Source organism: Mytilus edulis, chromosome 14 (assembly GCF_963676685.1).
Source record: "Mytilus edulis chromosome 14, xbMytEdul2.2, whole genome shotgun sequence".
Lineage (NCBI taxonomy): Eukaryota > Metazoa > Mollusca > Bivalvia > Mytilida > Mytilidae > Mytilus > Mytilus edulis.
The window spans coordinates 33,151,370-33,295,548 of NC_092357.1; the positions used below are offsets into that span (position 1 = coordinate 33,151,370).

The following is a 144,179-nucleotide window of genomic DNA, read 5'->3' on the forward strand; positions in this document are numbered from 1 at the left end:
CGGAGTTTAACCTTTAAGATCGGAGTTTAACCTTTAAGATTGGAGTTTAACCTTTAAGATTGGAGATTAACCTTTAAGATCGGAGTGTCCACGAGGGTTTGAACCGAAGTTACAACTTACAACTTAACGGTGGTGATAACATGCCAAGAAATCCTCGCTAAAAATTCCGATCGACCTCCTACGGCACCCATTAGTAGTTAAAGATTTTATTTTATTCAACAAATTAATTTATGACCTTCATGTACGTGTCGCTTAGAACACAGCCATAAACCAAATGATCAATATTAATCATCCAATGGCATGTAATTTGCTCTATGGGGTGTTCGCAGAATTTCAACGGAGGCAATTTCTTGGCATGGCTAGTAATCATGCATTCATGGCTGTAGTTAGACTGCACGGTGAACTATAGAAAGATATATAAAGATGTGGTATGAGTGCCAATGTCACAATTTGTAAAAGTTCATCATTATAGGTCTGCAACGTCATTAAAGAAATCTAATGAACATTGATATCAAAGTGTTTTGATGAAAACACATTTGAAAAGTTATTTACTTAAAGTTAGCAGAACACATCTGTATACTTGTCACCATCCCCCTCTTAACTTAATTTGGGAAAAATTGATTTACCAATAGGGATATATGTAAAAATCGATTTTAGATATACAAAACTAGCAGAATTTTAACCCCCCACCCCCAAACTATTTGATTTAAGTTTTTTATCCTACATCGATCTTTTGATGTCGTCCCTAACCTTCAAGATTGGAGTTCAACCTTTAAGATTGGAGTTTAACCTTCAAGATTGGAGTTTAACCTTTAAGATCGGAGTTTAACCTTTAAGCTTTAAGATCGGAGTTTAACCTTTAAGCTTTAAGATCGGAGTTTAACCTTTAGGATCGGAGTTTAACCTTTAAGATTGGAGTTTCACCTTTAAGATTGGAGTTTAACCTTCAAGATTGGAGTTTAACCTTTAAGATTGGAGTTTAACCTTTAAGCTTTAAGATCGGAGTTTAACCTTTAAGATCGGAGATTAACCTTTAAGATTGGAGTTTAACCTTTAAGATTGGAGTTTAACCTTTAAGATCGGAGTTTAACCTTTAAGGTTTAAGATCGGAGTTTAACCTTCAAGATTGAAGTTTAACCTTTAAGATTGGAGTTTAACCTTCAAGATTGGAGTTTAACCTTTAAGATTGGAGTTTAACCTTTAAGATCGGAGTTTAACCTTTAAGCTTTAAGATCGGAGTTTAACCTTTAAGATCGGAGTTTAACCTTTAAGATTGGAGTTTAACCTTTAAGATTGGAGATTAACCTTTAAGATTGGAGTTTAACCTTTAAGATCGGAGTTTCCACGAGGGTTTGAACCAAAGTTACAACTTACAACTTAACGGTGGTGATAACATGCCAAGAAATCCTCGCTAAAAATTCCGATCGACCTCCTACGGCACCCATTAGTAGTTAAAGATTTTATTTTATTCAACAAATTAATTTATGACCTTCATGTACGTGTCGCTTAGAACACAGCCATAAACCAAATGATCAATATTAATCATCCAATGGCATGTAATTTGCTCTATGGGGTGTTCGCAGAATTTCAACGGAGGCAATTTCTTGGCATGGCTAGTGATCATGCATTCATGGCTGTAGTTAGACTGCACGGTGAACTATAGAAAGATATATAAAGATGTGGTATGAGTGCCAATGTCACAATTTGTAAAAGTTCATCATTATAGGTCTGCAACGTCATTAAAGAAATCTAATGAACATTGATATCAAAGTGTTTTGATGAAAACACATTTGAAAAGTTATTTACTTAAAGTTAGCAGAACACATCTGTATACTTGTCACTGTAGTGTGTTGATACCCGTACTTTAGCCTATATTCAATAATTGTTACATGTACTTTTACGTCTAGAAAGGTAAATTGTGTTTCGTCTTTTTGAAATTTTAAATAAATTATACGCAATTTTTCGTTAAATTTTTAAGTTAATAAATACATGTACGTAGGCGTTATACATTTGTAGTTTAGAGATACTTATGGTCATTTATGATTTATTGCAGATACTATGGTGAACATTCAATGTTAGCATCATGTTCGTTTGATATTTTTGTTTGTTTTACTTGTAGATTTTCTACAAGTATTTTTTTATTTTGGGGGGGGGGGGGGGGGAGGGGGTGTTATTTTGGTTTCTCAGATGAAAACATGTAAATGAAGACTATGAATACTTTTATGATGTTATAACTGATATGTTTATTGAACATACACAAGAAATGAATACATTGTAAAAACATCGCCTCCGTGTTTTTAGTTACTTGTACTTTGTAGAGTGTGGTCTTCATGTTTTGTGACTAATAACGTGCATAAATGAACCGACATATTATATATAAAACTCGCAATATAATTATTGTATCCAAATTGTTTTGAAATCCCATTTCTCTAGTTTTTTCGTTTTGACCTGGAAGTAAGCGATTTTATTGTTATACCAAAAGAACTAGGATCACACATTTATCTCCGAGTTTTTATTGATAATGCATATATATATATCCCCCATACTTATAATTGTTTTATTTTTTCTACAGGTTCAATATGATGGTAATGGCGACTGGGTACCAACACCCACTGGATATCCTAAACTGGAACAAAAAGGTTCAAAAACACTTTTTGTCTTCCGTTTTGACAAATTTTCAAAGAGTGTATTGTACGACCCACAAGTTGATTTAGGAAAGTCACCTGATACCCCTGAAACGCCCACAATGGAAAAGGAAACCAACGCAGAAGGCGTTTGGGTCAAAGTTTTAGGAAAGTCGGGTAAAATTCAAGTCGGAAATAGGCAGAACCCATCACAAGACCCGAACAGAATTACTATTGAATTTTCTGAACTTAAAGAAAAGAAAACAGATGGTAGCGACATAAAAGACAATAAGCACAGATTTAACAACTTTGCTAAGACAGACTTTCAGTTCTCACCACCAATGGACGCAGAATTCATGAATCTGACAGTGAAAAAATTCACATTCAACGCAACATTGAATGAAGAAGGTGCTATGCTAGAAACGGAAGTGCTCATATTTCGCGAAGACGGCGAAATAACTCTTGGGAACGAAACTACGATGGTGAAAAAAGGAAATATGAAATTTAGCACAACAATAAAAGACTGGAAGTTTTGTGGACAGGGCGGTACAACGTGCTCTTCAAGCGAGGTCGGCGAATTCTTAGACTTTGGAATGACTATTAAAGGCAAAGGTACTCCGAAGAAAAAACCAAGCAGTGATAAAGGAAATGCTGAAGAATATGACCTCGGTGAAGACAGTTCAGTTGTCATGTCCAGGAAGGTAAGTACCGATTAGTTAAACACTGCATTTTAAAAACCGTTGAAGTTCGCTTATAATTACATTTTTTCTGGTTCTAAGATACTCAAGATTTAACGAATTTTCTCATATTTCGCTTGAAACGTCTTTTAATACTTAGTATGAAACAAATTCAATCGTACCTTTCTCAGTAGCAATAGTGCCAAAGAGAACATCATATTTACATCTATGATATTCTTAAGGTATATTCGTGGTATACTTCCATCTTAGATTGTACAATCGCAGTTCACAATCGGTCTAGTTCTTTGTCCAAATCTGCAAATCTGGAGACAGTTTTGCAATTAATTGCATAGACTGTTTATTTATATAAAGAAAAGGTACTGGATATTTGCATTATCCATAATGATTAAACACATACTATTTTTTGTGTTTTAGAAGGAATATTCCAACTTATACATTTTATGGGAGATAACTCTTTTAGTAAAAGTCATATAAAACCTCAAATTAAAAAATAATGATGCATATGTGATTTATAACTAAATGAACAGTTTTCATTATAAAACTTATGTACATATACTTTTTTTCTGAAAAAAAATCTTTAATTTTTTCCTCATTTAGAAGAAGTTTACTTTTTTTTATTGCTTGCTTCCAGGATGCAATTCGGCGACATATTTTCCGTATGCTAGTTACCTTAGCGTGACCCTTCTGGTAAAAATCTGCTGATCACAATACGCATGGATCTGTCATTGAAATAAACTATTATCTGATTGTACATGTTAAACACGTGTTCAATACACATGATTCTTTGTTGATTGTTTACTATAAGATGACAATCGGCAAACTAGGGCTTCAAAACACGACAAATAATTAGCTGCCATATTTTCACAACATAACAGACAGAGAGGAAAAAAAATTGACGATTATACGATATGTTTGCGTAAAAAATGTTATATCGTGGACAGAAGACTGAGTTAATGATATATACATGCATTGGTTCAAGAATTGAATACACATTTTTGTTCACCAGTCACTCGTTTCATATGACTTTAAAAAAAATGTTTTGGACTGATAAGGATTCTTTTAACTTGTAGCAAGAAAACAAGTTCGGTGACTCCATTTTTTCTTTTTATTTTCTTACAACATTTAAATCTATCTTCTCATATTCTATTTAAAAAATCTATCTCATAATTTCTTTTTATGCAAAAAAAATGTTTTTTCATGAACAATCTATTCAATTTTTGTCAATTTTGGTGTGCCATACTGTTTGTTATATTATTATATTAAAAAAAAACATAGTAAAATCTTTATTTATGATCTATCTTAGGCCTCTTTTTAAGAATTATACACAATGATTGATTTAATTTTCATCTGTACTTTTTCTGCATGTATAATGTACACTAAAATCACAGAATTGTAAATCTATTATGTACTAATATGCAATGGTAATATTGTTCGTAACAAAATTAAATCATTAAATTAGGACTGCTAGTTGAAGAGCAGATAGAGCATCGGTATTTAAACAAACACAATGGCGGGACTATACTGGATGACAGAAATGTGAATAAAATCAAGATTTAGCGAAACAACAAAGAAACGGGCAATGGAGATGGGTATCTTGACCATAAACCTACAAATTCCATGCGTGTATTATATATAATATCTAAAGTGTTTTACAAGTATTTTTCCAATTATGTTTTATTATTCTTTTTATAGGTCAAATACAACACTGATGATTGGACAACAATGGCATCTGGATATCCAATGGTTGTGACGCAGGACAGTAAACAAATATTTTACATTCGTCTAAACAAGTTTACCGGGACAGCTTACTATGACCCAACAGTTATATACAACACCGATGGAATTAATGGAAGCCCCCGTAATTCTGTGTCATTATTCGCGTGTTTTCTTTCAGTTTTTATTTGTGTATTTTTGTTTTAAATATCATGTGACTAAGCTGTTTATAATGGGTATTATGGAAATTGAATGACAACGACCTTTGACAGATTTCATAAGCCCAAGTTTGACCGTTTTACAGAATTGACATCGCTACAGGATCTGTATAGTGGCCTTTGTCGTTTTTGTAGAAAATGCGAACGTAAGATTCGTTATTGTTCTTGACATACGTTTGATTGTTCTGCGTATGTATGTGTAAGTTTTAGATAAAACTATAATACGATGGCCTGTGGGCCTTGTCATTGCGCGAAAATTTTACTGACTACAGAATCGTCATATATTTTGTATTTCTTGTATTTTTAGAATGATGCTATTATTAATTCATTAAAAAAAAACTTTCATATATGGAAGGGAAAAAGTCAAGGCAAATCTTATTAAACCATGCCAGACAACTTACGCGATACATAAAGGCGCCACTAAACTTCCTGCTTTCGGAATCCGTTTGGATCACCAGTCATCCTGAAATATATTTCTCTGTCCTCACCTAATCGTAGAATCGTTCCAATATTTTACATTTTTTACAAATAGTCACTCTACAGGGGCGGATCCAGCCATTTTAAAAACGGAAAGGGGGGGGGGGGGGTGGTGCTCCAACTATATGCTCCCATTCAAATGCATTGGTCGTCCAAAAAAGGGGGGATTCAAACCCCCGGAACCCCTCCCCCTTGGATCCACCAAATGCTCCAAGTAATAGAGACTAGCTTAATATGGTACGTTGGTTAATGTCTATTCAATGTCAATGCATGTAGTTTCATTTTAGCTTTTGATGGTGATAGCAAAGATTGATACAAAAAGAGCATATAACATAATTTTGCCGAACAATCATATTCAATTTGGTGCTAAATTTTTGAAGAAGATTTTGAAATGTATTTTAGTCTTATAATGTCAATATGTATTGTGCAGTTTTGGTCTGAACTTGGAAATAAAAACTACGAAATAAATTTGGAAGACAGAACTGTTTCGCGTTCATTTTTAAGAGTCAAAATGAACCTTTAGATATATTTTAAATATACTTAACTTATGATACATTGAAATTCAAAATTGCTTATCAAAACACGTCGAAATGGAGATACATTTTCTCGCCATCATTATCCCAAAAGTACAAAAAGACCATTTTGTCATTTCAATTTCACAATAGCGTTGCACTTTCTAAAGGATTTATATATGTTTATTAACCAATGTGGGAAGATAATAAAGCGTAGTAGGCTATATGAGTGTGTGTATGTGAACGAGAGAGAGTTAATTTTCTGAATGTATGAATATTGAACAGTTAAGTTCGAGATTATTGATAGTTTTGTTGAATTACTAGTATATAATTGTATTACGTACATGGGTTACTTTGTAAATTTGTACAATCTGTTGCCGTATGACTTTGTAATCAGGAAGATGAGTCAGCTTATTTACCTAAACAAATCGAAATTGACTGTAAACTATAACAGACGATTCGTATTTGAAATTTGATAAAACTAAATTGATTCAGGTATGATTTCTAAATCGTTTAATACACATCTCATTTTCATTTAGGAAAGCAATTAGTTGATAATTAGATATAAATAACTGTTTCCGGAGTCATCCGTTAACCTGCAAATTCATTTGTTAAATTATATTTTAAGCAGCATGAAAGATGAACAGCGTATACAGAATAAAGAAGGAAAGAGGAAGGCCCAATTTCTGCTGTATTTGTTCTACTATTTTGTATTCACTCGTTTGTCGTTAAGGCATCTTTGTAATTTGTATTCATCTTTTTTATCAATTGTATCAAAGCATAATAATGACTTACTAAAAATTGAAAGATTTGAATTTTAAATTCAAGACATAGATTAACTTCATATGTTTAGTATTTTTCAAAACTGTTTTTAATAAAGATGTCCATCTGAAAGATTTATTTTGAAAAAAATATAAATTACGCAAGGATAATTTTTTGAAAATAGCAGGTTTTGAGATTTCTTTATGCATTCACAGTTTGGTCATGACTTTGTCTTTAGAAAAAGGAGAACAGTACGTTATAAATTTCGTGCGTTTAAAGCACTTTTTTCTGGATTTGCCTGCATCAGGAACGACTGAAGCCGAATATTTGAAGGCCAACTTGCAAGGGTGTACATAAGAGCCGAATCAGTTAAAGATTTTTTTTACTAAAAAGAATTAAAACTTCAAATTAGTTAGTAATAGTACGCTCATTAGACTTATTACAGGAAACTTTCGGACTTTTTTAAAAAGACTCGGGGGAAATGATCCTCGTTCTATGTCAATCTATGTTGCACAGCTTGCAAGATGGAAACTTTACATGGGTGTATTTATTTTACAGACATAACGAGATTCTTAACAAAATGTGTATTTATTCAGAATATTCAGGTACTATTAATAACCACTACATGTACAGAAATCTCGATGATTTTACCTATTTTTCAATAGTGATGATCATCTGCTTTCAAATTCATGAGTGTCAAATGTTGTGTACTTTATTCACAATCGTTATTATTTGCTTTGATAATTCCAAACTGTTGCATACTTTTTTATATTATGTTTTTACATGTACAAAATGTACTTAGTATATGAGTATTGGGACGAATAAAGTTATTGTTTATAGAATATAAGTTTTTACTTGAAATACTCTCTAGAAAACTATATATTGATGATGAAACTATTCATCCAGTCCCTGTATGAGTAATTTGCATACGAAGGATTCTGAGGACAAAGGGCAATGGAGTTCATCCCGCATTTGCATTAAATGATATTTCAAGTGCGAAACGTGACCTATTTAAATGTGATGCTAAAATCGTTGAAAGTTTAGAGAATGCAACATTCTCTACATTTTTTCATGCTTAAAAAAAAATCTTTCAATTCCAGTGTGATGTTATATATATATGTTATATTTGTTATTCTCGTGGGATTTTGTCTATATGTGTTACATTTTAGTGTTATGTCGTTGTTCTCCTCTTATATTTAATGCGTTTCCCTCGGTTTTAGTTTGTTATCCCGATTTTGTTTTTTGTCCATGGATTTATGAGTTTTGAACAGCGGTATACTACTGTTGCCTTTATTGGTAACTTTGTGGTCTGTTTCTGTATATAATTAACATTCCCTCTATTTTCAAACCAAATGGACAGACGGACGTACAAACGGAAGGACGGGCACCCAGTATTTCAATGGCAACGCGTGACGCAGGATATATCATATTTAATGTAAATTGAAAGATTCTATTGTTAGGTGTTTATTTACATCAGAATGTTGTTTAAAAATGGATACCATGACTGTAACATTGATTATAAAATTATGTAAATTAGATACACCCTCTCATGTTAATGGCCTTGTGGACACTGCTATATTTAATTGAATTGTTCCGCAACCTCGCAACCTGCAAACTGCAGCCCACAACCTGCAACTTGCAACCAGCTAGTCCTATAACATATGACCATGGGGGCATTATTTACTATATATCTGTTCTGATATTTTTTGTTTTATACTAGCATTAACAAAAATTAAAAAATTAAAATATCAGTATAAAAACGTTAAAAATTGAATAAGAATGCGAAGTCATATGTTGTAGGACTAACAACCCGCAACCCGCATACTGCAACCTGCATTTTAGACAATTTCATATCCTTCCCTCAAAATCCAACCGAAAAAGTTTGCACTACTTGCTCTTTTTATGCATTGTACAATATAATCTCGTCGGCATGACATATTTGGGCTGGATTTATTATTTGCTGATGCATAATGTATTTGTCGCTCGGTGACAAACTTGCTGTGGATAAACTATAGTCTGGCTCAGGGGGTCCTGTCTGCCTTAAAAACGTTATATTTTTTTTACCGCTATGATTTAAATCATTTGACCAAGAAATTACATTCGATAACTGTCCATCCATTCCATTTAACATTATTTATCAACTAAGCGCTCCATTGATCATCATGTACCGCCCACATTCCGATCCTTACGGAGGTTTGACATTGTTATGCCGTCCATTTTCCGTCTCCTGGAAACAACAGGGAGTCGTTATTGTGATTTTTACTTCGACAGTTTCCGCTATTTCCGTACCATTCCGTCAACCAATCAGCGAAACCGTTAACTTCCATCTTCTTCGCGCGCGGTTTATGTAGCAGACACGCCCATCAAAAAATCAGAAACAGTAACTGAGATTGAATATGCATGTTCACATAAAGTTGTCATTCTCTCTCTTGTTTTCTCCTTGATTTTTGTGCAGAAAAAAAAACTCGTGAAATTAATGTTAGTAATCAGATATTAACTAACTCTTATGTAACTTTTAGCATTTATATCTAATTGCATGTGGGGTATATTTTAATGGTTTTCTTATCACTTTTGCAAATGACCTTAATGATGCTTGCCTCTTTATTTTTATTTTTAAATTATATATATATTGTAGAATTCGTTCTGTTTATACACACTTTTAAAACTCTTACAGTCCCAAATAATTATCAAAACCCTATTTTTTCGAAGTAAAGTGCATATTTTCCGCATACTCTGAATACACATTCAAGACCTTATATGCCTTTAGTGATGTCTTTGACTTTGTAAACATTAAGTTTACATAGTTGACATTATAAACACATTGTTATTCTATTTTCAAACTGTACCGTTAAAGTATATGACGTCATTAAAAAAATAGTGTTATTTGTGACGTTTATGTCTAAGACGTCGAAATGAAGTAACCTGCAGGTACTTGAAAATACCCTAATAAATGGAGTTCACATCGTATCAAAATCATTACATGTATACGCAACTGAGCAATATGCCGTGAATGTATAAATTGGCGCATAATAATTCATTTATTCATAATTTTATGATTATTTTTATATTGTATTATAAAATGTTTTCACGTTTCACGTATGCCATCCATCCCGACATTTGGGCAATATTTTTTTCAATAAAGTCCAATTATTTTTACTTTGCTAATACTTGAGATTTGTCAGTCGACAGCATGGAGAACATTTCAGGCTGCATGTTGGGAATATCAACCCGGAGGAAACGGTCTACTAAAAACCTTACTAAAAACCTTACCCAGAATGAATTAGAATACATTAGGCATACATCTTTATAATTCGTCTTAAAAACACGACATGAGATTATTTATGTGATAGGTGTTACATTAAAAACTATTCAACTATCTAAATAAAATCAAACTTGAGAGTGACCTACTCCTTGAATTCTCATTTAGATTTCCATGCAATGCTTATAGTTAGTTGTGCCTTAAATAGTTGCTGCTTCATGACATAGTTGCTGCTTCGTGAAATATTTGCTACTAGCTGAAATATTTGCTTTGAGATGAAATATTTGCTATTAGATGAAAGAGTTGTTGCAGCTTAAATTAGATGAAGAGTTGTTGCCGCTTGAAATGGTTGCTGCTACGTAAAATAGTTACTGCTTCATGACATATTTACTGCTGCATAATATGTTTGTTGATGGATGAGATATTTGATGCCGTATGTGACATATTTGAAGCTGGATGAAATATTGGTTGCCTTATAAAATATTTGCTGCTGCTGTTTGTTGTTAATCAGACCCTATTGATTGATATGTTTATTTGCACATTAAAACTTTAGGCAAGAGGGCCGAAAGAAACCAGAGGGACATCCAAATCATAGATAGAAAATAAACTGACAACGCCATGTCTAAAAAAGAAAAGTTGTTTTAACAGAATGGGCTCGGAATTGTATGCAAATGGATTTCTTAATGCTAGTTATACAGCCAATAACTTTTTAGATGCCAACTAAGAACAGAATAGCCCTTCAAAATTCGAATTCAATTATCATAACAGTTGTATAGACTATTTTATATTTTATCGGTCAGTTTTGATTTTTATGCATATAAAAGTAAATGACACATACTTATAAGATCCTTTCTGGTTAGGATGAAAATAGTGAATAGAATACATTTTGTGTTAGTTTTTATGTCCGGAAAGGAAAACAGAAGATTTTATCATCTATGCCGATTTAGATAACCTTGTATACATTTTAAATAACGGAAGGCCATTTCCTTTCAACATATGTTACCTATTGTCAGTAGGCGTACGTTAAGTTGAAACATAAATACGACCTTGAAAAATCTATCAATTACTAAGTGTTTTGTTTCAATATAAAGTATTTTATGACAAAAGGTATCTATCAGTTTATACCTAATCACGACCTTGACAAATATATCGCTAATGTTAAAAAGTTGCCTTTGATCTTTCTGTGTGATAATTTGTCTATTTCAAGCTATTTAGATGTGTATGAAAGCCTAACCTGCCAAAGGCTTTGCAATTCTATTTTTTATAATAACTGATAATAAACTCATCATAGATACCAGGATTAAATTGTACATTTACACCAGACGCACGTTTTGTCTAGAACAGACTCATCAGTGATGCTCGAATCCCAAACAGTTAAAAAAAAAAGCCAATTAGAGTACGAAGTTGAAGAGCATTGATGACCAATCTTAAAAGATTTACCAAATACAGCTTTGGTACTCTATTCCAGAGGTAGAAAATCCTTAGTATTTCAAAAATTCCGAAGTTTTGTAAACAATAAATTTAGAAACATGACCATATATAATGATAATTCATGTCAGCACACAAGTGATGACTACGGGGTTGGTGATACTCTCGGGGAATTAAAACTCCACCAGCAGTGGCATCGACCCAGTGGTTGTTAATAAACTCATCATAGATATCAGGATCAAATTTTATATTTACACCAGGTGCACGTTTCCTTTACAAAAGACTAATCAGTAACGCTCGAAGTATCCTCTTTTGCAGTGGAGTAGTGAGGTTGTAGTGTATCAATTCTTATCACACTGTCATTAAAAAAAAGCAAAAAGAACATAGCTTTTATTTCTGTTATTTATACGAAAGACTCGTGGAGAATAGAATCATTAAAAAAAAACACACATCTTGCTTCATCTTCAATACAGATTTGAACTGACTGCAATGTTGTTTGAACAGTACTGATTTTATCGCATTGAAGATGACTTAAAATTGATTGCAAGACCGAAAATGACTCAATAATTTCTCGTTCAGTCTTTAAAGGGAGACAGCTGTTCAGATCAAAATTCACGTTCCAGATTAAAACGAGTCTACTTCGTTGTCGAGGTGTACGTGTTTTTTTTTTATATAACCTAATGACCAACAATTGAAGATGTCATGATAATAAATAATACGTTAATGATTATCAAAACCATTGCAGAAGCAAAAAGAAAATAACAAAACTAGGCTACGCTTTATTTAGCTGTCTTTATTCATTTATGAATTGGTTAGTGGCAAATATTTTATCAATTTTTCAGAAGAACAGAAGTACAATAAGCTAGTAAGGGTTGTAGGTTTTAATACCTAATCGAAAACGTTTGTATGTGAACGGGCCATTAAATAATTTCTAATGAAAGAAGAAAAGAAATTTTACTATGTAAAAGGCTACAATGATTCCCAAAATGACGAAAGGGCTGATCAAAGGGGCTTAATTCAGATCTTTGGATTCCACATTCCATTCGTTTACAACTACTTAGTTGATTTCTCTACTAGTATATAAAGCCCTTATTTTTTTATTTAAGTTCCCCCCTGAGAATTTGAGATAGTAGTAGTCAGCTGATGTATATGGTAATGAAACCTAGCTATCACACCAGTCTGAGGGTCACTGACTACTTTAAATCCAAGAGCATATGCATTCCAACGTCTCTAGAACTTGAATTGCTAGAGATCTTCATCTTTCTTTTTCGAACTAACGAGTGCTTCCATTTCCTAAAAACAACACTTTAATATAACGATACTATAAACCCTAGCCATCGAAATAGATGCTAAAAAATAACTAACTGCTTGAAAATTATCATAATTTCAAACTTGTCGTCGTTCTTCTAGTCATTATTGATAGCTGTATAGTATTTCGTATATTATCGCGGGAAGTATTTCATCATCAATTCTTAAAAAAACCAGTCATATACAACAGAAACACAATTCAACCCAGATTTACTCAACTAAAATAATATCATGCAATATATTGAAAAGATCTTTAAGAATCATGATAAAATCATTCCAAACATACTAAATATAATCAGAAAATTCCATTTATTTTATTGTAGAAATATAATAGCATTATTTACTTTTACACATTGCTTTATTTCATCGTGACTAGAAGTGTATACGAAACTTCTATGACCGATATTTTATTGTAAATACTACAAAGACACGCCTATTTAAACAGCTCTTAATGATTTCACAACCCCAATAAAAGACGGAAGTATCATTGTAAAGAGCTCTAGATATCAGACTTATTTGTATTAATGCATTGTATGTTTAAAAATATACAATTCATTGTTTGTTCGGAATACTCCATGTCATTGCTATTAACAGAAAGGAACTCAACCAAGTTGATCATGAGACGAACACTATTGTGGTTATATTTCAAAAGAGACTTATCCTGAATCGTGATGTGTGCACTGTATTACTTTATGTTATCCGGGGGAAAACGATTTTTGTAGACTTTTTACATATTTTTAAAACGTATACATGCATATAAGGCTCGTATATCAAAGTAACCCTTCAGTCAGAAATAGGTGTCAGAAATACCACGTGTAGGAAACATTTTGATCGTTGTGAAATCGGAATATAATTCCTTATAAATCTTCGTTTAAAAAAAAGAAGTTTTTAATGACCTTTAATCCATCTGAATAGCCAAAGAAAATATTTTATAAAAACATATAATCATAATTTAAAATAAAAATGAATGTCAGTATATTTTCAATATAGTTCTGTAACAATACTTTCTCTTTCTTTTATATATCAGATGTTTAGAAAGATATATGTTTTAGTTTCCCTGCTTGGATTCATGTTGACGATTGCTAATGTTATGAAACGATAAAGAATACATGTAGCTGTACCAAAGACACTTTCATTTTCAAATATATATATAAGGTAACATAACACGAAAACACCGAACTCCATGCCAAATTCAAAACTCAATCAAATGGCAAAATCAAAAGCTCAAACACAACAAACAAAGTTATAATAATAACAACTGTCATATCCATCACTTGGTACAGGCATTTTCTTATGTTAAAAATGGTATATTTGACTGGTATAATAGCTAGCTAAACCTCGCACAGAATTCCAATATATTGACAACCATGTGTGAGCAAAACATGAAATACAATATTCGGTAAAAATGTCAAAAACAGCCCAGTAGTCATCACTTCGGTGTTGACATGAATATCAATTATGTAGTCATTTTTATAAATTTCCTGTTAACAAACTTTGAATTTTTCGAAAAACTTCGAAAACTAAGGATTTTCTTATCCCAGGCATAGATTACCTTAGCCGTATTTGGCACAACTTTTTGGAATTTTGGATCCTCAATGCTCTTCAACTTTGTATTTGTTTGATTTATAACTGTTTTGATATGAGCGTCACTGATGAGTCTTATGTAGACGAAACGCGCGTCTGGCGTACTAAATTGTAATCCTGGTACCTTTGATAACTATTATATTGTATTGAAATCTTAAATAAAGGCAACAGTAGTATACCGCTTTCCAAAACTCATAAATCCATGGACAAAAAACAAAATCGGGGTAACAAACAAAAACTAAGGGAAACGCATTAAATATCAGTGGAGAACAACGACACAACATTAAAATGCAACACACACAGACACGGACTAAGCATCAGACAAAAACACTATAAAATATAACTCTGTCAACAAAGACAAACCAACATATCATATAGACGTAAACACTCTATAGAAAAGAACATAACCAAACACGAAAGACAAGAATACACAAAATTACCAAAGAACATTATCACAATGTCAGAATGAATGATTAACGCGCCAAGCCAAAAGTATATTTACCAAATATGGGCTAACCAGTGAATGTTAAAATATATGGAGACAAATTAAAAGAAAACATGTAATCAAGATGATGAATATTGTCAGTACGTAGAATATATACGCCAAAACTAGCATGTATTATTTGTGAAGTCGTTTATACGGAATCGTTTTGTTTTAGTATAAAGGACTATTAAATTTTATAAAAAGAATTATCATTGATATGGTCATAACTATAAATTATTTTTGAATTTCTACCCTAGGAACAGATTATCATAGCTGTCTGAGGCAAAAACTTTCAGATATTTCGGTCCCCATTGCTTTTAGTTTATCAGCACAACGGTAACCATGTTTGATGTGCTAAACAGTAGCAAATGTGTTGTCCTGTAATAAGATATATTTATTTTAGTATATAAATAACTCATAGCTGAGAGGGTGATAGAGCCGATTGGTACCCCGAGAAAACATTGTCAACTGCTGTGAAGCCAAGGTTGACAATGCTTTTTCGAGGGGTACCAATCTGCTCTATCACCCTCTCAGCTATGTGTTATCTAATTTATTATACTGAATGTCCTATAATTATTGTCTTTTACAGATACATTTTAAAAGTATTTTCTATGACGTAATATGAAAATGTTAAATATACAATCTTGTACCGTAATCGGTTATTTCGTTTTTACTATTTTATACAATCATTAAAACCACTGTATACTAATTCCCCATAAAATCACTAGTATTTCTTTAATTTAAAACGTCTACATTAAGTCTTTCCAAATGGGAGAATAAACCAGTCATAATATGCTATATTTCACCGCCCTATTGATCCTTGAACGGACATTCATCTTACAAACAATTAGAAATGTATATCTGTACAAATGCAGAATGAACCAGTCTGATTTAGTTTGTAAATAGATATAGGATATACTAGATTAAGGTCATTGAACGTATGTTTTCTCACATCAAAAGACAAATTATAGAATAAGCCAAAGAAATAAAAATCATTTATTATCATAGAAGGTTAAATAATACATATTATTTAAACAAAAGATCAATTTAGACTGAGACAACTCTTTTTTACTGACTCACGTCTTTTGATTTTATAATGCCAAGAAGAGAGAGAAAAGAAAAGATAGGTGTCTATGCAATAGAGAAAACAAATGCTTCTATATACATGAAAAGAACACAAGTGTTTCAGTACCAGCTAGGCTTCCATATAGAACATATTATACAGTAAACTCATCATAGTTACCAGGATTGATTTTTTTTCATTTGCGCCAGACGCGCGTTTCGTCTACCAAAGACTTAATATCGCAGTGACGCTCGATTTTGTGTTTAAAAAGGCCAAAAGTACGAAGTTGAAAAGCATTGATGACGAAAATGTCCTCACAGTTTTCTAAAAAAAAACAAGCAAAAGTAATCTGTTTCTGATGTACAAACAATAAACTTAATCAAGTACATGTAGTAAGAGTCATAATATTACTATCTGAATATGGTATAGTGCCTTACAAGATTTTGTGAGGTAGACGAAATTGACCTTAATACGATCGTATTGACTTTTTTCCACCAAAAATAGGTAGATCGGACATATTTTGACTTTATTTAATGACTTCCTTAGTTTGGGATTAATTGTAATTAGCATGTTCTTATGAGACTCAAAAATGTTGTTTTTTTGTAAGATAATTAATTTTACCTGGCGTAGCCGTGTGTAAAGCGTATTTCGGCATTTCTCTCCGAAAAATGACTTGTTGATTGGAATAAAACGTCTTATTTGCAAACTTTTTCTGTTTTTCTCCACAATTGACTATTAAAAAATAATCTATCTACTGTGTATTTGAAAAATTGTGAAAATAGGAGAATTGGCGATTCTTACCTTTCATAACTATACTTTCATTGATAAAACATAACATAGACTCATCCAGTGTCCAGTTTGATGGTCATTTTAGTTACTGTCACATTCATACACGTTCTGATTTAATCAATAGTCATGTATGAAAAGCAGAAACAGTTTGAAGGTAAACAAATAATAACTTAACCCAATCAAATTGCGTAATATTCAATAACAATGACCGGTCCACATTATAAAAATAATAGGGGTAAACCGGGTAGGGAGAAAATGTAAGACATTCAAAATTCATTTTTTGCAATAACGAATACAAATTTGTCAACCAAAAGTTTTGCTATAATTTCATAAACATGTCGTTCTGTATTGGTACAGTTTTTGGATCTTTCATTTAGGTATTTAAGGCCATACAAAGTTTGGGCTTCAAAACTCCACATAATTATTGACTTTATATAGAAAATTTTTCCTTTTAAAGCATAAAATGTTTCCAAAACAATACGTTACTACAAAGTAAAATCATTTCTCAAAACACTGCAAAAACTTTCATTTCGATTAGTACAGAAAGTATTGTCACAAACTGCGTTGAAATAAACAGTGGTGTAGCAAACATCGAATTCCCTCACAAAATCTTGTTAGGCACTATAGTATGTGTTAAAATTAGTATATAATATAGATGCATCTGTTTAGCTGTGTGAACTTTTTTCCGCTGTTTTGATGACCCATATGTGGCATTAGGCTGTTTTCTGTTCTTTGGTAGGATTGATGTCTCTTTGATAAATTTCCCGTTTTCATTGTAAATTTCGACAATCATTTTTATTTTTTAAATTTCATGCTTTCTATAAATCTTCTAATTTGGCTATTTGTGAAGATTCTCTCCAAAACCTCAGATAGACATGTTCACTGCAGGTTTTATGTATGACTGAGTTACTTTAACTCTGCTTGTTATGCTATCTGACTCGAACATACATTTATACGTGTTTTAAATTTTTGAAAGTTTACAACAGTCGTATCCGTCAGGCAAACTAGGGAAATACCAGCGCACATACCACAATTTGTAATACACATGTGCTTCTTATTAAATACAGCCCAACTATCGTTTGTCTCAATTCTGTTGAATTAAATATTTTCCCGATAATAGCCATGACATAGAGTTTTTATACAAAAATAAGTCTGATATCTAGGGCTCTATAGAATTATATTTCCGTCTTTTTACAAGGGTTGTAAAATAATAAAGACCTGTTAAAATGGGCGTGCTTTCATGATATTTACAATAAAATATCGGTCATAATAGAAGTTTCGTTTCTACCTTTCGTCACGATAACATAAAGATGTGTAAATTTAAATACAATATTTATACAATGAAAATAAATGGAAATTTCTGATTATATTTAGATTTGATTTAAAGATATTTTAAATATATTGCATGATCTTATTTCAGTAATGAACATCATCATTGCTACTGCATTTTCGATAAAATACTCACCCCAGTAATGTACGTATACAACGAGTGATAAACTTACAATAGTGACAACAATTGCAGTGGAGTATTCCCAACTATGCATGTATGCAGTTCAAGCGAACGTTTGGTTTTAAAAAATAATTTCGTGGCGAAACCCTAGATACATGCCAAAGATCGTGAAGTATTATAAGTGGCCCTGTTGTGTTGATAGTTATATAACCATATACATCTGTAGACTACTATTATTTTCAAGTATATCGTCAGAGAACACTTGTATAAGAAATATGTTTATTTTACTATCGGTAAAGCTGGTCCTTGGCACTTTCTCAACAAAACTGGATAAACATTTGAAGCAGCATTTATACTTTTGGAACACCTTAGATATTAATTCAATCCATGGTTTTGGTTCGATTCTGGTTTCTCAGTCTTTATCTGTCTAAGTTGTGTTTTGTGTACTGTTGTTTGTCTTTTCGTCGTTTTTCGGGTTTTTTTTGACATGCCATAGTTAGTTTGTTGATTTTTAATATCCCTTTTGTATATTCCGTCTATCTGGTAAGGATGTTGAGTTTATTTAGATGGTTGTTTTCATTTATTTTGATTTTGAGAGGTTCGTAAATGATGTCGTCATCACGGAAGAGTGTGGAGAATTGAAAGTGTGATTTTTTTAGAGCCATGGAAACATGAAAAACAAAATTAATTTAACCAAGAAGACAGACAAAAAGACAATGTGCCGTTTACACATTGAACAAAAGTACGATGCTGTCAAATTGATCAAAACTAACGTGGATGTAGAAATAATGTCACCTGGACTTCTTCTAGTGATGTGGAGGCATCTATTTAGTTGTACTGGATGTAGAAATAAATAGTCACGTGCATTCTTGTTACGATGCTTCGTGTCAGGATAAAGTGTAAAACCTCTTTGAGGGGTCTGTAGGAGGCCTGTTGCAATCCATTATTTTCCCCTAGCCTCTTTTTCTATAGTTGCAGTCAAAATCTAACATAACGCTCAATTCCTATTCAAAACTAGTACATATTGTATAATATTAGTGTGTTTTGTTCTCGTTCTTATTATGTTAGAAGTTATACATTTTGCACTGGATGTTAAGCAAACAAAAGTTAGCATATGCTACATACATATACAACTACAACATAAACTAGTACCGATTATGGACATACAAGCGGTATAATGAGAATTTACATTACAATTATGATTAGTGATTGATACATATGCACACAATATAAATACACAAATATTAGAATAAAAAATGTCCCATGCAAGCATACAGTATGCAAAACAAAAACTCTTAAAAAGCAATTATATGAAATCTCATCATTTTAACTACATTGATCACCTAATCGTCTTCCCTGTTTTGTTAATAAATATTAAGCAAATGAGAGACAACTCTAATGACTTAATGCCACTTTATAATTTGATATTATCGAATTAATGGGCCTTGGTATAGCCACATAACATTCATAATAACAAACATTACATTTTGATTTCAGAACATAGTAATACATTGTAAACACATCTCTATTTTTCATATAAATCACATCAGTTATATTCAACATGATAAGCAGAACTATGAAACGATTTACAAAAGACAACTTTGAAATTTTAGTTTTGTATACTAGTATTTAAAAGTTTCTTAAGATTGATTTTAATCTGTAAAACATTTCTGATAAATATCAGTTACTGTATGCTAATCAGAACTATATATCTTGAAGTTTATCTGAAGATTCCTCGCGTGTTATTTCGTCTAGTGTTTCTAGAAATGGAGCTGATTTTGATCTAAGTGATCGTTTTGGTGCAACAACGTGTTGTTGGCTAAATCGTCGAAGGTCTATTCGACTCCGTGATTTTTTAAATGGATGTATAAAAAAGGACCAGTCCTTTTTCGCCAACTGTGACGGTCCCCAAGTATTTCGTGGTCTGCAGCCCTGAAAATAATAAAAACAATTATATCGACAATGACAAACAAGACTATAAATAGTTTTCAACTACTAGCAAATACCAATTAAATTACTGAAGTGTAAAAAGCCTTGGCGTTGAAATACAACACAAAACACAACGATCCAATTGTATAATACATAGTCACTAGTAAGTTCACCTTCATGAAGGTCTGAAAGAGGGTCCTTTATCTATATATGTTTTTCTATGTTAAAGTATGAATTTGTCATTACTTATAATTATAAAATAATGGATATTATCATAAAAAAGTAGTCGGAAATTGTAGATGCTTTTGTTCCAAAAGGTATGTTATCTTATGCGATAAAAGATACAAGGGCATATACACGTGTTAACTTTAAAGTTTAGTTTGATACATCTTTAATATATGAAGTGTTCTGAACCTACCCGTGAAATGTCCTTTGTAATAAAATAATACATCCACCAACCGGGTATGAAGAACACTGAAAACAAAACAGTCAACCAACCTAAGGCGTTGGCCCAGTAAGGATAAACATAGGAGCCTAACTTTATTGGCTCATATTGTAGTGCTTTAAGTATCATGACAAGCTGAAATGGTAAAGAAAATCAGTATGTACATGTAGCAGAAGCATTTATTCTTTTATATTCTATCTTTACGTTTGTTGGTTGCTGTCTATTACTATTTTCAATCTCTATAATTTGTGAATATTATAATGGAACTCGTGCGGAATACGTCATCAAACATTACGTGTAAAGATACAATCATCACCAACACTGTTCATTTCAATAGATTGAAGAGTTACTCCATCCTTCTTTACCTGATCTTCGTTATCATTACAGTTTTGAAACAGTTTTTGTTATAAGCAAAACCGACTATAAACATATTGAATAGAATTGTATGAACGAGTAATGAGGAGTACAACGACTCTGATATCATTTCTGACCATCACTACTGTACAATATCTATCTGTATATCAAACTACAGAAAGTTCAACTTATGAATTCTAATTATTTAGGTTACATGCTTTATTTTCAGGTCAAAGAAAGATAATTCAAATTCCAGTAGAATTTAATCAAAATACTTATAAATTTCATATTGCAACGAATACGAAATAGTGACCTATCCGGTTTTTTTTTGTCTTGTATTGATTGACTGAGTGTTATATATATATAACGCTACTATAGCACAAATGACTATATTTAATGTTCGAATTATCAAAATACCCTCAATCCTATAGATTCTCAAAAAGGTGAACTGAAACAATAACATAAACGGTATCAATTTGTCTGCACAAAATGCGCATTTCAACAATCAATGTCTCTTAATAGAAACTCTTAGCCAAAATATTTGAAAATCCAAAGCTTATTAAAAACAACTATATATATCACGTACTTTGCCACATATAGTTGCACCAGTCGTTGAATTAAACTTATTATTATACGACAACCTACCACTAGAATTATAGGTGCTACCACGCACCACATGACTCCAAAGAAATAAAACGTCACAGTTGTTAATATAGTCCTACCAAGCATCATCTCTATATCAATCTTGAAATGTAGAAAACCTGTAATATTGGACAACGATAAAGCAAACAGTGCATCTTATTCATACAATAACGGATTCAGCAGGCGTATAGTAGGCTCCCTCTTTCGAATGTAAAATTCTAAATGTTTTAGAATAACTTGTTTTTTTCTTGAATTAAGCCCCATTTCATAATCCTGGATCCGCCCTTGTCGTATATTGTCAATGAAAATCACTTTGGGTTCATACTTTTGGACAGAAATGCATAATTAGAAGTTGTGCAATGTATATTCCAAAATTACATCTACACGTTATATATAAGTGAGCTAGTTAACTTAAACTATCAAAATAGTTTGCTGATATTTTATCCCTAAAGAAGCTAATGCATGTCAAATAGTCTGCAAATTATGCAATGTTAGTCATTAGAAATCTCAACAGATTGACTTACTGAAATTTCAACGATAAAACATCAAACATGTCGATTATAGATAATATCTTAAAACTTTAAGGCATTATCAGTTTAAGATACCTTACCCCTAAGTAAGCGCCTAGGATATTTTTCTGTGTTAGGATTTGAAAAACTAAAACCATACACATAGATAACGACTATAAGTTCTATTACTCCAACAATGAGCAATGGGAAGCCTCCAACATAAGTATCCAAAAGATTAAGCATATACAGTCCACCCTGTAAATTAAATAAAACAGCTTTCACATTTTGTTAAATTTAAATGCATTATTAATAAATCTAAAAAAATGAAGTAAACATTGTCAACCACAATAATAATTATGTTTCTATCTTTTATAAAGTGTGCTTAAGGTACTGTGAAAGATATAACATACATGCATACATGTATTCAGGACATAAACACGAATTAAATGTCAGGTGAATATACCTTAAAAAGAAACAGAGCAATGGGTAGGTTAAAAGCAGCAAGCGACAATTCTAAAATCTTCAGTGTTTACCGACTGAAAATCAAACCCTCAACTCCAAAACCCCTGTTCAGCACATTACCAAGAAAAAACATTGCAAAAGACCCCTTAGAAGTTAAACAAGTATTATATATGTTATCCAACGAAATAAATTATTACCTTTGTAACCATTGGGAGTCCAAGAACAAAGAAAAAGAAACAAACAAATAGACGGAAGAAATATAATCGTCTTTTATCTTTCTTCATGAAGTCCTCAAATTGATCGTATATCCCTGTTATAACTGTTTCTGTCATGGAAAACTGAAAATATAAAACAAGATACAATAAGAACTTCATCAAAATCGTTTTCGATAAATACTAAATTTAAAAAAATTATCTGATCAAAATTAGTAACTTTATGCAAAAACACTCGACAGACACAATAATTTGACAATTTGTAATACATTCAATTATTTGACAATAACAACATTAGGTGTAGAAACTTTCAAGTTTGACAAAAATGAAATTTCTAACAATAAAATATCATTATACGTACAATTGAACTGAATCCCAGAATCATCATCATTAGGAAGAAGAGAACAGCCCAAACAGGGGACACGGGCATCTGTGCTAGTGCCTCAGGATACACTATGAAGGCAAGTCCTGGACCTGATAGAAAAACTTCTTTTGCAAATAGAATCATTAATGTTTGTTGTGTCATGTTGTAATGAAATGAAATAAAATGAAAAGTACTGTTATGAAATGAAATGTAATAGATGTTAATGTAATGTTAATGTAATGTTAATGTAATGTTAATGTAATGTTAATGTAATGTTAATGTAATGTTAATGTAATGTTAATGTAATGTCAATGTAATGTCAATGTAATGTTAATGTAATGTTAATGTAATGTTAATGTAATTCAAATGTCAATATACGTATCATAATGTAATGTTATGTTATTGTGATATAGTATGTTATGTAAAAATATGAAAACAAGCATACACACGTACTTATCCTTTATATACTGCTTATTCAAAATAAGACCAATTTCCAAGTATGATGTTATGTAAAATCTTTTTGCCAGTAATGTTATGAAATATAACCTTTATGTAATGTAGTTTATTGTAATGTAATGTAGTAATAACTTTGATATCTATAAAGTATTTAATTACAATACCCCCAGCAGCTACTTTTTCCACAGTAGTATTTTTCTTATGCGCCATGAATCCAAGTATAGAAAATGTGACAAATCCGGCATAAAAACTGGTCAGGCAGTTAATGAGAGGAATCATCAAAGCATCCCTGAAATAAAAAAAAATATATTTTAAACAATTTGTTCTTCTACTTGTTAAATGCTGCACTTTTAATGTAACTATCAAAAGTATTTGTGTTTTCTTGACATTCACTTATTAAAAAATATTTGTGTTTTTCTTTGACATTCACAGGTATTTAAGGGAATACCTACGGTGTAACAACATAGGAGAAACATATGGTGTAACAACATAGGGGAATACATATGGCTCCCTACATGTATGAATGCATAATTATGGTTTACCTACATAGTTGAGCACATATGGTATACCATTAAAGGGAACACATATGGCTTACCAAAATAGTGAAACACTTATGGCGAAAGAAAGTTGTAGATCAACATAGTAAAGCACATATACTTACCTTAGGCAATTATTCTTGAATTCGTTGTAACTAGACATGGCTATCAGACCCCCAACACAAGTACCAAGTGAGTAGAATATTTGTACTGCTGCATCACTCCATACCTTCAATCAGAGTGGGGTAACGCAAGAACAATAATTATATTTTTCTTTATCTTTTATAGAATTGCGTCTTAATATTTTTGTTGTCAAACTTTAAGTATAAAAGTTGAGGTTCCATATGTACCACCTATTTCATTGGGATGCAATATGTTTGTACAAGACCATGACACATTAAGGAATAGTACCGCTAATCCAAATAAAGCTGTCAAATATTCGGGTTGAATGAATCCTTTTTGAAAAGTGTGAAATATATATGGGAGAAGACCATAAATTCGGCAACACAGTTTGTTGATAAACGAACTAGCTTTAAGTTAATAGTTGACAATAATAAATTTACAACATAAACAATTAGCTCAAACAACATCACTATTATTAAATGTAAAATGCGCTCTATTTTCCAACATGGGTGACATCGTATAACTTTGAGTTCAAATAAATACTAATGGACATGTAAATGCAGCTTTTTTAAGGAATCAATTATCAGATTGGCAATTGCAGTTTACTAACCTCAGCCTTTTTAAGTTTCTCAAAATCTGGAGTCAGATAAAACTTAATCCCTTCCATGTGTCCCTCCAGAGTACAGCCACGAATAAGTAATGCTGTCAGAAGGAAGTAAGGGAAAATTGCTGTAAAATACACAACCTGGAAAATATAGTGATGATTGACGAGGCCCCTCATGGGGGGGTCCTAGTAATCACATAATCACCATTGTTTTGCCAATATAATCACATAATCATTAAATATTTGCTTATCTTTAGTAATCAAATAATCATAAACTAAAAATACAGTCCTAGGTAATCAAATAATCATGAAATATTTGGCTTAATAATCAAATAATCATTAAAAAAAACGGCCAAGTAATCACATAATCAAAAACCCCATGAGAGCCCTCATTGACATTCTTTAGCTATCATAATTTTTTCATGCCAATCTACAACAGAAACCAATTATAATTTTAAAATGAAATTTATTATAATTCAAAATATGATTTATTATTATACATGTAGGTGAAAACTTGATTGTTCTAATGGAGAGAAAAAAATATGTGCGAAGAGATTTCACTCATTTCAGTAAGAAAGTCAGAACATGACGCGTTATTGAAAGAAGGGATAAAATCTATTTTACAGAAAATATATACTAGGTGGTAGTACCAGATTTTGAAAAGAATATTTTAGAGTATTCTAAAAACGAATTTAAAATGAGTATAGAACCAAATATTTTTCAAGTTTTAAGTGCAAATATAGGTTTTTTTAGTACACCTTGGGAGAAAACAAGTTATGTGTTTGTTAGCCTAGCTTTTATACGAGGAAATAACACTCTGTAAACATTAGAACTATTAGGCAGCAGGGATAATAAATAGTATAAAGTAACAATTCGAATGTTCCATACCTTTCCAAGTGATTTGATTCCTTTAGATAAAACTAGGAATGTTAGAAGCCAGACAAACAGGTTACATAAAGAAAGATCCCATTTAGGTTTCTGCATGTCATCTATACCATTTGTAAGTTGTAGAACTTTATTACTGGAAAATACACACTTAAGTCAGAATCCATATCGATAGATTTAGTTATATTCTAAAGCTTATGGTAATTTGAAACTTATTTTCATCTTTTTAAATTCGGATTGATAAATTACTTGACTTGTACATCTGTATTTTGTTAAAGATCATATATATTGACCCCTAAATGACATTAAAACGTTTGTGTCGTTAGGTTGTTGTCTCATCGACGTATTCAAATAAACTTTAAAAAAAAAAAAAACACCACACAGTTGCTTATATAATTCAATCGAATGAAAACAAAAAAACCTAATACTCCAAATTGACTTCATTATTGTCCTACGCATCAATCAATCACTCAATCAATCAAGCAAGCAAGCAGGCAATTAATTAATCAATCAATCAATCAATCTTACCTGAAATACTCGTCACTTGCTGCCACTGTTGCATTTTCTTCATATGTAAAATTAACTATAATAAATCAAGAAGCTAGTCATGTTCAAAGAATACAAAATGAATACTTTAACCTGAAGAAAATGTCACAAATTGTTATATTTGACATTGTAAAGCTATGGAGGTTTCAGAAAACAACTGGATCACATGCTTATAAACAATGATAAAAATCATATATACGAAAAAATATATTGTATATGATTAAAGGCCGTACTGTCAGTACATTTACGTACATGTACATCAATTCAAATGTTATTTTAATGACATATTGTAATGGAGTTTTTTTGCATAACATAAATATTAAAGTATTAATCCTGCAATGATAAAGTTTTGTGCGGGAGTCGCTTCTAGATCTCTTTTATTGGACCGTCACGCATGTCTGTTCATTTAGAGAAATAAAAATCATGTTATTTTTCAATAATTACATTAGATGTATGTTTCATTATGATACTTTATTCTGATTGGCTAACTGCACATCACGTGTTATTCCGTAAACAATTGCATTGCTCAATAAAACTTTTCATTCATGATAACACGTGGACCCACAATAAAGTGCACAGGTGAATTAAATAAAACAATAATAAAATTCGTGTTTTCATGATCATTGCTAAAAAAAAACAAAATGTACTTCGGTCAACGCTTTTACACCCAGTGAAGTTACAAAAAGAAGCATTCAATTCTTAAGTAAATTGTATTCAATATTTGGTATGATACATGTATCTTGTTTGTTTTGCTCGTTTTTTTTTTATGTCTGCTCAACCATAAAATCATGAATACTATTGACAAATATTACAAATTCCAGCTACTTACAACATTCCAATCTTGTGCCATTCCAAGGATCTTGAAGTGAGTCGTTCTGAGTGCCGTCTCGACAGTTACATGTACTCCATGCTTCATCGCAATACTTCCATGGAACTTCCGGTTGCATCGACGCGAAGAAGTAATAAGTGCAGTATGCAATGATAACAGCGTAGTATATGGACACAAGGCTCGAGATCGCCAGCATGGTAATACCTAGGCCTATAATTGAAATTTATGGCAATGGTACATAAACTGATTGGTTGATTTTGGTTGCTTAATGTCCAGTGGCAAATATTTCATGCATGTTCATGACTAGTTCTGTAAACTTAGAAACTTATTTTAAAACCAGATCATGTGTTTGACTCTAGAAATAAAAAAATATAGAGATTCTCTATATTAATCCTCTAAATGAAGAAAATGAACAAAATATACAAAGAGTGGAAGCCATACAGTAACAACAATATTAAAAACAATAACGTCGTTATTACAGCGGAGTATGATGGTTCTTCATAGCTTGTTGCTATTTCAATATAGATCGATTCATTTGTGTTCCTTGTGAATCTAAACAAATCTAAAAAAAATTTAAATTTTTTTTTAAAACTTGAAAAGATAATAAATCATCTAACACGTATGCGTCATCTTTAACATTAATTAAGAAATACATGTAATATATCATACACCCATACTGTCTCTACTAACATCAGTGGCGGATCCAGGGGGGAGGGTTCCGGGGGTTGGAACCCCCCTTTTTTTTGGACGATCAATGCATTTGAATGGGGACATATAGTTGGACCCCCCCCCCCTTTTGTCCTGGGTTGGGACCCCCCCCCCCCTTTTCAAATGGCTGGATCCGCCCCTGAACATTTACTTTCGGATTAAACTAAAAATGGTACAGTAATATAGGGCTATTGCATGAATATTGGGGAATATTGTCCCGAGTAGAATTTTATATTGCACTCGCAAGCTCGTTCTTCGAGGGACAATATTCCCCAATATTCATGCAATAACCCTTTTATTGTATAGCAATATAATATTTGAAAGTAAAAATTTGTTTAAACTAAGATTTTGTCGTTGCTGACGTCATGAATTTTTGAAGAGTTATTGCACTAGTGCAATATGTACAGATTATAACATGCCCTTTTCCATATTGGCCCTGGTATCATCCCGAGACTCCCATATCGGCCTCGAGGCTTTAGCCGAGGGCCTATATGGGTCGAGAGATGATACCAGGGCCAATATGGAAAAGACATGTTATAATCTATTTATCACATATTTAAGTTTTGCAGAGAGGAGAAAAAAGTTCAATTACAACACCGTCATTGTTCGCCGTTGTCGTTAAGGACGCAATGACGTCACGTCATTTGGAATCAGGGCACAATATCAATAAACTCTTTTTTGCCCCGGGCAATTTTGAGGTTATTGCCTATGCAAAACCTAAGGTATTCATAACAAATATGTGATAATAGAATTTATTGCACGCTAACTTTTGGTTACTTTCTGTGGGAAATATTATATTGCTATCCAATAAAATAAACTACAATGCAATGTATAAACGTATTATCTAAAACATGTAACCTAACCTTTGAACCACGGATTTATCCGCCATACTTTGATAGGTCCGAGACTACAGAATTGTCCCAAGCACAACTCCAGGTAAAACAAAGGTATACCAATTATAACTAGGCAAATAAAATATGGAATAAGGAAAGCTCCTGAAATAAAAACAAGAAAAGATTGAAGATATAATGTTGCAATAATAGATATCAATGTGAATTGCATTGTTATATGTTCATATTTGTGTGTTTGCCTTCTAATGGCTCAGAGTATGTACAGTAGCAGATACCAACAGTCCGTCAAACATAACCATTGTTATGAGTCAAGTCAATCGTAGTACATTGTACACGATAAATTTGGTACAGAATATTCTAGATTATACAAAATGAGACAAAATCATCAAAGTACATAAGTTCAGAAGAGAAATTTTGCAAAATTAATAGAAAATTTTACAACTTTAATTAAAAGCTTAAGCTAGATTTTATCTGCTACATTTTGAACTTCGTAAACAAATATTTGTGTCTGAAGGAAGACCTACATGTACATGTAACGTGATTCTGAAGTATGACAACAAAGACATATTTTTCAGAATAATAAAAGAAAAGTATTGGACTTCTCTTCTTAAAAGATGCAAATTTAAAACATTTTAGCAAATTTGTTGAAAAATGACACTGTTTTACGTTGCACACTTTACCTCCTCCATTTTTAAAGCAGAGATAAGGGAATCTCCATACATTGCCGAGACCGACAGCAAACCCGACACAGGTCAATATGAATTCTAACTGACTTCCCCAGTTCGCTCTCTTGTCGGTATCGTCTGCTTCTTCTACCAGATTTTCTTTTTCTTTTAGTTCACCATTTTCGTTTTCGACTGAAAGTGTCACCTATAAACAAATACAGTTAAATATATATTCATGTACAAAATGTACACGCATACACAGATTGGTAGAAGATACCAAGGGATTAACGAACAGTGATTACATTAAATCGATAATATTGATTAATTTTTAGGTAGCGTTATCTTTTTATGTAGCGTTATCCTCATTCAAAATAATTATCGCGTGGCGTCACACGGCGCTCGCTCCCCTTTGATAATTATATACTAGTACAGAAAAAAAGGTTTTAGCTTTCGCTCTTGTAGAAATAAATTTCAGCGGTTTTTGATCAAAAATGGTCCTCTTTCTCGTAGTTCTTCATTCTTTTAGCGAGCCCTTTAACATCATACCCTCTATCCGTACCGAAATCTTATCAGACTAACCATTACCTTAACCTACCATCACTATACTCTAAACTATTCGGAGCTTTTATCATATTCTTATCCCAAACCTTTACATAAGTTATGTTTTAATGAAGTACCAGTCTGTGTACTGTATTTGTAATGATCAACAGAAACCATTTTGCATTAGAGTTATCCATAGCTGAGTTATATAACATTTGTCTGGTAAATAGAAAACAATAACAAACAAAAAGTAAGAAATCTCTGCCATCACCAATTACGCATGCGTAGTACAGAACGTATGGTTGAAAAAAAACGATTAGTTATTCTATAAATATTTCCTCATTGTGATACTGTTCATCAACATGAAATTTTCACAGATCAGATTTCTTCAAGTCTGTCATTCGACCATACAACAGGCTATGCATATATATATATTGGAAAAATGGACTTTTTATCATTCTAAATAGTCAGCGTGTTTGAGAATCTCATTTACTTTAATTTGAGACCCTCATTTTACTTAAATTTGAGATCTCATTTACTTTAATTTGAGATCCACATTTACTCAAATTTGAGATCCTCATTTACTCTAATTTGAGAACCTCATTTACTTTAAATATTAATTTTCTCCATTTGCATATGGTATTGTGTTCTTATTGTTCATCCTGCACAATCATTTACAGTTTACATTATATGACTAATGGGATTAAAAAAAGTGTAGTCATGGATTCTGGCAATATACATATGTAGATGTTTTTTTACTAATATGAAAAATTGTGACTTCTCTGAACAATGTGTAAGATTTTAACCTCCTATTAATCAATTACAAAGATGGCATTTTTTACATGAAAAATAACATGATTCATCAAAAATATACGACATAATTGTCACTTAAAGAGGAAAAAATAATACTACAAATGTGAAAAAATAAATAAATGCAGTGTTGGTGCAATTGCCTTTTTCTTGCGAAAATACATTCCACAGGATTTAAGGAATAAAAAAAAAATGAAAAGAAATTGTAAAAATGTCATGCTTTCCTTTACCTTCATCAGGAACGCCCAAAGCCGAGTATTAGGAAACAGTTTAAGAAATATATGACAGAAAAGGACATAAAACGAATACATAAATTTATCTAAGCTTAACTTTGCTGAAGGAGTTCAAACCGTAGTTTATTCTTCATTTTTTTATTTTTTTTTAAATTGACAATATTAGAAAGATTTGTAACAAATCATGGCAGTCAGAGGTACTAACTACAGATGTGATGATATCATCGGGGACTGATAATCCACCATGCATTAGCGATAACGACATAGTGCTGTAAAAAACGTAATCAGGAATACTTAAAGCAGAATATTTGAAAACCAAAGAGGAATCATTTATTAGAGTTGACACAGTTGAAGAGCAATATGACCGACAAACACCTACAATTATAATAACCAAAGTCAACATAGGTCAACTTTGCCGGATGGAGATGAATGTATTAAAAAATAATGCAGTTATTTGGTCCAATCGATGAATAAATTTAATGAAAAAAATGTACGCTGATGAATGAGTCCCTGTAATCTGACATAAGAGGGTCTGAATTGGGGAACGGGGTCTTTATATCTGTATTCATTAATTTTTTAGGCCATGTTTCAGGTTTTATTTTATTTTTAAACATTATTGTATAAGCTTTATGTTTAACATTTAGGCACCCTGTTGTTTTCTCTATATTTTTTGTTTCACCTATATTCTCTAGTCTGAAAACTCCCCTCAAGGCACTCGCATAAGCCAATGCTTCATTTCTCATCCTGACCGAAAAACAGAGTTTACATCTAACCAAGTAAAAAACTTATATCATAACAACAGTGATGTAATTAATGTCGATCGTATAACATACCTGGACGAAGATGAAACAAATTATGCTATGTAACTGAAGCATAGATAATCTATTAATTATTGTCGTACAAAATGGAAAGTGACGTACCATGCTTGAAATTATCAATGCAATACCAACTTTATTTACAGATATCATGAAACATTCAACTAAAAGTTCTTTAGAAGGCCTGTGTCGCTCACATGCATCTTCAACAATTGGCAATTGTTGATGAAAAGCGTGATGAAAAGCCAATAGCTGACGATACATGTACTTTTCAAAATAACAGACAAATAAAACCAAACAAAAAAAACCCCAAAAAAAACACAAATAAACTATATAATAGTTATACGGCATTTAAAGGCAAAAACGCCTACGTGTATAAAATGTCGTTTGATAGTTTTGGTGTCAATAGACAGCAGATAGATTCTAAATATTTATACCTTTGTCAGATTTTCTCACATTTTTTAAAACTAGATACCTCAATAAAGATTGTGGTCAAGTTTGGTTTAATTTGGAGGAGTAGTTTCAGGCATCAGAATAATTTGTAAAACTTATCGATTTCATTAGACGAAGGACAACGACGGACGAGATGATGGACACCAAGTAAAGAAAGAAGTCCATTATGCCAGATGAGCTAAATTAGGAAATTACTTTACAAAACTTTTCATTTTAAGCACCTATATTGTTTTGATTGTAAAAAAGAGTTTTTCTTCATACTTAACTTTTATTTTATATATTTCTAGATAAATTCTTTGTCGTCAGGAGTTGATGGCAGCTCATCAATTATTGAGAGAACACTTTGTCATGTAGAACTACTTGTTGTTCATGATCAGGCGCAATTATATTGAGATGTCCTGAATTTCCTGCTCATACATGTATTTATATGTTTACCCTTAATGCATGCAGAACTGTTATGATATTTTGTTTTACTATTTGCGGGCCTAATATACTTTATAAGACTATATCCAATCAACTTTATGACATATCTCATATAACTTTATAAGATGTCTCTTTATAAGATATCGCAATATACCTATAAGTTTCTTTTTAACTAAATAAGATATGAATGCTGTTTAAAATATATCTTAAATGAACATAAATTAAGTATTATATCTGATTAAACGGCATATATATAAACTGTCTTATAAGAGGTTTAAAATTTCATACTCTTAAAAAACTATTCATCAAAATAGTCTGAATTCATTTTTTTTTGTTGGTACCAGCTTTCATGCTTTTTCAAACTGTTAATCTTGGAATGCTGGAAACATCAGTATTTTACGAACAATATCGAAAAATCTACAAAATTTCAAATTTGCAAGGCATTTTGTACAGTTACATGAAAGATGAAACCAGTTTTAAATTTGTATTCTCAAACAAAACCTCCTTCATGAAAAATTTAACGAATTTCATAAGCATAATTATGTTCGATGCGGAATTTAGCGGGACGGAGAAAAAAACACGTTTACGGACAATTATAGTATTTGTTCAAGGAATTTTTGCAGGATAAAAAAAAAGTATAGATGTAACTGAACAATACATGATCAATAAGGTGATGATGCATTTAAACAAATTAAAAATCCTTACCCTCTTCTCGGACTTTTCCGCCATTCAATATCAGATCTATTGATTAGATACTAAAAGCCTTATCTCCAAAAATATTAAATGCACCCGTCGAAACAAAAACTTGGTAAATATTGTTAAGTGGAATATACATATTAATAAGAATAACCTTGTCAACAATATCACGTGACACAACTAAATAAAAACATCTCCCTCAATAACATTGTCAGGGTTACATCACCTGTAGCACTTTATTGCAATAAAGTAGAAAAAAACAAGTACAGTGTAAGTTAAGATGAAGAATATGAATGTAGATGTAATTAAGACGACACAGTAAGGTGTTCTGTTAATTAATAATGACAGCATAATTACATTTATATGTATGCTAATAATTTGATTTGATTTGGTTATTTTATGTTCTAACGCCACTTTTAAGCAACGCATTTAGTTTTTTTTTTTTTTATGGCGGCCAGTTTTTATTGGTGGAGGAAGCTGGAGTGTCAAGATCTTCAATATTAAAATTGACCATCCTTGTCAATTAAGAATGGAGTCGAATGCGCCCACACAAGCGGGGTTCGAACTCATAACCTCAGTATTGACTGGCTAGTGATTTGTATGCAAAGGAATTAGATAGAGTAATTGTTTTGATTTCATTTGCTTCCAAGTGTAATGTAACAACATAACAAGATGAACGATAAATGTGTACAATTATAATTAGAGTAAGGAAGTCAGGAGTGAGGGAAGAAGATATGATGTTGATGTACATAATAGTTACGAGGATCAAAGCTACCAGATTATAATTCAAGACGCGCGTTACGTCCACATATTAATACTGGCGTCACACTTCAGCGTATAGCTTCAACGTACGCCGGGCCTGGTAAAAATCATGTACGGTGCCAATACGCTAGTAATGTTGGATGCATTCAACCTGTCAATCATATCTGTATCGTGTGCACAACAAGCTGTAAGAGTGTATTGGGCGTACGAGAGGCGAACCTCTTGACGAAGAATAAAAAAATATTGCTCTTTATTGGACGCGATCGCATCTCTGTTCATCATGTGCTTGATCAAAGAATTGGATCTGAGAATGCGCCTTACGCACAGAAACTTCTTCTGGGATGGACAGTTCTTGGAGAAACTTGTCTCGGAAAACTGCACTATCCAGACGAAACTCGTGTTTAAAAGACATACTTACTTTCTTCCGATAGAATATCGATATTTCCACCGTGTACAAATGAACTTAAAATTGATGAAGTGGGTATACTTTAAGTTAATGAAACTGCATACAACATTGGCAACGATGTGTTTATTCGCCGTCCTCATGATGATTAACCTGGACTGTCTCGTGATGACAGATAATTTATTGAATCTATGGATACAAACTTTTGGAAGGACTCAAGTTGTAATTGGTCCGCCCCATTACCGTTTCGACAAGATCGTCAAGTTCTACCAAATAACAGGAATCTAGCATGGAAAAGAGCCTAAGGTCTAGATGCAAATCTTCGCAAAGATCTGCAATAGCGTGAACAATTCTTCACTTTTATCAACACAATTCTAGAAAAGGGTCATGCTGAGAAGGCCCTAAATATTAACGATGATCAGGAACAATGGTATTTGCCTATATTCGGGGTTTATCACCTCAAGAACCTGGGAAACTTCGTGCTGTGTTTGATTCCTCTGCACAATTTGTTGGCGTTTCTCACAACAATGTATTGCTTAGTGGATCAGATTTAACGAATATTTTAATCGGTGTTTTGCTCCGCTTCCGTAGGGAGCAAGTGGCCATTATGGGCGATATAGAACAAGTGTTTTACAGTTTTAAAGTTAATGTAAAACATAGAGACTATCTACGATTTTCCTGGTACACCGATAATAATTTTGACAAGCCTCTAACAGTGTATCGTATGTGTGTGCACGTATTCGGCAATAATCCTAGCCTTGCTATTGCATCATACGGACTTAGAAAAACTGCCATTCGAAGGAGAAAACGAGTTTGGCTCAGTTATACTTGATTTCGTCACTAGAGACTTCTACGTTGACGATGGGTTAACTTCAAAACCTTCATGCGCCGAAGCAATTGATCTCATGAAGAGAACTAAGTCATTTTTAAAGTCTATTGGTAACATTCGACTACACAGGATATCTTCAAATGTTGAGGACGTCATGCATTCGTTTGATAATGAAGATCTTGCAAAAAGTAGTAAGGAATTTGACCTTAGTTCCGATATTCTTCCAATACAACATAGCCTCGGTATGAACTGGGACCTGGAAACCGATACTTTCCCGTACTACATCGATAGAGATGTCAAACCGTATACTCGTCGAGGATTATTGTCCACAATAAACAGTATATTTGATACTCTTGGATACTTAGCGGCAGTAACTATTAAAGGAAAATTACTGATCAGGTCAGTTATGACAGGACAGATCATGTGGGATTAACCATTATCGGAAGAGGTTTACAACGAGTGGGAATCTTGGAGAACATCACTTTTTGATTTGGAAAAAGTAAAATTCAAAAGGATGTTTGTACCTACTTCATTCAGTTCAGCGAAAACAAGGAAGATTCACATTTATTCCGACGCATCAGAGAAGGCAATAGCCGCAGTTGGTTACATACAACTAGATGACAATAAACATTTTGGTTTTGTTATGGGGAAGGCAAAGGTTGCACCCAATCACGGTCACACAATTCCACGCTTAGAACTATGTGGAGCATTGCTAGCAACAGAATTAGGACAAACAATATCCGACCAGTTAGATATACCTTTGTCTGACATTCAGTATTATACCGACAGTAAAGTTGTACTAGGGTACATTTTCAATTTATCAAGAAGATTTTACATTTATGTTTCAAACCGTGATGCTAAAATTCATACAGTGTCAAACTCCGAGCAATGGTCTTATATGCATACAGATGACAATCCAGCCGATCTGACCAATCGATCAATAATTCCTTCGAAATTTGAAAACAGTATATGTCTATCTGGCCTAGTGATAAAAAATGATGCCAATCAAACTATTGAAAGCTTTTTCTCATCAATCCTGACACCGATAACGCAATACGTCCTGACATTACAACTAGAAAAACAACGAGTCTCGAGAAACTCTTCTTAGGATTACAACGATTCGAAAGATTTGGAAACTGGAAGTCACTTATTAGATCAATTGCGCTGATAAAGAACTTTCTTGTTAATATAATCTCAAAAGAAATTAGGTGTCGATTGAGGGAGGCAGATATTTTCGTTGTTGGAGTTGTGCAATTAAACTCATCATAGATACCAGGACTAAAATTTGTATATACGCCAGACGGGCGTTTCGTCTACATCGTTGCCAAATACAGCTAAGGTAATCTATGCCTGAGGTAGAAAAGCCTTAGTATTTCAAAAAATTAAAAAATTGTAAACAGTAAATTTATAAATATAACCATATCAATGACAATTCATGTCAGCACACAAAGTGAAAACGAGATCTTTTCAGACGAAATCGATTGTATTAAAAATGGCAGGCCACTCTGTGGAAATAGTGCACTGTTGCAATTAAGTCCATTTATCGACAATGCAGGCATTCTGCGTGTTGGTGGGCGTATCAAAATGGCGAATGTACAACCCGATGAAAGGAATCCAATCTTAATACCTAGTAGACATTGGATTGCAACTTTGATAATTCGTTACTTGCATCAAAAGATAAAACTCCAAGGAAGACAATTTACATCGGGAGCAATACAAACAGGAGGATACTGGATAGTAGGTGAAAAGCGTCTAGTTTCTTCCATAATTTACAAGTGTATAACTTGTCGTAAGCTTCGCAGGCCTACCGAACAACAAAAATGGCTGACTTGCCTTAAGACCGTGTGATTCCAGAAACACCATTCACGTCAATTGGTTCACGACGATTCATTTTTTCGAGGAGGAGTAAAACTTTTTAGGTCTGACAGAGGTACTAATTTAGTCGGAGCCACTGACCAACTAGGTATCGATAGTATCAATGTAGAAGATGGACCAATAAAGGAACATTTATATGATAATGACAAAGAGTGGCATTTCAATTCACCTCATTCATCTCATATGGGAGGTATATGGGAAAGAATGACAAGAACAACGAGATCAATCCTGGACTGCATGTTATCAGAACTTCCCGGAAAAGAACTATCGCATGAAGTGTAAGTAACATTGTTAAAGGAAGTGTCGGCAATAATTAACTTCAGGCCTTTAAAATGCGTACCTACGGACTCAGATGAGCCATTACCTCTCACACCTAATCTTATCTAATCTTATCATCACTCAAAAACCTAGTGTATTGATTCCAAAGGATGTGTCATAAAGTAGTACATACGATGAGTAACAGCAATACAAGCAAATAAAATAAAATAAAATAGGTGCAAGGTACCACCTTTGGTCTAGTTAAATTAAGCCATAAAATGAACAGAATGTATAATCAAAATCAAGCATTATTGACACACTGTCAGATGAATGTGTCCTGTTTGGAATTAAGAGATAACTGTATTGTAATGTATGTTCAGCTCCGAAGACAAACAACTGGTGATTTTATGAGCACAAATTAAGTTTGCCAATTGATGACGTCGGAGCCTAAAATTCAATATGGTTATCTCCATTCTAATGAAACTGTCAGAAAACAACGTTTAATCATACATTTAAAATCTGTCATTTCTCGTCTACGCTTGCGTGTTTTTTTCATAGCATTAATTGTGAATTGGTTTGGTGAAATTGGTGACGTCAAAATTAACGTTTCAAACGATGTTGCATTGATATGACAGTTCTTCAGCGTTGTTATCGATCCAGTTTTAGCCACAAAGTCAATGTCAAATGTATTACACGACTGGTGTAAATATGTCCTCCAAAACATGCTCTATCTCCCTACTTTGTATAGACTTTAGAATCTGATTTAACCAGGTATCGATTTTATATTGTCCACAGTAGAACGGTATCCCGAGGTCTTTTCTGATGTGATTGTACATTCTCATGGTACCTACAAATTTAGAAAAAATGATTTATTTAAAGGGCATCACTTCAAATATTCAGAGTTTTAAAAAAGATGGTTATGGAATTGAAGTACATAAAGGCCTTTTGACATCAAAATGTTATTTTTCTTCAATAATATTTGCAGTACAAAAGTTACGATATGTTTCCAGTTGAATCGTGAATATGTTTTCTATACACGACAACATCATCAAAAACATTTAATACTGTCCGGTAGCTGCACCGAATGCGTGCTTGCATTAACTTTGTTTATTTGGTCTTACTTGACTGAGCTCCCTTTTTTATTTGCCTTTGAGTTCTATATGTGTGTTATACTCCCCTCTTATACTGTAAGTACAAAGGATTATGTTTTAATTTTTGTATGCGATAAAATTAATTGAAGTGAGGCTATTGAAGTGTGGCGTTGATAAAGAGCATTTAGTGGTTATTTGAATTGAACTCACTGCTAAAGGTTCTAGGCATTTGAGTATATAGACAATGCAATTTCCCATAGGAACATCTTTTACGGCTAAAACTGTACCACTTTTACTATGAAGTTTTGAAACAAAATCTTATACTAGAATTGAAAGTTCATATGCACCATATTTTTTTTCAAAGATCAAAATATTGGGCTGTGCGGCATAATTTCAACGTTTATATGCCCTGAACTTCTCAGAGTTTTAACTAACACTAATTTGCTTAACTACCCCTACCTCGAATGGAGGTTTACCACAAATTTCAATGTAAACAATATGCACATGTATATTTACTGGTAACATTCCCAAGTTATGTCTCTGAGAGATGGAACACAGAGAGAATAACTGGGAACCAGTATGTAAACAAAAATAATTTTCTATGAATATTCAAGATCTCCCCAAAAGAGGCGTGTTTTGAGAAATAGCTGATTTTACAAAGTGCAACCTAAAGCGGTAAAAAAACGCCACTAACCTTTGCCCATCTGTTCGGAAGCATCGATATCTCCATTACATGCTAATCTGTATAGTGTGGACATTTTGTCTGATATCTGTTGCTTCACTATTAACTGGTCTTCTGCTGATAGAGTATCCACCACCTTTGCAGCCATCTTTTCAGATGAAAATAGTAATTCGTACCACACTATGTTATTTAGAGCCGAATCTATATCTGGATATTCTTGTACCAAGATATCAATTTCTTTCAAAACGAGGTTTCGAATATGACGAAGATCGACTCCTTGTACAGTGAGTAGAAGTAGGTTAGCTGTCATCATTTGTAAAATTTCTGTCACTTCTGCTGTTATTCTTGCACTTACCAAAGCCATTGAATTAATTGACTGGTTATGCATTTCGGCGCTTACAACATGATTACTCATAGGGTTGACACAATGATCGATCTCAGACATATACGATGCCATTGCAATGTCACAGCCTTTAAAACCAAAATTATTGTTGATGTCACATCCACTAAGATTCGGTGGCAATCCAAAATTCAATTTTACATTCACTACCTCTGTAAATTGTGCAAAGATTAGTTTTGCACAGGTACCTAGCGCTTGTCGTGTTTGGTCCAACGCGATAGAAATCGTTTCTCCTTGGAAATTTCCGTTACTTAAAATCGTGTCTGTACGGTGATCGATTATGGGATTATCGTTTACACTGTTGAGTTCAATGGTAATTCTTCGGCATGCTTCGTTTAAAGTTTCAACTGCTGATCCAAGCCATTGGGGAGATGTACGTAAACTGTAACGATCTTGCTTTAATACTCCATGTTTATCAGGGAGATGCATTTCTAAAGTCGTTGTTGCTAATTTACTGTTTTCTAGAATTGCCAACATATTCCTGGCTACCTCCTTCTGGCCTATATGTGGTAGACATTCGTGGATAAGAGGATGGAAGCTCTCTGTTGTTCCTTCCAAAGCTTCAATGGACAATCCAGTGCATATTTGTGTAAGAAGAAGGAGCAGATTTGCGTCATACAATACCGGAGCTGAGAATCCAGCTGTGAATGAACATGCATTAATCATTCCAAGCCCCTCTTTCGGGCCGAAAATAAGTGGCTGTATTCCAGCTTCTGTAAGAGCTTCTGGACAAAACATAGTTTTCCCATATTTCGATACTTTTAAATCTTCTCTACCTATCATGACTGCTGCAATATAACTAAGGGGTATCAGATCGCCGCTTGCACTTATAGATCCACGAATAGGAACTTCGGGAGTAATATTGGTATTGATAAGATCTAATAGAGTTGTGAGAACAACAGCACGAACCCCAGAGTATGCTTTCGTAAGACAATTTGCCCTCGTAACCATAGCAGCCTTAACCTTGTCTGGAGTAAATATTTTACCAATTCCAACATTTAGAAGATGAATAAGCGTTTTTTGTAAGTCCTCGGGATTCCCAGAACGAACATCTGCACTGCCACCAAAGCCAGTGTTTATGCCGTACACAACTGATCCGATTTTTAACTTCTCTTTCAAATACTCTGCATTTGCCGTTAATTCCCTGAGATTATTCTGATCAACGTGTACTTTGAAGTTTGGATTAATGCTTATCGTAAGGACTTCAGGAATGGATAGAGTATTTCCATTGAGAGAAATACTGGTTGATATATTTTTGCGTTTCTGGATGTATGAAAGAGTCATACATGCATGAGAATTAGCCATATCTGTATCGCTGCTCAATATATCTTAAATAGAAAAAATAAACATTAAAGATAGAAATCAAAGGCATACAGTTTCCTTGACCTACAATATGCATATGGCTATGGCCTCGTATGACTTTTAAATTAAAGATGGTGTATAACACTACAGAGAGATAACTTTGTTAATTAAGCTGAATGTTTAAATTGTTAAGGAAATATTTGATTTCTCCGTGTTGAAAATTAGTTTTTGGCAAACTACTTTATATCCAATGATATCGATTACGTGTTTGATACATTACTTTTATATAAAATTGAAAATGGAAATTGGGAATGTGTCAAAGAGACAACAACCCGACCATAGAGCACACAACAGCACAATGTCATATAAGCATCCTGTAATTATACTGAACAGATGGGAATATGATCATGTCTGTACACAAAAAGAATACTTCGTGTATTGTATCAGATATCCTTGTTTAATTCCCACGAGAAGGTAACCTCTGCAGAAAACTTATTTTCATAAGCTAAAGTTAGAGAAGTGGATAAAGTATATGTATCTGCGCAATGCTAGGCAGTGTTGTTGTAGAAGTTAGAAATAAAATACAGGTTCCCTTCCCAAAAGTACTCAGTCTAACCTTAACTTTACTTGAAATCTGGGAATCCTTTATAGGTAGATTTTACATATAGAAATTAATTTGTATGATAATAAAGAAAATCCACCATTTGCTATATAAGAAAATGCCTGAATGACATCAGAAATATGACAGTTGTTAGCCATTCGTTTGATGTCTTTTAGTTGTTAATTTTGCCATGTGATAAGGGACTTTCCGTTTTGATTTTTCCTCCGAGTTCAGTGTTTTTGTAATTTTTACCTTTTACAATAACGTGTACATGTATAGTGTTTTCTATTAATTCTCACATCTTACTCTGATCAAAACAGTGTTTTTATATCATGTATATGTTTAGTACATAATGCAATGGCGGATTTTTTTTAAAATCAGCTAATAATTATTTCTGAAATGAAAAAAAAATATATACCGTATATATCGTTTGAAGTGATGTGTCATATGTTTGGTTAAGATTTAAATCCAATTAATACCCATGTTCTTTCAACTATCAATAAAACGAAATACGATTTTTGTATAACTTCTTCATTTCTAAAGAAATATAAACAACATTCATCGTTTAAAAATACGGGTTGATTTTGATTTAATCTAAATTTGGGTTCATATGCATTCGTGTACTTTTAAATATTACCTAAGGATTTTATGAAGAATCAAAAGAACATTTTGGGAGTCTATACTTTTGTAACGTGTCTAAAACTCTTTCAGTCTGATATTTGTTATAACCATATGTTTTGAACTATAGACTTAAACCTAAATGTATGGAACTGATTAGAATCATAGAAGTATGGAACTTATTAGAAAACTAATGTATGAAACACTTTTGAATTTTAGAATAAAACCCATTTAATGAAAATGTCTATGATTGTCGGAATATGTAGCACTTGGTTTCTAAGCAAACACTGACTGCAACAATGAGAAATATGAGACCCAAAACCTTAGTAATCCCTATTTGATCATTTTGTACCGAAATAACTGTCCTAGCGGCTACTATTCTTCAACAGGTTTCAAATACTTCATTTTGTATAACTTATCCTGCTGGTTACATTAACTATTTACTTGCTTATCATTCTGATCTGTTTTATACTCTGCTGTCTATGGCACAAATGAAAAATGTATTTAAGTCAGTACCTTCCATTTACAAGAACGGGGACATTGACGAGAGAGAGTGTCCTAGCAACAACTGTACACTCAAGTAAAGCAACTTTTAGCAACCAGGGATAAAAGGCCTAGGATGATTGTCAATGCCGTTTTCGACGATAAAAAAAGAACGAACGGAAAAACTCATAGAGAAATCGGAAAATAAGAAACTGTAGAAATATAAAACTATTATTATTCGTAAACTGTAAATTCTTAACGCTTTGAATTATTCGATTTAATTTCAATGTTATACATGTAAATGCCGTTTTTATAAATGTCTGAAACAATTCATGTCAAATCTCAAATCTTGATTAAAAACAAATAAACATCTTGTTTAAGGTAAACCCCACGAGGAGTCAATGGTCTGAAGAATGTTGCAAACTGACTTGAAACTGGTCCGAGAAGTCTTTGTCCGATTTGAGTTTGGTCCAAATTGTTCTCATTTTCCGTTTTATTTACAAAATGAGCTAAATAAACTCATAGATACCAGGATTAAATTTGGTATATACGTATACGTCAGATGCGCGTTTTGTTTACAAAAGACCCATCAGTGACTCTCGAATCCTATACTATTTTGGATATGTACCAAACTTGGACAGAACCTTGTGTATGATCAAATGCTAGTATATAGAAGGAAATTATGTTTCTTTCCAGTTAACATTATATTCAGTCTGTAATTAAAGTTTTAAAACATTTATAAGATTCATAAACTAGCCTGGATCTTTACCAAACTTGAACCGAAGCTTATATACAATCGAAAGATAGTATCAAGAGGAATATTTTTATTGATTTATTTCCCTCTTTTGTCATGTTTGTTGATCATACGATTAACAGAAAAAAGTAGGCGAGACACTGTACCACGGCACCCTTACAAATGTTTCACTCTGATCAACACAGGTTTGTATTATATGTCTAGTACATTATGCAATGGACGATATTTTTTTTTAAATCAGCTCATATTTTTTTCTAAAATAAACAAAAAATTATCTCGTTTTAAGTGAATTGTCATGTGTTTGGTTAAGATTTAAATCCAATTAATACCCATGTTCATTCAACTATCAATGAAACGAAATACGATTTTTGTATAACTTCTTCATTTCTAAAGAAATATAAACAAAATTCATCGTTTAAGAAATACGGGTAGATTTTGATTTAATCTAAATTTGGGTTCAAATGCACCCGTGTACTTTAAAAGATAACCTAAGGATTTTATGAAAAATGAAAAGAACATTTTGGGTGTCTATACTTTTGTAACGTGTTTAAAACCCTTTCAGTCTGTTACTTGTTATAATCATATGTTTTGAACTATAAACTTAAACCTAAATGTATGAAACTGAGCGGAATCATAAAAGTATGGAACATATTAGAAAACTAATTTATGAAACAAATGTTTGAACTTTCGTATAAAACCTTTTTAATTAAAAATGTTTACGATTGTCGGTAGATGTAGCATTAATGCATAGTTTCTAAGTAAACACTTACCTCAAGAATGTGAGACACGAGACCCAAACCCTTAGCAACATCCCTGTTTGAACCTATTTGTACCGAAAAAGAGGCTACCATTCTTCAACAGGTTTCAAACATTTCAAGTTGTTTAACTAACCCTGCTGCTTACATTAACTATTTACTTGACTATCATTCCGATCTGTTTTATTCTCTGCTGTCTCCCGCACAAACAAAACATATATTTAAGTAAGTACCTTCTGTAAACAAGAACGCGGACATTGAAGCAAACACCCTAGCAACAACTGTACAGGTAAAGCAACTTTTAGCAACCAGGGATAATATGATGAATGTCAATGCCGTTTTCGACGATAGAAAGATCAAGCAAAAAATAAAGAGAAACCGGAAAAAAAAAGAAACTAGTACTAGAATAATTCTTAAACTGTCAATTCGTAACACATGGAATTATTCAATTTCATTTCAATGTTATACATGTAAAAGCCGTTTTTATAAATGTCTAAAACAATTAATGTCAAATCTCAAATCTTGACCAAAAACAAATAAACATCTTGTTTAACGTTAACCCCACGAGGAGTCAATGGTCTGAAGAGTGTTTAAAACTGACTTTAAACTGGTCCGAGATGTCTTTGTCCGATTTGCGTTTAGTTCAAGTTATTCTGATTTTCCTTCTTATTTACAAAATTAGGTAAATAAACTCATAGACACCAGGATTACATTTTGTATATATACGTCAGGCGCGTGTTTCGTTTACAAAAGACTCATCTGTGACTAATTATATATATAATGAACCCCGAATAGTAAAAAAGGCCAAATATAGTAAGAATTGAAGAGCATTGAGGGCTTAAATTCATAAAATTTTGTCAATTACGGCTAAGGTAATCTATTCCTGAGAAAGAAAAGCCTAAGTCATGTTAGTATTTAAAAAATCAAGTTTTTTTTAACAGTTAATTTATGAATATAACCATATTCAATGATAATTCATGTCAGCACAGAACTGCAAAGTACTGGGCTGGTGATAATCTCAGGGAATTAAAACTCGACCAACAGTGACATCGACCCAATTGTTGTAAATAAACTTATCATAGATAAATACACCAGGATTAAATTTTGTATTTACGCCGGACACAAGTTTTGTTAACAAAATACTAATCAGTGACGCTCGAATCCAACAGTAAAAAAGGACAATTAGTATGGCGTTCATTGTCACTGAACTAGTATATATTTGTTTAGGGGCCAGCTGAAAGACGCCTTGGTGCGGGAATTTCTCGCTACATTGGAGACCTGTTGGTGACCTTCTGCTGTTGTTTTTTTATTTGGTCGGGTTGTTGTCTCTTTGACACATTCCCCATTTCCATTCTCAATTTTAAATAAAGTAAGTATATACTTTAGTATCACAGAATTTCCTTGACAATTGAGAATACTAATACGAATTATTGATTGGATCAATCACTTACTTACGAGAGCATGCATCCTTTATAATGATCAATACAGGCAACAGTATACCGCTGTTCGAAATTCATAAATCTATAGAGAAAAAACCAAATCAGGGTTACAAACTATAACTGAGGAAGACTCATCAAATATATGAGAACTACGACAGACCAGAAACACAACATCAAAATTAAACGCACACAGAAACGAACTGCAATATAGCAAATGGCCATTTTCCTGACTTGGTACAGGACAGTTTAAAATAGACATAAGTAAATTTTAGAAATTAATATAAACAATTTTGAAATAATGATGAATATTATGGAAATTTAAAGATGTTGTATATGTAGCTGTTGTTTTCATATTGTCATGATTGTTGAATAATAAAAACAAACCAAAACTCCAGCGATGCATTATTTTTTTTCTTTATGTCGAGCTTTCTACTTTAGTCTCTAGATTTTCTATTGCAAAACATACTTTCATATTTTCCTCTATAACATAAAACGGTTATCACGAACAGAGTCCGAATAGGCCACACGATTTATTTAACAGATACTATGCAGTAATATCTTCCATTATTCCCATATTTATCGTCGTCATAGGCGAATTGTTGCGTATTTTTTTTATATTTTAACAGACTTAAGATACAGCAATTTGTAAATCAACGCCGAACCTAAAATTATTGATTGATTGTGGGTTGCTAAACAGCCAGTGGCAAATATTTCATGAAGGTTCAGGACGAAAAACATTAATTTATAAAAAAAGACTATAATTGTATTCCCCTATTTCATGGAGCAAGTTCAAGAGTTGCAGTTTGTACACACACTTTCTACACCAGGGGGAGGGGTGGTAGGTTGTTTATGGTCCTTGTATTGTACGTTAAACGTTAGAAGTATTATTTTATTTTTCGTCACTTTGATTGTAACTGATAATGATGTTATGAAGGATAAGAGCAACACCAGAGATCAATTTTGATAACCAAAGACGGATTCGTGAGGATAAATCTCTTGAAAAAAATACATAAAAGCAACAAAAACAAGACTCACAACTAGCATTATCAATCAATTGAATTAATGCTAAAGGTAACAATACGAAACATTTGAAATAAATGGCTTTGATATAAGTATTGGGAGCATTAAAATCCATTTGAAAGTGATTTTTCTCTCTCAAGAAACTGGTTTGATGAGTGACAAACATAATTTGTTTGGACGGTGTTTTGATCAAATGCTTTTTGTAATTGTCATTGGTTCTTCGGTTGTACGTTTGTCACATGAAACATTACGGAATTGATAGTTTTTTTTCATGGATTGGACTATCATTTACCTGTAAGAAACCATAATGTTACCTTCAGCTGTCCAATATTTCATAACATATATTTATGTTTTCAATAAAATTTGCATATAAAAGCTGTCTACCTTAAACTTCACGAAACTTAAGAGAGAGAGAGAACAAAAAACCGATAACACCAAACAAAACCGTTTTGTATTTATGTGAAGGCACCTCCGATACTCAAAATTAAAGTGTTTATTGTTTTAATAGTAAGAAATTAAAACACACACATATTTATATTATAATAAGTATATTTCATTATTATAATAATGGTATTTATTTATGTATTATTCTAGACGCTTTATTGATGCATAAGCGTTTTTTTCAATGACTTCTAAACAAAATTTACGACAAAAATTGTAGGTTCAAACCCTAAATTTTCTTCCGAATACATACCCTCAACACTCATTAAAGCATCTATAATTACATATTCCGAGAGCACTTTTGATGTCTTAAAAGCACTCTCAGAAATTCCAGGACAGTTCAAGACGTTCTGTATGTATCGCTAGGCTTCAGTTATAGCAAAAGCGGTATGGGATTTGCTCATTGTTGAAGGCCGTATGGCGACCTATAGTTGTTCATTTCAGTGACATTTGTCTTTTGTGGAGCGCTGTATTATTGGCAATCATACCATATCTTCTTTTTTAATATTCACATTTAATGTTGCGAGTTAAAAATCATACATAAATTGAAAGTCAATCAAACACTTACAAGCTTAAGACTGCTCAAAGAGTTCCTCCAATTTTCTATAGATTTAATCGAATGATGGTTTATAGTCGTTACAATATATTCATGAAGTGGGTATATTTTATTTTATGTTCGTTGTACTTTTAGCTGGCAAATTCACAAAGTTAAAAACAATTTTACGGTTTCGCACGATATCAGAATTATTTTATCATGCATACATTGTAAACAAATTTTCAATGGGTAAGAAATTAAAAATTAAAAATTCTCTTCTCTATAGAGATCTTATAGACCTTTTCAACAATTGTCTACACCTACAGTTCAGCACGACTACGGCAGGTAATTAAATGTGAGAGGTAGTCTTAAATAGTATTGCTTACTATTGGATTTATTGCTTGAACATGTTAAAATGACATTGATTTTCTTATTTAAAATGTAATAAAAGATTAAATTGACGGGAAAAAAATTAAAATAAAACAACATCAGAAAACAATCTATAAATCTCTGATCAACGAAAAAGGAATCAAATATAAAGGCGAAGAATAATGTCAAAATATCCCATTATTAGCTACAATCTCTACCGTGTGAAGGCCGTACAAATTACCAACATTTTTAGGAATTAGAGCAGGCGCCAAAAACAGACAAAACAGGCGACGGGGTTTTACTAGTCTAATTTGATCAAATGTATGTATGGTCAAAGAAGAAATTTTAAAAGAATCACAAGTACGACAAAATAGAAAAAGTTTATTAAACTAAAATTCTAATTGTAAAGAAAAGAGAAATAGAGAAACTACGTAATTCTGACCCGTTGACAACGAGATAAAATATAGCAATGATAGTGTAACATATAAAACCAACGATACTTAATCAACACGGACCCCTTTAAGCTATTCCCGCTTCCTGTTAGAAACTAAGAGATCATTTTCGAGAACTGGGGAATGCCTTTACGTTAAAGAACAACGTAACTATGTTGTTTTTCGGGGCACGGACAATTAAATCGGCCAATCAGTTCGCGAGAAAGACCATATAATTAAATGAGAGTTAATATAAGTCATCGGACTCCCAAACCCTGCTAAGATCTGTTCAAAACCAATTTACAATGACTACAAGCCTTTAAAGTAACTACATGTAACCTATTAAATTATCAAGTCCTTTACGCAGGTATGTACTGCTTAAATGGAGACGTGAATTGCAATTTCCTCCATATTTATGAAGGAAATATACCAACTTCAACACGGTATCTTAAAGCGCAGTAGTTATTCGTTGATAAAAATAACGATGTGATCTTTTCCTTCGACCTTAGAAATCAATATGTTTTTACCACTTCCGAAATTGAATATAATCATCGGGTAAGGTTTAGATCGTTGTAAAAACACAAATTCTACCGAGTTAACAAGTATGTAACAGACATATACCAGTATTTATTTTTTATACATTCTCATAAATTTTTAGAAAAAATTGTTACAGATACAAATTTATCGTTAATTGCATGCAGCATAATCATAAAGTTTAAGAGAAAGAGCTGAGCAGGATGCAGAATGGTTGCAGTAATTTTTTTTAATCAATTCAACGTGATATTTTGTGTAAATACATGTACATGTAATAGGCATATCATATGATAGAGAAATATATATTTTTTTATTATTTCATATATCTGCTGTAGCCAAAAAAACGCTTTATCGAATTTTTATACGTAAAATGATAATCAGACATTTTGTCTTTGAGACGACCCATCCATTTTACCTCTATACTGTAGGTGCAATTAGTATCGAATGTTGTTGAAAAGGTCTATTAGTTACTATACTATATGTAGAATCAGATTAAATGTACCTTACCGAATGAATACTTGAGAGATCATTTTATAAACTATATGTACTTGACATGTAACGCTTTACGTGCCATTTGTTTTACTCTGTTCACCATTTTCTACATTTGAATATGCCTGTTACCTGTCAGAAATATGACATGTGTTGTCCATTCATTTGATGTGTTTTATCATTTTGATTTTGCCATTTGATCATGTTGATAAAGGACTTTGCATTTTGAATTTTTCTTGGAGTTCAGTATTTTAGTGATTTTACTTTTTAGACGGTATAATTTGAAATTTGTATCCTAATAGGATGTTTGAAATAGACTTAAAATAATTCTCGTAGGAAAACGTACCAAGCAGCACGTGATGCAATGATAAATATTCTAAATTTCTATCATTCATAAACAAATATATTTTTTTTATGATCCTTCAATACATGAAGTTTTGTTGGTGTCGTTGGTTTTCAACGGTGATCTGTACCATACACATTCATAATTCTTCCTTTATTCATTACAATAATAACAAAAACAACGTATAGTTTAAGCATGTGTCCGAAAACAATAGTTTTATTTAGTCAAGCATAATGCATTAAAATATATTTCGTCCAGCAGTTCTGCGATTGTACACTTACCAATACAGGAATAGGAGATATGACGCACCAGTTGGGAGCGAAATAAAAGAAACCTATGGTAACTGGTATCCCTCTGCCAAGCATCATCTCTATATCAGTTTTTAGCCGCAGGTAACCTAAAATAGTGATAAGCATATTGAATAATCATGATAATGTAATTATCAATTTCACTTTAATGACAGGCGTAAAGATGTACGAAGATTGGATATGTTGAAGGTTACAAAACTGCACTACAGATTTACAAAACAGACAAAATAGAAAACTATCAAAATGATTTGAACAGAAAATCAAAGCAGATTTTCAGTATAATGAATCTATCTTCATTGAGACAATTTTAGAATCGCGAATTTAAATCCGCGAAAATAAGTTCGTTTACATCTTACACAAACGCCTAAATTATATTCATGTTTTTTTACTTTCATTTACACAATTAATGATATAAAGGAATACACTTTATGTATGAATGGATGCTAAGGGCTGTCTTGAGCTTCATTTTTTACGTCAAGTGTCATTGCAATGAATTGCGTTTGAATGTGAAAGAAAAATTCAAAAGAAAGACGGTAAGCTTAAAGTTTTAAAACAACCATTGTTTTTTTCCAACTTGATTTTTTTTTATAATTGTTATTAAATAAATTTTATTGTCTAAATACATTTAAATTTCATTAGACAAAACTATATCAGATGATCTTTGTTACATATTAAAGTAACCTTTTCGCTGCTGTTGGCGTCAAATAAGCCTGAGAATTCATCGTCATTCATCACATCGTGTTTTAGCCTAGCGTTGCCTTCAAAAATTATGTTGAAATATCTTTATAGATTCTGTTTTAATTAATAATTGTGTTTAAAATTAAATATATCGGGATGATTGTAAATTGATTGCTATTGATTTAAATGCTTGGAAAAAATACAAAAGTAAGTATTTTACCTCTAAATAAAATCTTTGAAAATCCCTTTGTGTCCGGGTGGGTGGGTGGGGGTGGGGGGGGGGGGGGGAGTCGAGATACATTAGATGCAAATGAAAACTAAAAGTTCCACAAGCCCTACCACTAACAAAGGGAAACCACCGACTGATTTGTCTAAAAGTTTAACATGTACATTCCTCCCTAAATTATACAATGAGTACAAATTGAAAGACATCATTTAATGTTGGTGGGGTTTGTGTTGCTTATTCTTTAGTTTTCTATGTTGTGTCATGTGTACTATTATATGTCTGTTTGTCTTTTTCATTTTTAGCCAATGCGTAGTCAGTTTATTTTCGATTTATGAGTTTGAATGTCCCTTTGGTATCTTCCGTCCCTCTTTTATACCTGTATGAATCAAATCTAAGTGGGGGAAAAGAGCAATTCAACCATAATAAATAGTTGTTATCTTTCTTCAAAAAACCCAGTCGAACAACTTAAGAATTGTTTGTTTCATTGATTTAATCACACACGTTGTCATTCTTTTGTCTTTTAAACTAAACATTAAGACAATGATTAGGAAACAGTAAAATAGAATGCTCTCAGACTGATTTTGAGTGGATAGGTTGAAAGAAAATGATAATTATTACAATGATTCGTGCACTTATAAACAAGAATCCACGTTGATGTTTTTTTTTTGTTATCTCCTTGCACTTCCCGATGAGAGGCTTTGCCAAGGACAAGAATATGTGTAATGTAAATGATAACTAAATTCTATAACAGTAATTGTACCAACACAACATAGGAAGATCCTGTAAAATCAGTTGGAAGTAGATGTGAAAGGTACCAAATATATATTTAAACACAGAAGTCGAGGTAACATCGACATCGTCAATGCAAGAACGAAAAACGAGAAAAAAGACAAACTCCGTGTGCATAACACCACATACAGACTGAGCAACACACTCCATAGCGTCGATATGGTTGGTTTTAGTAGATTATGTTACATATGTGGCACGCCATGTTACTTTTGTAAGTGATGAATGCTACGGTAAACTATTCCCGAGTACTGAGATTGTTAGTAAGGACTTTAAAATCTACTATGTTTTCATATAAAAAAATATTGGTTCGAGCTTGGTCTGATGAACAACAACATATTTTATGTGATTTATTCAGTGTGCGACTTACAACCCTTGGTTTGATAGCTGTATCCAGCAATAAACTTTAAGAAAATTAATCGTCATACTAACCGCAAGCTCATATATCATATATATAATCTATATGTAGGCGCTACTGAAATGTTACTACATAACTATATTTGGGATTAAATTTAACGACGTGATGAGTAATATGAGAACACTGTAAAGGTTCAATGCCGTCAGAAAAACATCGGCAGGATGGAGGACCTGACTATCAGAGTAACAAATATTTACATCAGACGTAAATGGCATTGGTACAAATACTATACAAGACAATAACACTCTTCACACATAGACGTTACATAAATATTACACGCATTTTCGAGTTATTTTGTAAATTGTCTGAAAATATTTCCCATATGGGTATCTTTATTTTCAAGTTCGCCAAAAAATTATAAAAACAAATATAGTAACATTAGCATAATTAGGCTGGCTAAATCTGTTTGTTTAACTTATTAGAAAAATAAAGAGGCTGGATCATATCTTTGTATGGCGGATGATGCATAATGCATAGTAAAAGCCCTGTTTATTCTGTCGACGGACCCGGTCTCCCTTCTCTTGGAGTAAATTAGATTAACTCATGTTTTGTCTGTTTCCTTGATTTGTCTTTCTTGCTCGATTTACGAAATTTATAATTAAAAGTTTGTAAAGTAATATCTTGAAAAGCATCCAAGTCTCTTTTTATAAGATTTCATATATCGCCCTATGTCTTTTCAAGTTGTGCAAAACTTTAAGGAGACCATTTGTCTCAATTCTTTTAAAATTTTGTCTATTCCTTTATATTTAAGCACTCATTATTCTCCATTCTTTTTTTTTAGCAATTGATTATGCATCTTTTGGCTGTTATCATCTATCATGTAAACCCCACCCAGTCCTTTATTCCTTGGAAAGCAGAGGAAACTATTCAAATTTTACATTAATGGCAAATATATTAAATTCAATGTATATTATACATTTATAACACCATGAACATATATGATAATTATGTTATAATAGATATTTCATATCTTTTGAATATATTTGCAGTGTTTCGTAAATTATACATGCATAGCATTTGTTGAAATATAACTTTCACGTATACTAACATTGGGTTTAATATCAGTCATTCCATGTTAAATATGCTATTTTACGTCATGATGATACAACATTACGATAAAAACAAAATGTTAGAGTTTGGTAGTTTCTACTACATCATGAACAAAACTTTTGTTGTCATACGATGAATCTGTCCGACTTTCGAAAGTCGCCATGACAGGAGGTCCCGAATATGGCTGATATATATTTGTCTTGTTGACTTCATTAGTGCCTTTTCTAATAAACTGGTAGCCATCCTTTTCCAAAACAGTTGATGCCACCGGAGACTGGTAATAGGACGTCAAATCTTTGGAATATAAACCAGTTCTATTTTCTTTAAATGCAGGCTAGGGCCCCAGTTGGCCTTTGGATGACAAAGCTGCAAACACATTTGATTAAGAATGTTAAACGTGAATAGACAATATTACGATTTTTTAAACCTGTAATTTATCATTACAGTGGTCTATATTTTTAGTGAACAAAATATACGTTATATAGAGTCTTCGATCATTCAAGGATTTTTTTAAAGATGACTGGGTCTCGAATAATTGGATTCAAATCTTTCCCAAAAAAACCCAACATAAAACTGGTTTTCTTTTACGAAATCCAATGGTATATTTTTCCTTAAAGACATTTCTCACTAACATTAGAATGACACGATGTTTTAAACAAACATACATGTCACATCAGGAACATTTATTTAACTTATAAGAACCATTGAATTAAGATTCATAATGCAGAGCTATTCAATCACCCCAGCGGAATCGACAGAAGGTGAACGTTTGTGTTGCTGTATACAAATAATGTAGAAAGCTTTTTATAGAAAAACATACGTACATTTCTTTTATCTCTGCAAGCACAGTAATACAATATCCATGCTGGAATAAATGCGATAGGGAAGGCAACAATCAACCAGCTCAGAGCTGTTGCCCAGTCAGGATAAACGTAGTCATCTAATGTGTACGGCTTCCATTGTAATGCCTTCAATACTATTACAACCTAGAAAAGTAAACAATATCCATGATTTAAGGAAGACGATAGCTGGAAGGTAACAATCAACCAGCTAAGAACTGTTACCAAGATATGATACACATAGTACGACTTCCATCCATTGTAATTTATTCAGTACAATTACAACCTAGAAAAGTTGTCACCAATGGCCATGACATTCAACACACTTATTTGGTTTCAGATTACCTAGAACTTCGATAAAAAAGAAGAAATTGAAGTTTTAACAGGTTGAAAATGTAACAGTATGCTCATTGTCACACATTATAGTTTTAGAATATTGAAAACAAGAATGTGCTCATAGTACACGGATGCCCCATCCACACTATCATTTTGTATGTTTAATGGACCTTGAAAATGGGGAAAATATCTGATTTGGCATTAAAATTAACTAGATGCTCTAAAGAGCCTGTGTCGGTCACCTTGGTTAATGAGAATATTAAACAAAGGAAGCAGATGGATTCATATAAAATTGTGTTTGTGACGGTGATGAGTTTGTACATCTCACTTTACTGAACATTCTTGCTGCGTACAATTATCTCTATCTGTAATGAACTTGGCCCCGTAGTTTCAGAGGGAAATGTTTGTAAAAATTAGTTAGTACAAATTATAAAAAAATGACTATAAAGAACAATAACTCTTTAGGGGGTAAATTGACCATTTTGGTCATGTTGACTTAATTTTAGGTCTTACTGAACATTCTTGCTGCTTACAACTATATTTATCTATAATGAACTTGGCCCAGTAGTTTCAGCTGAAAATGATATTAAAATTTTACGAATTTTATGAAAATTGTTAAAAAAATTGACTAAAAAGGACAATAACTCCATAAGGGGTCAATTGACCATTTCGGTCATGTAGATTTATTGGTAAATCTTACTTTGCTAAACATTATTACTGTTTACAGTTTATCTCTATCTATAATAATATTCAAGATAATAACCAAAAACAGCAAAATTTCCTTAAATTACCAATTAAGGGGCAGCAACCCAACAACGGGTTATCCGATTCATCTGAAAATATCAGGGCAGATAGATCTTGACTTGATAAACAATGTCATCCCTTGTCAGATTTGATCTTACTGCTTTGGATTTGAAGTTATAAGCCAAAAACTGCATTTTACCCCTATGTTTATTTTAGCCGTGGCGGCCATCTTGGTTGGATGGTCTGGAAACCGAACAAATTTGATAAACTAGATACTCCAAAGATGATTGTGGCCAATTTTGGATTAACTTTGGCCTAGTAGTTGCAGAGGAGAAGATTTTTGTAACAGATTATTAAGATTTTACGAAAAATGGTTAAAATTTGACTTTAAAAGGCAATAACTCCTAAAGGGGTCAACTGACCATTTCGGTCATGTCGACTTGTTTGTAAATCTTACTTAGCTGAACATTATTGCTGTTTACAGTTTATCTCTAAATATAATAATATTTAAGATAATAACTAAAAACAGTAAAATTTCCTTAAAATTAACGGGGCAACAACCCAACAACGGGTTGTCCGATTCATCTGTAAATTTCTGGGCAGATAGATCATGACCTGATAAACAAATTTACCTCGTGTCAGATTTGCTCTAAATGCTTTGGTTTTTGAGTTATAAGCCAAAAACTGCATTTTATCCCCTATGTTCTATTTTTAGCCATGGCGGCCATCTTGGTTAGTTGGCCGAGTCAAGCCACACATTTTTTAAACAAAAAAACCCAATGATGATTGTGGCCAAGTTTGGTTAAATTTGGCCCAGTAGATTTAGAGGAGAAGATTTTTGTAAAAGTTAACGACGCCGGACGACGACGCCGGACGCAAAGTAATGGAAAAAGCTCACTTGGCCCTCTGGGCCAGGTGAACTAAAAAACAGCAAAATCTAAATTAAATTACCAATTCAGGGGCAGCAACCCAACAACGGGTTGTCCGATCCAATTGAAAATTTCAGGGAAGCTAGATGTTGACCTGATAAACAATTTAACCCATGTCAGATTTGCTCTAAATGCTTTGGTTTTTGAGTTATAAAGCCAAAAACTGCATGTTCTATTTTTAGCCATGGCGGCCATCTTGATTGAATGACTGGGTCAGACTCACTGGACACATTTTTTAAACTTGATACCTCAAAGATGATTTTGACTAAGTTTGGTTTAGTTTGGCCAAGTAGTTTCAGAGGAGAAGATTTTTGTAAAAGTTAACGACGACGGACGACGACGACGCCGGACGCAAAGAGATGATAAAGCTCACTTGGACCTGTGGGCCAGGTGAGCTTAAAAGTTCATTTCATAAGGAACATGTGTACTAAGTTTCAAGTTGATTGAACTTCAACTTCATCAAAAACTACCTCTACCAAAAATTTTAACATGATGCGGGACAAAAGGATGGACGAACAGACAGACGAACGAACGGACGGACGAACGGACTCATAGACCAAAACAACGCCCATAAATGGGATATAAAAATGGTTTGTGCAAGTATGCGGCAATTTCATGATAGAATTAAACAGTGATGTTTGAAATTAGGTAACCATTTTGAAATAATTCTATTAATGTGTAAAGAAATATACATTATAAAATTGAGAACGGAAATGGTGAATGTGTCAAAAACAACCCGACGAAAACAGCCGAAGGACACCAATATGTATATGTATTCAACACAGCGAGAAAATCACGCACCAGGAGGCAACTTCAGTTGACTCCTAAACAAAAATGTGTACTATTTTAGTGATAATGGACGGCATACCTAACTCCGAAATAGATAAATGAACTTAAATTAAAAGTCATACAAAACTCACATAGGTCAAAGACTCCTGACTTCGCTTAATATGTTTTAATAATTTTTTGTATGCTTTTCTTTTTATACTTTCATTTAGTAACGTTTATGTTTTCTATGAATGTATTTATTTCTAAGATGGATTTACACAATGTTGTAGTTCAAGTCCAACATGTAAGAGTAGTGTGCAACGAAAAATACTGTTAGTCATTGTATTCAATAGCAGCACTTGTTGTTAACCTCTCATGTAGAGGATACACACTTATGATATAGAAGCAGCTGTCAGTTTAACCAGTGAACAAGTGGGCAAGAAACGTTAACAGTTATATTGCGCTATATTATTAAAATGAAAACATATCATTCTACCGTCACTTGATACAATGATGAAAAATTCTACATTCTATGATTCTTAAAAAAAAAATCATCTTTAAAAACATGTATTTCCATGTATTTTTACGTCGTTGGGTTTTAATAATTCATAATTATTCATTATTATAATACAATAAACGTATGGTATAATACTGTGTCAGAAAACAATACACAGGCGAATTCAAATTTTTTTCTGAAGCTGGGGGGGGAGGGGTTACTAGCTGTAGGGTGAGGCTGGGCCCCTCACCGCCCCCATTTGCATAAGCAATAGTTTTATTTAGTCAAGCATGAAGCATTAGCATAAAATTCGTTCTGCAGTTCTACAATTGTATACATCCCAACAAAGCAATAGGTGCTATGAAGCAACAGGTGGGAGCGAAATAAAAGAAACCTATTGTGACTGGTATCCCTCTACCAAGCATCATTTCTATGTCAGATTTCATTTGCAAGTAACCTGCAATATTAGACAAAATATCAAATAATGTAAGTGTCAACTTTTCTATAAAGATAGGCAAAGGGCGGATCCAGCCATTTAAAAATGGGGGGGGGGGGGGGGGGTCCAACTATATGCCCCATCCAAATGCATTGATCGGCCAAAAAAAAGGGGGGTATTCCAACTTTCTACTTTCATTTCTACAATGTATGATGAAAAGGAATGCACTTTAGGTATGAATGTGTGCTTATCATATTCCTAATGGTGTTTAAGGGCTGTCTTAAGCTTCTTTTGTTTTACGTCAAGTGTCGTTGCTATGAATTGCATTTGCATGTGAAAGAAATATCCAAATATCCAAAAGATAGACGTTAAGCCTTACTTTTTTTAAAGGCCATTGTTATTTTTCAAACTTGATTTCTTTTTATAATTGTTAGTGAATAGATTTTATCTTTCTTCTGAAAACCCAGTAGAAAAACTTTACAATCTTTAGTTTAACTGAAGACAAAAGCCGAAGTTCAGAAAGCTATTATTAAAGCTAGAATAATTTCAGGAACCTTTATCCTGAATTCTGATCGAGCGAAATTTAATCAAGCACCTTCTTCAGTCTGCCAAATATGTAATCTTTCTGAGGAAAATATCTCTCATTTTCTCCTGGAGTGTCCAATTTTATCAAATACTAGAATTACATACTTTCAACCAATCAAGACCTATGTTACTCAACATATAACAACTGAAGTCTGGCACAGTGTCTTTCAATCTAAATCAAGTATCATCAGGCTTATTATAGACTGTAGGCATTTCTCACAAACACTAAGAGACGACAAGATAATGAACATGATAGAAACCAAAACAAGGGAGATGTGTTATAAACTGTATATCAAACGCTTAAAGTTGCTTGAGGCAATGGATGGTTGACGGTCTGAAACAAACAGTTTTTATTCCGTATAAGTTGTGTTTCAACGTTTATAAAAAACACTCGGATTTTATGTGTAAATAGAAGAGTTTTTTTACTGTGTATTATACTGGTGGATATTAACTGTTAAAATATATATAACATACATATATTTTAATGTGTAAATAGTACTTTTACTTGGAGATAATCCGTGGTGTTCCTTATAAAGGAAGCTCATACGGAGAGAAGAAGACTGATTTATTTTCCAACGTCATTTTTAGTTTTTGTCAAAATAGGTTACAGCAGAAAAGGGAAGTTCCATTTTTAATGGTTCTTTGTAATTGTTGCGGCCAGTGGCATATATATTTCATGAGTGTTTAGGACGAGAATAAATTAACATAAAATACAATAGGCTAAGGTTACCCAAGATGGATACGTCTTGCAATATGTGTTTACTGGTGTTTTTGTCTTTATGTTGCAATTTGTTTGGCGTGTAGGAACAATAATTTGAATACACATTGTTTGTTGATAATTTGAATCAAAACAATTGTGTGTGTGTTTGTATAATTATGTTGTTCCTTCGGAAACAATATTTTGTCTCTACATTAATTTGAAGAACATTGTTACATTTCTTTTAGAAAAAATCACGCACACTGTCATTCCTTTCTTTTCTACCTTTTAAATCAAAAATTAAGACAATGGGCAAGAAACAAACAAAATAGAATTCTCTGATGTCGAGTGGACAAGTACAAAAAATGGCAATACAATTTATATATCTCTGATGTCGAGTGGAGAAGTACAAACTAGAGCTCTTTAGAGCCTGTGTCGCTGACCTTGGTCTACATGTATGTGCAAATTAAACAAATTTTTAAAGACACAGATCAATTATTGAGAAAATTACGTTTTGGTGATGATGATGACCATGTGTTTGTAGATTTTACTTTACTGAACATTCTTGCTACTTACAATTACCTATATCTATAATGAACTCGGCCCATAAATTACAGAGGAAAATGTTTTGTTAAAATTTACAAAAAATTATAAAAAAGAATAGGTCCGGTAAGGCCCGGTTTTGGCCTCAAATTTCAAGTTCATCTGACGAAAGACTTTGGACACTTTTTAAACACTTAAATGTCTATTTCAATTGATTCAATTATTTTTATGAAAGTTTTTATCTGATTCACTCATTAAAAAGGCTCCGATTCTAGCTTAAATATGAAAAAACTATCAAATCTGCCAAAAACTTTCACTTTTCATATGGTTTTAATTTGTCAAAAATTAATGTGGCCGCATCCGTGTGCATCCGAGACCTTTATATATGTTATGAATTATCATAAAAGACAACTTATATTTCAATATCAAGAATAAACACAAATGCGGCCACTTTCATTTAAGACGGAAACCGTCTTAAATTTAACTAAAATGCTGAAATTGTGAAGATTTCAGTAATTTAGCATGACTTAATGATGCAAGTACCCGATATATGTGTATTGTAATGCCCCCAAAAAAACATATTTATGTAGAAGAGGCAATATACCTTCCAAAAAATAACTTAAAGTTTTTATTTAAACAATTTTGTAAAACTGCTATATTTTTTGGGCAACAAAGGGGTCTTACTGAACCTACTCCTTTATGAAAATTGTAAAAAATGACTGTAAAGGGAAATAACTACTTAAGGGGTCAACTGTCCATTTTGATCATGTTGACTTACATGTATTTGTAGATCTTACTTTGCTGAACATTATTGCCGTTTACAGTTTATCTATATCTATAATAATATTCAAGATAATAACCGATAACGGCAAAATTTCTTTAAAATGCCAATTTAGGGGCAGCAACCCAATAACCGGTTGTCCGATTCGTCTGAAAATTTCAGGGCAGGTAGATCTTGACATGATAAACAATTTGATCTGTGTCAGATCAGCTCTAAATGCTTTGGTTTCAGAGTGATAAGCCAAAATCTACATTTCCCCTTGTTCTGTTTTAACCCATGACGGCCATCTTTGTTGTTTGTCCGGGTCACCGGACACATTTTTTTTAAACTAGATACTCCAATGATGATTATGGCCAAGTTTGGTTAAATTTGGCCTAGTAGTTTCAGAGTAGAAAATGTTTGTGAAAGTTTACGACGACGGACGATTTATATACTTAGAATTTACGTTTAACTTTTTTTTGTAATATCCTTGCACTTGTCGATGAGAGTCTTTACGAGGACAGGAAGGTTTTTTAAGCTCTTTAGAACTAAAGTCAATGACAGTACTTGTATGTACGTGAACCACTCTGTCATTTTGTGTGTTACACAATTATAATTAAAATAAACATAATTAGCTTTGTGTTTATAAAAGGAGCAACTTGTAAATATTTTAAGATTGAAGTCACTATCTGTAGTAAAACTGTTCTAAAATTATACGAAAGGTCTTAAGAAGAAGAATATATTTAGTCTTGGTTGAAAACTGTGATTTACTAGAAAATTGCCATTTTTTTTTACCAAATGTAGGTGGATCACTTCGGCTCCCTCCATCAATAAAAACTGGCCACCATGAACTTATCAGCAGTGTAGAAAGTTTACGAAAAACACCATCAATCAATCAATCAATCCTGGAATTTTAAAGGAATCGTGTTGCTAGCGTTGTGTTTCATTGTGCACGTTTTGATGAAAAAAAATAGTTTATTCATATACACGTTCATTGCTGTTAATTAGTTTCGTAAATACCTTTGTTGTCATTGGTAGTCCAAGGAGAAAAAAATAAGGCGCAAATACAGAATCTAAATATATAAAGTCCACGACTTGATTCTTGTACAAAATCTCCCATTTGGTCAGTCCAGGCGATTATTTATTCGTGTAATATTATTTGGAAGGGTAATATTACTTAAACAAGTAATGTTACCTTTATTACGAATATTTGTAATATAGACGAGTAGAAAGTGTTATCTCCCTTTAATCATAAGATTGTTTCGACTATAAAATCTATGTTTCGACAGACACAGGCAAGTTAGAAAAGGGAAATTTATCATATAAACAATCTGTATTGCAAAACATTAAACCCTGGCGGGTTAAAATGCAAACATATTAGTACAGACAAACAAAGCAAAAAAAATTAACAAAATGTAACACTTCTTTTCGTTATGATCTCACAATAAAAGATAACTGCATGCAGCGTATTTCACTATCTGATTTGATATCTGACGGGTCGCAAGGAAATATTCACGGAAAAGGGTTTGGTATGTAAACCAACGGTAGGGAACATTATTGTGTGCATATAAGAGAAGTTGTTTATCAGAGATTTAAAAAAATTACTTCTGTTGTTGACGATTCAAAAAAAGATGAATATATACTGTAATATAATGGATTAATTTCGGAAAATATGATAAGCAGTGTTTGATTTTTTGTGTTTCAACATAATACTTTAATTAAAACAATACACGACATAAGTCGTCAGTCAGCTTTTATCAATAGAAAAAAAGGGTTTTTCAACAATAACACATGCAAATTACCTCAAGTATATGAAGATTGGAATGAAACATAATGTAAACAATCAAATATTTATCTCCATTACCATATTCTCCTGATTAAATATCATATTAAGACAAAAACTGACGAGGTAAGGACTGGCACAGGAATATGTTGAAAGTCTAAACTAGATTTTCTTTTAAATCTCAATTTAATCATTAATAAACGAATAACTATTTTAATATCATGACAAATTTGAGAATGCAAGAACCAGTACAAATTCATGTCTTTCTCCGAAGTATATCGATTGCCGAATTCACATGTAACAATTTGAATTAAGATCATCGTGTACTAATTCTAAACATGCATGAACTATATGCTACTGATCATGAATGCAAACGAACTACAATCAATTAAAAAAATCATAACTTTATTCACTCCTTCACATCATTTTTTAATCTAAATTTTCTAATATTTGGTTTGTCAATATTGTTTTATTATAATGAAAAGTTTGTAAAGTTATATCTTGAAAAGCATCCAAGTCTCTTTTCATAAGATTTTATTTATCGCCCTATGTCTATTCAAACTATGTAAATCTTTGAGGAGACCATTTGTCTCAATTCTATTAAAATTTTGTCTATCTTTGTCTATTCTTTTATATTTAGGCACTCATTATTCTCCAGTCTTTTTATGCGTACTTTTTTTTTAGCAATGATGTATCTTTTGGCTGTTTTCATCTATTCTGTAAATGCCATCCAGACCTTAATTCCTTGGAAAGCAGAGTAAACTATTTAAATTTTACATTTATGGCAAAAATATTAAATTTAATGTATATTATACATTGTGGGGTTCGTGTTGTTTATTCTGTGGTCTTCTATGTTGTGTCATGTGTACTATTGTTTGTCTATTTATCTTTTTCATTTTTAGCCATGGCGTTGTCGGTTTGTTTTAGATTTATGAGTTTGACTGTCCCTTTGGTATCTTTCGTCTCTCTTTTATAACATATGATATTGATAAAGTATTTGATTCGATCCATGTCTTTATTCTCAATATCAATTATGAAAATTGTCTTCAGTTATACATGAACAGCTTGGAGTTTGTTAAAATATAACTTTCACTACTAACACTTTGTTTAATATCATTCTCTCCATGTCAATATGCTAATTACGTCATGATGATACACCATAACGCTAAAAAATAAATGAGTTAGAGTTTTGTAGATTCCACTACATCATGGACATAACTTTTGTTGTCATACGATGAATCTGTTCGACTTTCGAAAGTCGCCATGACAGGAGGTTCCGAATAAGGCTGATATATATTTGTCTTGTTAACTTCATTAGTGTCTTTTCTAATAAACTGGTAACCATCCTTTTCCAAAACAGTTGATGCCACTGGCGACTGGTAAAAGGAAGTCAAATCTTTGGAATATAAACCAGTTCTGTTTTCTTCAAATGCAGGGCCCCAGTTGGCCTTTGGATGACAAAGCTACAAACACGTTTAAGTGAGAATGTTAAACATGACTAGACAATATTACGATTTTTCAAACATGTATTTTATCATTACAGTGGTCTATATTTTTAGTGAATAAATATACGTTAGATAGAGTCTTCGATCATTCAAGGAATTTTTTTAAGATGGCTGGGTCTCGAATAATTGGATTCAAATTTAAAAAAAAAAAACAACAACAAAAAAAAAACAACATAAAACTTTTTTTTAGGAAATCAAATGCTATATTTTTCCTTAAAGACATTTATCACTAAAATGAGAATCAAACCATGTTTAAAAAAACATGCATGTCACGTCGGGAACATTTATTTAACTTATCAGAACCATATTGAATTAAGATTCATAATGCAAAGCTACATGTATCCCCAGCGGAATCTACAGAAGGTTACCGTTTGTGTTACTGTATATAAATAATGTAGAAAGCATTTTTACGGAAAATATACGTACATTTCTTTTATCTCTACAAGCACAGTAATACAATATCCATGCTGGAATGAATGTGATAGGGAAGGCAACAATCAACCAGCTCAGAGCTGTTGCCCACTCAGGATAAACGTAGTCATCTAATGTATACGGCTTCCATTGTAATGCCTTCAATACTATCACAACCTAGAAAAGTAAACAATATCCATGTTGGAATGAAGACGATAGCTGGAAGGTAGCAATCAACTTAGATATTTTAGAATATTGAAAAAATATTTGTTGTTCAAATATTTGGCGATTCCATCATAGAATTTTAACAGTGACGTTTGCAATTAGGTAACCATTTTGAAATAGTTCAATTAATGTGCAAACAAATTTACATTATAAGATTGAGAACGGAAATAGGGATGGGACAAAGAGACAACAACCCGACCAAAAAGCAACGAAAACAGCCGAAGAACACCAATAGGTCTTCAACACAGCGAGAAAATCATACACCAGGAGGCGTACTTCAGTTGGCTCCTAAACAAAAATGTGTACTAGTTCAATGATAATGGACGGCATACTAAACTCCGAAATAGATTAATGAACTTAAATAAAAAATCATACAAGACTCACATAGGCCAAAGGATCCTGACTTGGGTTGATATGTTTTTTTATGTTATTGTATGTTATTCTTTTTATGACTTTATTCAGTAACGTTTATGTTTTCTAGGAATGTATTTATTTCTAAGATGGCTGTACACAATGTTGTAGTTCAAGTCAAACATGTAAGAGTAGTCTGTAACGACAAATATTGTTTTAGTCATTGTATTCAATAGCAGCACTTGTTGTTAAACCTCTCATGACGAGGATACATACTCATGATATAGAAGCAACTGTCAGTTTAACCAGTGTACAAGTGGACAAAAAACGTAAACAGTGATAGTTCGCTCTATTATCGAAATGACAATATGTCATTTCATTTTAACGTCCCGTGATACTATGATGAGAATTCTACATTTCTATGATTCTTAAAAAAAATCATCTTTAAAAACATGTATTTCCATGTATTTTTGCGTCGTTGGGTTTTAATAATTCATATATATTAATTATTATAATACAACAAGCGTATGGTATAATACTGTGTCAGAAAACAATACACAGGCGAATTCAGATTTTTTTCTAAAGCTGGGGGGAGGGGTCACTTGCTGAAGGGGGAGGCGAGGACCCTCGCCTCCCCCATTTGCATAAGCAATAGTTTTATTAAGTCGAGCATGAAGCATTAAAATAAATTTCGTTCTGCAATTCTGCAATTGTATACATACCAACAAAGCAATAGGTGCTATGAAGCACCAGGTGGGAGCGAAATAAAAGAAACCTATGGTGACTGGTATCCCTCTTCCAAGCATCATTTCTATGTCAGATTTCATTCGCAAGTAACCTGCAATATTAGACAAAATTTTAAATAATGTAAGTGTCAACTTTTCTATAAAGGTAGGCAAGAGGCGATCCAGCCATTTAAAAAAGGGGGGTCCAACTATATGCCCCCATTCAAATGCATTGATCGGCCAAAAAAAAGGGGGACATTCCAACTTTCTACTTTCATTTCCATAATGTATGATATAAAGAAATGCACTTTATGTATGCATGTGTGCTTATCATATTCCTAATGGTGTTTAAGGGCTGTCTTAAGCTTCTTTTTTTTTTACGTCAAGTGTCGTTGCTATGAATTGCATTTGAATGTGAAAGAAAAATCCAAAAGATAGACGGTAAGCCTTACTTTTTTTAAAGGCCATTGTTATTTTTCCAACTTAATTTTTTTTATAATTGTTAGTGAATAGATTTTATTGCCTTAATACATTAATATTTATATTTTTTTTTACACGAAACTATATCAGATAGTGTTTGTTATATATTAAATTAACCTTGTCGCTGCTTTTAGCGTCAAAAGAAATTGATTGCTTTTGATTTAAATGCTAAGATAAAACACAAAAGTAAGTATCAAAATACTATTATTATACCTCTAAATAAAATCTTTGGAAATCCCTTTGTATCGTGGGTTCTGTTCGAGATACCATAAATGTAAATGATGACCAAAAGTTCTACAAACCCTACTACCAACAAAGGGAAACCTCCGACTGATTTGTCTAATAGATTCAACATGTACATTCCTCCCTAAAATATACAATGTGTACACATGCTAATTATTAGATATCATTTATACTTGTATGAATTGAATCTATGTGGAGAAAAGAACAATACAACCATAAACAATAGTTGTTATCTTTCTTCTGAAAACCCAGTAGAAAAACTTTACAATCTTTAGTTTAACTGATTTGTTTTCCAACGTCATTTTTAGTTTTTGTCAAAATATGTTTCAGCAGAAAAGGGAAGTTCCATTGTTAATGGTTCTTTGTAATTGTTGCGGCCAGTGGCACATATATTTCATGAGTGTTTAGGACGAGAACAAATTAACATAAAATACAATAGGCTTAGGTTACCCAAGATGGATACGTCTTGCAATATGTGTTTACTGGTGGTTTTGTCTTTATGTTGCAATTTGTTTGGCGTGTAGGAAAAATAATTTGAATACAATTTTTTTGTTTTTAATTTGAATAAAAACAATTGTGTGTGTGTTTGTGTGTTTGTGTGTTTGTATATAATTATGTTGTTCCTTTCTCTACACTAATATTAAGAACATAGTTACATTCCTTTAAAAAAAAATCACACACATTGTTATTTCTTTCTTTCTTCCTAGTTAAACCAAAAACTAAGGCCATGGTTAAGAAACAAACAAAAAAGAATTCTCTGATGTCGAGTGGACAAGTACAAACTAGAGCTCTTAAGAGCCTGTGTCGCTCACCTTGGTCTACATGTACATGTATGTGCAAATTAAACAAAAGACACAGATGGATTAATGACAAAATTGCGTTTTGGTGACGATGATGTGTATGTAGATCTAACTTTCCTTAACATTCTTGCTACTTACAATTATCTCTATCTATAATGAACTTGGCCCATTAGTTACAGAGGAAAATATTTTGTTAAAATTTACAAAAATTTACAATATTTATGAAAATTGTTAAAAATTTACAGTAAAGAGAAAATAACTACCTAAGGGGTCATGTTGACTTATTTGTAGATCTTACCTTGTTGAACATTATTTCTGTTTACAGTTGATCTCTATCTATAATAATATGTAAGATAATAACCGAAAACGGCAAAACTTTGTCTTCCTTAAAATTGTCAATCCAGGGACAGGCTCAGCAACCCAACAACCGGTTGTCCGATTCGTCTGAAAATTTCACGGCAGGTACATGTAGATATAGACTTGTTAACAATTGAATCTGTGACAGATTTGCTCTAAATACTTTGGTTTCGGAGTTGTAAGCCAAAATCTACATTTTCCCCTAATGTTCTGTTTTTAGCCATGGCGGCCATCTTGGTTGCTTGGCCATGTCACCGGGCACATTTTTTAAAAACTAGATACTCCAATAACGATTATGGCCCAGTTTGGTTAAATTTGGCCCAGTAGTTTCAGAGTAGAATATTTTTGTATGAGTTAACGACGACGGACGACGGACTCAGACGCCAAGTGATGAGAAAAGCTCAGTTGGCCTTTTAGACCCGGTGATATAAAAATAAAATGTCCAAAAAAGGTATATACTTAGAAATTACGTTTAACTTTTTTTTGTAATATCCTTGCACTTGTCGATGAGAGGCTTTACAAGGACAGGAAGATTTGTTAAGCGCTTTAGAACTAAAGTCAATGACAGTATAATGTACATGTACGTGTACCACTCTATCATTTTGTGTGTTACACAATAATTAAAAATAAACATACTAAGCTGTGTGTATTAAAGGAGCAACTTTTAAATGATTTAAATTAAGATTGGAATGACTATCTGTAGTAAAACTGTTCTAAAATTATACGAAAGGTCTTAAGAAGAAGAATATATTGAGTCTGTGTTAAAAACAGAAGTGATTTTCTAGAGAACTACCATTTTATTTTTACCGAAGGCCGATTGATCACTTCCGCATCCTCCACCAATAAAAACTGGCCACCATGAACTTGCCAAAAGTGTGGAAAGTTAGCGAGAAAAAACACCAATAATCAATCAATCAATCATAGCATTTTTGAAGAATCTTGTTGCCAGCTATGTGTTTCATTCATGTCATTGGTGTACATTTGAAAAAAATTCTCAGTTTATTCATATACGCTGTCATTGCTTGAAATACGTGTCGTAAATACCTTTGTAGTCATGGGAAGTCCAAGAAGAAAAAATAAGGCGCAAATGCAGAATCTAAATATATAAAGTCTACGATTTGATTTTTCTACAAAATCTCCCATTTGGTCCACAAGGCCTGTAATAACTGTCTCTGTTATCGAAAACTGTAAAATGAATATACACGTTTTATATAAGACTTAGTATGCTTAAATACATAAGGTATAAACATTCCAATATCAATGAACACTCTTTTAAGCATATATGAAATTGTTTATTAACCCGATTTCAAATATTTTTTACACTTGTCATAAAGTTCAAACTGCATGGTTAAATTGTTTTGCTATTAAGACGTTACGTACATGAAGATAGGTCGTAAGTTTATGAATTTAAACAGGAAATGAATGATTTTCAATTTTGTTCGTCATTAGAGAAACATTTACTATAGTGAAGAACCATTCGTGACCTTCGGCTGTGTTCCACTCTTTGGGTGGGTTGTTGTCTCTTTGACACATTTCCTATTTTGATTCTCAATTTTATACTATCATTTTGTATATTTTCCTGAAAGTGGAGAATTCGCATGTTTTCAGTTTAAAATAATGTATGCCAAGCTATGGGTTCAATATATCTTTCTTTTATAATGGCATTTTACTTACTTACCAATGAACTAAATCCAAGTGTCATCATCATTATGAAGAAAAGAACAGCCCACAGTGGTGATATCGGCATTTGTGCCAGGGCTTCAGGATACACAACAAAGGCTAAACCCGGACCTATAATAAATATTTTAACAAATATATTAAATGTATCTATCACAATTTAAAATGATTAACAGTTAACGGGATATTGTCCTACAATTAATCATGTTAATAGACGACTATACTCAAACTCAAAATCACAAAAAGCGCTAAACAATTGACGATAAAATTAAGAATGGAAATGGGGAATGTGTCAAAGAGACAACAACCCGACCAAAGAAAAAAACAACATTAGATTGAATGTCACCAACGGGTCTTCAATATAGCGAGAAATTCCCGCACCCGGAGGCGTCCTTCAGCTGGCCTCTAAACAAATATATATACTAGTTCAGTGATGATGAACGCCATACTAATTTCCAAATTGTACACAAGAAACTAAAATTAAAATAATACAAGACTAAGAGAGGCCAGAGGCTCCTGACTTGAGACAGGCGCAAAAATACGGCGGGGTTAAACATGTTTATGACATCTCAACCCTCCCCCTATACCTCTAGCCAAATGAATGTAGAAAAGTAAACGCATAACAATACGCACATTAAAATTCAGTTCCAGAGAAGTCCGAATCTGATGTCAGAAGATGTAACCAAAAAAAAATAAACAAAATGACAATAATACATAAATAACAACAGACTACTAGCAGTTAATTGACATGCTAGCTCCAGACTTCAATTAAACTGACTGAAAGATTAAGATTTCATCATATGAACATCAGGCACAATCCTTCCCGTTAGGGGTTTAGTATCATACCATCATAACATACATGTATATGAGAAGAACATAATCCGTGTCATGCCAACAACTGGTTTTTGAATAAATGGGTTTAGTTCCGATGCAAAGACCTTACCAGTGACTCAATATTAACGCCAAACAATGTTCCACAATTGAGGATTCGTACAATCTGTTCTCGTACACCTTTTTTTGGTTCCAAGTCACAGTAAAGTCTTTCTATTTTCAGTCTAATTTGTTTAAAATTCAATGACATGCAATAATTCAACTCCAGAATAATTTTTTATCATAATAACCTTGAATTGTATATAAACTCTGGAGGTGCTGTACATGTATGTGTACCTGTAGCAACTACAGGTTACAAGAGTCTAATTCTACACGATTTGATTCTTTTCCATGAATACTATTAAAGTATAATTTTATATGTATGTACGAATTCAGTTTTTGTTTTTAACACAAAATACCTTCATCTACTACCTGATCCACCGACGTGTTTTTCTTGTGAGCCATAAAACCCAGGACAGAAAAGATGACAAATCCCGCATAAAAACTTGTCAGACAGTTTATAACTGGAATTAAGAGGGAGTCCCTGAAATAAATCATAAAGCTATTGTGAAACCAAACTTATTAACATACTGATCATATGGTTAAGCTTTACGCACAAGTATTGCAGGCAAATTTTGACATCATGACGATGATCTATAATCAGATTGTTGAGACTTAACGGACAATTCAATAATATATATTACAACAAAACCAAAATAAAGGTATACAAATATAACCCTGCTGAAAATACACACTAAATAATGATAAAAGAAAGATGAAAATGTATACGAAATGTATAATGATTTATATACAAGACAGTTGTGAATGTCGCAAAATATCAGCCGTACCTTAGCGTGTTGTTTTTGAACTGGTTGTAACTGGCCATAGCAATTAACCCTCCCTGACACGTACCAAGGGAGTAAAATATCTGTACTGCTGCATCGCTCCATACCTGAGGAGTGAAGTGAAAGGTGTCATGTTAGAGATCAATAGGATTGCTGTTTGGATTTGAAATTGATCTCTTTATTTCGTTTTTTTTTTACCAAAATTCATTTTCTTTTACCCGATTTCCTTAAAAAAAAGTTAAGTAATTAATCAATAAGTACTACATTTAAACTGATAGTTAGCATAATATATCTGAACATAAACCCATAATATGTTTGTCCAAATCATTTATTAAAATAAAGATACTGAAAGGAAATATTTCCAGTCTGTCATTCACATCTACAGTAAGTGTTGATTATTACCTACCAATTGGTTGATTATTGCATTTGTCACGACCTGTGGCATATATTTCATGATTGTTTGGAACAAGTACACAGTAATAGTATATACAATCGCAAAATGTAGGTACTGTAGTAGGTGTCTATAAGAATCAAGGACGAGGCATCTTAATAGCCACCGGAAAATGATGGTATACCGGATGGGACAGAACTTCTGACTTACATACCCCTCAACAAGTTGTTTTTGGGGTTCTAAACGTACAGCAGGCATCACTCTCTTTATCAGTGGGGGATCCAAGGGAAGGGTTCCGGGAGTATGAACTTCATTTTTTTTGGACGATCAACGCATTTGAATGGGACATGTAGCTGGACCTCCTTTTCTCCAGTGTTAGGTCCTCCCCCTTTTTCAAATGGCTAATTTCGCCCCTGTTTATTTGAAAACCATTGCGTGCCCGGACTAGGTTGCGTATTGCAACATCTCGCACAACCCAACGGACCAGCGAAAGGTGGCCATACAATGTATATATATAATATATAATTTTACAATAGTACCATTATCAGATCACATGAGAAGAAAACTTAATAGATTAAATGTAAAAAGTTACGTACACTAGCTTCAGTCAATTTACTCCAATCAGGGGTCAAATAGAAAGTAATTCCTTCCTTATGACCTTCCAGAAGAAGTCCTCTTATAAGTAGGGCTGTCAATAATATATAAGGAAATGTAGCCGAGAAATACACTACCTAAAAAAATTAATAAATTCTTATTAAAATTGCACGAATAATTGTTTTAAGATTGATTGTATGAACAAACGTTTTTCTTTCTAGATTTGACAGAACAAGACTGACACGGTTTTTACTGCAGTTTATTTTTGTATAAAAAAACCCGAAGTCGTGATTGTTAAACAAAACCATGGCAATAATGAAAGTGACAGTCCCGTTAAAGAATTGTTTATAAAAATTTATGAAAAATATGAAAAAATATTTGGGATTTTTAACAACTTCTTTAACCCCCAAAATATGGCGAATTCGGTATTACGAGTAAAACACATTCTTAGCAAACACATATCTCCTTGGTGAAGGGTGTTTGCTTTTGAGAAACCTCAATCTAAGGTAAAATGTGTTCATTCGAAACTTTATGATGTTGAAATATGTTTTTACCTTGCCTAATGACTTGATGCCTCTTGACAAAACTATAAAAGTTAGTAACCAAACAAACAAATTACACAGGGTAAGAGTCCACTTGACCCCCTGCATGTCGTCCATACCACTCGTCTTTTCCAGTACTTTGTGACTTTGGAAATAGGAAACAAAAAATATGTTTACTTTTGCATTAGACTACAACTTCTAGAAACTTTAACGGTTATTTTTTTAAATATGTATAAATCATAAAAAAATATGTACATGTAGTTCCTAATTGTTTAGTCCTTGACATATTTGACTGACATTCTACACATTATGTATTTTTGTATCACTTTGTTCTTTGCAATTGGTGCCAATGCCCATTTGATAAACGCTAATTGTGTTTTTTGTTCGTATACATGGATTTTGCCTTTTGTTTTTATTTTTATTTGGTTTTTTTACCATTCTTTCCTTCTTTTTTACTGAGGCTTTCAAATATTTCTAGTCAATGAACACACACATGCTATACGTACTATCTTAACCAGTCTAATTACATTTACTTATTCATGGAGTCAAATAAATCCGGCATCTAGCGAGATTCGTGTTGCTTTAACATTAGATTTATGTGTAGTTTTTATAGAATCGTTGTTTGCCATTTTATTCATTTTTCTTTTTGTCATGTTTTTTGTTGTTGCATCAACTGATAGTTTATGATTCATATTTTTTTTTTTATATAAAATGTGTTCAAAATAAGCATTCCCAAAAAAACAATATGCAGGGGAAAAGTATGATATCCTCACATTCGTGTAGCAAAGACAGAGAGTCACATTTGATGTTATTCGCCATTGATTGTAATTGAAACTTAATCACAGTACTTACTTGAAATATTCATCACTTGCGGATTTCGTGTGAGTGTATGTCATATTTACTGAAATAAAATTTACGAAAAATATCTTTTTGAAGACAGCAAACATCAAAAACAAACGACTTTCTTTCTTGTTTAAAACAAACTGTTACAATTTACTTGTTGCTGCAAAATTTAAAACACAAGAAAATTCTACAAATCAAAGTATTAGCAAACTGTAAGCAATATGTTGGCATACACAGTACTGGTAACTTACTTGGATACTTTTAGTCTGGATTCTCATAGTTGTAGATGAATGGTAGCTGGCTCAATCACTCTGTTAAAAATCAGGGCTCTTGGTGATAAAATTTTACTTAGTACTCGAAGTACATGAATACAAAATGTGCGATCGAAGCACCAAATCCAGGATTTTGAATGGTTTATTTCCGAGCCTGCGTACCAAAATCTAGCTCGAAAGTATTATGACCACAAGACATCATGGTCTCGCTGCGTTTTTTTTGGGTTCAATTTTTTTTAGAGCTTTTCTCTTAGTCGATATATTACAATTCAAATGAATTAACACATTTAGAGCATTGATCACAAAACTGTAACTTATGTCACACGTTACTTACAGCATTCAGGTCTCGTTCCGTTCCATGGATCTATCAATGAATCGTTCTGGTTCCCATCCCTGCAGTCACACGTGTTCCAGTCATTGTCACAGTACTTCCATGGTACCTCAGACTGCATTGATGCAACAAGGAAGTATAAACAATAAGCTATGATTACTGCATAGTATATAGCAACTAGTGCTGATACTATAATCATGGCAAGTCCTAACCCTAAAAGCATAACAAAATATTTCATTAAACGATGCATACATTTTTCAAAGAGAAGGAGTATAATTTACATGAAATGTTCACAATCTAAAGAAAATAGGAAAGATGTAGCTATTGTTTGAACTCCATATTTTAGTCAGAAACGTCATTGGACATATAGGAAGTAAACATATCTACTATTTTAAAAATAACATATTATCTAAGAAACATAAGATCATAAATAACAGTATACAATAAACCGATATCTATACTTGAACATTCAGTATTCAGTGGCGGATCCAGAACTTTTCATTTGGGGGGGGGGGGGGGGGGGGGGGGGCACTGACTGACCTAAGAAGGGGCCCGCCCCGGTCATGCTTCAGTGATTCCCTATATAATCAACCAAATTTTTCCCACTAAAAGGGGGGGGGGGCGGGCCCCACAGCCCCCCTGGATCCGCCTATGGTATTTGAGATACAAATACTTTAAGCAATAAATCCGTCTCGTTTATGTGTTCGTACATGTAAATGTCTTAATAACCGAAGACGTTATAGATAATGTCCTATGTATACGCTTGGGTAGAGAAAAACGCCGGTCTCAGCTAGAACAGATTGATTGATTGTTGTTTTATAAAGTGCAAATGTATATAACTTACAGAATCGTTGTTTTTTTTTGTTGTTGTAAAATATACAAAACTAAGTGTAATAGAGTTGTTTCTTCTATTGAGTAATCTAATTGTTTTCCCCGACACAGACACATGCATGGAATGACACTGTCCATCAAGTCAGGAGCAACGTGACTATATGACTGTAGTTATTTCATATCTAATAAAAATTCTGTATTCCATATCAAAGGCCAATACTAGCATGTAAGTTAATAAAATCACCAATATCATCTTAAATTAAAACAAGCAACATATGCAATATAAAAGAACAGATTTGAGAACAAGTCCGAGTACAAAGAGGGATAACTCCAGATATTCACTTTAACTTATATCAATTATTCCTGTTCATATGTCTCTTTTGGTTCGGCATAACCGTTGGTATTAAATCTTCATTTACCATTATCTGGATAAAAATATTATCTATAATATTCATATTTCTTTGGTTCGGAAACTTTTGTAATTAAATGATCTAAGGATTTTAATCTTGGTCGAATATATTCATTATTATCGTTATTGTCTGCAAAGACAAATGATACAAATATAGCGTCGAGTGAAAAGAGCGAAGCCGAATATATTGAAGTAGCTATCTATGTCTATAATTTTTACTTTTTGTCGTTTTTATGGCCCCGCAATGAAGCTTACGCTGATTTTTGTCAAAATTTAGGATTTACGACTTTGAAAATTGTTGAAAATCACAATTATACGGAATTTTTTTCTATACGCTTTCAAATTTTTAGTTGATTTTTTTATATATGAGACTGCCATTATGTTTGTGTCCACATGAGTTGTTGAAATTGCAGTTTTTCAACTTTTTCATGGAGACGGGACCATTCGTGTCGTTGCGACTAATCTAGTTTTGGATGTTATCTTATTAAAACAGACCGCATATCTTTTTTATTCGTACAATAGTATTGTATGTATTTACCTTTAAACAGCGGGTTTATCCTCCAGACTTTCAAAGGTCCCAAACTGCAAAACTGACCAAGACACAATTCCAGGTAAAACATTGGAATACCAATAATTACCATGCAGATGAAATAAGGTATAAGGAATGCTCCTAAGATACGAATGAAATAGGGATTTAAATACAATGTAGTACAAATGTATTAAAAAATAAAAAGCCAGTTTAAATGATTTTTTTTCTTTATAAAAGCATTAATATAAAAATGTCAATAGTTCTATGTATAATGTTAAATTTTAGAACTAGAATTTAATTAACAAAATATGAATTACTGGGTTACCATAATTTACTTACTATAGAAAAGGGCAAATACATGTATCTCAATTTACTTTGAAAGTAAGAAACGTGTGTTACCTGAAAAACAATTGAAGACGAAAGCCATTTTCGATTATTTTGTTAAAATAACAAAGCAGTATACATGATACTTCAAGTTATAGAGCGATTGCTTTTTTGGGGCAAACAAACTAAACATAAATCTGTTGGACGATTTTAGATTTATAAACGACATTCATTCATGAAATAATTCAACAAAAGACATTTCAAGTTGCACTTTTCCGACACTTGAAAATTGTGTCAGATATATATATTCATTAAAAGGCAACACATGTTTTCAGTACATGTATAGTATTCCTCAGGGAAAACATCAGTCATATGTGTATCATGTACTTGTACACGAACAAATACAAGTATATAGTGGCGAGTTAATTCGTTTCCCTTAAAGCATGTTTCCCACGAAAAATAACAAATTGATTGATCTGCTATGTTCAATAATAAAGCCTTTGGGGATATGACTGGACAACGTTTACCCCGTTTCTTTCCCTCATTATAAGTGTCTCCTATCATTTCTGATTTCAGGGTAAGTAATGTACAAACACGATATATACATGGGACAACATTTGATTTCTTCCATTTTGGAAGAGTGGGTTTGGAGAAGGTATTATCATATTAGACGGAATTTTCCTTTTTTGCGAAAATTTGTTTAAATTTGTGTACGCCGGCACCTACATTTGTATATCTATATTTGTAATTCGTGTATCACGTGTGACATTTTCTTTGCATTGACATCCTGCATTTCTAATGATTACATACATGAATGTCTCACAACTCAATATAATTAAGGCACTAAGCATTTTCGTTTCCAAAATTATACTGTGCTACCCCCCCTTTTTCCCCTCTGACTTTCCGGAAAATCAAATAGTCCGGCCGATCGGTGAAAAAAATGCTCAAATAATGAGGAAAGCACCAATTTTTGCATGATGGTACATTTTTGTGTACTGAGCAATATTAGCTATGGACCCACCCTAAAAATTCAATATGGCGGCTTATTTAAAGATGGCTGCCGTACGTTCTAAAATATTTTCCAGTATTGCACAAACCACCGTGGATTTGATGCTGGGTGCACAAAAATCAACAAATTTGAATGACTTGGTGTACTTAGCAAGATTTTGTTTTGATCTATTTTTGAAATACAAAATGGCGGCTATTATCAAAATGGCCGCCTTGAAAAATTAGCAAATATTCATTATTGAGAATTGACCTGAATATAAGCATTTTATTGATGTTTAGTGTCATTTTGGTATCTATCCCAGTTCTGTCCTTTCTGATTTTGCCTTGCTTGTCATTTCATACACAAAGTAGTAGCTTTCATAAAAAGCTCAATTAGTAGCTTTCATAACAGCTGCATTATTTGTTGTCTTGGGTCATACATAAATGCTGTGATTTTGGATTTATCTGCCTTAAGATATTATTCAGTGCCTGTCTTATCTCTTGGGTCGCAATATTTTGCAATTTGAGACATTAAACTGTGAATTGAGAATCAGTTAAACACATGTCAGTGAAATGGCAGGAATTGAGGACAACAAGGACAAGAACATTGAAATGGCAGAAACTGAATCACTTGAGAATATGGAGAAACCCACAGCTGAAGACGCTTTAACAGAGGACAGCTCAGAAATGACTATTAAACAATTGTACCAAGAATATTTAACAGATAGAAAATCAAATGCTCAAAGAACAGCCGAGATTTAACGCAATATAAAACAGAGCGAAGCGCGAATATATAAAATATGTGTTGGTCTCATTACGTTTCAAGCTGAACAGAAAGAGGCAATGATTATTAATAACAAACAGATGAAAGCAATATCTCAGCAACTTCAGCAGTCTGAAGACAGGATAGACAACAAGGCTAGTACTAATTGCTTGGCGGAATTGATGATCAGACCAATAAGATATTCAATGTTGTGGAAAGACGAATGGACAAGCTGACAACAACTGAGGAAGGAGACACAGTTCTATTTATAAGTGCATTTGAACAGCAGGGTACCTTCAAACAATTGGCATCTGTTGTAAATGAATCAGTGGACAATCGAAATAAAGAAGTTAATATTTCTAACTTCAATGGACACATCATCTAAGCCAACATTTGACCTTAGCCAGTACAACGCAAGTTTACCAAAAGTACACAACAAAATCCATGCCGTGGGTCTTTCCCCAATTGTAGTTCGCATGAATTATAAACCGCACCAACTCTGTTGAAGGTGTCTTCACCTTTAGTCAAACGTTCTATGTCAGGGCCCTTGGTCCTGCATGATACAGTTCAAATTATTCAACAACAATCTCCATTTAAGAACATACTATAAACCTCTAGTACTAATCAAGGATACCAGCAAAAGACTTATGTGTCTTCCAACGCACACTAACCATCTACTATAAGTCAATAATATTTGGTTCAGACCAGCACACCGTTACAGAAACAATTGGCTGCAAATGGATTATATCAAGTTTCTCCAATGCTGAATGCAGTGCCTACTTACGATATCATCCCCGTCAAGTCAATGGCAAATCCCACATTTAACACTCAAATTATGACAACCTCGTCTGCTTCTGGAGCATGCTTCCCATAACAGCAAGTTGACTCCATTGACCGATCCAGGAAAGGGCAGAGGATGGACAAAGAGTGTGACCATACCTCATCTTCAGACTCTTCACTGGAGAGAGAATATACCCGATGGCAAGAAAATATGTGTGCAAGGGACCGGAGCCGCAGCCCACAGCTGCCAAAAATGCAAAAACTCAATTGAAGAGGATCCATCACTTGGGAGGCGTTCATTTACCAATTTGAACGAACTGCCGGTAGATGACAATGGGAAATCAGGAAAAATGTGTGTAGGCCCCAGATTGCCAGGCCGATGTTGGCTTTTAGTACACTTGCATGGTAAACACAGATGATGATTCCAAGGCCTTAAAAAGGCATTCATTTGGAGCAGCGCTTCAGCAAGAAAGACGATCAAATCAGATTGGAACCAAAACATTCCGTCGAGGATGTAAAGACAAAGATTCTTCAAGGCATGTAATAGAGAGGAACCAAGAAACATCCAACAGGCGTTAAAACAATTGACAACCTCAAAAGCAAACCAGATGGCGATATATGGATAAAAAAGTGCCAATTATGACCATCGACAAGTCTACTTTGCTGATGACGCAGTATCACCGACCGATAAAGAAAATATGAGCAGTCCTTTGGAATTTTAGTTGCATAACCTCACACAAATTGTCACAAAACTAGCTGATGTTATGCTTTCAACTAATCAGCATAACTTTGGATTGGCCGATCAATATAATTCGGTTCTTCTGATAAAAAATTCATGGAAGATCACCTGATCAATATAAACGTGGAAGATCTCTTGAGCAATACAATAGCGGTAAATCGGCAGATAGAAGTACACTCAAGCTTAATGTCTATCGATCAGCAACACCCCACTAAGCTAGAGATCATATAGTCCCTAAAGACAACGGTTAGCATCTCCGAGGACAAACTCCAGAAATCCCGAATATTTCAGACAACGGTCACCTTCACCAGGATACGGAGCAAATCAAAGTGTAACCCCAACAATGGAGCACAGGTCGGGCCAGTAGGACAACTCAGATTCCAAAGTCTATTGGCTATGAGACATCACCTTATCACAAAACCGAACGTAGACCCACTGCCTCGTTCAATATTGTCATCATATTAACCATTTGAAAGAGCTTAGTAGTACGAGGTACTATACATGACCAGAATGTGAACATGATTGTGGACACTGCTGCAATGATAACATTAGTAAATGAGAAATTAATTCCGGCAGAAAAAGGAGATGTGGAGAACGTAACGCTACGTGGTTTGGGTTAACAGCTTGTTATTGGGAAGATTAAAAGGAACGACTCTCGACATTAATAGAGTAAACATATAATGGGATGTGTGCAAAGAGCCATTAACAGACGATGTTATACTTAGGCTAGTTATTTTGGACACACTGATCGCAGTGATTAACCTGAGTACTCCCACAAATACCATCAACAATAAAGTGATAAATGCGCCATTTGTTAATAGTGGAAACGAGATTTTAACTCAGCTAGTTTGCATAAAACGAACCATCACAGTTCCGCCAAATTCAAACATGACTGTTACCATTAAAACTAATAAAAGTGCTGACCAGGAGTGCATTTTATGACCATGCTCGCTGAAATATTGCAAATTGGTTACGCACGTAGTTGGAAAGGGAAATAGTTGTCCCTTAACTATTTTAAATGATGGCAATCATCTAATTCGCCTGAAGAAAGGTACACCTATTGATTACATGCTAGAATAATTTGACGATGTAGTGGGTACGGCAGATGAAAACGCGATAAGTGACGTAAGACGTGGCATTGAAGAGAAACGAGACAAGGTGCCCTCGGCACTGCCTCATAGTTCAGATGAGCTACCTACTATTCCACCATTTCAACCGACCTATATTAACGTCAATCGACTCGTTTCAACCTATGTCATTCCAACCATTAAAACTGAAAGCGTTTAAAGAACAATTACAATAACATGTAACATTATGATATTGATTAACATTTTGAATTTCACTATTTGTTTTTGTATATGCAGCTATATTTGCAACTTATGTGTTATAGAAATACCCAAATTATTTGTTCTATACTTTAGAATGAATTGATAACAAATTCAAGAACATAAAGTTAATTTTTAACGAATCAGTACTTCAATTTCCAAAATTATATAGAAGACCTTTAGGACAATCTTGAATTTTATACCGTTTTTCCGCCATCTTGAAAATGGCAGCCATATTGGATTTTTTAGAGTGGGTCCATAGCTGAAATCAAAGGGTATATAACCAGGAACTACTATGCAAAGTTTCATGCTTTCCTCATCAAGTGAGCAATTCTGCTCTATATCTGCACCAATCGGCCGGACTAAAATTGTCAACTGTATCAGGTGTATGTGACATCTGAAATAATCTAAGTACATTGCAGTTTTGTGATATTGTTAGGGTACTTCTCGCAGAAAACCAGATATTAAAACTTGATTGCAATTATGGGCAAACACCGGCCGGAAACACGCTAATAATAAGCTGTCAAGCAGGGTCGGTTCTAGTATTCTTCATACTTTTCGTCAATCATTATCTATGTTTATATTCAATCTCCTCTTTATTGTCGTATTCAAGGTCCATTTTTTCTCTAATTTTTTAATTGTTTTGTTTATTATTCTCCATTCCGTAAACCTCCATCATGCCATCCATACCATATCTATCTTAAATATACTCTAATGTTTGTTTTCTCTACGCCCCCCTTGTGGGCCCTTTACTGGAAATAAAATATATCTTATCTTATCTTATAGTGTCAATATTGATAACCAAAATTGGAAGGGTTCCGCGGAACCTAGTGACTCGCCTACCTTTGCTGTTTATCGCAGAATCAACAAATATGAGGACACAAATTAAAATAAATATTTCTTTCAATAATATCTTTTGATCGTAAGAAGCTTCTGTCCAAGTTTAGTTAAAATCCAGGATAGTTTATGAATCTAATAAATGTTTTCAAAACTTGAACGACAGACTGTATGTAATGTTAATTGGAAGAAAAACTAAGTCCGTTATCAGTATTACAAATACGGAAGACAGGTACAAAATTTTAACAAATATCCTTCTAGATACTAGCTTTTGATTATAAACAAGCTTCTGTCCAAGCTTTTACCACAGAGTGAATGTTATGTTTCCTGGTAGAAAAAACTAAGTCCAGGCATAGGTAAAATACGTAAAACAGATTTTTTTAAACAAAATTTACTTCTGGATACTATTTTATGATCATAAACAAGCTTCTGTCAAAGTTTGGTACAAATCTAGGATAGTTTAAGAAAGTTATTAAAATTTCAAAAACTTTAACCACAGAATGAGTATTTGTGGACGCCGCCGCCGCCTCCGACGACGACGACGGAATGTCGAATGTCTCGTTTTTTCGACAAAAGTCGAATAATCGAAAAAAATCAGTGGGTATAGTCATATACTATATGGAATTATTAGAATTTCATTTTTCATTTGAATTATTTGAATAAATCGTATTTTAATCAGTACCTCCACCATTTTTAAAACAAAGATACGGGAATCTCCATACATTTCCCAATCCAACAGCAAATCCAACACATGTCAGAATGAATTCTAGCTGACTTCCCCAGGCGGCTCGTTCCTGTTTTGGCTCCTGCAATAAAACTTTCCTTTATTACAAAATATAAATGTTACTCTATCATTAATACAATAAATACATGTTTACAGACATTTTCCGTTGGCAGTCCAAATTTCCCGCCATTCATCTTCTCTTTATGTTCTACCTATAAACTTCCTTCTTTTAAGTTAAGCGTCGTGCCAGTGATTTAATAAATTATAACTTCAATGGATAGCTATGGTTTCTAAACAAGATCCGAAAGGAGTAGGTCCGGTAAGGACCGATTTTGGCCTCAAATTTCAGGTTCATCCAACAAAAGATTTTGGACACTTTTTAATCACTTATTAAAAGTGTCTATTTCAATTGATTCAATTAGTTTATGTGAAAGATTTTAACTGATTAAGTCAAGGCATTACAAACTCTCCGATTCAAGCTTAAATATGAAAAATCTATGAAATATGCCAAAAAACGTCACTTTTCAGTTGTTTTTTGTCAAAAATGAAAGTGGCCGCATCCGTGTTCATCCTCAACATTTATATATGTTATGTATTATCATCAAATACAACTTAAATCTCAATATTATGAATGAAAACGAATGCAGCCACTTTCATTTAAGACGGAAACCGTCTAAATTTTAACTAAAATGCTGAAATTGTCAAGATTTCAGTAATTTAGCATGACTTTATGATGCTAGTACCCGATATATGTGCATTTTATTTTCAAAATAGCCCATGTAGCAGAAGCATTTTTCTTTCTAATAAATAGCTAAAAGATTACATTTTTACAATTTTGTAAAACTGTTCTATTTTGGGGCCAAAAAGGGGTCTTACTGAACCTTCTCCTTTATCATTTACTTGTATCTGAGCACCGTTCACATAGTACTGTATACAGGAGAAGATTTACCGGTTTATTGAATGAATGAATGAATGAATCTTTATTGCAAAGCATAGACATGCTATGGCAAAATTAACAACATAAAATTGAACATATATTACATAATATAAAACATGAATAGAAAACAGAGAACAATCGTATAATACAATGATACTATTACGCAAGAACCTTTCGAGATATATTGACCAAGCCTTCTATGATGAATGGACGGTTCTTAACTGTTTTTGAGATGTTGTATGCGGAGGTCAATTTCATATAGGTACCAGCGGACTAAATCCGAAAATAACACATGGTAGTCCCGGACTTAGATTGGTTATCAAACAAGAATGCCCCCATCCTCATTATCACTTTCTATGTTCAGTGGACCGTAAAAATTGGGTAAAATCTCTAATTTGGCATTAAAATAAGAAAGTTCATATCATAGGGAATATGTGTACTAAGTTTCAAGTTGATTGGACTTCAACTTTATCAAAAGCTACCTCGACCAAAAAATGTAACCTGGAGCGGGACAGACGGACGAAAGAACGGACGAACGAATTAACGAACGAACGGACGGACGGACGGACGCACAGACCAGAAAACATAATGCCCATAAATGGGGCATAATAAATGGGGCATAAAAAAAGGTTACTTGATTTTTTCTAGTATTAGTAACATTAAAAAGAAACATTCTGTGCTGCACATTCCTATTTGAATGAAGCCCAGTTTCATCTGTTTAAACCCTTGGAGAATGGGCACTGAGAGACATACATGTACTAGTATCTTACATCGCCACATTGTTCATTGTTCATGTATCTGTATTCCTCACCATGGGGCCTATAAATCTACTGTCCGCTATATTTCATATTGTATTCGTTTATATTATTGTTCTTGACATATATATCAGGAGTTTATATATTATGTTTAAAGTTAAATCAGCCCAATAGGGATGTCTGTAAACAAACATGGGCTTTAAACCTAGTTTAGCTTACAAATTTGTGAACAAAGGGCGACAATTTTAACTGCTAGTGTCGATACGTAGTTCATTATGCAAGGCATGTACTTTCACCGGTATTTTTTTGCGTGCTGTAATAAAAACCAAATGATCAAACTTTACATAGGGGTTAACATGGTTAATGGTTGGATTCATTTTTAATAATAACAACTCGTAAAAAGAAATAAACTCCTGACAGAAGAGTCCGGAAAAGCATATATATCTTCGGTGAACGATATAAAATTTCAAATTGAAATCCTCGAGAGAAATAAAATGTCGGCAACATATACAATTTTAATGCACCATTAAAAATGAGTTAAGCGACTATATTTACCGTGTCGTCCATTCGTATAGTCCTTTAGTGATAATGGCATGTTGACTTTTTCGTCAACCCGATACATGATTTATTCTAAACGATTGTGAACATCTACAAATAACAAATATGTTATCTAGAGATAAAAAAGAACGTTTCACAGATAACGCATTATTATCCCAATAGTAATACATTTTTATGTCAAATATATTTATCAATCCTTAAATGTTGAAGACTACCCTTTTATACCACTTGATTTACGCATTGGCTTTTGCCTGGTAACAGATAGCAAATGTCAACATTTATCTATTAGAATGAATTATTAAGGAACTGTTATTTTATTTGTGATCCTAAAATTTCCGATAAAACAGGAATTTACCATCAGCTTATTAACAAACTATTGCTACATTACCGCGATTACAAATGTTACAAGATTAAGAACCATCTCTTGAATCTGTTGATAAGTAAATAGATCATGGTATCTTTTTTCAAGGTCTGTTTTCAGGATAGAAGTTTCAATCACAGAAACGTTGGAAAATAGCCTACTGACAACATAGTTTTTGATGAATTTATTCCCGATTCTACGTAAAAAAACTCATTTGCAATGGGAATTAAAGTGGCATTAGTCATGTTAGTAAAAATATTTTGAAAAAATAAAAATTGTAATATATATGATTTTTTGGGGGTTTAATCATAAATAAAAGAGAGCCGTCGTGTAGTGGTTAGTGCATCGGACTACTAACACAAAGGTTCCGGGTTCGATTCCCGTTCGGGATGACAATTTCAGGAACTCAATTTTCGGCTCTCCCTTGACACCATTTGCGAGTATGGTCTTAAGGAAACGATGATAGTTCGTCGGAAGAGGACGATAAATGGCTGACCCGTGTTAGGAGAGAGCCATATCTCTTGCACGTTAAAGACACCCTTGTAGATTTCGAAAAAAGAGTAGGCTAATGCCGCTACAAGGCAGCACTCGCATACGCAAAGTGGAAAGGGATTAATATAAGTTGCAAAACTTGTTTCCCAATCCACTATAAATAAATATGTTTAAATTAAAAGAGGTTTAATCATAAATAGTAAAAAGTGAAATAGCGAAATATTGATTCGCCTTTAGCCGGCATTTTAGTTCACCTTTTGTCCAAATAAGCAAATCATTATTCCTAATGAATTATTTGTCCGTAAAGGAACGATTCGCCTCAAATCCGATTAACTGTGACCTCTAATCATATTACCCCTTACCTAGAGATTGGTTACGCATGTATTTAGCTTGTTCAACCACAAAAAAAAAGAAAGAACACTCTTATACAGTTTGAGTCTACACAGAAGTGCTGACTACTGGGCTGGTAATACCCTCGTAGCTAGACTGATGTTGAAGTTGAAGCCCAATCGGCAGGGGGTCTGGGACCGCTTAAGGCCCCTGGTGGGTCCACAGTCCTGGTAGGGGGACTAAGGGGGGCGAAGCCCTCCGGAAGCTCCTGGATTTTAGCGTTTTTGAACCATAAATTTGAACTGAAAATATTATGAATATTATGATTTAGTCAAACATATGAAAAGCATTTTTGTTTGAAAAAAGGTCGGATAATTTTGTGAAAAAAGATGTTAAAAAAGGGAGATTCCAGAGAGGTACAAAAGTTATATCTACTGAGAGTATACTAGTATGATAAAAAATAATAACATCAATTGTTTCGAGATTAAATTAAACAATATGCTTGCTTTGTTTTATGGATGTTTGCTTAGCTATTATGTTACGCATGTGTTTTATTTGTATGTGTAGTTTGTCTAATGTGCTGATAATTTTTTAATAATTTTTTTAAAGTTCAAGTCGGTTGAGAGCTTTACAGAGCTCATATTTACCTTGTTGAATTGTACATATCATGCCCGACTATGAATAAATTTTGTGTATTTACTGTCTTCTGATTGGTTAAAATTATTAGTTTTATTTTCAGTGTTGTCAATTTTGATGGCGACACGCCCTGCCCCACTCTGACGTTGTGTATTCATACGCCAACATGTGTGTACGTTGTTATTGTCAAGATAAATAATATAAAAAGTTCTTCGAGCCTTATTTTTGATAGTAATTTATTTATAATGAATGGCAATAATTTATTTTGATTTTATTGAACCATAAAACTAATTTTTGACTCTTCACATTTTACATAATTATTCAAAATTCAAAATAAATAATAGCCATTCATTAAATATTTAAGATTTAGTTACTTACTTACTTAATAATATATCCAGACAGTTTAGTACAGCTTTGGCGTCTTTAGATAAGTTAAGCCACGTCATTATGTATGTGATCCAAAATCAAGAAGGATCATAGCATTCAATGTACTGAATGTCGGTTGTTTCTGTATATCATATTTGAAATGTTTTTCTTTCACAATTTTGTACAAATCCCGGCAATTTTTTCTCGTTTGAATTGTTTTACATTTTGTATTTCGGGGCCTTTTGTACCTGACTTAGCTGGATTGGTTTTACTCATAGTCGAAGGCAGTAGTGGTACGGTGAAGTATAGTTCTTAATTTTTGTGTCATTTTATCTCTTGTTAAGAGTTGTCTCATTGGCATTCATTTATACACATCTTAATTTAATACCTACTGATAGGCAGCAGAAAACAACTTACGAAATTAACTAAATGGAAAAAGATTAAAACAAGTGGATATAAAGGTGATGGCTCGATCTGCCTTCGGCTGTATTAAGCAAATAGTGAGTAAAAGCTGAGCAAGTTATGACACGTCATTTTGCATAATTCTAAGTTTCCTGTCATGTTTTTCAGTGAATTAACTAAATAATGTGCACATGTCTTGTTTTATTTCAAAATAAGAGTCATGAGTCATTCTCTCTCACCAGTGGCTTTAAACAAAAAAGCCAGCATCCATTCCTTTTTGGTTGCAAAGCAGTCAATAACTTTGTCAATATCAATGGGCGTCTCCTTGTATGCATGTAGTATACATAGCCCCGAAAGTCGATCTGTTGTCATCGTAGAACGCAGATATGTTTTTACACGACGCATTACACTGAAACTGCGTTCAGCGGTGGCGGTGGTCACTGGCATGGTCAAAAGTATGAGCCAACAAGTGTAAATATGTGGATACAGGTCAACATTGCACAGATTCAACTTTCCGCAAGTGTACCAGGGATTTGTCCCTCTGCTATATACCATCTTGCTTTCCACCTTTCCACCTCGATGTTGAAGGTATCACGGTCTGATGGAAGGTCTTCAGTTAATGTAGTAAAAAGGTGGTCAACAACTTGTAAACGGGATAAATAACGCTCGCTTCCAATAATCCTTCGGGCCGGCAGCTGGAACATTTACCCTATGCTGTTGTCTTGTTGCCCCTCGTGGCATCGACGGTACTACATCAACACTATCATCAAGAGTTACAGCACTGTTGTACAATTGGTCCCTATCGTCGTCGGATTCCCGTTTTCTTTGCAGCATTTCGACTACGACTTTGCTTTCCTCGACAGCCTGAATCAGACTATGACTTAGGCATAGTCTTTAGTTTACAAGATTGCAGACAGAGGAGCCAAAGGTTGTAAAATAGCCTGAGCGAAAACAAGACAAACAATGAAATCAAATTTACTTATTGAACAACGGTAACTTCTGGCTTTAGCATCCCCATTTTGCTCGAGATACTCAAGAGAGTCACATACCACAGAGTATGCATGTAGTAAAGTGAACAAAGAACTGACCTACTAGCCCACCTTCAAGTTGTCTCGCATAAGGTCTTTAACTTCTGTCGTCTACCCATTTCCTCTTTAACCACATTTGGGGCAGTACCCGAATTTTCTTTGAATGATGTCAAACGCTGAATAACCAAAAGCGAACGCGATCGCCTGCACGGTGTCCATAAGATTTCGAACTAGTGGTTCCTTGCAAGTATGTACTATGGCCAAATTAAGATTGTGTGCTTTACAGTACACATACATGTATGAAGCAAGCGGAACTCTTTTACGAACTCGAGCCTGGACGCCACGATGAATCCCTGACATATTTGCAGCGCCATCGTATCCTTGTGTCCTCCTGTTTGCTATAAAAAAGCCATATTTCTCTTGTTGAGTGAGAAAGATATCAGATAACGCTTCTCCTGTAGTTTTCTTACCTGCCGCAAAACCTAGGAAATCTTCATGAATGATTGTGTCCATTCTATCATAAAATCTAACACAAAGTGAAATAATTGTCTTGGTGGAGCAGTCTGTTGCTTCGTCAACTATGTTAAACACATAAGTTGATTTCAAGGTGCATGTACATGTCTGTTTAGCATGGTAGTTTTTTGTTAAAATTGAAGTCAAATGAATTTGAAACTTAGTATTCACATGTCATGTTACCTATGAAAATTATAATCTTTCTAATGTCACATAAAAGTTTTGATAGTGTGAGTGGGGCATCTGTGTCTGGACACATTTTTGTTTTACATCTCAAGAACTACTGTAGTATGCTTCGATCGAATTATAATTATTATCATATTTTAGAGTTAAAAGTCACGTTAAACGCAATTGTATCTGTATAAATTCTTTATTTCTCGATTTTTTGTTTACAGATTCTTTTTACTTTTTTATACATAATAATCGACAGGCAGACCTGTAAGATCTAGCTGACCATATATACACTCAACAGAGTATTTATACTTGGTATTTGAAATGATATTTCTGATAAAAAAAACCACCCACCCCATACATAATCTGCATATATATATTTTTTATGGATTGCATGTTTTTCCGTTTGACGTGTACTATATTCCACTGGATGTAGAATAATCATTCTCAGAAAATTAACTACTCGATCGACATACATGTATTTTTGAACGAGACAAAGTTGATTTTTTAAAATAATTCTGAAATAGCATTGCATGCAATCTGAATGTATATGTTTTAACCTCTCAGTCCTGTCATCAAAACGGTTTACGTAATCCTCAAGAGTTTTTTTCAAATTTGCATTATAATCTTTTTTGGAATACGTTTTTTATTCCCTTTTAACATGTTTTAAAATTTGCGGTTTCATTTCAAATCGATAAGATTTACCCTGCAGATAATATAACTGTTACATTTGCCACTGGACATAAAACGAAAACAGTTATAATTGCAAACTATTTTTACGCGAGTCTGTCAAAAATTCAATAAAAGTGTATAAACCATAGTCTTATTTGGACTAAATTGTTACCCACAAACCATCCCTTCCTAAAAATATATACAGTTGTATACATGTACATATAAATCGTCTAAAAATCAGCCCGACAATGTTAATTTTAGGTCTGTAAATTTGCGATCGCAACATTTTTCTTCTTCCCTCGCCGGAACTAATGTATATATATGTATACCTTTTGTACTCCTATATTACTCCTATATTTAAGTTATATAACAATCGGAACATTTAAATTTAACTTAAAATGCCATTAATTTCGACCATTTCAGTTTTGAACTATTTGTTTTTAAGCAATTGCATTGTAGAAACTAACAAGCAAAGCTCGATCATTACAAAAACAAAATACAAAAACAAAATACAATATTTAATTAAGTGATTTCCGGTTAAATCTAAAAATAAGTGAGACACATTTGTAATCTATTTTTAGTGCTTTTAAGTATGTCAAATGTAAAATAGGAGCAATTACTTAACTGCGTTAACACAGTAAATATTGTGTAGATGATAAAAAAAGGAAAGGAATATTAAGACAAATGGATATTTTTCGGCTTTTACACCCCTATAAAGTTACAAAAAAAAAGCATTCAATACTTATAATTACATTTTTACCTATAGGATCTTGAAAACACGCCTTTTATCAAGTTTTTATTTTATTTTCCTGTGCACTTTATTGTGGGACCTCGTGTCATCATGAATGAGAAGTTTTATTGAGTGAAACAACTGCTTAAGGAATAACACATGATGTGCAGTTAGCCAATCAGAATAACGTATTGTAATGAAACATACATCTAATGTAATTATTGTGATTTAAGTAGGATATATATAAGTGTACTTTGCATGGTTGACTACTGATATGACTGTGAACGCACGTGTGTGAACGATGGAATATGGACTAATAGATTGTGTGCACTTAGTGTTATACTATACGTGTCCCCACTTAAACCATATAATTCAGGTGCCTGGTTTTTGAAAGTGACCTAAGATATGTTATAGGATTTCTTCAAGGAGACATTTTATGATCATCTGAGTATCATATTATGATACGTCATCTATAGAATGAGAGTTAACAGTCAACACCTTCTATAATAATGATACATTGTACATGTGTACCTTTCATGTGATGTACTTATGACTTTCATTAAAATGAACAAATTTTCTTTTATTTTTAATTATGAGTTAAAAAATGATTAAAATGACTATAAAAATTGTAAGTATGAAAATAAAAGTCAATGAAAGTTATTACAATGAAAACTAACTTATATATATGAAAAGAAATTAAAACTTGAGTTAATGATTTGTTTATTTTTAAGAATAAATAATTTTAAAACTTTGTGTTCGTATTTAATAATACACGAAGTGTTATTTTATAATATATACTTTTAAAAATTGAAATGAATACGTACTTACTTCATCATTTGTTCATGCAATTTGTGAAGTTCATAATAATTTAGAGGGTGGATAAATCTAGTCTCCGACAGATAAGATAAGGAACGTGAGCAATATATACTACTGGTATATATATAACCGGGAGTATAAAAATATATCAACATTTTTAAATCGCAGGAAAGACAAATTTTAATTGAGCATTAAACCTTTAAAAGTAACATAATTTAAAAAAAAAACAAATAGCGAAACAAGAGCGCGGGAAGCTCTATGAGTAAATATATGGTTAAGACACTCATCAATGAAAGTGATGTCGTAATTTATCATGTTCTAAATTATGATACAATCACAAGACATTCGCATGGTGTCGGACGTGGCATTTCATAACTTTTTTCGAAAACGTATCAATCGTATCAATCGTACGACTATATGGCATGCCATTGGATATTTTTTTCAAATATAAGTCATACGTACATTGTACATTGTATAATATGTATATATATATTAATCTATTTTTACCAGATAATAGCTATATTTAAATGGTAATGATTTTTCTTATATATATATATATAACGTCGTATTTAAAAATCATATTGAAAGAATGGTGCTTGACAAGCAAACTTACTTAAATTATGTACAACGTACTATAATCTGATATAGTAGTCTCACAAAAATTGAAAGGTAAGATAATTGTTACGCGTCTTATCATGCTTATTATATTCGAGCCAAAACATGGACATTCGTTTTTGAATCGGCCAAGGAACTGCTGTGTTTAATTCACAAGTATGTCTTATTGTAATCAATAGAAAAATATATGGTTAAAAATACACTAATACTATTGATTTTTTGGAATCTGTTAATGTCGATTTGAGGGTGGTTCTCAGATATTTTTGTCTGCCATAAATAGAGAATATCAAAAATAAATTCTGTTGACTTGATCACATAATTGAACACAAAATATCTACATTTATCTGGTTAGTTGTAATTAGCATAATTTGGTTACAGGATTTTAACTTAATAAATAAATGTATATATATAAGGCAATTCATGTACTGTTAATTTGTCGATTTTTAGGATTAAATGAAAAGATACAGGTACATTTTGTACCTAGAAGTGAAATATATATTTTTGATATTATTTTTACTACCGTTACCAACCAATTATACAATGCAATGGTTACGAAACCAATTTTTAGTTTTTATATAATTTGATGTCAATAACTACAGTTTTTGTCAAGCCTACGACTATGTCGCAGAAGGCTCGACAAAGAGATAATGATCCATCTTCGGCGGCGGTGGCGTTAGTTAACTCACTAAAAGCTTTATAATTTAGAAGGTGGCAGAACTGGATGCTTCATACTTTGTATATATATGCATCATGCCAGGAATTGTTCGTCTGTCACGTGTCCATTGTTCTTGACCTCATATTCATGGTTCAGTTCAGCTTTTGCAATGCTAATTTCTCTCTTATCATGAGTAATAGGATAACTTTATTTGGTACTTGCGTACCTGACAAGGTCCTCATGTCCGTCAGACAGTTTTCACTGGACCTCGAACTCATTTCATGGATCAGTGAAGAAGGTTAAGTTTTGATGGTCAAGTCGTATCCCTGATACAATAGGCAATACATCTAGTATATTCGGTGTATGGAAGGACTGTACAAATTTACACGTCCAACTGACAAGTGTCATCTGAGCTTGACCTTGACAACATTTTCATGGTTCAGTGGTTAAAGTTAAGTTTTTGTCGAGCCTGCGACTTTCGTCGCAGACAGCTTGACATAAGGATAGTGATCCGGCGACGGCGGCGGCGTTAGCTAACTTTTTATTTAAGCTTTATATATTAGAAGGCGGAAGACCTGGATACTTCATACTTTGTATATATATGCCTTGTGTAACGAAGTTTCCGTCTGTCACATGACCATTGTCCTTGACCTCATTTTCATGGTTCAGTGACTACTTGAAAAAAGGTTAACATTTTTTGTAATGTTAATTTCTCTTATTATGAGTAGTAGGATAACTATATATGGTATGTGCGTACCTTGCAAGGTCCTCATGCCCGTCAGACAGTTTTCACTTGACCTCGACATCATTTCATGGATCAGTGAACAAGGTTAAGTTTTGGTGGTCAAGTTCATATCCAAGATACTATAAGCAATAGGTCTAGTATATATATTTGGTTTATTGAAGGATTGTATGGTGTACATGTCAAACTGACAGATGTCATCTGACCTTGACCTCACTTTCACGGTTCAGTGGTTTTAGTTAACTTTTTGTATTTTGGTCTGATTTTCATATACTGTATGCAGTAGGTCTACTATATTTCGTGTATGAAATGATGGTAAGGTGTACATATCCAACTGGCAGGTGGCATATGACCTTGACCTCATTTTCATGGTTCAGTGGTCAATGCTTAGTTTATGAGTTTTGGTCTTTTTATTTTTATGATGTACATCATGTACATGTCAGTCTCGCATTTTTTTTTCACCTTGACCTCATTTTCACTGTTCATTGCTCAGTGTGAACTTTTATGTTTGATCTGTTTTTCTTCAACTATAAACAATAGGTCAGTTATATTTGTTGCATGGAATAATTTTAAGCTGTACATGTCTGCCTAGTATGGTCCATCTGGCCTTGACCTCATTTTCATGTTTCATTGGTCAATGTTTTGTTTTCTTGGTTAATAAAATTGAGAATGGAAATGGGGAATGTCTCAAAGAGACAACAACCCGACCGTAGAAAAAAACAACAGCAGAAGGTCACCAACAGGTCTTCAATGTAGCGAGAAATTCCCGCACCCGGAAGCGTCCTTCAGCTGGCCCCTAAACAAATATATACTAGTTCAGTGATAATGAACGCCATACTAATTTCCAAATTTTACACAAGAAACTAAAATTAAAATAATACAAGACTAACAAAGGCCAGAGGCTCCTGACTTGGGACAGGCGCAAAAATGCGGCGGGGTTAAACATGTTTGTGAGATCTCAACCCTCCCCCTATACCTCTAGCCAATGTAGAAAAGTAAACGCATAACAATACGCACATTAAAATTCAGCTCAAGAGAAGTCCGAGTCTGATGTCAGAAGATGTAACCAAAGAAAATAAACAAAATGAGAGGGCGTGGAGATAGAACAGAATAATTCTGATATAAACACATATACCATGTATATTATAGAAATATCGTAAACTATTGAAGATATATAGGGAGATAGACCATAGCACCTGGATAGCAAATACATAACTATCTTCATTTGTATAATAGGTGGACATGTGACACTATACGACTAACTCGACGATGTGTCTTAAATGCTTATTTAAGAATTTGTGAAGGGCAAGGTTTTTTTATCAAATAGAAAATAAGGTTATTTCATTGTAATGATTATTGCATTTAATTATAATATTTAAATGTACAAATTGATAAAAGAATGAATATAACTAAAAAAACCAACATATTATAATGTTATAGTGAATTGGAAAAATCTTATTATAAAGCAATGGTGAGCACAATATTTCAAACGGGTTAAAGGAATGTGAAAATAATGCTCACGGTCAATTGCATGATACTGATTGGAAGATATGTTTGTTTTTACTCTAAGTTTCAAAGTTTCTAATAGGTGATAAAGACACCATTAACAAACAACTGGAAAATGAGAATTATAATTAAAACAAATGGAGCTGCATTGCATACCTTAGTGTTATAGTCTTCAAGGACTTTCCATTTTAAAGATTTTACCATATTTGTTACACAGGTAGCTAGGTGTGCAGTCTGTATAGTTGTTGTTTACAAATTATTTGTTATTTCTGTTCGATTGCCTTTATTTTTATGTTGGATCTTATACAATGCATGTATATACAACTGAAGGTCTTACTATTGATGACTATGCTGCTGCTCCATCCGGTTTAGTGCAATATTTTTATGTTTCGTCTCATTAAGTTGTTGCCTATACCCACTATATTGTCAATATGTCTACCCCAGCTTAGATATAAACTCATCATAGATACCAGGATGATAATTTTATATTTTCGCCAGACGCGCGTTTCGTCTACAAAAGACTCATCAACTGATTAATAAAATGTAAAAAAGGCCAAATCAAATACGAAGTTGAAGAGCATTGAAGACAAAAAATTCCTAATAGTTTTGCCAAGCACAGCTATTAAGGTAATAAAATTGAGAATGGAAATGGGAAATGTGTCAAAGAGACAACAACCCGACCATAGAACAGACAACAGTATATATTTTTGTGGTATAACCTTACTTTTTCATACATTCAAAGTTTGTTTTGTCAACAGTTTATTTATGATTATGACCATATCAATGATAATTCATGTCAACACAGAAGTGCTGACTTCTAGGCTGTTGATACCCTCGACAAAAAACACACACCAGCAGTGGTAACGACCCAGTTGTTGTAAATATACTCATCATAGATACCAAGACAATAATTTTAATTTTGCACCAGACGAGCCTTTCGTCTACAAAAGACTCGTCAGTGACACTGGATTAGAAAAATATATGAAAAGGCCAAATAAATTACGAAGTTGAAATCACTTAAGACAAAAAAATCCAAAAAATTTCTCAAAAACAGCTAAGTTAATCTTTTCCTTAGGAAATGTTATGTAGAAAGGCCTAACTATTTCAAAAATTCAATGCTGTGTAGACAGATGATTTATGATTATGACCATATAGATAATTCATCTCAATACATAAGTGCTGACTACTTGGCTGGTGATACCCTCAGAGAATAAAAACTCCAACAGCAGGTTCTTAGGTTATCGCTGAACATTACTTCTAGATGTTTGCTAGCTTCAATGGTGTCTAGTGTGTTTCCATGTAGTTTGAAGTTAGTTAGTAATTACATGACGGTTCTAAGATCGGATTATTATTATTTTTTTCGCATTTGAGCTCATTTGTCGTACTTCCTCCAGTCCTCTAATGGTGTTGGGTCTTTTTGCAATAAATCACTCTCTCCTTAGTTGCTTATGCTTCTATAGTGGAGGCCAGCTGTCGTCTGCAAATAATTAGGTCTCTGTTTATGTTGATGTTTCTTAGATGTCATTTATGTGAGCCAGGAACAGTAGAGGTCCAATAACTGTGCATTTGGGTACACCAGATAGTACTGGTTCCTATTCAGAGACGGCTCACTCTAGCGTTTTGCATTCTGTTTTAAAGGAAAGATCTGGTACACTTTTTTTTTTAGAATTCACTCCGTAGTATTCAAGTTAAGGTGGTAGGCGATAGTGTGTCACTTTATCAAACGCTTTTTCAAAATCTAGTAGGATGATATCTACTAGGCAGTTACTTTTTAATTTCGATGCAATGTCATGCACAATATGGATGATTAGTTGGGAATTGACAGATCGTCGTTTGTGGAATCCATGTTAATTGTACATTTGTTAGCATTTGTTGTAAGGTTGTATTTGTAAAAGTTTCCCATTACACTGATGTGTACAATGTGTTCCACTACTTTGCATGTTATGGAGGTACACATGTAAGTGATACAGGTTTGTAGTTTGGGAACACAATTGCATCAGTCACATGTCTAATGTCCTTGACCTCATTTGCATGGTTCAGTGACTACTTGAAAAGGTTTAATTTTTTTTTGTAATGTTCAATTCTCTCTTATGATAAGTACAAGGATAAGTATGTTTCATATGTGCGTTCCTTGCAAGGTCCTCATGCCCGTCAGATAGTTTTCATTTGCTTCGACCTCATTTCATGAATCAGTGAACAAGGTTAAGTTTTGGTGGTCAAGTCCATATTTCAGATACTATAAGCAGTAAAAAAAATACTACCTGTTTTCCCGTATGTCACTTATAAATAGGCTTAAGTTTGTTTTCAAGTTAACCCTGCATTTTAAGTTTGTAAACATTAACAAGATTCATAAATAATCCTTAATTTAAAAGAAAACTTAGAAAGTAGCTTGTTACGACCAAAAGATAATATCTAGAGGAATTTTTTAGATATTATTTTTCCATTTTTTGTTGAGCCTGTTACTAACAACAAAAGTAGGCGAGATACTGTGTTTCTGCTGTACTATCACGATTTTTGTCGATACTCTCTTCTCTATGATGATTTGAAAAACATGGATTCAATAGTTCTATCGGTGGTGTTTTACAAACAGGTCTTAAAGGGTTCGGTTTTAAAGGTTTACATGCTTTATCCAGTAGAACAATGTCGTTTTACACATTACATCCTATGTTTTTTTTATTTTCCGTGTTGCGAATATAAAAAAAGAAGATGTTATATGAATGCCAATGAGACAACTGTCCAAAAGATACCAAAATGACACAGACATTAACAAATATAGGTCACCGTACGGCCTTCAACAATGAGCAAAGCCCATACCTCTTAGTCAGCTATAAAACGCCCCGATAAGACAATGTTATACAATTTAAACGAGAAAACTAACGGCCTTATTTATAAAAAAGAAATGAACGAATAACAAATATGTAACACATAAACAAACGACAACCACTGATTCCACCCCCTAACATGGGACAGTGGTATAACAGTACAACATAAGAACGGACTATAAAAAGCAGTTGAAAAAGGCATAACTCATCAGATGGACAAACATACAAGTGGACGTGGCCGGGTACTTATAGATCCCGACACAAAAAGACACCATGAACAGAGTGAACAATTTGTTGTTATCCATAATCAACTACGACGTTTAAAAAAGCTTTACTGGTTCTTGTGGAATACTGTCTATATGTGATGGTCTGTTCTTGATCATTAATATTTTGTAGATTGATTTGTTTTTACCATTACATGCACATACGTTTGATAAATAGAACATTATTATTTGAACCGTAGTTTGATTGCGTATGCCAAAATAAAGCATAACATGATACAGTATAGAGCATGCCTTCATATTTTCCCAGATACTCAGGTTTTGGAAAACATATTTCATTTAAAAAAGAAATGGTTTTAACTCATCAAAATATTCAGAAATGTACTGCTTTTTAAGTATTCTGTTCCCATACTCTTATTCACGGAATGTTTTTCATATGTAGTGACCTTAAAACAAACTTGGAAGTTAGATTCTGAAACAAATATTTTGATGCAACAAATCATTTAGCAACTGTTTTGATTAAATTTTAATTAAAAAGTAGAAATGAATGAAAAATTTGAAAAAAATAACGCTCTTTTGAACGTCTATCATTTCACTGATTTCAAACGTGATCCGTGTTGATTGTTTATTGAGGTCATGTAAGGTAAAAAATAAACCGGCAATACAACAGGAAATTTAATTAGCAGGCAAAGTTTTCACGAAATGAATGGTTGTTATCGATCATATGTTATGGACCTGTCATAAATGTAAAAAAAAGAGGACATAGTTTGGTTTATATACACGTTTGGTTCAAAATATTTCTTTGTGTTTGAAAAAAATAATTGGTTATATATACCTTTAAAATATTAAAAATACTCCTTTACATAATAAGCGCTTACATGTATTATAATCATATACTAATGGTAATTGCTTTACTTAAATGTTTATATTGATCAATAATGCCATTTTCAATAGCTAACTAAAGTCGTATGATATATGTATACATATGGTCGATCGTTATAATCATAACGAGAAATAAAAAAAAAACACAAAAATTAAAAACTTAAGGTAAAATGACATTTTGTTTAGTTTGACCAAAAAACTGCCTTTGGTTTTTAAATTGTATCTAAATTTTAACCGAGAGTAGATATGGCAACATATCAATATCATCGATGTTGTGTATATATGTACAAGTCTTTCTGGAATAGTCAATGTATGAATATAAATTTTGTCAGACAAGGCGGTTGTTTTAAATGCCCCAAAATGGAGAGTAGATAGTTCATAATCTGTTGAATCACATATACATGTATATACAAAATAAAGTCTATACTTGTATTAGTCGTACTGTATGTACTAAGCATATTAACCCTCTTACTGGACAAACGTAAGGCTAACATTCTCTATTACAAAAAAAAAAATATTATTGTTTTTCGATTAATGTTGTATTATATTTGTAACATAGGGCTATTAAAAATGAAATTATTAATTCGTATATTTTAACTAATTTGATTCGTTCAGGAAAAGTCACATGTTAAATTATATAGAACACGGTGGATATACACACAAACAACAATTTGTTATTTAATAACAACTAAATTAAATGTGTTTTTTTTCTTCTCTCAAATGTCAAAGCGACAAATATGATATCTATAAAACTCCCAACAAAATTAAAAGATTGAAAAACGAGAAAATAATGCACTACGGATTTTGATGATCGGAAATTAATTATATAACAATTATATCGCGAGTCCGAAACACTTCTAAAAAACGCACACACGAAACCATTTCAAACCCGAACTGTAAACCACGCAGGCTTTCAAGAGTTGAATGACCAAAAACGAAAATTAAGATCAAAATGGTTTAAGATCATTTATTGGGATTTATATATTGTTTTTTTGATTAGATATGGTAACTTGGACTTGAGAGACAGTGTTTGGCACATAGGTTTGACATAGTTATCAAAGGTACCAGGATTATAATTTAGTACGCCAGACGCGCGTGTCGTCTACAAAAGACTCATCAGTGACGCTCATATCAAAATATTTATAAAGCCAAACAAGTACAAAGTTGAAGAGCATTGTGGATCCAAAATTCCAAAAAGTTTTGCCAAATACGGCTAAGGTAATCTATGCTTGGAAAAAGAAAATCCTTAGTTTTTCGAAAATTTCAAAGTTTGGTAAACAGGAAATTTATAAAAAATGACCACGATATTAAAATCATGTCAACACCGAAGTGTTGACTACTGTTGACATGTCTGACCATTTTGAATCATAAATCATTTTCTGAAAAAAATTCTTTTCGATTTTTTGTGTAGACTTGGAAACCCTTGATTGTGTTAATAGAGGTTGTTTGCGTACTTTTGCTATATATTTACCAAACCTTACCATCGGCATCTTTCGATTAAATAAGATTTTTAGTAAGGTTGCCTTAATTTATTTTTTAGTAGAAATACAACAATGCAAATATTGCATGTTATCGCGGAATGACAAATCAAAATAGACTGCCCCATTTTTCGTCAGCATTTGTTATCACGATTTTAACTGATGAAGCTGCTCCGATTAGATTCACAGTTTCTGTAGATTAGGAAACATGGTTTCTGGTCACAATAAAATTGACACTTTTTTTAGACGCACTTTCATGTTGTTCAGATGCCGAGTGTGGTGTTGCTACGCTTAATTAGAATGTCTCAATGGTTTTTAAAAGTATGCTAGGTTTCGGAAGGTATACAGTCATATTTGATTATTCCAAATAATGTATTGTTTATCTTACTTATCCGGTTTGGTCATTGTTCATAGTATTAAAATTATCTGTATATATGAGAATGAGATTAAGGCTAAGATAAGAAATGCACTAGTAACATTAAATGAACTATGAACTTGTCAAAATCAGCTTGAAATCAGCATGTTAAAAAAAGATGAAGTCCATAAACTTTTTGAGGTCAGTTTTTTTCTTTTCCAAAGAATTACCTTCATAAACTTGATTGACTGTAGTACTTAAAAGTACACATCGAAGAGTACTCGCAATAAGTGACAGCTAAATCAAAGTCACTACAAACTTTTATCTGAATAATCATTTAAGAAGATACACTACAGTCTGTAGTTTCAATTTAATATTTTAAAGATAACTTGACTTTTGTCTTTTGCCTATATAGTTAACATACGCTTTTCGAACTCATTAAATTAGTCTCCGTCGAAACAAAGTTTTTTTCCAGAATCCTTTGACAAATATTACTATAAAGGAATAACAGTCTTAACATCATATGAGAAGACTGTAAAAAAACCAAACCTGTCCTGTTATAAGTCTTCTAGTGAAAGTTACAGTACCAACTGCTGTTGAATAGGTACTTTTAAAACTACTAGCTTGGTACTGTTCGATAGCGTATGACGCTGAAATGTACAGAAAATAACGTCAACTGAACAGTCTGAACATATATCAAACATATATTAATTAAGTACGACAATTGTCTGAACAGTTCTAAATTAACTGCAGTGGATAATACTGAAAATCAAATGAAAGACGTACAATGATGTAACAATATACTGAAAAGATCAGAAAAACCGTATCAGATCAAATTGGTTTGCAAGTGAATTTATTTTGTTTACTTTAAAACCAGTTGATTTCCTTATTATTAGTAGTATTGTATGTGTTTCAATACATGCACATGTATCATTTGTTTGTCTACTGATCAAGATTTGTTGAAGAAAAGGTTGAACATATCAGCATTATTTTATAAATATTAAGGCTATCATCACCAAATACAGAAAATGTACATATGCTTTAGGAATCTTTTTCACAGGAAGATTGTTTTTTTCAAACTATGCAATATTTCTGTAGTATAAATGTGCATATTTTATAAAAAGAATTGAGACGAATTGATTTTCTGGTAACTTTCTTGCCTGAAAATAATTTGCTTAATTCTTACTACACCCGTGATGTGATATTTTAAACAATTAACCAACCATTAATTTTTACGAAAACAATGTTTGTGTACGGTATATTGAGTTTGTTTGATTCTTTTACAATATAGATTTGATTAAAAGATTTCACTGAAAGTGGTGTTTTCTCTTATATTTTAAACTGTGCAACTGTCATCGTTTTTGGATTTATCTGTTTTAGGCTGCCCTCTGATGCAATTATCACTATATATTCTTTACTTTCAGTAATAGTATGGTTGTTATATGGCAAAAGGTGACAACTATCAGTTTAGAACAATAGTATTTACGCTTCTGACTATGTACTGTACTGTTGTATCGGAAGGTAAGTGCGTTAATTTAAAAAAAAAAAATTTTACTATAGATTAGCAATAAATGAAGAATGGCATGATATGCATTGAAATTTTCGATTATTGACTATTATTTTTATTCTTTAATTAGAACAGATTTCATGTTGAATTAACATTGAAAATATTGGACATAGACTGAAAAAAACAAATGTAAATGAAAATGTTTCCAGCATAATCATCAGATCCGTTACATTTCGAAGGCATTTATTTTGCCCCCGGTTGACCATTTTAGTAAATACTGTATTATTCCAAGAGATACACAAATAAACAAAATAAACATGCAATATGCACATCAATAAAGTAACTTTGAAGGGATGCCATGTGTAGGATCTGCCAGAGGGAAAGTACTGTTACACCACTGTTCCATGTTAGGGGAGGGTTGGGACCCCATTAACATGTTTAACTCCGCGACATTCTTTATTTATGTGCTTGTCTCAAGTCAAGAGCCTTTAACTTAGTGATGGTAGTTTGTTGATGTGTTACATTTTTGTTTTTCGTTCATTTTGTACATAAATTAGGTCATAAGTTGTCTCGTTGTGCTCGGTACTTAAACATCCCGTCAATGTGTTTGAATTGTCTTTCATGTTTGCTTGTGTGCGTTGTATGTGCGACGTTTTGTGTTTCCTTGGTTCTTATAACGTGACTATAAAAGATCCCGCCATTATGTTATTGTTCTATTATATGTCATTATGTTTTTGTTCTATTATAAATTTGAAAATACTTTGAACGAAAAACGACAAATTTATTATATTCGCGTAATGGAACTTCTGGGCAATTTTAAATCGCGGTCTAATTCTGTAATTGATATTAACAGAACTTTTGATTTTTTAACCCTGTATACCACCATTCCCAATGTATTTTTTTTTAATAAACATTGAACGGCACATTTTCTTTCTGTGTGTGTTTACATTTGCTGACGTTAGAAACGCAAAGCAACTAATTTTTTTTTTAATTTGATAGATTCTTTTGTGCGATTTTGTAAAGGATTGTCTGTTTTGAGATTTTTACACAATGATGACTGCTGTACCCATATTTTGACTTTTATTTAGTATGTCTGTTTTGTTCACGCATCGTTGTAAATACAGTTGTCGTCCATTTGTTTGATGTGTTTTGTCATTTGATTCTGCAATCTGAGTAGGGACTAAAGGATTAAATTTTCCTCGGAGCTAAATATTTTTGTTATCTTTTTTTTTTATTGTTTTATCCATTTGTCATTTTCGGGCCTATTATAGCTGACTATGCGGTAATGGCTTTGCTCATTGTTGAAAGTTGTACTGTGGCCTATACTTGTTAATTTCTGTGTCATGTGGTCTCTAGTGCAGAGTTTTCTCATTGGTGTTCATACCACATCTGATTTTTTATAGCAATATACAAGTATTTCATCGGATAGTATCTCCTTGTACTGAATCAATTGATACAACTGCTGACATAATATTTTCTCAGCCTTGTAATTTTATTTCCAGGTTGTGTATCATGGAAACTATCATCTAAACCAGTTGTGTTTGGGACAAATGTAAAATTATATTGCAAATTCTGTAACAATGTTCCGTGTTGTAATGCATTTACAAGAAAATGGACGAAGGGAACACATTATGACCTGATAGTTATGAACAGTGTCTCATTAAACAGTGCAAAATATGAAGAATATTTAAATGTTTCAACACAAACTTCAATTCTGACTATTAAAAACTTTACAGAAGAAGACGTTAACATACCATACGAGTGTACATACGGCTTTGATACAGATAGCAAGGTTCTGACTCTGAATTCGACAGATTTTGAATGTACGTAGCGTGTTTCTTGATAGTCAAGCTAGTGTTGAAGGTTCTTACAGCAAAACAAAGCACAAATTAGGAACTATATGTTTGCACAATTTTCACTTATCGGACGGAATTATGACGTAAAATGTAGGAATTGTTGAAATTGTTTTGAACTTGATCAACAATTTATTCAAAATTTTAATTTAGCGTTTGTAGTTATTCCATGTGATTCATATAAAACAAAACAGTGAAAATACTGTGCATAAACATCTGGTCATTAATGTTTCTCTCAAGATACCAACAAGGTTAAAGCATAACGCAGCTCCTAGGTTTTTACTATTTTAGATAATAAAAGAAAATGGAATGATCTACGTATGATTTTTTTTATACCAAACTGTAATGTTTGTATTGTTTTTTGTTTACTATTGTTTTTCTGTTGTTCTCTTTCGTTTTTTGGCTGTAGCCTTGGTATTTTTTCGACTTATAAGTTTGATGGTTCCTCTGGTATCATTTGTCTCTCTTTTAAGATCAGAAATTGATTGAAAGTAAGAATATTGCTTCTTAAGTTTATAATAAAACAGTTACCTGCTTTTTTATGTTAATTTTTTAACTACCGACAATGAGGCTTATCCCTTTCTTGTTTGCTCCCCAGTTATCTGCATGTCGTACTGAGACCAGATAATGTTTATGTTTTATGAAACGTTTTAAACGCATGAAGAATCAATTTATTTTATGTTGAAATAACGTCTGGTTCTTCAAGAATTAAGAATTTTATATTATGATGCTTTATGCTTGATTAATAGATATGCTTGTAACGTTATAATGTTGCTGTATTTGATAACAATAAGCTTTCTTTGATATGTTGATGTTGCATTGAAGAAACGAAATAACGTGTAATAGGAAAGAGTTGCTAAAACTATTTTTCTGTTTATTAAATCATTTGAGATTTTTTTGTTATGTAATGACTTTTTTTTTTCTTTTAGATCATCCCACAGAAGACATCCCAGTTAAATTACATATTGACAGAAATCAAAAGGCGACGGCCAATATAATCTTTAATAAGGTTTATCCTATTCCAATATGCTTTGCTACAGATGATGTAAGTGTCTAAATATAGCTTTTGTAATTTAAACCAAATGTTCAACTAAATGTATTGGAAAACTTTTGTTGCTGGTGAATTTTCTAGTCGTTCTAATAATTATGCTTATGACAAAAATAATTTTTTTTTTATTTTTGTTCTTATTCGTTTTCGTTATTTAGCAACTTGGGAAAGGGTTTCTATTATTTTTTGTTAAACAATGTTTAGTAATGTGTGACCCCTGTATATTTGCGTTCGTTCGGTATCTAGGAACAGAAATTAAGACCATGTTAGAAGTTGTCCATAACATTACATTGTAGGTATTTGTAAAATTCTTTATCTACAATATATAAAAAGTTACAAGTTTAATGTCATGCTAATGTAACCAGATATTGCATCCTGATGTCAAAGCTTGAAACTATTTCGTTTTGTGGGGAAATTCACGATCACAATACATGTATCTATGATAAATGCTTTAATTGTCTTCAAATCTTCTCATTTTTTAATTATACCACAACATACCTGTTAGTACTTTCAATTTCTTTTTTATCAAATGATAAACACAACCTTTTTTATTCTTTTTTATATTATTTCCTTCATATTTGTAACCGAATTGTTTATATTTTAAAATGAGTACTACAATCGTTTACATGCATATTCAGTGCGAATACCAATATATTGACTATCGTCATATTTATCTTCTCTTAAAAAGGTTTTTTGAATCATGAATATTTCGCATAGAAATCCAACATTTACTATTTTGCAGGGTTCTGACATATCGTACAGCCTATCAGTCGCAACTGAAAGAATTGGAATATTTTACAAATCAAATCTGCAGTTTCAGTACCAGATTAAAGATAACTGTTATCAAAACATTTCAATCCATTGCACAGTTGGCACAACAAATTTTACTGTGGTTAACAGCACTCTACCTTGTCAAAGTAAATATGAAATACATATATTAAGAAGATAACTGTATTGCATTTGAAGCACCGACGGCATTCATTAGTAATTTGATACATGTAGTAGCATATTGAGTTTACTGGCAACTCGTCAGTAAAGAGGTAGTTGAGACCATTAAATCACCGAAGAATGCCGTTGGAGCTTAAAGTACAATATTTTTATCTCCATTCTAATAAGACTAACGGAACACAAAGCTATGTCATACATTTAAAGTTGCCATACGTCGTCTACGCTTGCGTGTCAAATTTCAATTGTGAGTTGATGCCATGAGAATTTGTAACGTTACCCAATCAAAATGAACACCACAAACGATGTTGCATTATAATAGTCTTTAGACTTTTTTTAAATTGTTACAGATGTAAGTTAAAGTGTACACATTGACTGATGTCATTTCATAAAATATATTTCTTTTCCTTTGAAACATTTCAGTATGTGCATGTCGGTCTGCATTAAAAGAAGTCATACAGTTATGTATGACTTCTTTTAATGCAGACCGACATGCACATACTGAAATGTTTCAAAGGAAAAGAAATATATTTTATGAAATGACATCAGTCAATGTGTACACTTTAACTTACATCTGTAACAATTTAAAAAAAGTCTAAAGACTATTATAATGCAACATGTATGACAATGAGGGTCGGTTGAAGACAAAACTTTACGACAAAAGAGATGATTTCAGCTTTCCAATTGTGAACTTTCCATTTCTAAGTAGCAACATTCCAGCAGCACCTGCATACGGGGTATATATCTCTCAAATGATACGATATTCCCGTGCTTGCATTTCCTATCATGATTTTCTTGATAGAGGGTTACTGCTCACAAGGAAGCTATTAAATCAAGAGTTCCAAATGGTGAAGTTGAAATCATCCCTTCGTAAATTTTACGGACGCCATCACGAGTTGGTTGACCGTTATGGAATAACCATTTCACAAATGATATCGGATATGTTCCTCACGTCGTAACTACAATCCCCTTCCCTTTCACGAATTTGACCTACCGAATTAGACTATTTACCGGATTTGTAATCACATAAGCAACACGACGGGTGCCGCATGTGGAGCAGGATCTGCTTACCCTTCCGGAGCACCTGAGATCACCCCTAGTTTTTGGTGGGGTTCGTGTTGTTTATTCTTTAGTTTTCTATGTTGTGTTATGTGTACTATTGTTTTTCTGTTTGTCTTTTTCATTTTTAGCCATGGCGTTGTCAGTTTGTTTTAGATTTATGAGTTTGACTGTCCCTTTGGTATCTTTCGTCCCTCTTTTATTACCACTGGGTCGATGTCTCTGCTGGTGGACATTTTGTCCCCGAGGACATCATCCGCCCAGTAGCAAAACTACAATTGCATGAACTTACGAAGAACTAACAGGAAACTGGCTCGGACGTCGCCCAGTATAAAAAGGTCCGAAACAGACGTCACCATGGACACGGTGTCGTCTGATACGGCAGGTGTCCCCTCATCACCAGACATGACAAATATCCCAAACACGACTCATTCAGATCATCGTCCTAGTGACAGCAGCAACATTACACATATACAGCCATGTTCAGTTCTCCTTAAAGACATTTTGGTTTTTGATGACACAGTACAACACTGTCGCATTTCAAAATGTGAGACCAAAGGCTGCAAAACTTGTGCTATTTTAATTACAGATGCTGAATTCACTAGCAATTTGACCAAAAAGTCATATTTTACCAGAAGTTACGATGATCTGAATTGTAAATCGATAAATGTCGTTTACGGATTAGAGTGCAACCTTTGCGGATTGGTATACGTCGGTGAAACGAAAGGAAGGCTAAACAAACGGATGTGCGGTCATAGATCAGACATTAACCTCAATGCTAACGACATTCTATACCAGCATTTCAATCAGCCCGATCATTCCATCGTTTCTATGACAGTTCGCATTATCGAAAAGATATACCATAGCTCTAACAATCCTAATCTTTCAACGACTCTCCGTAGACAAAAAGAAGACTACTGGATTAGACAATTGGGAACTGCAACACCGTATGGCTGCAATGACAAAATTGATGGTATAGGTATTCTATCTAGTCCTTCGTGTAACTCGGTGAATGTGATGAATATTTTCAACTCGACTCCTCGACGTAGACGCAGTCATGGTCATCGTCATTATACATCACCCTCTCTGCATGATGTCTCTATTAATGACTTGCTGCCATTCATACAAAAACCGTTAGGTATTCATCACATTCGCACGAAACTTTATTCATTACCCCTTTCAAAACTTCATTCTCTGTTCAATTTATGTTTGGAATCCACTGTTACAAACCCTCATTCAAACCAATACAAACTTCAAGCTATAATTTCGGATATTGCAAGTCACAGACTTTTCAAGCCAGTTCGCATTGGAAAAGATGAAAAAGAGAAAAGATATTTTCTAAATCTTTCCTTTGCCAACAAAGGTCTCGATGGCGTCAACCTTGGCAATATCCTTCATCATAAATTAGTTCAATCGAAAATACCTCCTTATTTTAAAGACCAGTCTGTACCAATAATTTCTTATACCTATACCAAACCTATTGCAACTAAAATTTTCAATTACAAACGCGTTTTGCAGGATCTCGATATTGACGACTTCAAGTCTAAACCTCCTGATTGCACTTGTGCTAGTTCCCAATTCACATATAATCCCGCTGGCCACGTTATTACCGGTGACCTTAACATTGTTAATAACACTTCTCTACGAAACGTGTTATCGAAAGGTCCGAAATATCGTGAGCCTAAATCCATCAATTGGAAATACAACTTTAAAATTTTGATGGATTCAGTCGAGGATTATGCCAGGCAATGGGCTAAGCGCGAGAAGGAAGACGTAGACACTCTATCCGAATGGATAAAGGCAGTGAGGTCCTTAATACAAATCAGAATTAAGAAACTGAATGGGTCCATCAATGCCCATGCTACGTCAATTTTTAAAGACCCAAATGTTGCTAAACACCTATCCGACCTCCATGATAAATATGTTGTTGTCCCCGCAGACAAAGCCCCAAATAACATCGTTTTTGTCTGTAAAAGTCATTACATTAATTGCTTGATAAACGAATTAGGTATAGACAATTCACTTGGAAACTCAACATATACCCTCACGACACTTACCAAAGAGGAAATCCTGGATAATCATAGGTCTGTTCTTTGTTCCTTTGGTATTTCAACCAAAGATGAAGAACTGGATCTTCCATCACTGTATTGGATACCTAAACTACATAAGTGTCCTTACAAACAGCGGTATATTGCTGGGTCTTCCAAGTGCTCCACAAAACCTCTTTCTAAATTATTAACATCCATTTTATCAGCAATCAAAGACGGGCTTCAAAGTTATTGTGAAACTGCCTATTCTAGAGGTGGCGTGAATCAGATGTGGATACTTAAAAATTCCAAAGATCTTTTAGAGTACATACAATCTAACTCTCTTTCATCTTGTAACAGTATTAAAACATTTGACTTCTCTACTCTTTACACAAGTATTCCACATTCCAAACTTAAAGACAAATTAAAAGAGCTGGTATTACTTTGCTTCATAAAAAAGAATGGCCAACGTAGATACAAGTATCTTGTCTTAGGGAGGGATAAATCCTACTTTGTAAAGAATCACTCTGATTCAAACAAAAAATTCTCTGAAACCGATATTATCAAGATGCTTGATTTCTTGATTGACAACATATTTGTTACGTTCGGAGGACGTGTTTTTCAACAGACTGTCGGCATACCAATGGGAACAAACTGTGCCCCTCTACTTGCTGACTTGTTTCTTTATTATTATGAGGCTGACTTCATGCAGGAACTTCTTAGGAAGAAAGATAAGAAGTTAGCAATATCCTTTAACTCTACTTTCCGCTATATAGATGACGTTCTTTCACTAAACAATTCAAAATTTGGTGACTATGTGGAACGCATCTATCCCATCGAATTGGAGATAAAGGATACTACAGATACAGTTAAGTCAGCTTCATATCTTGACTTACATCTAGAAATTGACAATGAGGGTCGGTTGAAGACAAAACTTTACGACAAAAGAGATGATTTCAGCTTTCCAATTGTGAACTTTCCATTTCTAAGTAGCAACATTCCAGCAGCACCTGCATACGGGGTATATATCTCTCAAATGATACGATATTCCCGTGCTTGCATTTCCTATCATGATTTTCTTGATAGAGGGTTACTGCTCACAAGGAAGCTATTAAATCAAGAGTTCCAAATGGTGAAGTTGAAATCATCCCTTCGTAAATTTTACGGACGCCATCACGAGTTGGTTGACCGTTATGGAATAACCATTTCACAAATGATATCGGATATGTTCCTCACGTCGTAACTACAATCCCCTTCCCTTTCACGAATTTGACCTACCGAATTAGACTATTTACCGGATTTGTAATCACATAAGCAACACGACGGGTGCCGCATGTGGAGCAGGATCTGCTTACCCTTCCGGAGCACCTGAGATCACCCCTAGTTTTTGGTGGGGTTCGTGTTGTTTATTCTTTAGTTTTCTATGTTGTGTTATGTGCACTATTGTTTTTCTGTTTGTCTTTTTCATTTTTAGCCATGGCGTTGTCAGTTTGTTTTAGATTTATGAGTTTGACTGTCCCTTTGGTATCTTTCGTCCCTCTTTTACATGTGTTTGTCTGTACTGTGCTCAATATCAGTTCACAACCACATACGTTGTGTTTATATATACACATAATCGAATGTGTTTCATTCCAATAGAATACTGTTTGCTAGTATGAGCTATTTACCAACAAAGAATTTTGATATTCTTTACAAACAACTTGATTTTTTTCTATATTGAAATTGTATTTTACGGAAAACAACAGATTCACAAATAAAAAGCTACGAAAAGAATTCATTTAGGAACATATTTCGCTCTTTTACCTTCATACGAGTATCAATTGATATACAGTATTATTTAACTATACCTACATGTATGCACACAATATCAGTAAAATACTTATCTTCCAGAATCAAGTCAACAGACGAATATATTGATTGCTGCCATTATTCCAACTAGCCTGATGATCATCACTGTATTGTTGATTATTTGTTATTGTCATCGACGAAAATGTAAGTAAATATGAAGAAACAGTTTTCGTTTTATTGTTTATTCAAAAGTATTTAGCAACTTTTCAATTTTAAGAACCTTCTTCAATTGTTCTGAAGTAAACAAATAATGCAAACTATAACTATTTATTATCAACAACCTTGATATGACAATATTAAACAGAACTTTTAATACTTTTAAATAATCAAACAGTTCCAAAGTCGTAAATCCACTGCTACAAGTACTAACCATGTATTGAATTAAGCCCCGCCTCCCTACTAACCTAATATTGAATATACACGGTCTTCACGAGGACGCTTTTAACCAATCATATTCCTAGAAATGTATAGGAGGTAAGATAAATAGAAATACACTTCACGTGTGTATAATTGTTGTATTGTAGAGTTAATCTATGTTTGCGAAATAAAACAAAATTGATACAACCAGAAAAAAACCTCTTTGAAGTGGAAGCCATGAAAAGAGATAGATGATCTATGTTTAAAAGATTAGAAATTAGCACATGCCTAAATTGCGTTAAACTGAGTCACTAATGTTATAGTTAGAGAACTTGTATCTAATGTTTATAAACCGTGTCAAGAGTAGCTAAAGTTAAATGTGCTTGGCAAAAAATTGGGAATTGTTTTAATTTTTTTTCGATATATAAAAGTTAAAAAGTGACGGACAATTTTGTAAGCGCACTAGTTGAATTAAATAATGTCGTTAAATATTAGCAAACAGTTGTGACTAGGAATTATTCTAAATTTGAGAAAAGTAATATCAAATTAATGAAAATATATTAATACAAGTTTGCGTCTCAAATGTATCTTCCAAATTGACATGCATTTGAAAATATCAAATATTCTGGAATATTTGGCAAACACAGTAAATTGATCGAACATAGTTTAAATGTTTAGGGAATATTTTGTAAACACAAGGGCATTTTCTTACAATCTTTTTCTTTTGTGCGTTTTGGTGCCACTTTAAAAAAAAAGATTTCATATGCTTATAAAGATATGTATATATAAAGATGAGTTTTAATTAGATTACAGTAAATCAATCGAGCATCAAGTGGCTTCCACCAAATTACGCGAAACATAATCAGTTATGCAAAAACATTGACAGTCATATAAAATATGATAAGGCTACAACTGGTTTTTGTCAATGCTAGTCTATCTTTCACAGTTATTGCATACAATTTGGAATAATGATACTTCTGTCCATCCTGGTTTGACAATTGTTTATTTTACCTCATATTTCCCAGATAGAGATCTATAAAAAAGAAGATGTGGTATGATTGCCAATGAGACAACTATCGACAAAAGACCAAAATGACACAAACATTAACAATTATAGGTCACCGTACGGCCTTCAACAATTAGCAACGCCCATACCGCATATAGTCAGCTATAAAAGGCCCCGATAAGACAATGTAAAACAATTGAAACGAGAAAACTAACGGCCTCATTTATGTAAAAAAAAAACCTAACCTGGGACAGTGGTATAACAGTACAACATAAGAACGAACTATAAAAATCAGATGAAAAAGGCTTCACTCATCTATGTCGGCAAACCATTAAAAATCTAAAAATAGTCCGGCCAGACAATTATGAAATAAGAATAAGTATAACAGCCATGAAAAATGTTGTGACTCTATGACAATTTTATTTTACAAAAATACAGAACTCCGAGGAAACGGAAAGTATCTAAACAAAGGGGAAAAAGCTCAAACACATTAAACGAATGGATAACAACTCTTCGTACAGGCATTTTCTTGAAACACGTGTGCACGTAACACGCACCATATACACATATACATATACCTTATATTTTTTTTTACCTAAAAGTGTTACAATATTGTTTTTAAATCAAGAATATTTGATTGTTCAATAAACAAACATAACAATTTAAAAGTCAGATTATAATAAAAAGACTACTATCGATTCAATTTTAGACATGTGGTGTAACTGCAAATCTTCAGACCCAAATGACAACATTGAAGGTGATCAAATGTTCTTGGCGTATTTGTGTAAGTAATCAAATTATGGGGATGATCTGACCACTGACAACTGTTACGTATGTATAGTTCAGATCCTTGTCTATAAAATACTCGTAATTAATCAACCAATCTTATTCATGTTATATTTATATGTATAAAGAACAAGAGTTTTGGTAACAGGATACCTTACACAGTTGTTGAAATACAAATAAGCCCGTAATGAAGAGGTATTAGGACAAAGTATGTACATAATGTTACAATACTATCAACGAACCAATACATACTACTTTACGATTGATAAAATCAAAACATACTTGATGAAAGCATGTTTCAGAGTATATTAATCACTAGTTCAATGTCAGTTACTGCTTCAGTATGTTTTGATTATTTATTGTTAAAACACTTTATATGATTATTGAAACGGTACAAAAATATAGTTTGCTAGCAAACAAACGTAACACCGTTCCACACTGTGCAGTTTGAGAAGTTTTCTTATTATGTTACTTTAATTTAGAATGTGAATAACCTGTTTACTATTTGCCCTTTGAAGAACCTCTGCTAAATTTCATTTGTGGAACTCAATGCATTGTTCAAATGATTATTTTTCGGTTTGGTTTTCGTCTATACATGTATTCGTAATTTCTGTAAGACATTTTCATTTCTTATTATACATGTACCCCACGCAACGGAAAATTCGCAGTGTATTTTATGTTTGACCCGTCCGTCCGTCCGTCAGTCCTTTTTCTTGTTATCGCATCTACTCTGAAACCACACAACATCATTTCATGAAACCTTTTTAGATAATAAGGACATACTATGCAGATGTGCATATCGACAGGAAATAGTATTATTTTTTTTTCTAGCAGTTTCACTCCTTTGAACTTATTTGCTTCAATAAACGACTGCAACAGTTTGTCATTGAAACTCCTATGAAACATCACAACAGAATGTCATGATACCTTTTTAGATATTAAGGATACACTATGTTAATGTGCATATTGACTGGAAATAACGATTCAATTTTATCTAGGAGTTACACTAGTTCGAATTTATTTGCTTCAATATACTTTTGCAACAGTTTGTCATCGCAACTCGTCTGAAACCACACAACAAAATTTCTTGAAACCTTATTAGATAATAAGGACATACTATGTAGATTTGCATATCTACAGGAAATTACGATTCATTTTTTTTAGTTACGCCCCTTTGAACTCATTTGCCTCAGTATACTACTGCAGTAGTTTGTCATCAGAATTCCTCTGAAACCACAAAACAGAATTTCATGAAACCTTTTTAGATAATAAGGTCATACAAATGTACTATACAGATGTTCATATCGACAGGAAATAACGATTCAATTTTTCTAGGAGTTACGCCCTTTTGGACTTATTTGCTTCAATAGACTACTGCAACAGTTTGTCATCGCAACTTCTATGTAACCACACAACATAATTTCATGAAACCTTTCTAGACATAATATGAAGATGTGCAAATCGACAGGAAATAACGATGCAATTATGTCTAGGAGTTACGCTCCTTTGAACGTAGTTGCGTCAATATACTACTTCAACAGTTTGTCATCGCAACTCCTCTGAAACCACACAACAGAATTTCACAAAACTTTACAGATAATAAGGTCATACTATATGTACTACATATATGTGCATTTCGTTAGGAAATTATGATTCAATTATTTTTCTAGGAGTTACGCCCCTTTGAAATTAGTTGCTTCAATATACCGCTGCAACAGTTTGTCATCGCATTTCCGGATCCTATGTTACCACACAACAGAATTTCATGAAACCTTTTTAGACATACTATGAAGATATGCAAATCGACAGGAAATAACGATGCAATTATGTCTAGGAGTTACGCTCTTTTGAACGTAGTTACGTCAATAGACTACTTCAACAGTTTGTCATCGCAACTTCTATGTAACCACACAACAGAATTTCATGAAACCTTTCTAGACATAATATGAAGATGTGCAAATCGACAGGAAATAACGATGCAATTATGTCTAGGAGTTACGCTCTTTTGAACGTAGTTACGTCAATAGACTACTTCAACAGTTTGTCATCGCAACTTCTATGTAACCACACAACATAATTTCATGAAACCTTTTTAGACATACTTCGAAGATATGCAAATCGACAGGAAATAACGATACAATTATGTCTAGGAGTTACGCTCTTTTGAACGTAGTTACGTCAATAGACTACTTCAACAGTTTGTCATCGCAACTTCTATGTAACCACACAACATAATTTCATGAAACCTTTTTAGACATACTTCGAAGATATGCAAATCGACAGGAAATAACGATACAATTATGTCTAGGAGTTTCGCTTATTTGAACGTAGTTACGTCAATAGACTACTTCAACAGTTTGTCATCGCAATTCCTCTGAAACCACACAACAAAATTGCACGATCATGAAAAAACCGTATTATTTTGTTTCTAACATTTATATAGAGTTTTCTACATCAAGATTTTTTAAAGTAATTATTGTATTTTGAACAGACACTTTTTATGTTAACAACAGAGTATCATTGAAGACTTTTGGGACTCCCCTGCCCTTTGTTTTTGTATGTATTGAGTGATAAATGAGTTTTGTTTTCTTATTCTGCCAATTACATTGACATCTGTCATGTCTGTATTTATGTAAGTAAGTTTGTTTTGTTGACAGTAAAAACTGAACAGAAGTTGTTATGGTATAAATGCAATACATGTATCTACAATCTATTAAATTTGAATTGTCCAATTTATTACTGAAAATGATATTCGGACTTTTTTGTAGGTATCGTCACGTTTTAACAGTCACAGAATCAATGACAGAGGAAACCTACTATTCCTTTGAATGCATCGAACATAAAAAATATCAATGCTTCTTTCAGAATCTTATTGAAATCAGTATCACACAGAAGTTAAACCTTATGGTAGAATGTCTATATCACAACATCTTATATGTCGACAAACCGTCTTTGTTAATTAAATATTTCTTTTATATTTTTCGTGAATTGATAAACCATTTTGATATACTTTAAAATTGAGAATGAAAATGTGTCTTTATTGATGAAATAGCAAAATTTTACTTTTCAGACGGAAAAATACAATTTGAATCACCAACTGGCGAGTTAACATTGAAGAGGAAAGAAGACAATCTACTCTAGGAAAATCCTGACTTTTACCTACTTTGTATATGGTTAAGTGTCTCTGCTCTTAGCCGAGATTTAAAATGGAAGATATGAATATTGTGATATTGTTTTCAAATTGATGGTATTTTTTCTCAATTTTTCCTAGATAAGGAAATCTTAATAAACGACTTTATATTTTATAGAATTACGGTTGAGAGAAAATGACTGAAAGTTGTGATTAATTTTGGCAGATATGTTTGTTTTTAGTTGGACGAGACTCTTATAGTTATTGTGATTTTTGTATATTATTTCATTTTTGGAACGGAAGTGAAGACGAAACAATTGCAATTGTTACTAATTAAATCATATTCGTTAGCTAGTTCTTTTAAACTGCAAATTTTAAATTTGTTGCCCAAGATTTGGTGTCTGTTAGGGACAGTAATCAATCAGTTAGACAAAATATGTATCAACTGCCAGACATAGTGTGAGAGAGCTCTTTTCAAATCAATCTTATTATTCCCGATTGTCGTATCTTTATTTGGGTTTTGAAACCAAGTTAATCCGTGTGAACAGTAACTTACATATACCAAATTCATTTACTTTTTATTAGTACTGTTCGGTTTTGATTGAAGCTCTTGGTCGTCAGAAAATCAATTGCTCCAGTTATGTTTGTGATGTTAATGGTACTGTTTGAATGTAAATTATCTGTTTCTTATTTGTTGTAAAAATAGGAGATGTAGTATGATAACAATGACAATAATCCACCACAGTTCAAAGAAGGTGGATGTCAGCAATTAAAGGTACACATACGCCCTTCAATAATGAGAAAAACTCGTACCGTTTACATGTTATCGGCTATAAAATGTCTCTAAATGATAATATGACACATTTTAATCGAGAAACTAACGATCTATTAAAGGTAATTACTCAAAACCTTTGTAAGTTGATCTGGCTATGTTTTCATGTTCTTGCATGCTTTATATCTGTGGTTCCAAGTTTTTATTGTGTGACTTTTTTTAGTTAATGTATATGTAGAAAGACGGAGACAGGGTTTGAATGCCGATGAGTCAACACTCCACCAGAGACCAAATGACGCTGCAGTCAATTATATATCATCTTCCAATGACGCTGCAGGCAATTATATATCATTTACCAATTAGAAAAACCCTTACCGTATAGTAAGCTTATTAAACATGAACATTTGTGTTTGTGATATTAATTCCATAAAAGGCTTATATATATACGCATGGGTGTTAATACCGTTTTTTACGAAAAAATAACAAGAAACCTCATATAATATTCTTGAATATATATGACTTTTTCTCAACCGTTTGAAAGAGATTAATTTATTTGACAATTATGTTTGAATCAATACAGACGTGCTAAGTGTTTGAACAGTGTTAATGCTCTTTTATGGGTAATGCTGTCTGACGTGTTCTAAATGTATATAGGAGGTATTGATTCTAGAATATGAAACACAACTACACAAAGAAACTATATTTTTTTCATATTGAAATAACCCAAACATGTTTAAATCATATTTCTTTAGTTGAGATAATGTTTAAAATGACGCAAATTACCGATCAATGGTAATAAATCTTATTTTCTTCAAGTAACTAAATGCGGATCAATTTGATATTGTATGAAATTTCTTTGCCCATCACAAATTAAACATGGATTGACAAGATAGTATGTGACTATGCACTATCGCCCTACAATGATTTTGAACATGACGAAATATACCTAGTGGGATCATTTCAAATTCTATACTGTGCATTAATTTGTTTGATAATGAACAGATGGTAACACATTGTTACAGGGTTGCATCGTATTAAAATCGATCCAGTTTCTCCTAAGGTATTTTACTTAGATGTTAAACTTAATGAATTGTAGTGTCAGACTGGAAGCGTTTCTACAATCAAAGCCTCAAGACGGTTGTTACACATTCACGACATATGCAACTTTTTAAAAGTTATTGTTCCACTGTTCTCTGGCACATCACCAACTGCTAATGTTTCTACATGATGCAACACGTGTTCCCTATACTCGAAATTGGCAACAAAAGAGAATTGCTAGGGGTCGGAAAAAACATGCATGTATAAAAATCTAGCTGGACCTGTTACAGTGAAAACTAAACTCACCGCGATTCAATATGATCGCAGAAGCAATGGTCAATCAGTACATGCTGACATGAAAATTATGACAATCGAAGTCGGTGCCATACAGTACAATGACATCCACATGTTTTTTTGTTTTTTGCTAGTATTCCGTTACCTTTTTAAATTGATGTGTATATTGATGTCTAATGTTTTAAAAACTTTAACTGCAGACTGTATGTTATGTTCACAGGAAGAAAAACTGTTTATTTATAAGTAAAATACGAATAAACAGTTACAAAATTTTAACAAAATTTCCTTCTAGATATAAGCTTTTGAAAATAAACAAGCTTCTGTCCAAGTTTGGTACAAATCCGGGATTGTTTAAGAAAAAAAATCTTCTGGATACTACATGTAACTTATGATCATAAAGAAGTTTCTGTTAAATTTGGTAGAAATTCAAGATATATTAAGAAAGTTATCAAAATTAAAAAAAAAAATTAACCACAGAGTGAAAGTAATGTTTCCTGGCAGAAAAACAAAGTCCATTTATATAGTGTTTTTAGTGGAGTTCGTGTTGTTTATTCTTTAGTTTTCTATGTTGTGTCATATGTACTATTGTTTTCTGTTTGTCCTTTTCATTTTCAGCAATGGCGTTGTCAGCTTATTTTCGATTTATGAGTGTGACTGTCCCTCTGGTATCATTCGTCCCTCTTTTATTAGTAAAATACGGGGAAAATATTTTTTTGTACAAAATTTACTTCTTGATACTATCTTATGATCATAAACAAGCTTCTGTCCAAGTTTGGTAGAAATTCAGGTTAGATTAAGAGAGTTAATAATATTTCAAAATCTAACCACGGAGTGAATATTGACGGAAAGTAAGATCGCTATGCCTCGCTTTTTCGACATAAAGTCGGTCAAGAATTTCATAATTCATATCATTACAATATGGACCAGTTGACCTCACCGTATATCTTCTCTGGTTTTTATAGCATTTTAACAAAACTTCCCAGAAATATCTGTATATGTTGTCATATACTATTGTTTTTTTTTGTCAATAATTTCCGAAGATAGAGATAGATTATTTTTTTAATCTTTTTTTATCTTTTTATTTATTGCAAGCGAGGGTATGTATCCCTTACATCTTGCAATCAGACATAAATATGACTAGCCGAAACATTCCCATTGCATGCTTCTTTGAAAAAAAATCCCAGGTATCATTAGAGACAACCGAGAAATTTTTGCGATTTTAAAAATTTCCACTTTTCTTCTTCTGATCAATGTAAAAACAAATATGCGCCACTTTTGATAAATGGGTATTACATCTATCAACACAATAAAAATCAAAACAAACCGTGAGGTTATTTGGTTAATTATCTTTTTTGATGTACCTTATTTGTCGCCGTACAAATGTTTATTTATTCCAATCTTAATACACTAAGATTGTGAGTTTTCCTCTTAAATATAATGATGTATACCAATATTCTACGCAGCCACTTCAAGATAAGTATACATAAGTTACCTACGAAACTTAACAAACAAAATATGTACAATTAACACGATAGAATTCAAAAACATTGTAGTAATGAAGATCATTAAATCATTGCATGAGTCAAAAATGGCAAGGTTCTGTATTGACACAGCAAGCTTGAATATCGTTTGTGAAGATTCGAACCCTACTCCTCGTAATCATTGGAGTAACATAAGAGAACAAAATCATATACAATTAAAAACCAATTGTTCAGAAAACAATAGAAGGTCTTTCCGAACAAACAAAGTATTTGTATATGCAAAAAAATGGTTTAAAATGTCATGAACAGCTTGAAATGATAGCTGATAGTACGCTGATTCCAAAACTATATGGTTTCTATACATTATTTTTTTCAAAATAAGGTCGATACTTCGGTTTGAAAATGTTACTTCTAGTATCATATACTAGTCAACAAAAGAAACGATACACAACTTTAAAATAAAATTTATCAAAAAGTATTCAATATTAAACGAAATGAGATACAATATTTTAAAAAGCTTTCATTTGCAATGTATGCACATGTGAAAATGAAAATCCAAACTTGTCGGAAAGTATATAAATTCCGTGTAAATGTTCAAAGAGTGCAAATTAATTTTGCGGAAAGTTGAAAAAAAATCGACACACAATTTTCTAAGCACTCAATTGAATTTCAAATTTGTTTAAGAATATTCAATATGATAATCCAGTTTAAATATCCATGATGTAACTAATGGGTTGAAATATTGATTTTTCAATTTTTTGGGGAAATAACTGTTTTTTGAAATCTCAAATGCCCAAAAATTTATTTTTATTTTCGTCTCAAATCAATGCTTTAGATATGAAAACAACACACAGTAAATTTGGAACCTTTCGGATTAGTTTTAAGATTGCTACCGCTTTTTGAATATCACTTTACATATACTGTCTATGGTAAATCAGTTGATAATGTATACATTTTAACGATTTTTCGTGGGACCGAACTTTGATTAACAAATAAACAAAGAAACTAAAATTGAGAAAGGAAATGGTGAATATGTCAAAGCGACAACACCCGACCATAGAGCAAACAACAGCCGAAGGCAACCAATGGGTCTTCAATGTAGCGAGAATTCCCGCACCCGTAGGTGTCCTTCAGCTGGCCCCTAAAATATGCATAATAGTACAGTGATAATGGACGTCATACTAAACTCCGAATTATACACAAGAAACTAAAATTTAAAATCATACAAGACTAACAAAGGCCAGAGGCTCCTGACTTGGGACAGGCGCAAAATTGCGGCGGGGTTAAACATGTTTATGAGATCTCAACCCTCCCCCTATACCTCTAGCCAATGTAGAAAAGTAAAAGAATAACAATACGCACATTAAAATTCAGTTCAAGAGAAGTCCGAGTCTGATGTCAAAAGATGTAACAAAAGAAAATAAATAAAATGACAATAATACATAAATAACAACAGACTACTAGCAGTTAACTGACATGCCAGCTCCAGACCTCAATTAAACTGATTGAAAGATTATGTCTTCATCATATGAATATCAGGTACAATCCCTCCCGTTAGGGGTTTAGTATCATACTATCATAAAATATATGAGAAGAACATAACTTGTGTCATGCCAACAACTGTTTTTTTAGAAATAAATGTGTTTAGTTCCGATGCAAAGACCCTATCAGTGAATCAATGTTAAAGCCAAAATATGCAATCTTTAATGACCTGACAACAGTATCGTAACTATATCCCCTTTTAATAAGTATATTTAAAGGTTTTGTTAGTTTCTGAGGAGAATACTGACATTTTTGTGCTTTATAAAGAATATTTCCATAAAATTTTGGATGTGAAATACCTGAACGTATAAGATGTCTGCATGTTGAGTTATATTTACGAATTATTTCCTTATACCGGTGATAAAATTTAGTAAATGTTTTGACCAGTTTGTGATATCGAAAACCCTGGTGTAACAATTTTTCAGTAATACATAAATTTCTCTCGCTAAAATCTAATACATTGTTACATAAAAACTGCATGATTTTTAACAACAAATTGATGGCAAACACTGTCTTTACCTTTAAATGAGAGGTTGGCATCATTATTTGGAACTTCTGTTTTTTAAATTGTCGTTTTATGTAAATTTTTACTTTTTATGTAAATTTTGAAAAAAAAAATCGCGAAAAAACGTCAAAATAAAATTAAATAATTGTTTTTAACGGTTTATATTTCCATAATGATTAAGTATTACTACCTTCAATATTGGTCCAATGAACGGAAAACTTTATCTTAAATTTGAAAAAAAGTCTTTTGTTGACTAGTATATAACTGTTTGAGGTATCACAATACAAAGATTTTATAACTCCAACTCCCATGTTTTAAAATTCTATAACTTTCTTAAATGCTTGAAAATTTATAAAAGTGGTAGTTATGGATAGCTAATAGATTACTCTTTCAAATAGATGCAATGTTAGTATGAAGCAACAATTATGTGATAAAATTGTCTTAAATATTTTTCACCAAATTTCCACTTTCAATTGAAATTAGCTTCTGCATAGGTTTTCAAAGAGATATGATTTTATCATATGTTGTTCCTATGGCCATTTCTTACAAAAAAACTGTCTCAGAATGCAGACAGAATGTATAGAACAAATTTTATACCTATTTAAACATTATCTTCTTTTATGTGGTTAGGATGTTTAAACTAATTAGAGATTTATGAGAGAATGGAATACCATAGGGACAATTTGAGACACCCTTTGAAGCCCATGTTGTATTGATTAAGATTTCGTTTGAATTTTCTGTATTGTTAAAGAGATGATAGAGCTAAATTCGTTTAAGTGAACTGACCGAGATTTTGAAACTTATTACATTATAATTGATTACATAATGATTGCATAATAAAAATATTGCACTAAAGTCAAAGAATAATCTTTTATCTATCTATATATACATCTCTTAACTTTTTTATGCATTTATAAGAAAGTTACAGCATTTTGAAGGTTAGTGATTGGAAGTAAAATAATCTTTGTATTGTTCTACCTTAATTGACACTTTTTCCAAATTTGTATTGTTCTTTATACTTTAACGTTCAAACTGTACAAAAATATGGCTATTTCCGGTTTCTAGTTCAAGGTCACATGACTTTCAACATAATGCAAAAAATCCAATGGCATTTTAATGCATACATATTAGATAAAAGCAAAGGGCATAGTCTATAATGTCAAATTAACACATGACTTGTGCGCAATGTCAAGGTCATAAACCAATGACCTCAAATCAAAAGACCTTTTTATTATATTTGGTTGAGCTATATCCCCATACACATATTTCTAAATAAAAGAGGGGAAGAAACTCTAATTTAATGTAAGCGTACCCTTTAAACCAATATGTATGTGTTACAACTAGTCGCAAATAACAATTAAGTAAATGTATATCGTCGATATATCTTATAAGGTGTTTGAAAAGAGATGAACATAAGCCAAAACCAAAATTAGGAATTGACCTTGATCCTATTTTCTTTTTTTTTTGACCAAGGACCTCAAATCAAAAGACACTTTGTCTGTATCAAATATGGTTTACCAATTACATTTACATTTTACTTACTTTTAGCTCACCTGGCCCAAAGGGCCAAGTGAGCTTTTCCCATCACTTGGCGTCCGTCGTCCGTCGTCCGTCGTCTGTCGTCCGTCGTCCGTCGTCGTCCGGCGTCGTTAACTTTTACAAAAATCTTCTCCTCTGAAACTACTGGGCCAAATTACACCAAACTTGGCCAAAATCATCATTGGGGTATCTAGTTTAAAAAATGTGTCCGGTGACCCGGCCAACCATCCAAGATGGCCGCCATGGCTAAAAATAGAACATAGGGGTAAAATGCAGTTTTTGGCTTATAACTCAAAAACCAAAGCATTTAGAGCAAATCTGACAAGGGGTAAACTTGTGTAACAGGTCAAGATCTATCTGCCCTGAAATTTTCAGATAAATCAGATAACCTGTTGTTGGGTTGCTGCCCCTGAATTAGTAATTTTAAGGAAATTTTGCTGTTTTTGGTTATTATCTTGAATATTATTATAGATAGAGATAAACTGTAACAGCAATAATGTTCAGCAAAGTAATATTTACAAATAAGTCAACATGACCGAAATGGTCAGTTGACCCCTTTAGGAGTTATTGCCCTTTATAGTCAATTTTTAACCATTTTTCGTAAATCTTAGTAATCTTTTACAAAAATCTTCTCCTCTGAAACTACTTGGCCAAATCAATCCAAACTTGGCCACAACCATCTTTAGGGTATGTAGTTTGAAAAATGTGTCCAGTGACCCAGCCATCCAATCAAGATGGCCGCCATGGCTAAAAATAGAACCTTGGGTAAAATGCAGTTTTTGGCTTATAACTCAAAAACCAAAGCATTTAGAGTAAATCTGACATGAGGTAAATTTGTTTATCAGGTCAAGATTTACCTGCCCTGAAATTTTCAGATGAATTGGACAACCCAGTTTTGGGTTGCTGCCCCAGAATAAGTAATTTTAATGAAATTTTGCTGTTTTTGGTTATTATCTTGAATATTATTATAGATAGAGATAAACTGTAAACAGCAATAATGTTCAGCAAAAAAAGATTTACAAATAAGTCAACATGACCGAAATGGTCAGTTGACCCCTTTAGGAGTTATTGCCCTTAATAGTCAATTTTTAACCATTTTTCGTAAATCTTAGTAATCTTTTACATCTTCTCCTCTGAAACTACTTGGCCAAATTACACCAAACTTGGCCAAAATCATCATTGGGGTATCTAGTTTAAAAAATGTGTCCAGTGACCCGGCCAACCATCCAAGATGGCCGCCATGGCTAAAAATAGAACATAGGGGTAAAATGCAGTTTTGGGCTTATAACTCAAAAACCAAAGCATTTAGAGCAAATCTGACAGGGGTAAAATGGTGTAACAGGTCAAGATCTATCTGCCTTGAAATTTTCAGATAAATCGGATAACCTGTTGTTGGGTTGCTGCCCCTGAATTAGTAATTTTAATGAAATTTTGCTGTTTTTGGTTATTATCTTGAATATTGTTATAGATAGAGATAACTTGTAAACAGCAATAATGTTCAGCTAAATAAGATCTAGAAATAAGTCAACATGACCAAAATCGTCAGTTGACCCCTTAAGGAGTTGTTGCCCATTTTCTTCAATTTTTAACAATTTTCACTAATTTGGTAAATTTTTGTAAATTTTTACAAAATATTTTTCACTGTATCTAAAGGTCCAAGTTTATTATAGATAGAGAAAATTCTAAGTACCAAGAATGTTCAGTAAAGTAAGATCTACAAACACATCACTATCAGCAAAACACAATTTTGTCATGAATCCATCTGTGTCCTTTGTTTAATATGCACATAGACCAAGGTGAGCGACACAGGCTCTTTAGAGCCTCTAGTTAATACAGGAGGGGAAATAACTCTCATATGTAGTGTTCGGACCGCTTTACTTAAAATTATTTTTAAGATCCTAAGGATATAATGAGCAAATTGTGAAATAATTTTGTCGTAATCTTAAACGGTTGAAAAGGAGATTTGTACACAGTGTTTGGGGAGATAACTCTTACAATAAATAGGGTTCGGCTTATTATGGCCAGTTTCAAAATTGTACTAATTGTTCGATATCATACGCAAACAAACTTATTGACATCTTGCGAAACAAAAAAGCATCGTCCGAAAAAAGTGGCAGAAGAAGAAAAAAGTTATAATAATCAAAACAAAAACAAAAGGTTTTTCTAAAGAAAAGTGGCAATACCCAGTAAGTCAGTACTTGAAACTCTTACCACAACAAAAACAGTATCATAGGTTACACAGTACAAACAAAGGTATAACACAATATCTTGAATTATCAACGACTGCTTACATCTTTTGAAACAAATTCTTATCTAAACTCGATCATTCTTATCATACAAATGTCTGAGAGTAACCAAATGACAACGAAAAGTATGGATTTACCGTGGCAACATGTTATCTTCATTCTGCAATGTTAATGATGTAATTTTGTCTACGCTGATGCTCAATTTCTAACACTCAGTTATATTTTTTAAATGTTTTCTTCTGTTCGTATAGTTGCCTGTACTTTTTCGACTTGTGATGTTTCATCGTCTTTTTCTGGAATAACTCATATTTAAAAAAAACATTTAAAACATTTAAAGGCATGTTCCATATAATCCATTTTTCTTGCAGTTTTTATTCCCCATTTAAGGGCATTATGTTTTCTAGTCTGTGCGTTTGTTCGTCCGTTCGTCTGTTTGTCCGTTCGCCGTTCGTCCGTTCGTCTCGCTTCAGGTTAAACATTTTGGTCGAGGTAGTTTTTTATGAAGCTGAAGTCCAATCAACTTGAAACTTAGTATACATGTGTCCTTTGATGTGATCTTTCTAATGTGAATGCCAAAATTAGAGATTTTCCCAATGTTCACGGTCCACTGAACATTGAAAATGATAGTGCGAATGGAGCATCCGTGTACTGGGGACACATTCTTGTTATTTTTATTTTCTTTATCCTTTCAAATATTTCTGTATTGTCTTGTTGTTAATTTCAAACTACCACTTCTATAATCAAAATACATCAGAAATGTATTATTTGGTATAGATAGAATAGTCGATTTGTAAACATACATGTCAGAAACCAACTTCAAATGTAACTATTGTATGTAGATAATGCATGAGGAAAAACAAATCAGTTTTCACTTTATTATTGTAACCTTGTATAAATGACATATTTTCATCCCTGAAATAAGTCTGCAAAGAAATGAAGTAATGTATACATTGCTTTTAAATCGCAGTAAAATCATCTAATAGAATACCAATTTGATTTGAGTAAGTGATTCATATGTTGAAAATTACATTAAATCTAATTTTTTCTGCTTAATATAAAACTGATTGAAAAGCATAATCGACAAATGATCGATGCTGTACGTGTTGTATTCTTATTTCCATTTGCAACCTTTGACACAATCTTTGATGGCACAATTTCATGACACGACGTATCAGTGATTGCAATAAAATGGTTTATTAAAATGTTTAGGAAAGGAGACTGAAACAACTGCTTCTCTTTTTCAGTTAGAAATAACTGTTTAGGGAACACACCAAAAGTTAAATGTAGGGTATAAAACAGATGCACTAACGTTAAAATTTGATTTTGAAAAATATCGATCAACTGGTATGTGCACTTAGAGTCAATAATTACTTGTTTGATTGTAAATAATAAAACGTCCAAACAAAACATAGGTACATGTTCAGGAGGCAAGCAGTTTAATATTACATACAATAGATAAGCCATGAATGAAAAGCATGACGTTTGGACTGCCAATGGAATATGAGAGTGAATTGGAAAGGGATAAACAATCCGTCTTTACGTACGTACGATACCAATAACTAGTTGTTGAAAGGTTTCTTAACATATAAAGATCTTTGAACTCCTTTAAAACGGGGCCTCACATCACATTTTCAAATTCCGACTCGGCATTGCTTTAATGCATTAAAAAATATACTAGTGATCGAAATTATTTGAAAATGCACTACAACCAGTAAATACCAGCATTTTCTATATGGCTTCTTTTGGCAATTGCAAAAATCGTTGTTGTTTTTCTAATACTTGATTTTAAATAACCGATTATTTGAATATATTCATTGTTTGATAGATATTTAGCTTAAATATTCGAAAGGGGCTATTTTACATTGGAAATTTAAGAACTTATAAAAGTGTGTCCACTACAAGTGGTAATGACAAATGTCATTATTACGGTCATGAGTGTACTTTATTTATGTATGTGCCTGTCCCAAGTCAGGGGCCTGTAAATTCAGTGCATGGTTGTCGTTTGTTTATGTGTTACATATTTGTTTTTCGTTCATTTTACTTACATAATTAAGGCCGTTAGTTTTTTGTTTGGATTGTTTTACATTGTCTTATCGGAGCCTTTTATAGCTGACTATGCGGTATGGGTTTTGCTCATTGTTGAAGGCCGTACGGTGACCTATAATTGTCAATGTCTGTGTCATTTTTGTCTTTTGTGGATAGTTGTCTCATTGGCAATCATACCACTTTTCTTTTGTATATAACATGATCTCTGTAAATGTTTTGTTTAAAAAAAAAGTCCAGTAAATTTGTATGACGTTCAATCATTTGATACATAGATTTAGTCTTATGTTACTGTTTCAAAATTACCATTGAGTTATGGTTCTAACATAGAAAACATTTGATGTTTTGTTTTTTAATTTTGCGACTTCATTAAATGTGTTATTTAAGTGTTATGAAAAATTAAGTGTAATCAATGCGTTAATGGAACTCATGATTACAATATTTGTATTTATTCCTTTTGCACAGCAGCAAACACTTGATAACAATAGTCGCAATGCAATCACAAATAGGAAGTCTAGCTTTGAATAAAGTATCGCTGATGGATAATACAGACAATACAATTTTTAGCTTTCTCCATCTGATAAGTTTCGGCTTTTTCAACTGCTTTTATAGTTCGTTCTTATGTTGTACTGTTATACCACTGTCCCAGGTTAGGGGAGGGTTGGGATCCTGCTAACATGTTTAACAGCGCCACATTATTTATGTATATGCCTGTCCCAAGTCAGGAGACTGTAATTCAGGGGTTGTCGTTTTTTTCTGTGTTACATAATTGTTTTTCGTTTATTTTCTTTTATATAAATAAGGCCTTTAGTTTTCACGTTTAAATTGTTTTACATTGTCTTATCGGGGCCTTTTATAGATGACTATGCGGTATGAGCTTTGCTCATTGTTGAAGGCCGTACGGTGACCTAAAGTTGTCAATGTCTGTGTCATTTTGGTCTCTTGGGACAGATGTCTCATTGGCAATCATACCACATCTTCTTTTTATATAACAAAACAATATTTGTATTTCTGTGGAGCGTTTTATGATATGTTCATGCCTAAATTGATACTCCTATACTTCTGTACTTATAGTTATATTTTTCAAACAATTTACAGAATATCAACTGCTTGTTGTTTAGTTATGTTATTATTACATACAATTTAATTGATAGTTCGTTAAATTTTAAGATATCACGACCTTATTTGGACCATAGGTAGAACTCGTTATGATGTATTACAATCGAGGCTGAAAAGAATTCCATCATATCTTATGAGAGTTATATCCCCTTGAAGCAATTTCTTTTATTTGCATTTTTCCCAAAAAGTATTAAACATGTTAAAGATAGAATTGATTTGAAAACTGCAACATTTAAAGGAAGAAATGGCAATGTTAATGAACATATACAATCATTACGTTGTTAACCCTTATAAGGAGTTCTTCCCTTGAAAAAGTATACACATTTTTCAAAACTTTTATTTTGAGAACCGGAAATCGTAGAGACCTGGGACCTACACCGAAAATCTTAAGTTCATGTGACTTTCAATTTGCAACCAAGATCAAAGGTCACCCAGTGCCAAAAATAATTACGCTGCAATTTCAAGCGTGCATATTAAGAAAACGATAAGAGTTTGCTGCATACATACTGTGTATAAAATGTCCCTGTCGACGAGCTCCACATTTTATACATTAAGCTAAAAAATGTCCGACCGTCTTTTCAAAAGTTACATCAGCATTTTAATTATAAAACATAGACATCTACTGTCATAACATTGGAACGCCGATGTCTTTATGAAATAGCATTTGTACATGTAGATCGAAGAGCACACTTACTGTTTAAATCAGTAGGGAGAAAAGGTTTTTGTTGTTCATACATAATTGCCTTTCCTAGTTGTAATGAATTAAAGTTATCATCAAGTTTGGTGTTATCTGTGATAGCCATATCGCAGCTTCTTGAACCTTTCCGTTTTTCAATATTTATGGCTTTTCCTGAAAACCATTTTTTATCTTGTGTAAAATGACGTATGCAATGTCAACATTCATTATGCTGTCAATGGAATACTATAGGCAAAACAAAATGAATCAAAAGAGATATTGTAATCCAATGTCAAAACCAACCGTTACTATTCATGGGGCAACACACAGGTAGGTGTATTTATGTTCTTTGTAAATAACGTTATACTTTTGTTGTTTTTTGTATAAAATATATTCAAATATACACGGCAAACAAGCTTAGCATTGTAACAGACTGTCTCAAAAGGCAATGAATGCATTTTTACATTTGGTTTCGGTTTCGAATGGTCGGGTCTGTTTTTACTAACTTTGTGACTTTATTGTTTCCTATTTATCATTATAATATCTATGAGAAATAAATTTTTAATAATCTGAGAGCATTTCCATAATGCCCTATAATTTTTTGTCTGATTGAAAAACTTTGTTTGCATAAGCTGCGCACATGTAAAACGGTTAATATGCCAATAACTATAACCAAGGTAATATTATTCATGTTATGAAAGTAATGTATTTACATTGGGAAAACTCCTCTCAATACCATAGTGTCATGATATGTTTGCGTTCCAATATGTCATACAATGTATGAACAATATATATTTTCAAATTTCTTACACATGTTACATAACATCCAACGCATAATTTATATATAAATATTCGGCATTGCATTACACAAAACTTAGCAATATAAAAAGCATGACATTACCTGTTTGTTCTTTTAGTTTTCGCTTTCTCAGGAATTTCCAAAACATCAGAAATGCACTACCTATCACCATGATGAGGACAATCAACAACCCAACCAACATCTCTTTATTCGTCGTTGTTTCACCTGTGGAGTATAATCGAAATCAAAATTGCTATAGTAAACGTATTTCAATGAAAATTGTGTGTCGATTGCTAAAACAATATCTTAACTAATACATAGTATACTGATTATAGGAACAGGGTATTTTCTGTTAACTTGAAAACACAGCACACACACTCCACCGACGGCTGACTACAATCAAGCTGTTATTCATATTGAATGTTTTTATCACGTATAACCACGGATATTTCTCAATTGTAGAATGAAACGTGTCACTTAATTTCTACTTACTAAGATGTCATGACTGGAATGGTGCCTGATACATATTTTGATATGCTTAAGCTTCCGAAGCTCCGACAAAAAAAAATCAAGTCTTGCGATAGCCATAGTTTTTGTTGCCGAGTCATTATGTCTGTATATATTGAATAGTAGATATTTGGTTTTTTTTATGACTTTCAGAATTTCTAGTTTTCAATATGACATTTGCTTTGAAGTTGGAAATTAACAATGTTAACCTAAAACCGAGGAGTATTTAGTGGAAAGTGCGATATCCAAGTTGATCAATACATATAAACACAACAAGGCTGGACCCTTTTTTTTTTAAAAGTAATGCATGGACTGTGAAGAATCATATCTTACTTTTTATTTTACACATAACTGTCTTTTCAACTGGTATATGATATTTGATTATGAATCGACATGTAACTTCCAAGTCATCATTGCAATTCGTCAAATTTGGTAATGCCGTGAGCAAATACACTTCATAATAGATGTCATCTCGTTTTATCAACTTCACAGTTTTAAAGGGTATATCTGTACCCTACAAGATTACAATTTATAGTATTTATCCTTCTTTTTCATAACTATTTAAAACAATTCATGCATTATTACTGACACAGGGAAAACGCTAACTTAAAACAAACAAAAAAACAGCCAGAAAATAAATAAACAGATTATATATATACAGTATAGATATATTTGATGCGTCAATTATTATGTTCATCATCATATAAACAGTTTGTTATTTGTTATACTGAAATAGAACGTCACGGAGTTAAAAAGGATAGCTACAATCATGTATCATTGATATGGTCATAATTTTTTGAATAAACTTTACATTTTTGAAATACTAAGTATTTTCTACCTCATACGAGTAAGAGGTTTATTTATATTTCTGTAGCTATAAAACCTGGTTCAATCCACCATTTTCTACATACGAAAATGTCTTTACCAAGTCAGGAATAGGACAGTTGTTCCATACTTTTGATGTGTTTGCGCTGTTGATTTACACAATAACACATTTTTATTAACCAATGTTCAAATTAATGAATGCAAGCAGATACTAATATAAGAAAATGTAAAGCAATTCAAACGAGCAAACTAAAAGCCTTATTTAAGTAAAAAAAAAAAATGAACGGAAAACAAATATGTAACACATGAACAAACAACCACTAAATTTACAGGCTCATAACTTGGGACAGGCACAAACAAAAATAATGTGGCGGAGTTTAACATGTTAGCGGGATCTCAACCCTCCCCCTAACATTGGACAGTGGTATACCAGTACAACATATATCGTGTACTTGGCTGGGGAACTAAGGTAAGCGCAAGTAACGAGAGACGAATAAACTGTTTCTCAAATCAATTTTTATTACATCTCCATGCTACTGCATTGGCAAACGACAACTCAAAGTAATGATAATAGCTAAACCATGTTCCACGTTTTCCGAAATGATAGTATAAATTGTGTGAGACAGTCCTGATAACCAGAAGACCCAAAATAAGAATATAACACATAAGAACGAACTATAAAAATCAGTTGAAAAAGGCTTAACTCATTATAAGTAGCGTTTTTGTTTACCGATTGATGAAAGCATTATTGACAGATTGAACTACAGTGTTGATTAGGCAACCTTCAAGAATAAGTTTATTTGAAGGATTGATAAGTTTACACCTATTGTTTCTGAATAACCAAGTACATATCTAAGAGTACTCGCAGTTACTCAGTGCAAATAATCAAATACCAACTAAAAAACAAATATGTATCTAGGATTAAAATAAAAATCAGTACACTTCAAATGGATCTGAATTGTTATGGTATTTAAATAAATTATTTTATATTGTCAATGTATCACACGTTCAATACATGTAGATGCATAAAATGTAGAACATATTATGAAAAATAAAAACACACTGATAAAACTCTTAAAGTTTATTAGTAGAAAAACCTAAATTCGTATATTATAAAAAATAAAAATTTGTAACAATTTTTCAGTGATTTACTCATAAATATAAAAAATTGAGTCAAGATAATAACTGAATGCAACGTGTACTTTTTAAAACATTCCGACAAAAAAGAACATTTTTCCAACGAAAATGTAAAACTTTATATGGCAACCACCGACCGATGAATTGAAGTACATTTGTATATCTATATAAACAATCTGACCCTTATGGTTATCGTGCAGTTTGGAATCGGGTAAACCTTTTTAAAATGCACCTGTATTGTGGGGATTCCATCAGATGCGTTTGTATAGACTGTAGCTCTTGTGGCTTTCGCTGGTGGATCTGAATTGTTATGCAATGCAAACAAAAGATTGATACCTTCGAACTCAGCTCATATACATAGTAAAAAAATATGTTAAATTGGCGGCTATCGATAAAAAAAGCATAGCATATAACATGTATAAATATATAACTTATCCCATTAAGCGAATTCAGCTATACATTTAATTTATTTAAGGAAGTAAAAAATCAACATGTCATCAGTGACAAATCTTATGCGAAATTTAATTCAATGTCAATTAAGTATTTTGAATTATTTTGGTCAGAAGCAGTTTCTGTTTGTGCGAAGCTGTGTTACGCATCTGTCCTCTTTGGCATTAATTGCACGAAGATCTAGACTCGGAGATGAACCTGTATCGAAGTCCACGAAGCTCAATATATATATATATATATATATATATGTTTGGTTTCACGATATTACAGTTGCATTGGTTCGAATCCCGGCGGGGGAAGAACAAATAATTTGCGAAAGCAAATTTACAGATCTAACATTGTTGGGTTGATGTTTAGACGAGCTGTATATACATAATGTACACAGCCATGTATCACCATCATTGATGGCGATCCGATGGATAAATCTGTTGTAGAGTTATCACTGACTCAGACGTACTTATAAATATAATTATTTTCTGTGACTGTATCTTACATTAATTTGATTGATCCTTTACTATATATAATTGAGCTGATTTGTAACAATAACATCTCCATGCCTTATATATCATGTACTGTAGTACGCCGCTAGAAAACTGACTAGGAAAAGTAACACACAGCCTCTGAAAGCTTTATTTTGAAGCCCAGGTGTTCGTGTGGTCTAGCGGGACGGCTGTAGTGCAGGCGATTTGGTGTCACGATATCTTAGTAGCATGGGTTCGAATCCCGGCGAGGGAAGAACAAAAATTTGCGAAAGCAACAGATCTAACATTGTTGGGTTGATGTTTAGAAGAGTTGTATATATATATATATATATATATATATATAAATCAGTCTTTCATTGGTTGCCTTGTACTTCAGCTGGAGATTGCAATAACAATATGAGTCTTCTTGCAAAAGGTTGTTTGTTTCTCTCTGATTATTTCAAGAGACTGCGATAACAAACGGGACAGATTGATGCATTAAAAACTAACAATTAATCAGGTAAAAAATCCTTAATCATTTAATCTGGTTCGTCAAGTAGTAGTATAACATAAAAAACAGAAGTAACTTGCCGACAATAGAACATGCAAATATGGTTTCATTTTTTTCATTACAACAAAATGATTTAACAATAGTAATACATTTTTTAACTTTGACCTCAAACGTAAGTCTTACTTACAAATACATACTATTCGTCTTTAAAGCATTCGGATATATACATGACGTTTCTTTCTTTTATGATGTTTACACTTACTTTCAAAATTATGTTCGGAAATTTCCAGCTTCTTTGTGTGTGTATCAAAACCATAACGACACTGGTATTTGCACAGAAGGTCTGACTCTGTTACATTATTGATCTTCAATTCAAATTGATTTCCATTTAGTTTAACCTCTCTATATTTTTCAGGATTTATTGGATGGCCATTGCAGCAGATGAGTTCAGACCCTTTTGTCCACTGTCTAATTAGTCCCCCGTTGATGGAATCTACTCCGGTAACAGTACACAGTAACGAAAGAGTCTCTCCTATACGTATAACATCTGGTTGAAATGTCCATGACACTACAATTATGAAAAAAATTGACGACAACCACGATGATGACAGTGATAATGAGGATGATGATAATAGGAAGGAGGTTGATGATGATGTTGCAGATGACAACAAGGAAGGCAATGACAATGACAATGATAACGACGATGAGGAGGATGAGAACAAGAGGGCTGATGATAAGGAAGGAGACAAAGATAATGACAATGCTGACGACGACGACGACGACGACGACGACGACAACGACGAAGATAATGATGACTATGAGAATGAGGAGTCTGAAGATGGCGATTATGCGGACGACAATGATGATGACTATGAGAACGAGGAGGCTGAAGATGACGTTGATGAGGACGACAATGATGATGACTTTGAGAACGAGAAGGCAGAAGATGACGATGATGACTATGAGAACGAGGAGGCTGAAGATGACGATCATTAGGACGACGACGACAATGATGACGACGATGATAACGATGTCGACGATGACGACGACGACTATGGCGATGACGACGACGATGATGATGATGATGATGATGATGATGATGATGATGATGATGATGATGATGATGATGATGATGATGATGATGATGATGATGATGATGATGATGATGATGATGATGATGATGATGATGATGATGATGATGATGATGATGATGATGATGATGATTTACAAAATCAATTATACTCACCCTTTGTATACACTATTGCTATACTTTCATACCATACAAATATTGTGATAATTTGGGCATATAATTTTACCATTGTGTGTTCAACCTAAAAATATATGAAATGTACAAAAGCATGGTAAACAACTTGCTTAAAAGCAAATTAAATGTGTTGTGTAATAGTTTTATATGAGCCCGAGTGTATATTATATGGTATTTACAGTATCACACCTCTATATAATCCCTCGAACATACCTCTAGGGATAGTATTAGGGTCTTGTCTAGGTTAATACAGATGGATATTGAAAATGACATATGATTATCTCTATTTAACAATTAGTAATACAAAAATACTGGCTTGATGGATTAAGATAGATTTTGTAGATGTTGGCTCGATGGATAAGATATATTTTGTAGATGTAGGCTTGATGGATTAAGAAATATTTTGTAGATGTTGGCTCGATGGATTAAGATATATTTTGTAGATGTTGGCTTGATGGATTAAGATATATTTTGTAGATGTTGGCTTGATGGATTAAGATAGATTTTGTAGATGTTGGCTCGGTGGATTTAGATAAATTTTGAAGATGTTGGCTTGATGGATTAAGATATACTTTGTAGATGTTGGCTTGATGGATAAAGATATATTTTGTAGATGTTGGCTTGGTGGATTAAGATATATTTTGTAGATGTTGGCTCGATGGATTAAGATTGATTTTGTAGATGTTGGCTTGATGGATTAAGATATATTTTGTAGATGTTAGCTCGATGGATTAAGATAGATTTTGTAGATGTTGGCTTGATGGATTAAGAAATATTTTGTAGATGTTGGCTCGATGGAGTAAGATATATTTTGTAGATGTTGGCTCGATGGATTAAGATATATTTTGTAAATGTTGGCTCGATGGATAGAGATAGATTTTGTAGATTTTTACCTTTAATTTTGTCACGGAAACAATATAAGGTATATATAGTCTAAAAAAACAACTTCCTAATCAAAATTTGAACATCAACAAGAGTCGGGGATAAATTAGCAAAATAACATAGTTTAATAGTCTTACAAATGTACGATCATAATGGCTTATAAGTCGCTTTTGATTAGTAAGTTTACTGACGCAAAATACCTATTGAAATTGTTGATATTTGATAAAAAGAATACATGTACATTGTATTTAATCACTCTTTTAATACAATTTTTATCGCGTCATCGGACTTCTCTCATTCTAACATTTGAATGTAATCAATGGAAAATGTTCTAATATTTAAAAGTGTTTGAGAGGACAAGGACAACTCTTTCTGTATAAATGTGTGATACGCAGTCGTTTTAAATGATTAAATTAAAGAAAAAGAGTTCAAAAGATTTTTTTTTCTCTCAGTAATATTTTTAATGTTAGGGAGTATTCTTAAATCGTACAAACTAAGGCAGAAGGTCTAGATTGTAAATACAATCAATTAATGACAGAACATGTCAATGAATAAATGCAATTTACTATGTTAACAGATTTTCATTTAAATGAATACATTTACGTGAATTTATATGGTACATTATAGTAATTGAATTTTCACATTGGTGTACTAATAGTTTTAATTAATTTTAACTTATATTTAATTTTACTAAGCGTATTTGTATTTTTTTTCTTTTTTTTTAAAGAATGTTGTGTGTTGTAAATGTATCAGAAATACATGTTAATCAACATGCTATTGTTATGCGTTTACTTTTCTACTAGAAGTAAAGGGGGAGGGTTGAGATCTCATAAACATGTTTAACCCCGCCGAATTTTTGCGCCTGTCCCAAGTCAGGAGCCTCTGGCCTTTGTTAGTCTTGTATTATTTTAATTTTAGTTTCTTGTGTACAAATTGGAAATTAGTATGGCGTTCATTATCACTGAACTAGTATACATTTGTTTAGGGGCCAGCTGAAGGATGCCTCCGGGTGCGGGAATTTCTCGCTACATTGAAGACCTTCTGCTGTTGTTTTTTCTATGGTCGGATTGTTGTCTCATTTAAACATTCCCAATTTCCAGTCTCAATTTTAATCAACCTCACTTGTTTTCGTTTTCCTAGTCCGAAATTCAATTATTTTAATAAAGCTATGATTTTTCTCTTAAAAGTCCATATAAAGGTTTTATGAAATCGATAGTAGTGCAATTTACTGAATTAGACGGGCATTTCGACAATTATTATTCTTAATGTCTCTTCAATGATGCTCAGGGCCAAGACTTAGTTCTTAAACATTGAAAATTAAGGGGACCAAAGATGTTAAACAAAATTTAGAGAAGACATTATACTTAGACATAAATTCGATAACCTTTCATCATTATAAAACAAAACACATATCTTCCTACATAATTAAAATGATATTTTTAAACGTACTTAATTATTTTTTTTAATTTGCCTTTCGTGTAATGGATTCTTACCTAGATGGAGCGGTGCCTAAAACAAAATCACAGAAAAAAAGATAACAACGCAAAAGTTGACCAAATGCTTCTTCTGTTTCAGAAAATCTTAAAACTTACCTCGATGTTGAGATTCTTTTATTTTCCGTTTCATATAATCGCAAGAATGTTATTGGATACGGTCCGTGTACTGATTGAATAAGCTATTAGAAATGCAGGCATTTATAATTGTATTATCTGTGTTTCGTCTAAATCCCTAATATCATTACAAAGTAAACATATCAAGCGTTTGTTGTAGTTTGTCACCATCTGTAAGAACGAATACAACTTTAGCATCTCTTAATCTACGTTATAGTTCATGCATGTTGTATACACAATGTAGTTACGATAAGAACATACTTAGCTAGTAGCGGTAACGTTATCTCCAGTTATATAGAATATAATATTATGACTACGTACATACATTACATGTACATAAAATTCATATTTCGCCAAAATGTTCAACAAGGACCATATAGAAATATCAGCTGCTTAATAGAATAAATATAAGAGAACAGGCAAATAATTCATTCAGAATACCTCAAAAAATATATATACATTTTTGAAGGGTATATGGCGAATACAAAATATATATGCGAAATGTTCTTTAGATATTATCAAGAAAATTCTTTTCAGAATGTGTCCATATTTATTTTTTCAGCCCAAAATACAAGTGAGAAACATGTAGAAATAAAAGTTATCAGGAATGGCAATGTTCACTTTAATACGGAAGCCGATAAGGGCCATTAAAAAAAAAATAATTGTGTCGTTATTACGACATAGCATGTCGTAATTTCGACATAACATGTCGTTATTACGACATCGCTATGTCGTAATTTTGACATAACATGTCGTTATAACGACATCGCTATGTCGTAATTTCGACATATCATGTCGTAATAACGACATCACTATGTCGTTTTAACGACATAGCTATGTCGTAATAACGACATCGCTATATTTAAAAGAATATGTATTATGATTGGCAAGAGACTAAATGACAAAGAAATTAACAATTATACGTCATCATAATGTCCCCGATAATTATAAAAGCCCCCGCATGGTCAGCTATAAAAGAGGGAAGAAAGCTACCAGAGGGAGAGTCCCCGAAATGCTGTGTGGCAGACAGTGTTATTATTCAATTATTAGCTCCCTTGGTAAAACTCCAAATTTCATATTTAATGTATTCTATTGTTAAATAAATTACATGAAGCTTAATAAGTATATATTTGTTAATTGCATAGCTTTTGCTATTTGAATTCATTGGTTAAAGATAACTTAAAGGGTAAACATTATTATATCGATTTCCACAACTCGAGGTAATTTTTTGATAAAATGACATCACAAAACGAACAGAACCAGAATCAACCAACAATATAAAAAACCGAATAAAACTTGCAAAAATTAATCGAAGTCAAAGACCCTCTTCGACGTCGCATTTTAAGTGTAACGTGTTGTAGGAATATCGTGCCCGAAGTTTGAAAGTAGCATTAGAGCAATTGATACTATAATTCACCATTATAACAAGAAGCCATGTAGTATGCGCTTATTTTTAGAGAGATGGAATGCTTAGCTGGCAGGTTAGGCTCGCATATTCACATAGTATTATCAACCTAATCTGTCGGTATAGCCTTTTGGTCAAAGTTACTTTATTGATATCAATTGGTTTTTTTTAAATATATAAGTTTCTCACTGAAGGTGTTCAAAGAAGGTATCCAAAGATTTTGCGACGATGCAAATATTAAACTTTACGATATAAATAAATATCTTTAACCAATGAATTCAAATAGCAAAACCTATGCAATTAACAAATATATACTTATTAAGCTTCATGTAAATTATTTAACAATAAAATGCATTAAATATGAAATTTGGAGTTTTACCAAGGGAGCTAATAATTGAATAATAACACGGTCTGCAACACAGCATTTCGGGGACTCTCCCTCTGGTATCTTTCCTCCCTCTTTTATAGCTGACTTTGCGGGGGCTTTTCTAATTCTTTGGGGCATTATGATGACGTATAGTTGTTAATATCTGTGTCATTTAGTCTCTTGGCAATCATAATACATATTCTTTCATATATAGCGATGTCGTTATTACGACATAAGCGATGTCGTTATAACGACATAGTGATGTCGTTATTACGAGATAGCGATGTCGTTTTAACGACATGTTATGTCGAAATTACAACAAAGCGATGTCGTAATAACGACATGTTATGTCGAAATTACGACATGCTATGTCGTTATTACGACATAAAATATTTTTTTTGAATGGCCCTTATCGGCTTCCGTACTTTCATCTATGAGTGAGTTAACTTCTATCATTTTTAGAGGAGTGTAAGTGAACTTTTTTTGTTATTACACAATTCCGATAATGACTGCTTGCCATAAGTAAAAGAATAAATGCACAGAGCTTAGACCAGAGCTCTTAAGTCTGCGTACAAAGCAAATATTAAAATATATCTCTGAGTTCGGTGTTGTTTTTGTTTTGGAAAAAAGGGGGGAGTTGTTGATAACCAAAGCTCCAAATTAACTCTGACACATACTCTACCCTACCACAATAAAACTACTAAGCATAATCATAAATAAAATTATGGTTCGCTATAGGTATAGAACCACTAATTCAGGCCCGGTCGGAAAGAGCATACAAGAAAGTAATACATTTAAAAAAAAATAGTTCCTACGCATAACTGCATCTATGTCAGTAGTGGGGATTTGGGTAGTTTTAATATCAAATGGATGCTTGGGAACTTGGGATCACTACAAACCTCTTGTTGAAAGTTTCATTTGAATAATGAAGAAGCATATGAAATGTTGAAAAGGAGTACACATTTGGCCTGTTTTTCAGATCAAAAGTTCTTGTTGTTGTACTATCAAATTTCCGGGAACCAGTACGCTCTATTATGCAATTAAAAGTATGATGATTTTTTCAGCACAAGTCGGGATAAGGTACAGTTTTGACATGAAATAACTGCCCCTTTTATTTAAATTAAAACAAAGTAGCCATTAATGCTTGAAATTGCAGTATTTAACACAGAAAGCAATGGGGCTATATGAATTAGTGGTTTTATACTTACAAATGTAAACTTGAGGTAAAGGAAAGGATGCTACAAAAAGAAATAACGATGTTTAAGTGTATTAACGAAGAAACGATATTTTGTAAGGACTTCATGCCAATTTGATGAATCGAACCTTTTCAAACTGATCTTCAACATGTTTTATATCACTGTTGATTTTGCGCGCAAATGTAATGGTAATGCGAGCAAACGTAATGCACCGAATAAATTATGTTTAATAATTAGTGTTTTAGAAAGAAAAAGCCCTAAATTGCATGGAGTATGGATATGTTTAAATTCAGAAATCAACATCAATCAGGGGTGGTGTTCTCGAAAGTTTCCTAAGATTCGTCCTAAGATACATCTTAGGACCAATTTTAGGATGGACTTAAGACCAACTTAGGACACTCTTAAGTTGTGTCTCGAAGCTATCTCAGTCGAATCTTATGTTAGGACGTCCTAAACATATCCTAAGTCGAAATTTTAAATCGTTATTATAATGACGAAATTATTTAATAAAATTGTTTACGAATTTTATAATAACATGTACAGAATTAAATGCATAATTACCAATGTAATTATTTAAAAAGAAGATTGTTATTTAAACTGGAAAACAATGTGTTTTGAAATGAGAATTAAATTTGTAGTGTAATCGTATCGTGAAACACAAAGTTCAAAGTTTAAAATCATGCACAATTTCTTTATACACGAGTTAATAACCGATGATGCGTTTCATTTCATGTCCATTTTCACGTAAAATAATGAGCAAAAAGTGAAATCCAAACTTTATAACACTAGGATCAAGATAGGATGCTCTTAAGACACCTTATTGGGTGTCCTAAAGTTAGGACGAAAAATGAGATATATCATAAGTTAAGAGAGCTTCGAGAACACGACTTAGGTCAAAGACTTGTCATAAGATAGACTTAGGACACGTCCTAATCCTAAGATAGCTTCGAGAACACCACCCCAGGTTCTTTAATAATTACTGTATACGTACCTACAAGTTGATTTTACGTTCAGTCTTAAAACACTATCGATTTGGGTAACATATGGAGCATGTATTACATATAACGAAGTCACATCAATATTATACTATACTATCATAATATTGATTGGTTTTATGTTTGTTAAAATAAAATGATCGTGAAAGATTAAGTTACAAGTATTACGGTATGATTGTTAAATTTTGATATGAGATCGTGAAGGAAGTCGTAACGAATCACATGCACGGTCAAATAAATAATCTAAGGACTTGTTTATTGAAGTTTAAGAACACATTTTGAAAAGAAAAAAATATGTTTGTCAAAATAGTTCAACATTATGATCAATTTCTTGGAAAATAGGATTGGAGTTAATATTAAAGCGACATCAACCCGACAAAAGAGCAGAAAACAGCCAAAGGCCACCAATGGGTCTTCAATAAAACGAGAACATCCATCGCTAGAAGACGGGCCTCAGATAGCCCTCAAACAACAAAGTTTCAGTTAAAATGGACATCACACTACACTCCAACACATATACAGCGGCGGATCCAGCCATTTTAGAAAGAAAGGTTCCCAACCCTGGACGTAGGAGGTGGGCGGGGGGGGGGGGGGGGGGGGTGGTCCAACCACATGTCCCCATTCAAATGCATTGAGCGTCCCAAAAAAGGGGGGTCCAACCACATGTCCCCATTCAAATGCATTGAGCGTCCCAAAAAAGGGGGGTCCAACCCCCGGAACCCCAACCTGCCCCTCCCATGGATCCGCCACTGATATATCAAAATTGAACTGAAATAAAATTAAAACTTACAAGATAAACATATGCGGGGTTCAACATGATTTGTGAGAACTCAACCCTTTACATCTAGCCTGTATTTAACACCTTACCTTGGCTTCTGTTTTGTTGATAGGTAAATACGTTTTGATAAAGTTTTATGCATGAAGTGAACATTATGTATTGATGATAAATAAATAATAAAAAAAACAAGGCTCTGTTGATTTTCATAGATAGAATCAGCAAATTAATGTACCGTAGCATATGCATTTATGCGTTATCATGTTTTAAACTACAGTACTGTATATTTTATAAACTACTTATAAATAAAAATGTTACGCTTCACATGCAGGCTATGTGGTTTTGGGACATGCATCAGGAATTTAAGTTTAGAATTCGTATACGTTTGTTTCAGTATGTTAACTCACAAGAACCCTGGCAAATAAAGTAATCATTTACAGATTATACACAAGTAAATAATACTGATGAAGTCTTGAAGTTCTCCACAATACAATATAAATTCAAAGCAACAATTTGTAAATCATAACAAATATTGTGTTGTTATACGGCAACGAATTAAATGTTAAAAACAATGACCACTTTGTATTTCCTCGAAATGATTAACATATTAATATAAATGAAGTGTAAAAATTGTATTTAAAGGATTTCTGGATTTAATTTACGTTATTTTAAGTAAATATTTAAGGTTTTTTTACAAATTCTTAATAACATAGTTTGCGGATTTAATGGCGTTGAGTTTGATTGAAGAATACATTTTACAAGTTTTTACAAGTTTACCAGTTTATTACAAAATTATCAATATTAATACACTCAGGCACATATTGTGTGCAACAAGAGCAGCATTATGTAGTATACACAAAAAAAGTGCTCAATAAATATTACAAATAAAAAATACAGATTTATCCATCGGATCGCCATCAATAATGGTGATACATGGCTGTGTACATAATGTATATACAACTCGTCTAAACATCAACCCAATAATGTTAGATATGTAAATTTGCTTTCGCAAATTTTGTGTTCTTCTCTTGCCGGGATTCGAACCCATGCTACTGAGATATCGTGACACCAAATCGCCTGCACTGTAGCGGTCCTGCTAGACCACACGAACACCTGGGCTTCAAATAATAAAGCATGCGGTGGCCGTGTGTTACCTTTCCTCGACAGTTTTAATCTAGCGACGTACTACAGTACATGATATATAAGGCATTGAGATGTTATAGTTACAGATTAGCTAAATTATCTATAGAAAAGGATCCTACAAATTAATGAAAGATACAGTCACAGAAAATAATTATATTTAAAAGTACGTCTGAATCAGTGACAACTCTACAACAGATGTATCCATCGGATCACCAGCAATGATGGTACATGTAGTGTCGGTAATGTACTTGTGGAGAGGGCTTACATAGGCTATGCCTGTTGCCCAATCCAATTCAATGTATTTGAATAAAATATTGTTTAAACTAATGATGGTGATTCATGGCTGTGTACATTATGTAAATACAACTCGTCTTAACATCAACCCAACAAGGTTAGTTCTGTGTTCTTCCCTCGCCGGGATTCGAACCCATGCTACTGAGATATCGTGACATCAAATCGCCTGCACTTCAGCCGTCCCGCTAGACCACACTACTACCTGGGCTTCAAATAATAAAGCTTCGGTGGCCGTGTGTTACCTTTCCTCGTGAGTTTTAATCTAGTGGCGTATTACATTACATGATTTATAAGGCATGGAGATGTTATTGTTACAGATCAACTAAATTATCTATAGTAAAGGATCCTACAAATTAATGCACGATACAGTCACAGAAAATAATTATATTTATAAGTACGTCTGAGTCAGTGACAACTCTACAACAGATTTATCCATCGGATCACCAGCAATGATGGTGATACATGGCTGTGTACACTATGCATATACGACTAGTCTGAACGAAGTTTATTTTTGTTATTTTGTTTTATTTTATAAATATTGAATAAATGTTCAATAAAAAAATGTATTATTTGTGAGATTTAACAAGGAAATAAATGCCTAGATTTAGGAAACAGACTTTAATTGTTAAAAAAAAATCAATGGCCTGTATTCATATATGCAATGTCATGTGCATAATATTTGACACATCAGGATGACAACTTGGAAAATATGCTAGCCAGGATGTAACA

The 144,179-nt window shown here is 32.9% G+C and overlaps 9 protein-coding genes across 13 annotated transcripts in view; 5 read left to right on the plus strand and 4 right to left on the minus strand.

Moving 5' to 3' along the window:
• The window catches only part of LOC139502545 (acidic skeletal organic matrix protein-like), a 16,688-nt gene extending 8,842 nt beyond the window's left edge, over positions 1–7,846 (plus strand). The window contains exons 2-4 of one of the 4 annotated variants that reach the window (XR_011658877.1): positions 2,573–3,325; positions 5,015–5,798; positions 5,946–7,057. Coding sequence is in view for 1 of the 4 variants with exons in the window: in XM_071292037.1 (XP_071148138.1) it covers positions 2,573–3,325; positions 5,015–5,242 (981 nt within the window). In the remaining 3 variants the exon portion in view is untranslated. Of the gene's footprint in view, positions 1–2,572; positions 3,326–5,014 lie in introns of all 4 variants that reach the window. The other 3 variants (XR_011658879.1, XR_011658878.1, XM_071292037.1) reach the window with 3 other exon arrangements.
• Positions 7,847–19,411: 11,565 nt separating this feature from the next.
• On the minus strand, positions 19,412–33,656 carry LOC139502546 (sodium- and chloride-dependent glycine transporter 1-like). Its single transcript, XM_071292038.1, has 15 exons — positions 33,469–33,656; positions 29,505–29,694; positions 28,837–28,968; positions 27,266–27,475; positions 26,419–26,473; positions 25,894–26,026; positions 25,012–25,146; positions 24,404–24,507; positions 23,907–24,031; positions 23,284–23,396; positions 22,908–23,048; positions 22,350–22,503; positions 21,743–21,858; positions 20,717–20,878; positions 19,412–20,301 (listed from the first exon to the last, which is right to left on the minus strand). The coding sequence occupies exons 1-15, from the start codon at positions 33,490–33,492 to the stop codon at positions 20,074–20,076; spliced, it is 2,022 nt and encodes a 673-aa protein (XP_071148139.1). The 5' UTR covers positions 33,493–33,656; the 3' UTR covers positions 19,412–20,073.
• A 1,873-nt stretch (positions 33,657–35,529) lies between these two features.
• Positions 35,530–35,886, plus strand: LOC139504132 (uncharacterized). The gene has a single exon (XM_071294192.1). The coding sequence runs from the start codon at positions 35,530–35,532 to the stop codon at positions 35,884–35,886; it is 357 nt and encodes a 118-aa protein (XP_071150293.1).
• Positions 35,887–35,967: 81 nt separating this feature from the next.
• On the plus strand, positions 35,968–36,561 carry LOC139504133 (uncharacterized). The gene has a single exon (XM_071294193.1). It carries the CDS (start codon positions 35,968–35,970, stop codon positions 36,559–36,561), a length of 594 nt encoding a protein of 197 aa, XP_071150294.1.
• Positions 36,562–39,366: 2,805 nt separating this feature from the next.
• On the minus strand, positions 39,367–41,064 carry LOC139504134 (uncharacterized). Its single transcript, XM_071294194.1, has one exon. It carries the CDS (start codon positions 41,062–41,064, stop codon positions 39,367–39,369), a length of 1,698 nt encoding a protein of 565 aa, XP_071150295.1.
• Positions 41,065–63,322: 22,258 nt separating this feature from the next.
• On the minus strand, positions 63,323–84,317 carry LOC139502547 (sodium- and chloride-dependent glycine transporter 1-like). The gene is made up of 15 exons (XM_071292040.1): positions 84,213–84,317; positions 81,924–82,047; positions 75,496–75,627; positions 73,721–73,930; positions 73,124–73,172; positions 72,284–72,416; positions 71,732–71,866; positions 70,748–70,851; positions 70,319–70,443; positions 69,031–69,143; positions 68,397–68,537; positions 66,166–66,319; positions 65,470–65,585; positions 64,187–64,348; positions 63,323–63,718 (listed from the first exon to the last, which is right to left on the minus strand). The coding sequence occupies exons 1-15, from the start codon at positions 84,222–84,224 to the stop codon at positions 63,437–63,439; spliced, it is 1,992 nt and encodes a 663-aa protein (XP_071148141.1). The 5' UTR covers positions 84,225–84,317; the 3' UTR covers positions 63,323–63,436.
• A 6,998-nt stretch (positions 84,318–91,315) lies between these two features.
• On the plus strand, positions 91,316–115,751 carry LOC139502548 (uncharacterized). Of its 2 annotated transcripts, none has more exons than XM_071292042.1 (8): positions 91,316–91,401; positions 101,433–101,529; positions 103,018–103,338; positions 104,298–104,413; positions 105,159–105,333; positions 110,338–110,439; positions 112,368–112,489; positions 115,515–115,751. In XM_071292042.1, the coding sequence occupies exons 2-7, from the start codon at positions 101,451–101,453 to the stop codon at positions 112,448–112,450; spliced, it is 876 nt and encodes a 291-aa protein (XP_071148143.1). In that variant the 5' UTR covers positions 91,316–91,401; positions 101,433–101,450; the 3' UTR covers positions 112,451–112,489; positions 115,515–115,751. The 2 variants fall into 2 exon arrangements, with proteins under 2 accessions (XP_071148143.1, XP_071148142.1); XM_071292041.1 differs by having other exon boundaries at positions 91,384–91,401; positions 112,368–112,442.
• Positions 115,752–124,856: 9,105 nt separating this feature from the next.
• LOC139502809 (uncharacterized) lies at positions 124,857–141,266 on the minus strand. Its single transcript, XM_071292393.1, has 9 exons — positions 141,235–141,266; positions 137,258–137,446; positions 134,766–134,850; positions 133,782–134,087; positions 132,279–132,397; positions 130,469–130,649; positions 129,731–129,853; positions 128,848–129,003; positions 124,857–125,725 (listed from the first exon to the last, which is right to left on the minus strand). Exons 3-9 carry the CDS (start codon positions 134,836–134,838, stop codon positions 125,712–125,714), a joined length of 972 nt encoding a protein of 323 aa, XP_071148494.1. The 5' UTR covers positions 134,839–134,850; positions 137,258–137,446; positions 141,235–141,266; the 3' UTR covers positions 124,857–125,711.
• LOC139503260 (protein starmaker-like) lies at positions 134,096–134,749 on the plus strand (the record flags this gene model as incomplete). The annotated part of the gene is given in 1 exon segment (XM_071293021.1): positions 134,096–134,749. A coding segment is annotated over 1 exon segment (654 nt), but the record flags the coding sequence as incomplete, so codon positions are not given.
• Positions 141,267–144,179: the final 2,913 nt, after the last annotated feature.

Coding starts and splice junctions, on each gene's coding strand:
- LOC139504133 (XM_071294193.1), top strand. CDS start 35,968: ATGTTTGTACCTACTTCATTCAGTTCAGCGAAAACAAGGAAGATTCAC.
- LOC139502548 (XM_071292041.1), top strand. CDS start 101,451: ATGGCAAAAGGTGACAACTATCAGTTTAGAACAATAGTATTTACGCTT. Junction 103,339..104,297: donor GAATTCGACAGATTTTGAAT/GTACGTAGCGTG, acceptor TTTTTCTTTTAG/ATCATCCCACAGAAGACATC. Junction 104,414..105,158: donor TATGCTTTGCTACAGATGAT/GTAAGTGTCTAA, acceptor ACTATTTTGCAG/GGTTCTGACATATCGTACAG.
- LOC139504132 (XM_071294192.1), top strand. CDS start 35,530: ATGAAGAGAACTAAGTCATTTTTAAAGTCTATTGGTAACATTCGACTA.
- LOC139504134 (XM_071294194.1), bottom strand. CDS start 41,064: ATGGCTAATTCTCATGCATGTATGACTCTTTCATACATCCAGAAACGC.
- LOC139502547 (XM_071292040.1), bottom strand. Junction 75,628..81,923: donor TTGTTTTAAAAATGGTGGAG/GTACTGATTAAA, acceptor TTCGTATCTTAG/GAGCATTCCTTATACCTTAT. Junction 64,349..65,469: donor TAGCACCTATTGCTTTGTTG/GTATGTATACAA, acceptor TTACTTTTCTAG/GTTGTGATAGTATTGAAGGC.
- LOC139502809 (XM_071292393.1), bottom strand. CDS start 134,838: ATGGTAAAATTATATGCCCAAATTATCACAATATTTGTATGGTATGAA. Junction 129,854..130,468: donor AGTTATGTGTAAAATAAAAA/GTAAGATATGAT, acceptor TATACTCCACAG/GTGAAACAACGACGAATAAA. Junction 129,004..129,730: donor AAAACTAAAAGAACAAACAG/GTAATGTCATGC, acceptor AATGGTTTTCAG/GAAAAGCCATAAATATTGAA.
- LOC139502546 (XM_071292038.1), bottom strand. CDS start 33,492: ATGGCGGAAAAGTCCGAGAAGAGG. Junction 29,695..33,468: donor CGGAAAAGTCCGAGAAGAGG/GTAAGGATTTTT, acceptor ATTTGTTTATAG/GTGACACTTTCAGTCGAAAA. Junction 20,302..20,716: donor TTACAAAGGACATTTCACGG/GTAGGTTCAGAA, acceptor TATTATTTTCAG/GGCTGCAGACCACGAAATAC.